Here is a 140,638-nt window from a genome sequence, read left to right on the forward strand (position 1 = left end):
ATGGGCTGGGCATCAGTCAGCAGGTGGTGAACAACTGTGTTGTGCATCACCTACTTTGTGTATGCTTTTCTCATGATTGTTATCATTCTTGTTCTTTTCCCGTCTTTTTCTGTCCTATTAAACTGTCTTTATCTCAACCGAGTAGTTTTTACCTTTTACTTTTTTCCCCCCTTTCGATTCTCCCCCATCCCACTGGTGATGGGAACAGCTACGTGGGGCTTTGCTGCCTGCCAGGGTAAACCACAACAACTGCATTTAGTCATCATGTGACTTCAGCCACCATCCTAAACAATGATGGAAAAAACTGAAGAGAAAGAAAATTGTAACTTTACAAAATCATCACTTGACTGACACACCAAAGCTCTACAATCATTCAGCCAAGTATTAACATCCTCTGATAGTCACAAGTCTTTAGGGTTTCAACTAGGTGTTTAGAAAATAGCCCAGGAAATGCCATGTTATCACAACAGTACAGGTCTTTTACCAAATCTCTAGGCATTCTCATAGCAATAATACTGGCAGCTCTACATCGTCTTTTTCTAGAAGAACCAATAGCAGACAAAATTTATCTAGCAGCAGGAGAAAAATGAGAGAGAAGCACCTAAAATGGGGCCACTGTAAACAACATTAAGGAACAGTCTCAATGTTTCATTACAATCTGTAAAAAACATTTTTCCATGAAAAACACATACATTACAAACACCCCTTATGTATCTCTTCTTCATGCTAGGCAGTTTTCTGTTTGTTTCAGGTCATATAATATTGGTTTTAATGCTCTTGCTGGTTTTCATGCAGAAAGAGGCAGAAAAAAGATGAAACTCACAATTGCAAGGCCAACAGCACACATAATGTAAAAAGACAGAAATTAAGGGCTTAAGGAACAAGCAGTGAACACACTTTTCAGATGAAGAATGGAAGTTTACAGGTATTAGCACAGACCTTAGTTCTATCAACTTTGAAACCCATATTTTAGAAAACTTAGAGAATACCTGATCTCAGTAATTTGCCAATTTATGTACAACTAAGGGTTTGTTCCTCACTTAGTTGTGTTCTTCCATTACATAGAATTTACATCCTAAGGTATGTATTTTCTCAACAGAATCACCATGGCAAAAATAACTACTAAGTAGTTGCTTCTCTCTGGTATTTACATTTTCAAAAAAGGATAGACCATAAAGAAAGACAACAATGTGCTTTCTCAACGTTTCTGGATTTCATTAAATAAGCCACAGCCAAGACATTGTGGTTTAAAATAGAAGACAAGAAGAATACGATGATCTGGTGTGTAGGAATGTAACACCACAACAAGGAACATTTGTTTTTAAAGTAATTTTATCATCAGGTATCATTAACCGTATCTGCCTCACCACAGGCTCATTTTGAGAGAGGAAGTTTTAGTTTCTTGCAAGCTACTTATGACCTTTTATCACAGCTTTCCTTCCTAGACTCTAAAATATGGAAAACACACCTTTCTATGTGGTCAACAAGAAAAATAACCAGTGTCTACAAAATTAGCTTCAGCCCACACAAAAACTGAACCAAGGACTAATTGTTCAGACCTGGCTGCTCATCTACCAGTTTGGACAAACAAACAATGGCAACCGTCAGCTGCCATCAATCATTTATTTTACATTTAGGGTGAATCTTAAATCACTGTCTCTTTGGAAAGGAAGAGACAATTGAGATAGATACTAAACTGTCAAAAGCAGAAAGGTTTATAATTGAGGATCTTTCATGAAAACTTTTGAACTGAAGTCAAGCAGCAGCTGCCCAAGCTACTGAGCTTGCAAACTTCACAATGACTCACTAATGAACACGTATCTGTAGAGACCCTGCACCAGACAAATGCCATAGGCTTCATCTCTGACTACAAATAATAGTCTTGGAAAATCTACGCCTAATCAGAAAAAGGCTATTTTCTGGTAGTAATATATATGAAAAAAATGCCATAGTGAATTTCAGCAAGTGCAATCAGATTATGGGTATCATGAGCCATGCTCATTGGCTCAGTACAGACAGAAACAAGTACAACTCACCGATCAGCTAATTCTTTTTGCCAAGTTTAGGGCTTTTTTTTTTTTTTTTTTTTTTTTTTTAATATTTTGTGGAAATTCATCAAATTTACCTATTATCTCAGAGTTGATTTTAACTAACTCAATGCAGGCTTCTGAACACACAGAGTAAGCACTTCTGGATTGAAATATAATTAAAAATATTCACTGCTTTTATTTACATTACTTCTCAAGTTATTTTCCAGATAAGCATCATATCTTCTGTAAAATAGAGTGGCGGAACATCTGAATTTCCTCTGTAGATTAGAACTCTGGTTTGGTTCTCAGACCGTTATAGAAATATCTCAAAGAAGAAAAAGTTTAAGCAATTTGCTGTCCCTACAGATGGCCAATTCAAATGCTGAAACACCCACACAGGAGAAATATAGCTCTAACCTCTCTAGAATACTGATATCTTGAGATGAGTCAGCATTGTCTTGTCTTCTTCATTCACAGTATCACAAGAAGACAGATGTAGTCAGTAGCGGGCTTTTTGTTCGTTTTTCTTTTTGCCCCTCAGGCTTAATTTGATGACATAGCAGGACCAAATTGTGTCTAAAGTTCATATTAGATTCACAGCTAGGAGAAAATCTGATTTCCTGTTCCACTATTAACTTTTTGACTTTTTCTCTGTCACATGCTTGAACAAAAAACACCAAATTTTGAAGGTTTTGTGATGCAACAAAAAAGAGTTCCATCAGTACTGGATTGAGGGAGTTCCATACCACTGGATTGAGGGAGACCAATGCTTTACCTACCATGTTACTATTCTTGTCCCTAAAGTAACAGAAGAAGAAAATAAGTCTCTCTTGTTTTGACTTCAGTTTTTAACTGAAACCTAGCTACTTTCCCTCAAGTCAGTATGTGCCAACATATTTAGGCTTTCAACAAATTTGCTCTCTCCCCCATTGACAAAATATTCTATTTATAAGGTGTTGCTTCCCTTATTAACAAAAATACTGTAATTGTAATATCATACTCTTTCCTAAACACTTTTGGATACTATTATTTAGAAGGCTTAAAAACTAGTGCACTTGTTTGTTCACTCAGAATCTTGGCTCAGTATATTCATTCCATTTTGCAATAAATTCTTAAGTTTTAGGCATTTGTTTCCAATAGGATTGGAAATACTCAAGTCTCAAAAGCATTTCCAAGATTTTTGTGCTGCTAAGACAGGGAACTAGATCTCATTGAGCAATAGGTAGAAGATCTGGATAGCAAAGCATCAGTTTGTCTTCAAATCCATTTCTTGTTAAAAAGAACTAACTCTGACATAATCCAGAAGAACAAAGATTTCTGTGAATTCATATACTTTGATTAATATCTTGTTCAACAACTATTACTCCATCTTCCATTGTCCCACAGGAAGTCTCCAAGTATTTGTTAGATAAGAGAAAGGCAAGATACAATAAGAGAATCTATTTGGCATGATTTATTTTATGAGCTTCAGCTAGAATTAAATTGTGTTACAGGGATTAATATTTTCTGATACTTATAAAAATAAAAGACCTCCAACTATCTTTTTTTCTTTCTTTTTTTTTTTTTTTTTTTACTAGCACACCTGCACTGTCAATGCCAAAAAAAATCACTTACAGAAATGTTCAAGTTAATAGTTAACAGTTTTTAGACAACTATAATTGTCAAGTATGACAATTTTAAACAACAAATACGAGTAAGTTACAAGAAGCACTGTAATCATATTTGCCTGATGAAAAACTGAAGTCTTCAAGGGTGAGGCTTTAAAAAGCAGTTAAAAAATTATGCTGCAAGTCACCCTACAAGTCTAAAGCAGCATTACTAACTGAATAGTAGTCCCAAACTAGTATTGCAGTCCCCAGTTCATCCTTTCTCAGTGAAGAATGCCTCAGTGAACTTGCTGTGAAGGGTAATTTTAAATTATTTATTTCAGTGGCTACAATATTGCTTAAAAAGTGGTAAAGATAACTTTAAATGACCATTACTTCCACACCTCATATCAGACCACATTGCAATGACATTTTAAAATGCCATTTCAATGGAAAAATTTCAACTAGTTCTTCAGTACTGCTAACTTTCAGGACGAAGCTGAGCCAACTTAACAGCTTGTCATCATCCAGAGGGAAGAACTAAGCCCTTCCTTTCCCTATTCTTCACCTCTCTAGGTACTCAGTTAAGGTACTATAACCTCAACTAACTGCCAGGTACTAACCTGGCACAAAATTATTCCAGCACAGGGCAAGTGGAATATACGCTCACTAAACCTAATCCACTCTGCATAATTTTTTTATTGTATTTAGGTGTTTATATCACAATGTTTAATATATAGACCGAGAACAGTATTTAACGTGCATATTTTCCAACCTCCTATTTTATATTTGAGTTCAAGGTTAAGACAACTAGCACCACTTTAGTTTCTTACCAACATTAAATCATACTGCTTATTTGTATTTACAGTCAGCCTGTATTTGAACTAATAACATCCATGTTCCCTACAGGTTACAAGAAGCTGAAGAAGAGCTACTGCACAAAAATCTTACACTGCTGTCCTCTGATCAATTGCATATCGTCTGTGTCAAGCATACTAATATTTACTGGATACACAATGATATACTGTATGAATTTGGTGCAACTCTTGCCAAGATGAGAAATTTAAGTCTGCCTTCTATTTTGTTAATCCAAAAGTATATCTGGTGCATAGCTGCACTGATTGCTGTAAGCAATTAAAATAAAGGATACAGGTTGTTCACGTGTCATTGACTTAACTATTGTATCACAGTCATCTATATGCCACATTAGACAGATAATTGAATAGTTTCCTCAACAGATGTAGAAGGATTGGTAAATGGTGTATACTTTGTGTTTAAAAACAGGAATTACCTCTAAAAACTACAGGTTCTCATTCTGAAGTACATGACACAACATGAAATGACACAAATGTCACAGCACGACACAACAGAAAAAAACAAGAGTATGGAAAAAACAAGAGTTACACAGATGAAGTCCCTGATTTGGTGATACGAATCACTGGCAGTAACATCACTACTCATTCTAACTGCTCAGCCCCATCACTGACACGTGTTGCTGGTGTCACTTAAACCACTGGACTTTCCTCATCTGATTTTGTGTTTGGTTCCACCAGCAATGGGCTTTACTCAAGTGAGGATGTGACACTAACAGGAATGAGTGGCTTAGACTGCATTTTAACTCTAGAAACCAATACTGATTCTAAATGCCTTATATTGTCAAACTGCCTTGTTCCAAGCATCACAGTTCACAGAAGGACCGATACAAACAGTAAACAGACCCATGATTAATATCAGTACCTCCTTGCCAGCACTGGTCAGGTTGCTTGCTTCAGTGCTTTTAACACCACTTTAGCCTTATTGTATAATGTTTATTATTTGCAAGCATGGCTCTAAATGTGCTTGTCTACTAGATAGCCTAAATCCTTATATAAGGGAGGGTCCCATAACACAGGGGGAGGGCAGAGACAAATGGATGGTTAGCACTGAAAAAGAGGTGCTCAGAAAAAAGAACATCGTGTTACTAGGCCTGTGCTCACTTCCATATACTATTTTTCTAAAGCAGTTATTTCTGTTTCTCAAAAAGAGGCTTTAAACAGATAACCTGCAACATAAAGAGTATAACATACATATACACATACAATTCATATTTAAAATTGCAAATGTGCAAACAGAAAAGAACCAACTATTAGAGGCAGAACACATTATGAGATGAGACATCCACAGAGGAAACTTGGAAAAAAGTCTGAACATGTTCTTACCTATGAGAGAAATTAGTGTCACCTTAGTCTAAGACAATTTATGAAGATCTCAGGAGTCAAATACAAGTGTTAAAACAATGAAGCTATATTAGGGTTTTAAGCCTTGTGACTACAGATAAGAGGGAGCAAGCATGAGAATCAGAACATGATTCTCAGTCTCCTGACCTACTGAGGTTTCAACTTTTTTTTTTTCTTCACTAGTGTCTTCATCTATTACAAGCATCTAATTCCTCCAAAAGCCTCTAGATAAATCAGGTAGGTGACACAGGAATGACCAGGAAGAAATGGGAGGCCATCCGAAATTTGTTACTCAGCATATGTGAAGTATGTCACTGCCAACAACCAGCTCAGTCTGCCCTTCAAGCCTATAGAAGCCATCAAGTTTCCCGCAAAGAAGGTTAGAAAAGTGAAGATGAGAGCCCAGGATAATAGACCTCCTAGAATAAAAAGGCTGTGCTAGGAAAATATAAAATAAAATCACGTGTTACTTGCTAGCTACCCAGGATACAGTAGATGGGACACAAAATGTTACAAATTCTTGTCTTCTCATGGACAGGATCAGAATAGCTGGGCAAAGACTATAATGGTATTAAGGCAGCAATCTTACTGCATGTGCTGGCAGTAAGCAAGCACCTTCTCTGTCTTACCTTTCTTCTCAGTTCTCAGCTCCTGCCTGCAACAGAAAATAGCTGCCTGCAAGCCCTAGATACTACAGGGTTCAAAGATTGTGAGGGATGTTGTGAAGGATGACAGGAGGAACTGATCAGCCTCAGAAACAGAGAACACTCTATGCCTGGTAACATGAGAAATAAGGTTTTAAAACGTTTACTTCCCTGTTTATTTACAGCATAGTTCATCTTTCATGCATAAGCACTCCCAGCAACTTTTTCTCTCAAATACAATTTTTTCACCAGTATAAAGATATGACATAGCTACTATTTGTAAACATTTGGATAGCCTTACCTACTTTGTGTTTTAGGTATCTTGTTCTGTAGGAGAGGCAAAAGAATCTCTACAAAGTAGGAATAGGAAGGAAAAAAGCAGACAGAGAGAAGGACACTTGCAACCAACAAAACATACACAGAAATAGCAAATACACTAATAGATCTTTAATTCTTTCTTGCATGCTGTAGGGGAACCTAAACGCTGTTCTGCACTCTCCTGGAAGCTCTGAAGTGTAAGAATGGCTCCTACATCTGAGCTATAGAAGTTGAGTGAAGACTAAAGTAGCTCATAATGGTAATCTGTACAGTGGCAATCATGACCCAAATACAGAATAACATTACTTACTTTTTCATTTTCCACTTTTCTGGCAAGTATTAGTCAGTCTTAGGTAGTTTTTAAGCACTATTTGAAATAGATATGTCATAGAGCAAGCTCCTCTATTTAGGAAAACTAGTTTTACCTTTATATGATCAATGCAAAAGAAAACAAAATCACATTAAACAGTTCTGAGACGACTTCTTGGGCTGCCTTCAATCTCTCTGAATTTATTAAAAACACACACACAAAACAGTACATACCTTCTCACAGTCTGTTATGCAGCCATCTTCAGATCAATTTCTGCAATTTAACAGCCTCATTAGCAGAATGAGCACTTAATTAAAAACTACAGAGGAAGGTTTTACTCTAAAACAAAGAAATTTTTATGCGTGGAAATTGGCATCAATTCCTACAGTACTCTATGGACAAGTAAGAATTCACATTTGAATGAGCTTTACATTATATTTTCAACACTTCTAAAACTTCAGGCTTGGATCTACAGTTGGTAAAGTTTCTGACAGCCTCTGACATATAGCTCCATGCTCTGTATTGACCATATCGACTAGGTGATTTCAACAGTACAGTATCCAGGTGGGAGGAGGGTGGGCAGAAGAGAAGAGACAACAGCACTAAAATATGAAGGACCATTCTCCCACCTTGTGGATAACTACTGAAACAACAATTCACTATTGCACTTGATTTGAAACAGAGCAACTTATTGTCTATGGATTTTCACATATCTAGTTCACGTGGATTTCTGCTATACTACAGCATATCAGATTAAATCCACTTAGAATTAATTGCAAAGGTTTTTATGGGACGTTTTATTTGTAACATCCCACAAAAATTTGGAGAATATATCTACGGTTTTGATGCTTATCAGTATTGGTTATCAATTACTCAAAGTTGTTTTGCTCTGTTAAAAGTCTGCAGAATGTCTTGCATTGAACAGAATAAAGTTAACTGACTGGGGTTCAAAATTAAGAGATATCTGCTTTTTCAGGACTGTCCTCCAGTGACAAGCCTACTGATGTTATCACTCAATGTAAGAGCAATTGTAGAAAAATGCTCCCCCACAAGTTTGTTAGAATGTCATACTGTACTTGCATTATACCTTATTCTTCAATTATATTACTTTCAAGACAGGACAAGGTCAAAAGTTGGGTTTCTTACATGTAAGTTATTGATTCAAGATATTTTCCGTCCTGCTTTTACTGATAATTAATCTGCAATAATCCTATGGAATCAGATGCACAGGTATTTTGGAACTCCTTAAGAGCATTTTAATCCCATGTCATAGCTCTTCAAAAATGAACAGCAAACTTATTTCCAGCAGGAAAATGTAAAGCACAGCCAGAAGTAAATAAACCTAATGGAAGTTAGGTTTACCTGTGGTAAATAAACCACAACACAGTCCTCGTAAATCTTCTAAATCAAGAACAGATTCAGGACCATGTTTATCAGAGCAGAGACTAGAACCTGCACAGCTCAGTGCTTTACCTATAAAGCTTTTATTATATAAATATGTAATATATGTACTGAATTTATTCATTCCTAATGGAGAAGTTTCAAATGCGTAGAAGTATGCTGCATCGTAGAGTACATCACCACCTTCCCCATTTTCCAAGTCTTTGTTTTGGATAAGTATTTTTCAGAATTATACATCCCTACTATGCTTACCTTCGATAAACAGTAGAGCCTACAACCTGGGCACACACAAGATGAACACAGGAACTCGACTGCTGTCATATTATCAATAATGAGGATTTTCAGTTTTCCATCTGCTAACTCCAGTAAATGTCTAGGAATGTCTCTGCCTCCCTGACTGAAATCCAAGCAGAAATTTCTTCCTTATTAAAATTCAATAGTTACTGTTTTCAAGTAATGCAGCTCTTCTTCATAACTAGATAAGGTGTTTTTCACTACAGATGTAAAAGGAATTTGTAGCAAGATTTCAGTACATCAAAACAGCTTTTACCAATATTCTGCTTCTAAAGAGTTAGTCGTTTTGTGGATTTACCACCATCCTGCTTTCACTTTCTTTCATTACCAGCTAACACGCCTAAATTATGGGGTTCCTCCGTCCCCTCACCCCAAATGCAATCTGAACACTAAAGATTAGATCAGGAGAGAAACTCTGAAACACTGCAAAAGAGATAAACTGTATTAAATCATTTTATAAGTAGAAATATCCTTGTTGACCTGTAGAGAAATGTTGAAGTGAAAATAAAATGTAATGAATGAAATTTTTTAAATTCACAACTTCCTTTTGATAGGTCAACTCCTTAGAGTTCTATCTCCTTTCACACTTAGGCTTTTCTCACCCAGTTAAGTGAGGTGAATAGAATAAGCTACCATCTTAGTTGCTTAGTTGATGACAAACATCTTGAAAAGTCCAAAACAGAAGTAAATTGCATCCCAGAGATAATTTGTGAAGTCTAGAAATTTGCGTATTTGCATCATCCTTACTGATTATGCAAATGAGATCCACAATCCAAGGTGTGGACTTGCATTAGGAAGCATCAGTAAACTGAAAAATATTCATGCATTCAGAACACACATTATCTTTTACATCTGTATGTCTAAATCTTTTTTCTTCAACCTGCACTTCATGCGCTGTGTGGCATCATATGCTTAACTGGTAATTGCCCTCCCTCTCAAAAGCATACCTTTGTCCACAACATGTTAATAAAGAAACTATAGGTTTGATTCTTCAGATGGAATCTCAAGTTGTATAACGTGATTCTCAAATCCTTCCACTTGTTTCTTATCATTTCTGTTGAAGCGGTCAGTCCACTGGCATCTATTTGAAGTTGTCTTCACACTCAGATTTGGTTAAACTTGACTTCAGAAACTGTTGAAAAATAATTTCGTCAAATAAGCGCTAGCTAGCTAGTTTCAAAAAAAGTTTAATAATTCAGATCTCTCATCTAAACTTAGTTTTTGATTATTTAGCTGAATTTCTTGATTTATCCCCTCCCTCAACTTCACAATTAATCCTCTAAGAGACTATATTTAATTTCTTATTACTAAAACACTCTCTATTCAGTGTCCATAATAAACCGAACATTCTTCCAGACTGCCAGGGCTGAAAAAATCATTAAAATAGATAGTGAAAAGTGTAAAACTCTTTTGGCAGTTTTAGTTTAAGTTAATCAAGGAAATACAACCTCTCATTTGTTTTTTTTCCCTGCTTTCTGAAGGTATTTCAAATTTCTTACTGGCAGAGAATGAGAACAACTGTGGTTGGAAGATATCTCTGGGTTTTACAGAGTCCAACCATAGTCAGCTACAGCAGGTTGTCGAGGACAATGTCAAGTCAGGATCTAAGTATCTCCAATGATAAAGACTACACCCTGAATGTTTTTAAGAGAGAGTGTTATAGAGGGTGGTTTCTTTTGTTTATACTTTGTGGGGTTTGTTTTTTTTTTTGTTTTGTTTTGTTTTGTTTGTTTTTTTTGTTTTGTTTTGTTTAATTTGCTTAGTGTTTTTGAAGTTCACTTTAGTAGTTTTAAGTGGTTGACTTACTCTAATTCTGTAAAGAAAAACATCACAATGACTGCAGAATTAATCGACATAGGGTTCTTTTAAGAGGAGAAAGTTTGAATGAAATCTAGACTCGCTTGTCTCCAAATTAGACAGAAATTCATTGAAAACAAAGTAATAGTGCTTCTTTAAATAAATCAATCAATAACTAAAAATCCACAGCACCACCCTCTGAAGAATCACGGATACATTTATCTACTCTGAAACCTCCTATATAGTTTTTTGAATTTATTTTTTTTTTTGAAAGTATTACATGGTTCTAAGATCATAAGCAAAACATACAAGATTGTTTGATTTCAGTTTCTACTACTGTCTTTCAAAATGATTACTAGATTGAGATACATTTCCATTGAAGAAGTGCATGCTAATCCTCATCTAGGGGAACTGAGGATGCTGGGGGTAGGGAATGGCATGGCAGAAAGGAATGAGGTAGTTGCAGAAAGAAGGCTACATCTCAAGCAACAGACTGAAAAAAACAGCTCCAAGGACAGAATAGCCACACAAGTTGTGGAAAGAAATGTTTTTGAAGAGCCAGAGAAACCTACGGTCATCCAAAAAGCAAGAGAGCAATTGAAGCAAAGCAGGGATCCAGGGTTTTGAGACAGCAAAAGCCTCCAGGAGCTCACTGTAATTAAAGGTCTATAAAGATCTCAACAGTTTGGCCCACTGGTGTTCAGTAGTACTGAAAATCTATAACTTCATAAATGCATAACATTTGCAAGGGATGGGAAATAAATTTGTTGCAACACTGCAAGGGTGTGCCTAAATTTTCCAAAAAACTCATTTGGCACTGCAGCAATTAGTTGAAAATTCATCACTAAAGATTCTTTACCCTAGCAATGCCTCGTTCCTACAGATCATCCAAACAACATTTAATTCATTCACTGTTTTTATGCTTATATCCTTAGATATATGAGTCAAGAGACTCTCCTCAGCCCTAATTCCTTCAGCCAGCACTTTAACAAGATGGGAAGTTTCAGAAAAAGGACAGAAAGGGAGCAGGACAAAAAAAAAAGCTGACAACATCAGACAACAAAACCTAGGTACAGCCAAGGGCTGTAAAGAACACAGCAATGCAAAAGGCTATATGAAACAACAGAGCAAAAGAGGGAAGGACACGCTAAATAGAAGACTGAGGAAAGCACAGGACAAGCATTGGAAACATACTAGACCCGAACAGCTATCTTCATTTAAACAAGACATGCAATTTCTTGTGAAGCAAGTGATCTCTCATGTCCTCCAGAGTGCTTGGTCCAAGTGATACAGAAGGTGATTCACTACCTCAGCTGGAAGTCCTAGCGACATCTACTTCAAATTCAGCAACGCGAACTGCAAAGGCAAGCATTTCAAAATCACAAGTTCTTCTTTAAAACCCTATTGCTTCTTAAAACTGCTTTAAACAGAAAGGAAAGCTATTTCACTGTACCTACAGTGAAATACAGTGAGAAAAAGAATCTACTCTTGAGAACTCAAACCAGAAGGTTTACAAATAGAAATGAAGTACATAACTGAAGCAAGCAGAAAACTGTAGTCAGGACTGTGTCATCAGAACTGTTTTAAGCTTCAATTCTCCATCTCAAAAATGGCACAAGGTAAACACAAAGATACATAGAATTGGAATCTACCTTCAGCTAGGATTAAAAGACAATACATACAGAACCATCCCTTAAATGCCAGACACCAAACTGAAGGAAGCAGAGGGCTGCAGATAGCTCATGAGGTACACTAATATTCCATTTTTTCCCCATATCATGACATTGACACACAGAAACCAAGAGAACAGAATGTATTTCAAAAGCAAAATCATTAAAGCCATTGCACAAATAATTGCATATAAAAATTTATTGTCAATATATATACTTTTTAACACAAGGCTTGAAATACATACAACCTAGGCTGCTAATCTCAATGTTTAAGCAGAGCTTTCTAGAATATAGGTGATATTACAGACAAAAGGTTGTACCATGTTTATTCCCATTGGACTGAACAGGATTAATAACCGTGTGCATACAGGTGCAATAAAATCACAGCTGCAGATGCTCTCCAAAAGATATCTAATGAAAAGGTACAAGTTCGGTACACATTTATAGAATCCAACAGCCCTTAACTATGGACAAAATTCAAAAATCCAGACCTAGCTCTCATGATAGTTATACTTACAGAATAGGTCTATGCAAGAATATTACCAGTTTTACTCTGAGTTCGTATCTTTAACTATTATCTACTATGAAATGAAATAATAATAAAATACAAAAATCATTCATCGATGGTTTCCAAGTGAAGTAAGATGGAAAGAACAAACTTGTAAGAGTTAGCACACGTAAGAGTATTTTCTGTACTTGAGAGCCAAAGACTGACAGCAAGCGTTGTTAGTTTACTGTTCACTGAACTAAAACTCATTTGATTTGCTCATATAGTCCCTGACCCAGTTACTTGTGCATAAGCCTTGTGTTACAGAATTTGTCTCAATTAAGTTCATAGGATTACTCATACCATAGTATATACAGGGAATGTTTTGAATATGTTTAAGTATCTTATTAAACTGTATTTTAAGGGTCTTCAGAAAGAAAAACTGCAACACAAAATAATACATTGGAAGCATATTTTAGCTTAATTAGATGGCACTTTTCCAGTGAAATAGCTGTACACTAAAATATTGCAAACTATTTTGATTTAAGCTTTTGGCACACAACATTCTCATAGTACAAGAGTGTACTGTTCCTCCATGGGAAGGTCTTTAAGCTACAGTGATATAACCAAAATCATATACATGCTCAAGACAGATAAACAATATTCTCCATTTTTAAAGTGCAGATTTTCATTTACAGTGTAAATGACAACATTCCAAAGTAAGCATCCCCACACACCTATTTCATTCATTAGTCACTTTTATGTTACTCCAGTGCACTATTTTTAGGATTGTGAACGGACACAGAACAACTTAGAGTAGCTAAATTGTATACACTTTCTTAATTTAAACAGAATGCTGCTTAAAATAGAAGTTTTTGTTTCAATCAGTCACTAACATAAGCACTTTAGTTAGCAAAATGCTAGAACAACAATTACTACAACCTGTTTGTAAACCTTAACCTTAGAGTGCAAATTATGTAATTTTTTTTATCCTGATATTAAAAAGTGCAGAAAAGGTAGTTTTAGAGTAGGAAAACATTAGCTAAAAGTTGTAATTTTTAGGCTTTCATGCTTATTTTAGGTTAACTAAATCCAGAGTTTTGGCAAGACACATAGGTTCTTAAAATAAAGTGTTTATGGCTGTTAATGTCAAAGGAAGACCTCAGATATTTTAGCTTTAGTTTCTGTAAAACGTTTCCATGTTGCTTTTAATCAATTTTAGGCATAAGATTGCATACCAAAGGTCAAACCCGATAAATCCAGTTATTATCAAGACAGAGTTTGTGGTTTCTTCAACTGCAGTGATGCTTGCTTCACCAGCTTCTGTTGTTTTCTTGTTGCCTGGGCTTCCACAATGGCAGAACAAATGCTCTGTAAAACAATATATTGAAAGTACAAAGATTAAAGTTTGCCACCTACAACAAAACCTACACACGCATTGGCTAATTTATGTGCCTTAAGTTAAATATACAGCTTCTGACTGACCTACATAATATTCAACATAGAAAAAGCTTCAGTGATGTTGTCAATCTGCTCAGATTTTTCAAGTAGTCACATTAATGATTTTATTCACACTTAGCTAGATAAACCTTCCTCAGGAAGCACCGCAATGCAAGGGCTGCGATCTTAAACAGATAAGCAAGTGCTTTTTCCAATACTATACACTTTAAAGGCTTTCAAAGTCAGTGCATTTAAAGGTCCAGCACTATACTAGCCCAAAAAACAGGAACTACAACCTGTACTACTAACATAAATGCAATGTAAAATATCAGTTAACATTTAAATAGCCATTTTGCATTAGATGTGATATTTGTTAACAACAACAAAAGGATGTGTTCTCTCTCTCTTCGCTTAATTTCCAAGGCCTCTCAAATAAATAGTATCAAAGGCATCTCAAATAAATATACTTGAATCAATAAATATAAGTAGAACCAAAGGCCTCTCAAATAGATACATACTGACCAAGTATATATCCCAGTGTAGTAGATGTCCTAACCAGCATGTTTCATCCTCTGTTCCTTTCATTATATATTGTTTCTACTGAAAATTTAAATACCAAGAGAACAAGGGTATTTTGAAAAAAAAAAAAAAGTTAACATCAGATCAAATTTAGCAGTATTTTCTGTTCTAAAAATGGATACAAAAGTAGTGAGAACCCACACCTAAAAGTTTCAGTCTGAGGTGATAGGGCTATGAAAAGAACTATGTTCGGGCCAACCAACCAACAGGTTTTCATTATCATTATCTGTAAACGTAACAGAACCATTCGTGATACTTAAAGGAAGATATAAATGCCTGTGCTTTTGTAAACATTTACAATGAGAAGTGCTCACAATAAACTAGATAGATAGTTGCAATCCACTGAAGGATAAATTAGAAGAGAAGCAAATAATAAGGATACAATTAGAAACAACTGAACAAAGCAGTGCGACAACCCAAACAAACTGGTCCAACTGTTAGAAAAATCCATTTCACAACTACCTAACATCAGACTTAGGTTATGCATATGACATATCCATAATATTAACGTTCTGATATAACTCCAGTCCAAGAAAATTAATGTCACTGCCACGTATAAATGCCTCGGGGGCGGGAGGGGGCAAGTAGTTTGGATAGTCATCCTCATTTTACCTGAATAACTCCAGCATTAGGAGAAAGCTTAAGTGTTGGAAATGCTTGTGAGGGCAGTTTTGCTCCTGATTTCAGTAGAACAAACTGATTTATGTAACTATGAATATGAGAAGATTATTAAATTAAGCTGGATGGACAGGCAACATGCATCAGAGTATACTTGAAGCATTTCAAACGTTTATGGATTGCTGGTAACTCATGGAGACTGGGGGAAGATTCAGAAGACTAAAAAACAAGCAAACAAAACCTATGTTATTTTTTCTAGAGGACAGAAAGAACTAGGAAGCTACAGATCAACTTAAGTTGATCTTCCAGACATTTGTTTCATGTTTCTGTCACTAAGAGCTTCACAGAAGCCTTAAAAGAAGTGATAATTATCTGTGAAGCACACTTTTTTGTGGCTTCCTGTCAGATTCGGAGAGTTTTCTAAGTGGGATCTATGCAAAGAAGGGAGATGCAAAATTAAGAGTAAAGACTCGTGCAACTGAAAGCCACAAAAGTTAAGCACCAGTGTTGCACTTGAAGACAGAAATTTATTAACACATCCAAGCCAGCATAACAGCAAAGAAATATGTAGGTAAACAGTAAAAATTTTAAAAAGAGAATGAAACAGAAAGAAGTAATTTATTTCTCTGGTGTTGCCCACGTTTTTGTAGTTGCTGTTTGTTTGCGTTGAAAGGATTTATACTAGTGAACCAACTGCACGATTTGGAACATATGCCAAAAGAGAAGGCTAAAAAAATCTCTTTAGACAGGTGATGGTGAATTAATAGTTATACACACTGTTCCAGTATGTAAAGAAGTGCCTTCATATGATAGCAACTTTTTTGTCCCCCGTCTAACTGGTTCTTTTATATGACTTGATCCATTTCATAGGAGGAATTTGGGCATATTCTAGTTTTGAGTTGCAATTTACTCAAGCTACCATTTCACATGTGCTTGCAAGATGTTGTGAAATTATTTTACTCCACTGTGGGGATTGGGAAGAATTCATCATCTCTTATAATCTGACACAAAGCTACAAGATACACAGTTACCCAGGTAGATTTTTCAGCTGCTTAAGTACCATGGAATTTATGCAAACTGTTAGTTTAGCTTGTGTGAGTTAGCTAGGAAACCCAGCCATACATAAAACAAACACTCAAAAATCAACCTCTCCAGCATCAACATGAGCAAACATTTGGAAATAAACAGTAGAAAATGGGCAGAGAGTGAGAAGGGGGGAAGAAGTCTGTCATTCATTTCACACAGAGGCACACTTGCTGGGTTAATTCAGTCATCTTGAAATAATGAGGAGGTGGCATAATTCAGAGGTATGTTGACTCCTAGAGACTAGAATGAACTTAACCTAGCTCATTAATTATTTGAACTATTTTCTGTTAATGAGTTATATTATACAAAGCATAAGACGATGCCAGCTTTAACCTTAACTTATCATCGTATTTACTCTCTTGAATGCTTCAGATTATCTTATCTTGTTCTCCTGGTCAATCTCATTTTCAACAACAAAGTAAACAGTCCCCAGGCATAGCACACTATTCTGTAACTAGTCTGTGAATGTTACTGTTTTTTTAGACATGTTGAGTTTCAACAACTACTAATGATATCATAAGGCGAAAGAAAACAGAAGAAAGAATATACCCTTGCTGTAGATACATCTTGAAGTTGAATTGCCTTTACACATTCATGACCTCCACTGTCCTTCCTGTGGAACATTCTTTGATCCTGTTGCAGAAGGGAACAAAAATGTAGTTCAGGTGACTCATAAAACATGATTGCAGAACCTGATACTTAAATGGCTTGAATGTCAACTTCAGTTTAGATTTCCACGTGGTCTCTGTCCAACCCACCCATAGTTCTAAAAAATACAGAGCAACTCCTATCTCATAGCTCCAACGTCAGCAGTTAGAACTCTTAGGCAAATTCAAAGCATCTTTGGATCACTAAATAAGTAGTGTTAAATGAAATAAATAAATAAATAAAAGCTTTTCTTACCAGAACAGTTATTTTTAAAACACTTCCTTCATAGGTGGGACAGCATGCAAAGTCTTCAAGTAAGTAATCCCACTCAGTAGTTAAGTGACCTAAGATTTCAACCTCCTTTACATATATCACTCTCCTGTTCAGAAGAAAACAAAAGTCAATACACAGTTTCTTCCTGGGATTAGAACTTTGCCAGAAAATGAAATGAAAACCAGAAATATGCTCAAGAAGGCATTTCCTATGTGGATCAAAACTACCAATTCAGTAGCAGTAGAACAGTATTTCTTTAATATACACTCTGAGATGATAACTTTGTCCTTAGGACTCATAGTGATCCATGTTATCACACGGTATGCACAGGGCAAGTTAAATTAAAACTCACCCATCTCTCCAAATCCAAACATTTTACTAGAAATGGATACTAGAGGGTCATCAGTTAATTCAAATCTCTTCCACAATGCCAGCCTCAGCAAACTGAATACTAGCTATATATTCAAACAAGTTCAAAGTAGAAATGGATCACCTGGCAGTCCTAGTTACCTGTTACATTTGCTAATTAGCAATACCTCTAACATTTCAAAACTCCAATGTTAGCTGTCACACTAGACCAAAACAAGGGGCAGTTTTGAATGGAATTCAACTAGAACTTTTAAACATGTCCCTTATCCCAACTGGGATAAGAACAGAAGTGCACATTTAGCTGAAGCTGCAAAAAACTAAACCACCATAAAATTATAAAAAGACATGACTACTTATCTTAAAAACCCTGTTCTGCTGCAGCATGAATTATGAAGTGTGCTAGTTGTTACAAAACAAATTTAAGTGGAATGTCTCTCAGAGTCTCATTATGGGTTAGCCCACCTCATACATTCAGGCAAGGGGGAGAAATTGGTGACATCAGGGATATGGAGAAGAAACTATGAGATCCTCTTTGTTATCTAAATGTATTTACACAGTTTTGAGTCCTCAAACTGCATCCAAGACTAGTAATAACTTACATTCTAAATACTGCCCGATGGGTTTAATATTTATGTTCATACTTGAACAAGAAAAGCTAAGACTCCACTTAAAGTATCCTTTAACTAAGGAGACTGTAAACATGCATTAGAAAAACATAGTTTTGACTACAGACACTTAACACAAGCTAATTTGAAACAACAGAAACAGAAAAAGGAGTATTTCCCTCCACTATTATGAAATGGTCACTGACCTCAGAGTCAACTAAAATTGCTTCCTGAACTAGCATCTTGTATCAACATCATTGATCATCATCTTACATTTTCCGTAAAGGAAGCAAATTATAAAATGAAGAAAACCAATAAGGAAAGTAAATATGCAGACAACAGCTACCACTTTAGACTAGCCAGATCATCTATCCTGAAGCTGAAATGAAGACAAGCCCTTAGGAGGCCTTCAAAGCTAAATACCTATTGGTAACAATAAGGTTTGCCCTTCTGCCTCTTGGAAGTGCACAGTGGTATCGGTAGGTCTCTTTTTCCAGCTTTCTGATGTGCAATTTCTGGAACAGAAAATGAAAACATTAGACTGCAAAAACAGAAGTCAAAGTGGTGCTTTCCATTCAAAAGCCTTTCTAAATGTCACCTAGTTGAACTGGTTCTTCAAAAGAAGGCTATCACAATGTTCTCACTCCTGAAGCTGAGTCAGTGAAAGGTCTGCTCCCTTCCCCTCAAAAGGGAGAACATGACATTGCAGTGTCATTAGGCTATTCACCTAGCTTGAATTTTCTCTTTGTGCTAATTGTTTAGTAATTCTTATTTATTTAGTATATCCTATGCTGCAGACTTGAATCAAGAGTGAACATCCTGTGACAATATCTTTTGAGAATACAACACATGGCCCAGGCTTATAGAAATAAACAACCAAGTTACACTCAATGCACCTCAAAGGTCATGCTTCTAAAGCATTGAAAAGACATACTTATTTGATATCTCAAGTATGTAAGGAAAGTAATATGAAAGTGTAAATCAAGCTACTCATCCTCTCTTTCTGTTAGTCAACTATAGCAAATGATAAACCATGAACAGAGGTTAAAAAAAGCTTCCAAACAAAACAATTAAGTGCTTCCCAGCTATTTTTAGGTTCTTCAACAATTTTTCACTAAGTATTTTCTGATTTTTTATTCTGTATATGCTATTTAACTGAAGAACAGTATTTTCTAGAACATGTCATCAGGTTTACAATATCCCATCAACTGTTTGTAACTGGAGGACCCAAAATTGGCCCAATGATCTTCAAAGTAAAAATGACCTTCGGTTTTCAGATTACTTCTGTTATTGGGGAATTCAGCCACTGTATAAAAGTAAGAAACAACTTTACTCAAGTTGTTTCTGACAAACTCGTGAGAACATACTTGAAATGAAGGAGGAAGGAGAAAATAAAATCAGTATATTTTTAGTTATTCCCTGTAAAAAAAAAAATAAAAAAATAATAATTTCCTTCTTAATTTCCATAGCTGAATCTATGACTTGACTCTACATTTATCTATGGTCAACCATACAAGCTCAAAACTCTATATAGATCAAGTAACCAAAACGGAAGGACCTTATGTCAATCCAATTTACATCAAAATCAATTAAAGAAGCTTCAACATTTACTTATATTTGCATTTTATTTTTGTATATTTAAAAGTTTAACAAATGCTTTAAAGCATCATCATACATTGCAACAGAACCCCAAAAACACCTTTAAGCTCAAAGGTGGATTCATGTTCTATAGATTAAATCAGCAGCACAATGTTTTCCTGGATTTCATCCCCAGGGATGTGATACTTTAAAAATCATTTTAATTCAGAAATTTCCAACAACCTAAAATATAGAGTCCCCATCTTCTATGAAAAAATATCACTTTCTGACTATCTTAAAAGTTTCTGATACTGTAAAACAAACATGAAAGGGAAAAATGCCACAAAAGACTGCTTATCTCAAAGTCTTTGCATCTCTTCAAATCACAGAAAGACGGCAGTATATGAATAAAAGAATATCCACTCACATTTTATAACCAAAGCATAGTCGATGCAGGTATATAAATAAATACAAATAAAGAAATACAAAAAACATCACCATCAAGACTGCAATTCAAAGGTTGAAACCCATATTCTGAATCTTTTTGTTGGATAAGCAAGAAGTGAGAAATAACCGCATATTTAAATAGAGATTTATTCATAAGCTTATTCCTCTATTTAAACTCCAAGCTTTGTTGATGAAGTCTGGTTTTGTAACTTCAGAAACCATCCGGCTAGTACTTTTAAATTTTATACATAATACTTTATTAAAGTAAGAATTTCCATGAAGCTCTCTGCCTAAGCAATGCAGTAGTTGTCAGAGCTGCATCAATACTCCTGATACAAATTCAGTGTGCTATGGCAGTGTGTTTTGTAAAAAGGGGTTGGGGCACTTGATGCAAATCACTTCATGATCTGAGAACGTTGTTAAAATTTAGGCATCTTCACAAGAAGCTTTTATTTTGATGAGAATACTACAGCACTTTAAAGAAGTTTAGTTCATTTTCCCCATGGAAAAGCCATGAATTTAACGATGTATAACTATAAAAGCAAGGTGGTTGGAAAAGAAGGGATATTGAAACAACATTTTTATCTCCAAGGGAAAGTAACCTTTAATTTGATAGAAATGACCAACTGTAAATGGACCTGAGTTGAGCTATTAGTATGGCTAAAGCAGCAGGCTAGAAGCAGAGCTTTCTCAGATGAATTTCAACTGATTACTCAATTTAATAAGGTAGAAGTCACTGGCCAAATCAGAGATGACACATAATCAAGATAAAACACAGAAGTACTTAGGGGTGGTAAGAATGGTATTTGAAATGATTTTAACTGCTTAGGCAGGAAAATCATCTTAAGGTCAGTATTTGTATGGCTGACAGCAAGCATCCAGAAGCCTTGCATGCAAGAGAATACAGGAATTAAGAATCCAGACTGGTTTATATGTTAAAATTCTCCATTTCTAAATAATTCTTATTATGAATTTTATTATTTAGCTTATTTTACAGGGATAGAGGGGTGGCATACTGATGATATGGGAGATGAGAGTGGGAATTATGGTCAAACAACATGTAATGTTGGGTCAAAACTGGAATCAAAAATATACAGAACTAGCATCTATAAATTGACTTACTGACAATTAAATTTCCAAGTGTGTATAAATTATCCTTCTCGTAAATTATCTTATTCCTGTAAGACACTGTCCATCTTGTTTTGAAATTATATTAGAAAACAAAAACTTCCCAACACTAAGCTGTAGTATAAAAATCAAAATTGGTTAAAAATAAAAGCTGTTTTCAGAAAGCTGTCTTCCGAAAAGAAGTAACTATACTACTGATATAATTTATGCCTAAGAAAAATGCAAATATTAGATGTGCAGGAAATGCATAATATCCAATTTGCAGTGCTAATTGTGCCACATTTTCCTTTTCGATAGACAGAAAAAATACAGCGCAACCACTCAGGAAGTGCAGCATTACTGAAAAATATCCCTAAGCAAGATCTAAGAATAATAGAAGTTAGAAACAAAAAATTCTCATTACATGAAGCAATTTGGTTTTGTTCATTATATGACACTGATGATTTCACTTAAATAGGTAAAATAATTTTCCTACATTTTTTAAACTACTTTAAATGAAAAAGAACTATTGAACAGTAAATTCTAGAAAGACATTAGCAGCAGAGATGTTTCTGCTTGAAGTTTTGTTTTGTGTATGATAAGCAATTAATTGGCTCCCAAGACAACTTGGTCAGCGTAGTTTGTTATTTCTGAGTTGTTGTGTTAGAAATTAAATTTATGGCATCACTTGATTTAGAAATATGTTTTAATATAAATTAATGTTAATGGTATAATAAATATTCATGTTCACATTTGACATGTAAGTATGTTAAACAGAAATGCCCTAAGATTCTGTGAATGAAAGCAGTCAACTGAGCTGGATATAATTTTTTTAACTGATAAAATTTCAAATAGAAGTAGGAGTGGTGTTTACTTGAAGTCATAAGGGTTCATTAAATGTTTAAGTGGCAGGGCTATGGAAGAAAGAAAAATTTTTTACAGAAAGAAAAAAGAAAAGTTTTGTTAGAATCCTTATGGAAACATTTCCATATAATCTTGAATTTCTAAGCAAACATTTTCACAGAAGAAAATTCTATTCCATATCACTACTGTAAATTTAGTGCACATATGAAAACATTGCTCTCTCCCTTCATTCACAGCCCTAGCTTTAAGAGAAAGAGAATGCTAACAAATGAATGAACTCAACATCTACCCTACCATGATTTTTCCCCAAGAGCCTTCAGTATCTGACATTCATAAAGAGCTAAGTATGCAACAGATATAAAAGAGAAAAAACAACCTCTCTCTCATCTTTCTCACTTATCTAATCTTACCTTAGATATTAAGTTTCTTTTTTTTTTTGTTTTCTAGCCAGGACAACATGAAACACTATCTGCTACACAGAAAAGACATGAATGGTAGGGCGCGGACATGTTAAATGCAATCATGCCCTTAATCTAAATAATTAAGACAGATAAAAGACCATAAAGGAAATCAAGAGGAAACATGGAAAATGTTTACTCCTTTATTCCAGTTCTTGCTGCGTATGCCAGGAAAAAAAGAGAAAGAAGAGAAGTATTAGAAATAGACTGGGAAATAAGTATTAAAAAATCAAGAAGGAAGCAGAAATTACGCAAGTTTTAGTTTTAAAATCATTAACGAGGAAAGTAATGTTACTTTAACTCCTTAGAAAAAGATAAACATTTTCAGTTCTTAAGAAAGCGAAAGTTGAAATGCAATTCAACTGGATTCTGATTACTTAGGACTTAAAACCAACAGTTATTCAACATCCATGTTTTATCCACATCCAGATGTGGAAGCAGGCTAGTACATTTACATAATACCTGTAGCTATGACACATTAGCACTAAGAACAATATAATAAATACCAAAAGGTGGTATTTTGAGAACTCGTGCAGTTGTCTGAACTGCTGATACCACCCAAAACACCACAGGTATTTCAATAATTCCATTACATGCCAATTAATTCAAGCTCTATTCATCCTATTTAATAGTTGCTTAGTTTATGAAGAAGACTTAGTGGTACTAGATTGTTTTTTTCAAGCATAACGTTTGACTTGAGTGTCAAATGCATTTTTCTTAATGCTTCCACGTATTTCAAAGCATTCTTAATCCCATCTCCCTTCAGAGCAGCTTTTTTTTCTCCCTAATTTCTGTAATATTTTAAGGAAACCTGTAGATTAGAGTACTTAAACTATAATGTAAGTCATACCTCAAATAAATCATAACCCTCCGCTTCCACCCTGTTGTATGGCCGGATAATGCCATCCTCGTGAATGAGACGTGGAGGGCGGAGATTAGATACTTCTTCTGTTGACTCTGCCACCCTGCCAGAGACAATGGAGCAATATTCTCAAAAGCTTACTACATATTTGAGCTTTACCGTTACTGTTAACTGAGTTTCAAATGGGCAAATTTTCTCCCAGAATTTCGATGGTCGATTTTTTACAGTAAGTTTAAATGACATTTAAACATTTGAATTGTGCAGTAGACAAATTACCTCAGAAATAAGGTTTAAACGTGATCCTTTAATTTTGTTTTCATAAGGGATGGTAGCGAAAGGATACAATGGGCTAGTTACTGTTTATGTGAACTGTGACACCACACAACGTATTCTGAATCAACAATTTCCAGAGATTATCATAAAATACATTCATTACCAGCTGTTAGGTAACTCTCAGTCCTATATAATCCTACTGCAAATCATCTTCAACAAATTTCTGTCCCTACTGGACCATTTAATCACCTAGTTTATGACATATGGAGAATTCTTCAAAACTTCCTCTTGACGTTTTACCTTTGAATTCCCTGGAAGGTACTGCTTGCCATATCTACAATGCCACCTGTTGGGCGGGCTACGACTCCTACAAGCCCCTTTCCAATTCCTTTAAAGAATCCAGCTGCACCTTCCTTTTTAGCCCCTTTAAAAGAAACAGGAGAAAAACGATATTTTTAATTACGTGCCAGAAACCAGTAACCACAGAATTCAACTACTACTGCTCTGAACTGCATTACAATCATTTTATCTTGAAAACAGCCCATGGAAATTGATTATCTATAGTTTGCATACTAAAAAGCTCTACAAAAGTCACACATTCCGCAGGAGCACTTAAAAATCAAACCATCTACCTGAAAGCATTGTCCAAACTATTTGGAACTCTTGTGGGCTTGGTGCCATAAACTGCTCCTTGGAGAGCTTGTTCCAGTGCTTGACCACCCTCTCACTGAAGAGCTTTTTCCTAACGCCCAGCCTGAACCTCTCCTGATGCAGCTCCATGCCCTTCCCTCAGGTCCTTTTGCTGTCACCAAAGAGAAGAGCTCAGCGCCTGCCTCTCCACTCCCCTCGTGAGGGAGCTGCAGGCAGCCATGAAGCCTTCCCTCAGTCTCCTCCTCTCTGGGCTGAACAAACCAAGTGACCTCAGCTGCTCCTCATATGCCTTCCTCTCTAGACCTTCAACCATCTTTGCTGCCCTCCTTTGCATGCTCTCTAGTAGTTTTACATTCTTCTAATCTTATTACAGCCAAAACTCTATGCATTACTGTAGGTGAGGCCACACCACCACAGAGCAGAGAGGGACAATCACTTCCCTTGACCAGCTAGCAATGCTGTGCTTGATGTACCCCAGGAAATGACTGTCCCTTTTGGCTGCCAGGTCACTCTGTTGACTCATATTCAACTTAATATGAACCAAAACCTCTACATTCCTTTCTGTGGTGCTGCTCTCCAAGCTCTCATCCCCCAGATGGTAGATATATCCAGGGTAGCCCCATTACTCATACAGAATCTTCCTAGTTTAGTGTCATCTGCAAACCTACTTAAAGTGCATTCATGTCCTGTGTCCAGACCACTTACATAAACCTTGAAGAGAACTGGCCCTAAAATGGAGCCCTGGGGAACCCCAAGAGCATCTGGTTGCCAGCCTGACATGACCCCATTTGCTACAATCCTTTGAGCCCAAACCATCAGCCAAACTAGATTCTTCTTCACTCACATTTGGTCGTGACTGGGGATCACCAGTTTTTATAGGTCAACAATAACAATTAAATAATCCGAAGGCTCGAAATTGCACATGCATAACAGAAGTTAATTATTTCTACTTCAGAACTCCGTATTTCTGGTAATACATAACTTTGGAAGAGCTAAGAGTGTTTAGAAAGCCCATGTGTTCATCCACCAGTGAGGTAAATACTAACTTCAAATTATCTGCCAACAGCCTAAAAAACACAGGTGAAATACAGCACAACAATTACCTGCCAGTATTTAAATCACTTAGATGTGGACTATGAAGTATTATTTTCTTGGGTATTTTTCATCGTCTATCATACTGATGAAGTGACAGCCTGAACAAAAACTCATACTGCCCTCAGGCACTCAACCAGAATTTTTTTTATTAATATTTCCCCAGCCTCTGGAAATATCTGTCATCTTCAATGAACATATTATTTTAGTTGTTCATTATTTCTGTAGTATCCAGAATCTGCTAGCTCAACATCTGATATACATGTGCCATGAACATTGTACGATATTGTAGGGAGAAAACGTCACAGAATCATAATTATTTAGGTTGGAAAGGCCTTCAAGACTGAGTCTAACCATCAAACTGACCTACTGAACCCCATCACTAAACTCATGTTCCCATGTCATAACATTCAAAGCTTTTTCAATTAGTGCTTCTTAAAATTATCATTTTTTTTCCAAAGAATCACAGGATCATTTTTAGTGTCTTTATTCTAACTTTAAAAAATAAACTGGGTACTACAGCAAGCCTTACAAAACATATCTAAAAGACAGTAATTCCCTAATTCATACAAAGAGCAAAAAGGTGGTAAGCAAATAAGAGCTATAAGTGTATCCGAGTAAAACATTGCATAAGATTATATTTGAATTAGAAATATAATCTCCCTGTGCTTTACCATCACCACACTTACATTGATATTGCCTAAAATTAATAAATCCTAAAACACTGAAAGAAATCTTCAGGCAGTGCAGTGCAACCTTAGCACTTACCTTCTACAGGTTTAGTGATTATGCCCGTCACACCCCCAACAACACCCTAGAACAAAGAAGATAATTAAGTTCCTGCTTAGAAATAGGAATGCTATGGTTTAACTAGGCAACCAATCGTGTCATTCTTCATTTTAAAACTTAATAATGCAGTTCAGTATTGGAAAAAAAAATCCCTTTTTACTTTAGATCCATAAGGAAATCACAGCAGAGGGGAAAAAAAGGGAACTTTCCCATTTTGAGACTCTATCGTCAATTCCCTGTGCTGGTCAAAAAAGCTACATTACATCAAACTCTTAAGTTGATGAACGATATTGAGGATGTTGAGTCTCCTATAAACTGACTTCCCATTTTTGTCTTCTGTTTAGTTTGTGAACTGATAAATCCAAATAAGACATTATCAAACTCACATGTTTAAAAATCATATGCAATGATTACAACATGTTGGCACATAATACACTCAACTTCAAATTCATACCCGCAACAAGCCTTTTCCTCCTTTGGCCAGGCTGTCACCAAAGTCTTTTGGCTGACGACCCATTTCCTCCCTCCGTTTCTGCTGATATTCTTTATCCATAGTAATGGCAGCTAAGCCTTTCCCAACAGAGCCAGTGATCCTAGACACCACCCCTGCTGCACCACCTAGTGGAACAGATCACAAAATAAATTTAACAGCAGAAAACATACAACAAGCCACAAGGCTCAGAGATTTCATTTTGTATTGAATTTAGATATTACTAATTTATGCAGACTGACTACCATGTTGATCACAAAAAGAAATTGGCCTGAAAATCATAAACTTAGCAAAAGGTGACTCTTGTATCAGCTCAGTATATATTACGTATCATAGTGGATGGCATCTGACTTTCTGTAATAGCTGAATAAAAAAATAAATGAACTGTAACAAGAACTGGTCCTCAGGCTTTTCCAGGTATTTTGAGACCATTATAATTTCTTTTTTTATCCATAGCATGTTACAAATTCAGTTAAACTTAGCAAGTTTCTCAGTTTGCTTCCTAATTCTACAAAATAGATTTAGATGCTGTCAAGTAAGTTAGATACGAATGGTCTGTAGCGTGAATACTACCAACAGTATCTGATAAATTCTTGTCTAAAAATTACCATGTAGATATTTTTAGAAACAACTTTCCTTCCCAAATAAGAAAAACAAACGCTATCCATGAGTTAACCTATTTTATTAAAAGAGTAATAATATTACCCACTGTACATTACAACATACCCACTGTGTGTCCAAGAAGACTTCTAACACCGATTACAAAGCCCTCAGCAAATTCTTCAGGTCCTTGAACAGCACCCTGGTAACAAAGCTTATTATGAGTAAAAGAAAACTATTTCAAGAAAGCACTAGCAGTTCCTTTAAACTGATGAGGATGAAATTGTTTGAATATGGCATTTCTCTAATGTCAACATTAAAAACACATTGCTTTCTTAACAGTGGAGAGTACAGTAACACAAAAAACTACAATCCTCCATGTATATTCCATCAGCTTACTATTCATAGATGTTTGAATAATCACAAGGTCATACCTGGAAAGGCTCATAAAAGAAAGCTTCAACTCCCTCAGACAAGCCTCTGATTAAGCCAAATGGATTTCCAAGAACATCTAACCCAAGTACAAGAACATACATCTGTTTCAGGAACTAAAAACAAGAAGAACAAAAAATCAACAAAAAATGCAAAACCAAGAACAGCTTAATTGGTTGTTACACAGTTCAGTGTTAGAATTCAAGGCTCGTATATTTTTTTGACTGACTACCCAAGCAGGGTGTTAGAGCACTCATGTGAGTATTTCTACTACAGTCAAGACTGGCTTAGGTAAAAGCTGTAGTATATCCACAGATAAACAACAGAACACTGTGGTGAAGAAATGTGTAGACAGTAAGAACACAAAAGCAACTAAATCAAGATTATTGAACAGATTTAAGAGGATTTTGTATTTACATTTCTGTCATGTGCCATCATATTCCTACTTCAGTACCATACACTTTAAAAAAATAGCCTTTAGAGTTATTCACCTTTTCTTTCCTATTTTCCTCATTCTATAATATAGTTACTCAAAACTTGTCACAAAGGCTTCACTAAAACTTACTTGTTCACTATAATGTCTAACAACTCTCTTCATCAGTTGGTCTCTCTTGTAGAACTGGTATTTAATTTGAAAGAAAGCCAGTCTGAAAGACAAGTATTGTGCGTTATTGAACATCACACTTCCTCACTTCCATACCTCCTTCCTTTTAAGCGGTCTATTTTTTCCTTCAGATAATCCTGAAACCATATTCCCCAGAAAAGAAGCACAAACATCTTCCCTCCATTCCTCCCTTTCCTAAAAGGCTTTACCCATTTCTACTAGTGTCAGTCAGCAAAGTTTAACACAGACCTATTTATTAATGTATACTCTAGCTTTTTTTTTTTTTTTTTCCCAAAATATTGAAATCATTTGAAAAATCTTTATTAGCTTACTTGAAAATAAGATCATCCACATCTGTTAGAGTAGCTCCAATACTTTTCAACAGTAAATTCAGGGAATGGATGGCTATCATTTCTTGACCCTTATCTGATGCTTCTCCACCAGAAGCCAGAGACAGGCTCAAATGCAACTGTCAAGAAACAATTAGTTAAACAAACCAGTGCTGAAACAGTGTCAAGTGTGTATTTTATTCCCTTTGAAGAAATGTACTATTTGAACAAACATGCTTGAACTCACAATGGTATTGCTTTGATAATGTATGCATTTATATGTATTTTCACATAGAGCAGTGCCAAATTGCCCTATAAAAAATAACTTTGCGTATGTTTACATGTGCAAATATAATAGAAACAAATAAAAGAAGCAGCCCCCTCCTACGTTTAACAGACAGCTTGTCTAGATATTTCAGATATATTCAGATTTTATATAGCTTTTTTCAATGTTATAACCATTGATTCCTCCCACTAAGCAATAGTTAAGTGCCGTTTCTACTCTTAGACTACTAGTAAGTTTTTCAATGGGGTATTAAGCTCCAGAGAACATTAAAAAAAAAAATCACAGTTCCAAAGACACTACGAAGAACTCAATTACCTAAAAGGTTGATCTGAGCACATATTTTACTACAAGGAATTAAGAAGTCATTTATAGCCTTTTATTAACTCAAATTGTCTCTATTACATACCTTAATTGGAGAAATATGAAAAAGCTCAAAGAAGCTCAGCATTGACAAGTCTGTTAAGGAAGACTCCATTAGTTCAGTGTTAAGTGCATCTATGTCTTGCTGAATTAATTTAGACTGTTTTAATACAGAAAAAAAGAAAATGGAACAGAAGGTTATTTCATCAACATACATAATGGCAGAAATAACATAGAAATACGTATATGTTATGCATATATATATATATATATATATATATATATATATGAGTAAAAACCAGCAGAACGCATAATCATATCCAAATATAATAAAATTTCTAGCAACTAAAGGGCCAGCACCTCCAAAACTGGAAATGGACTAACTACTTTTGTATAAGAAAAGTAGTATTTCTTTGCCAAATCAGAATTTTAGACAGTACATCTGAAGGTAACATTTCTTAGAAAAAGAAGCTTGTGAGAATGACTCCTATGCACACTAGCGTCAAATGCAAGATGTGATCATTCTGACCAGTATCTGAATAAAAGATTTAAGTCAAAGCCGTAAAAATCACTGTCTTCTGCTCCCTAAAGACGAAAAGCAGAATACACTATGAACACACAGATTAATCAGTTGGAAGACCACTATACCCTACGCTTATTTCATCTAGCACCTGTAACGCTTTCTAGCTACAGTTGAAACAACTGTGTCAAACAATTAATGAATCATTACAAGAACAAAATACAGTTATACATAACACAGTATCAGTTTCTCAAAGTTGTCCATTAAAAATACTCAACCCCAAATGTTCAACAGAAATCTCAATGTTTCACTAAGAATTATCTTTAAAAGTCCCTTTACTCACTGTTCTCGAATGCAATATTCAGAGAAATCACATAGGTCCATAAGGATCTATTGTGGTAAAAATTGTTTTCTCCCATACATTACCCTTTGCCTTTCAGCTTCTGGATCTGTGGATGGAGTGAAAAGTTCATTAAGTGCTCCTAAAAAGCCTTGATCAATTTTCAGTGCCATTTCCTGAATAAGAACCATGAAGTATCTAAAACAGGAATAGGAACAGTGTGTATTTGTACACATTCAAATACCACATACTTTTTGTAAGTTTCGCTATATAATATTGCGTAGTAGGACTGTCTACAGTATTTACTGTATATTTATAGTTAGGAGAGCTTGCCAGCCACATGAAACTGTGTGTTGCTTTACTGTAGATTATTGCTATCTTAACACTTTGAAAATTTACCTTAAAAATACTAACCATCACCAATTACCTATTATATTTATAATTCTACATGCTCCTTTGGTTATCACTTAAACAGCATATGTATTCCTCTTAGTCAACTGCCTTTCTCCAGACGGCATATTATTGAGTATTTATTTTATTAAAATTCACCGTCCTCAAACATTTTATCAGTATAAGCTAGGTAGAAAAACTTGCATTAGTAACTATCAGTTTATTTTAATCTCACTTCATGGTGCAAGAACTCAAATGAAGACAGACATGTTAAGTACAGAACATATATTTCACAGTAAAACACAGCCTTGAGCTACATTAGAGACTGTATGAGTTGTCTGTTGTTAGAGCACCAAAAAACCCAGCACTATAAAGCAAACAGGCAGACATGCACCTCTGATGCTGTAGTAGAAGGTGCATCATTCCAATTACTTAAGAACTTTTCTATGAGTTTTTTTTAACCGGGCCAGTCCTTACTTTCTAAAAGTAAGCTTATTTTAGAATGATGCTTTTTCACTAGAGACATTTAAAACTCAATTCAAGTCAAGAGTGGTTTGGATAAGTCAATTTGACCTTTAAAAATAGGGTTCACTTCTAAAAAGGTTTAAACTCTCTAAGGTAGTATTACAACACACTGCTAAACTCACTTGAATTGCAGAACTTTGCTGTATTCGTTGAATCTAGTGATGACACTGATGTCAATGAACGGTTTTGGTTCTGAATTGAAAAAAAATATATATATGTAAGCATATATTAAAAAATTTGCCAAGCTACTACCTTCAATATTGAGTAAGGATGCTATTATTAACAGCTTTTACCTACCTGAATCCAAAGCAATTGACTTGGGAGGGGCCACTGGGTGAAACACAACAGGAAACATCGATCCTGGTAACTGATTATCAACCTAAAATTATTGCATAATTACAGCCATGTTTTAATGACACAATAATCAAGGACCATTTTAATCAAAAACCACTGCAGTTTTAGAAGGCCCGAGATTTATTTTTTTTAAATGAACGGTGGTCAAGAAGAATGTCATTCACATTTTGGGGGAAGGAGAAAGTGAGAAAGATTTCGCTGAAATTATTTCAGGATGTTACCTGTTTACTTGTAAAGGGTCAGATGGTTGTGGGATGCTTACAGAGATTCATTTAGAGGGTCTGAAACTGATGGTATATGTTGACTCAGTAAAAAAGTCAACAGTGAAAAAAGTAGCGCACTTTAATTCACTGTTAAACTCTCACACACTGATATATTACTGGATACTGGTTTTGAAGATTTGGATGTCTCTTGTCTACCTACCACTAGACAGATTGCTTTTCTACACTAAGAGGTCTGAATCTCTAGGTACACTACCTAGAACATGGTGTTACATGATAATATACAAGCTATGGTCAATACATTTTGAAAAAGGTTCTTGTTTTTTCCTTCTTCTAAAAACAGCAAAAAATGTGTTTTTCATGATAGCACCCTGCTTTACAGTAAACCACAATTTTGTGTAATTTTTTCCATTTGAAATGAAATAATGGAATGCACTACTTTCCCACAAATGAGTATTCATAGCATTTTTACTACCCTGACATCAGAGAGCAAAGAACCACATGCATAAGATTCGGAGATGCCTCTTCATGCACATAAATTAATAAAATAAAAATCTGAAGTTTTTAGTATGTAGAACATGATGAAAGATGTTACCTGCAACCAATATAGTTGTGCTCGTAAGCTTCTTTGGTGAGGTGACTGTTTGAATTCAACCTGAATTCCTGACAGGAAGCTACGTCGGATGCTACATCTAACTGGGAGACGCATTTCCATTGGAACTTTACTAAAATTCACCTGGTAATAATCAGAAAGCAGAGCTGATGTATCATTTAATTAAGCCTTAGGATAAAGAAAAACACATTACTAGTAACACCTGGATTTCCATTACTTCATGATACCATTAATTACTGAAATAACTCTCATCAAGTATTCACACAGAAAAGAAAGAAAATCACAAGTTAGTTTGAGAAGCGTGTTACATTGCAATTTCACTTGTTCAAATCAAGTACCTCTGTGTCATAATAACAGTAATAACTAATTCATGAGTTATCTCACACTGGTACAATTACAGATGTTTACATTCAACTGTTCCCAGCTGATGTTTCTAACCTGATCCCAAAACATGATCTGGTACTTACTAAGAAAACTATGGAAAATAATTCAACATTGCCTCAGTATTACCTCAAAACAAGATATTCCGTATAGAGTATGAAAAAAGTCCAACAAAGTTTTCTGTTCATTTTGTGTTTTTCTTATTCTTAATTAGCAACACAGAAGTCTGTTTTCACTGTTGTTCACATACTGCAGTCATTTAAATACTGAAACTCCAATCATACCTCAGTATTGTTGTCTAGTTTTTGCCAACCTGGACCTTGGAAAGCACTCTTAGAAAGATATTTTTGATAAGCTTGTTCCAACAGGTTTATTTGTTTTTGATTCAATGGTTTCCATTTCTGCTTCAGTTTCTGTTCCCAAACAACACCAGAGCTGCAGGAAATACAAGAAGGTTACAATTTAAAAGTACTTAAGCCTTTCTTATGCACACAAACCATGTGAAAAGATATAATCCTCATTTTTCAGGCTCGAACAAAATACTACTTCTTTTTCTATAGAAGCTAAGAAATAGAGCAATTATATCCCAATTATTCATATTGCACAATAGGAATAAAGGCAGAAATTAATTTTGCTTAAGAGGCTCCACTTATACTGATCTCATGGGAAAGACATTTACCACCAATTCAACTGTACAGCTAGAATTACAATTGACTGTCAAATTTTGATTATTCAAAGGCGTTTTTAGGCTTCTATATGCAGTACCTAGTAATTCCTATGTAAGAGATTTCTTTTTTATTTTCATTGTTAACAAGAGAAAGTCCAAGACTATGAATTGACAAGTTTATTTCTTGATCAGGTTGCTCCATCTCTTCTGCTTGTAATGCTTTGGAAACTAATGCAACATCATCTGTGAATAGCAGCACTCGTTGGCGTCCATCCAGGAAAGAAACCCAGTGTATCTGAGTATTTGCATTATATGGAAATTGGCCACATTCATCCTGTATTGGAAAAAATATATATATACTTGTATAGGTATATTACAGGAATAATATTGCTGTATGTATATAAACAAGTTTACTGGCACACATGCAAAATAAAGAAACAAAATAATAATTTTTTGTTTATTCTGTTTACTTTATCATGCTGATTTAGTGCAATGTTGTATTCCAAGCATTGGCAAGAAGGGTGTGGGATTTTTAGTTTGTTTTGGTTTTGTTTTTCCTTTTGAAGTGTAGGCATTTCAGCAATAATTGCAGATGAGAAGAACACTGGCAATGATTAGGGAACAAAGTCTTCACAGTGAAAGAAATGACCTATAATATTAGGTCATGTGAGTAGAATTAATTAAATCACATACCACAAAGGTGTAAAAATGGTTAATGATTTTAAGAAGTTCTGCATTTTGAATGCAGAGATTTCTTGTTTGTTAATTTGTGAGTCAAAACAGAGATAGTTAAAATCCATTCCTCAGAAGGCCAAAGTAGTCATGTATGTTATCATAATGATATTACAAGGAAAACAGTTTTAATGCAAACTGAAACCATCTTAAAATACATGTAAAAATTCCGACTCAAGAAAGTGCCTATACAGTAAGTGCTCACTTCCCCATTCCTTAACAAAATACTTGCTCAGTCTTATCCTAGATTTACCACTCCTTTTAGTTGTTCTCCCCTCTCCCTTCACTCATTTTCCAACTTGATCATTGCTCGCTCTTGTGCCTGCAGTTCAGATCTTGGCCTGTTTTAATTGTGTGAGCTACAACCACGAAAATAGCTCTCACCGAGCAACTTGTTTTTTTTACTTCATGCAAACGTTTCCCATAGAAGGCTACACTCACAACCAGTTAGGGTTTTTCTCCAGCTCTAAATAACTATTTAAGCTGAATGCAGCACTGCTAGAGAAGTGATCTATTAGTCATCCACCGTATTATTTGGATACTTCTAGGGTTCGAATTCTATTTTTCTTTGATATCCACAAAAATCATGTTGAAAACACAGGCTGGAGGTTGTATGAAATCCGGCAGTTAGTTAATCTAAATACCTAAAATCTTACTACTTGAGATTAGACTCAAAAAATTCCTGCAGGACAAGACAGAGATGAGAAGTTACTAAAGAAGCTTTCTCTTGGAAAATTTTTGGACTTACTATAGTCCTAGACCAGTTCAAGTATTTACTTCTCCCCTTCTGAGATTTACCTTCAGTAGGTCATGTTCACCAAAATTTTGGGAGTAGCCCCAAGTCAATTTTCTTGTTTTGGTTGGATCTGTCCATGCGAACAGACATACTTGCTTTGGTTTCAACTCCATTTCCTCTTGTAATCCACTGCAGTTAGGAAAAAAAGAATAATAGTAAGAAAGACAATAGGATTTGCTGTTTAAGACTACTGCTTTAAGTGATACAGATCATGGCACTGTATACTCCACTACTACAGCTTCTTAGGGGTGAAGCATGAAAGGTCTAGGCTACCAGCTGCAAACAAGCCCAACTATAGCTACACTGCCCATGAATTATGATCTATCTATACTACTACTTTACTCTTTCCACTTTCTCAAGCTATAAGGACTGACTAAAAGCAGGAAAAAAATACTTCAAAAGTGTATGATATTTTTTTAATGGTACCTTTCACCATAATGTTAAAATAGAACTACTTTCTGCTCAAAGCATATCTACTAGTTAAACAACTAATGATGAATTGTTTCTTTCACATACCTCTGTTTATATCTGAGGGAGTCCCATGAAGTATGGTTAACAATTAGAGCTGGAGCAGCTCCTTCATGGTAATCTGAGAAGTTTATAAGAGTAGAATGCTCAGACACATTCACATCTACCAATAAGCCCCCATTCTGAAGAGAAAGTTAGAGAGAAATTTCATTATTTGTTCTATACATAAACTCAAGTTAGAACAGACTGAATTATTACTTTTATATCTGTCTTCCATAGGTCTTTCACAAATGAAAAAAAAGGAAACAATCTTCATTATCTGGTAGCAGTAACCTCAAACGTTTAGGTCAGTGGCATAATTAAGACACTAGGAGTATTCACAAGCTATCTGTAGGTTTAACTTAATTCAAAAATTAGATTCCAATTATTAAAAAAAATCACTTTAAAAATTAGAAGCATAACATTTTTAAAATTACTTTATTCAGTAAGTTCAATAAAAACTATAGCCAGACATTCCCTTCTATTTACATTATAAAAATGAAAGTTAGGTTTAAAAGTCTAGACAACTGTACCAAAGTTCTTAAAGGTATGACAAGAATGATTGTTAACAAAGCAATCAATGCACAGAAAAATTCTATTGATGAAACCTCCCAATAAATCACATCAACGCTTTCTTTTAATGGCTTTCAAGATAAATAAATAAAAATAAAATACACAAATACACTTAAATAAAATACACAAGTGTGCCAACAGAACTCTAAATCAATGTAGATGTCGTGCTCTAAAAACAACCTTTCCAGCTGCTTCAGCAAACTTGGAGAGATAAGTTATCTTCACCATCATTTGTATCTCAGCAAATTATGAGAAGCATTATCTCCAAAGGTTTATCTGAATATGCCATCATTACATACACATTCCCGAATACTAGGAGAGGTTAAATTCACAAAGAATTAAGATTTTACTAACACAGCACTCGAGGTGCGGCCTCACCAGAGCCGAGTACAGGGGGACGATCACTTCCCTAGCCCTGCTGGCCACACTGCTTCTTATACAAGCCAGGACGCCGTTGGCCTTCTTGGCCACCTGAGCACACTGCTGGCTCATATTCAGCCGACTATCCACCATCACTCCCAGGTCCTTCTCTGCCTGGCAGCTTTCCAACCATTCCTCTCCCAGCCTGTAGCTCTGCTTGGGGTTGTTGTGCCCCAGGTGCAGGACCCGGCACTTGGCCTTGTTGAACTTCATGCAGTTGACCTCAGCCCATCGGTGCAGCCTATCCAGATCCTCCTGCAGAGCCTTCCTACCCTCAAGCAGATCGACACACGCACCTAACTTGGTGTCATCTGCAAACTTACTGAGGGTGCACTCAATGCCCTCATCCAGATCATCGATGAAGATATTAAAGAGGACCGGCCCCAGCACCGAGCCCTGGGGGACGCCACTAGTGACTGGCCTCCAACTGGATTTGACTCCATTCACCGCACCTCTGGGCCCGGCTATCCAGCCAGTTTCTAACCCTATGAAGCATGCGCCAGTCCAAGTCAAGAGCAGCCAGTTTCTTGAGGAGAATGCTGTGGGAAACAGTGTCAAAAGCCAACCAGTGTCCTGAACAGCTCTAAGTCTGCCCTCTAGAAGTCTAAGACAGCAGTTTTATTGGTCTATTTTTGACTTCACCAAAAATAGAGAACTCTACCATTTGATGGTCACTGCCCAAGATGGTTTCCAACCACCACATCTCCCAACAGTCCTTCCCTGTTTTTGAATAGAAGGTCCAGTGGGACACCTCCCCTGGCAGACTCACTAACCAGCTGCCTCAGGAATCTTCCACCCTCTCCAGAAACCTCCTAGACTGCTTCCTCTGAGCTGTATTGCATTTCCAGGATACATCTGGGAAGTTGAAGTCCCCCACAAGGACAAGACCTGACAATTTCACAACTTTTGCCATTATAGTATATCATTTTTAATTTAATAGTGCTAGAGCTGTTCAGCTTCCTATAAGCTTGTCAAACCTAGATCATCTTCACTGAAAACTGTGAAAACCCTGAGAATACTGTCGACTTGATTCACAGCCCTTTTTTTTTTTTTTTTTTTAATTGTACTAAAGTGCAATGCACGACAACCTTAAAGTACAAGGCTTCCATCTCAATCAACTTGGGGAATCAAGCTGTACTAAGTTCAATTGCACAAAACTAAATTAGAGTATTAAAAACGGACCACACAAAGTCATAGTCTCACCAATTCTTCCAGCCTCAGCAGAGTACCATTATCTGGGGTTTTAAACAGGAATGGTTTGGATGAGCTTTCATAGCCAACTACTCTTACACAAAGTTGACCAGATGAGTTTTCAGGCCAGAATGGAAGACACTATAAAACAAGAAATAAGCACTTGAACCATTTGAATAGGTTTAATATAGTAAACAGTAGTAAATAGTCTTGCGCAAGACACCTATTCAGATGCCCCAGTTGTCACTCTCATCTCTAACAGATATAACAAGTAAAATTAGTAAATTATCTAAATGCCCTGAGATGTGTGAAGCATCCACATCACACCAGCAGAGAAGATGGAGCATTTATAGAAACCTTATTTTCTTAGGTGACAGCTAGAGACCAGCTATTCATCTATGATAATGCTCAAAGGAAGCAAACAGAAATATTACCTCCGAAGTTGATATATAATTCCATTTGTTAGTCGGCAAAGAGCCATTAGGACCAATTTCTCCAACTTCTAGTTCCAGAGAAGATTTGTTTGCTATTGTGTAGAATGGAGTGAACGTAACTATCCTGGTAAGGTTAAAACTACTCATTTTGATGCTAACTCCAACCTGTTGAACAAGGACAATTTGATCAAACAATTAACATGAAGATTCAAAGAAAAGTCAGAATGGAAGTAAAGGAAAGCCAACATGACAGTAAATAAAAAGGCTAACAGAATACTCCTGTTCTGAACACCTGCAGTAACAGGACAAAGAAGCATGCAGTAAAATGTGGTGCACTATGCAGCATTAGCACAACGGTAAACAAACAGTTTTAGCTGTAGTATGAGTACCAGCTTAGCAGGGAAAAATCCAACAGGAACACCTCTGCTGTAAATCAAGGCAACCTAAAATGATCATATCATAAGAAATCAATTTAAAAGTACATGGAAATGAAGTTCTACACTATTACTCGGAGCTGTGCTTCCAACAGCAGAATATATTGCAATTTTTATTCTGCTTAGCTCTGGAGATTAGTTTAAAGAAAGATGGCCATTGTTTACAGTGAGGCTTTAAACAATCCCAAACACTTACGAGTTTAGAACATGAACTCTTTTGTCTTCACTATCAAGGTTAGTGTATTTTCCAACAACCTAATAGTAGACATTTGTTATGTGAAACACAATGACAAATCATACTGGAATTTCTGTTGGTGAAACTACTTGTCACCAGACACAGATCTTAAATATTTCCACGATTTAAAAGCAGCGTTAGTAGTGAAACAAAGGCCTCAAAATGAAGAAAATAAAGAAATCAAGACAAAAGTGCCTAAAAAGACCCCACAAAACACATCAGAGCTTTCTTACCAGATAGTCCATGTTATTAGCTGAACATTTGACACATCCATAGCTTCCTACAGTATCAAGGGAAAAGCTACTGGACCATGCACTTGTTGAAATACATAACTGGATCTGCACACACACAAAAAAAAAAAAGGACATGGACATGGAAAATGATTCAATAAATTAATTTTAAAGTTCATGCATTATGGAGTGCTTCTATATCACATGTAGCAGTATTAAAAAGACATTTAAGTGCTTTTAAAACCTTCTATAACTTATGATAAGCTTAAGCATGTAGTATCAGTATTCATATTCTCATTTGTTAGTCTATGCTTGATGTCTGGGAAAAATCTAACAATAAAGGTAGTAACAATATATGGTTACGGAGAGCAAACACAATGATGGAAAAGAATACAATTTTGTAGTGCTTTACAAACTGGAAGGGGAAGTGGAATGAAAAGAATCAAAGTAACACCTTGTCAAGACTGTTTCTTCAACTGCTTCCATTACTGTTGGGTGAAAAAAAATACAACAAAATGGAAAGAGGAGTCACATTACAAAGAAAAAAAATTATCTTTTGCCACAGTACTCTTCATTTGACCATGCAAATACTATGCTAAAACAATATAAAAGAAGTATGGTTTAACATTGGACAGATTATTTACATTGTGCATGTTAAATGTCAAAGCACCTAGGTGATTAAGACAAGTCTGTGATTTTTCTTCATTCACTGGAACATACCTCCCCAGGTGTATTTACTTCCATCTTGCATATGTTCATTAAATTCCTCTACCAGATGGAAGAATTTTCTGGGAGGTAAGCTGGGAGGGTACCCACTGACTGTTCAAGACCTACCCACTTTATATGGTCACCCAGCTTCCAAACTTAGACAAAATTCTCCTGAGGGTGTAGATGGAATGGAAAGGGCAGCTCAGTTTTCAGCTTCAAAGCAGGATTTTAATAGCACTACCACCATCATCTAAAATAACCATACCTTATTTTTACTAAAAATATTTTTCTTTTTAAAGGAGAATAAAACAATATCTCTGTAATCCGCTGGATGTTTCACATGAATGTCTTCAGCTCGATATTGGAGAACACGGGAAGTCTTGTTGATTATCCAATATGGACTGAACACAGACAAGATCATACGGCTTCCGATTCTCCTGGTGTGTATGTAAATGTCCACTGTCATCGCTTTTGCAGAATCAGAGGTGAAACACACTGGAAAAAATTCAGGCATCCCGTCATGAATTCGAAAATGTCCATTCCAGTTTTTGCCTTGATATTTTATCAAGACAAGCTCCATTATTTCCTGAGCGATTCTGGAATTAAATACGTCTGCAGCACTGCCTTCTAGCAATTCACGGGCTTCTGCTGTTCCCTGTAGTAAAAATTGTAAGGAACAAATTAAGCTTTTAACATGTAAAATGTGCGTATTCACAAAACAGCATTTTTCTTGTCTTTCAGGGTACTCGTGCTTCATTTTAGTATCATATATCCCAACTTCCAATCACTTTCATTTGAGCTCAATCCTATGAATCACCTGAGGTCAATTGCACTCTCTTGCAGGACTGTAAAGACTAAAAATCCTAGATTTCAGGAATACAAATGAGTTCCAATGTATCCCCTGTCCTTGTTCCCTCCTTCCTCCATGACTTCCAGTAGATTTTGGCAATGAGTTCTCATTTCCGTGGCAATGTTACTAGGTGCAATACTGATTTTTTTTATGCTGCAAATGCACAGCCAAGACATTTCACATGAAACAACGCACAAGACAGGAATCCGGCAGCTGTGCCATACTGCTGGGTACCACAGCGCTCCTTAGAGAACAGCACCTCAGAACAGCAGCTTTCCTCATTTTAGCTAAAAAAAAAAAACAGTGTATCATACCATATTGAGCAGTGGCCAGGCTTTGTTAGTTGATGGACATAAAGACTATAAGCTCACCTACAGATGAAGTTACTTCAGAAACAGATTTGAATTACTGGTTTATTTAAGGCAATGGCACACTGTTCTACATTCTTTGACTTTGGGTACTGAAGTAGAATGAAGGGAAGGAAAATTGGTAATAGTGCTCTTACTATAGCAGACAGAAGCAAAAGGATGATCTAAAGGAATGTGACAGCCAGTTGTGTGACCAGGACAAAAAAGAACAAACTAGGATGATAGTTGCAGATCCTCATACTATTTCTATTTACCAGAATCATTCAGCTTTTTCTGTGAAAACGTGTGTTAGAAACACAAGATACTAGAAGTAGATCAAGAACATCTGCATAGGATTCTGCAAAGAAATCCTCTGATTTGTGCAATGGAGGCCTCACAGTAGCACTCAGTATACTAAGAGTCAGTGTTGGAATGGAGACCAGTTGTCTTTCTACATAGAAGAAAAGCACCTGTACTTTCAGGCTTTTTTTCCTTATATCTTTCCCTGTGAAACAAAAGCTATCCTGCAATATATGAACAGGGTCTCAGAAGGATTTAAGAGGTAGACCAATACAATACAGGATTAATATTTCAGGAGCAAAGTGAAACTGGCAAAGTAGATCCAAAAAAAAATAACTAATCCCCCAAACTCCCAGGGCTAATCCATCAACCAACTTTGTAATTTACAAAAGAAAATACAATAAACAGCATTCAGTATCTTCTACACTACTTTCACCTCCAGTTCGAAGTGTATGCGAATCTTCATTAAAATCAAGGAAAGCACTTCAAAACAGAAACACGGAATAACCTACCTCAAGTAAATATCTCAAGGAGTACGGCAGAAGATTCCTCACAGTCAGCGTAGGATAAAGGTGGATAATGTAGGCAGGATCCCACTCCTCTCCAGATGCTGAAATAAAATTTAGTTGATCGGGTACGGCTGTTGAGCTGACTATTAGAGGCAAAAAATTCATCTCAGTGGCTGGGCACTGTAACAAGCACTTCACTTCATTGCTTCTATGTAGCTCTTCTCTCCAGGCAATGTAAGTCGTGGACTCTCTGAATTGACCCTCTAATGTTCCTGTTGGTCGAACATATAAATGACACCTACGGCAAAAGAACAGAACAGGTACATACGATATCCTTGCATCGACAGCTACCATCACCCATCTGAAAGCAATTGCTGACTTTCTGGAAGGTTTTTGCAAGCACACTGTGTAATTACCTAATAAAGACAGTTTTGTTTGTTGGATTTTTATTTTGTTTTACCCAACCAGGAAGTGTTCCAACTACAAATTTAAGTTTCTACAATAATGCTATATTTGTGTATCAGTCTTGCAAACAATAGCCCTATAGAACAGAAAGGAACATACCTATATGAATGTAAAGGAACATGAAATTCCTCCTCTGGCTTAGATACGCCAATCGGCTCCAGTGATCTGGAGTCCCTATCCAGTTTATAGATTATAAATGGGATGGAGAAATGGTTCTTGATCTAAGATGAAAAAGCATAACCTTTCATTACATTTGTTTGGTACTCATTTCTAAAAGAAAATATATGAATAGCAAAAAGGAAGAAAAATAGTAGATTTAATCATTCACCTGGACAATAGACTTAAACACATCTTAGTAACAAATACAATTCTGAAGGAGAACAACATGCAAGCATACAAGAAGACTATGCTTCCTTATAAGTTCTATGAATTGAAAAACATGCTTAAAATGCATTTAAAATAAACCACAAACAATGTATGTATTCCAAACTCCATGTTCTGGATATTAAAAAGCTAAACAAAGAGTAATTTACAACAAAACTCTAACTTTTCATCTCCCAGAAAAAAAATGTGTATAGTATACACAAAAAAATAGTTTAACAAATACAGTACATTACTTAGTAATTTGCCTTTAATTAGCTTTTGGGAAAAGTACTATCTTAAAAAAAAAAAAAAAAGTAAGAAAAGCCAAGTCACTCAGAAGAAAGAATATTTATTTCAGGTTTTATTTTGTTTACCTGCAAAGGAGATCGTACGCTAACAACCTTGTTTCCTTCTGTAGCATCTATCTGGACAATAATAGAGTCTGTACGATCAACAAGAAGGCTTTTAATGTTGTACAGTCGCCGCCCTGGTTTGGCAATGGGAATGTTTACCACTTCATTGTATCCTTGAAGTTCTAATCCATAAAAATACACGTGTTAATTGTGCAAAACATAAATCACATTACCATTTTTAAGAATTGAACAATATTTATGTTTCTCTAGACTCGGCAATAACTGTCAAATTTGCCCTCTGGCAAAAACAACTTTAAGTGGCATTTGAGCACAAGGGAAAACTGAAGCTTAAAGGAAGAAAACTCGAAGATCTTAACTTTCCATAATGTCATTTTATGATGAATAGGTCATTTTTTTAAGTTGACAACTGCAACACTGAGCATTATCTTTTCATCACAGCCAAGTATCTTCATAAGGAATTGGAAAGAAAGGGGGAAAAAAATTATGTATGAGGAGTTATTATGTCCTGTGCCCCTAGGAATATTCTCTAGCAAAGCTGGAAATACAGAATATTCATAAATGCTCTAAGTAAAATAACTAACTACAAAAAAAAAAAAAAAAGGGGTAGTAAGGATGCTGAGAAATTAAGATCCCGTTTAACAGGAGTTGGAACCCACAAGCCTATGTCTCAGGAGTCTTTAAGATGATCTATCAATGACTACACTAAAGCATCTTCCATTTTCTTCAAGGAGGTAGGAAAAATACTGTACTTTTCATTCTCTGGAAAACTGGGCAGAATAAATTTTGCATCATTTTAAGAAGCAAGCAGTAGCTGGTTTTAGTCTGTTTTCAATTGCTATCAGTACTTGGAAGTAGTTTCAACATAACATACTTCACCCTAAATTTTAATTACATTGAATTTAACCATGCTGACTCCCCCATTTTTCCCATTCTCAATGTATAGCAACATGCCATGTTCCCTATTACAATACCTAAATTTAAAGAGAAGATGGAACTCTCTTGCCGATGCAATGTAGACAGCTTTCCTTGTTGAGGAGCTTCAAAAACTGAGTATTCTAGTTCCATGTTCTGGCCACTTTCTACAAGGTTCACATTTGCTTTTTCAACTGAATTAACAATCCGAAAACTGGAGCTAGGAAGCACTTTGAGAGGAACACCCAGGGCATTTTTCACTATGAAAGGAGCCGTGTCTTTAAAGGAATAGTCAAACGTGGATGCAGTCCCTTCTGAAAATGCCTGCAGAACATCCATAATTAAATTAATATAATAATGAGTATGTAACCATAAGTAAATATTGAATATATATATAAATAAAACTCCCTATATACACACTATATATAGATAGATATCTATAGTAATACTTCAGAGAAGTTAAGTTTAATTATGTGCGATTTCACTGTTCTGTAGCTAACAGCAAGTGATACCATGCTAAGTATTCATGCTCCTTCCTCATAGGGATATTTTCATTGTTGTTGGAGAGTTGTAAGAGAAAACTAAAAGATACGGTACACCAAATTCACAAACACATTCACCATGCACATACTTAGTACTTAATCACAACATAAGCTTACTAACATGTTTTATTACACAGAAGTAGTATTAACTGACCCCTGACCACCCCCATCCCCCCCCCAATACACTTGCTTAGAGAATGCTTGTTCATTTAAAATTTAAAACAATTGGGAGTGAGAAAGATTCTGTACAAATGACTTGATATAGTCACCAAAATTTCTTCTCCCACTAAAAAAAAAAAAAAAAAAAAAAGCTTTGGACACTCAGAAGTGTGCACATTACCAAAAGAAAAAATAAGGAAAAAAGAATTAAAAAACATGGAACTTTCTATTTTTACAGTTTAACAGCCAACCCTAAAATGCACACTCTTCTTAGTGTTCTACTATGGAACAAGTCTTACAAAGAAGCAGCAAGCTGAATGAAAATAAAGCCCTCCAATAAACACAGATGTTTCTTACAATCCATCTTCTGACATATTAACAGAAATTTACCTCCCTTGCAAAAGCCAGCACCACCTTTTTTTTTTTTACCCCTAAAGGGCTATCACTCCTGCTAGGTAACATTTTTCTCAGGGCTCTAAAACAATCTCTAGCTTGAGAAAGCAGCACAGAAAGCCCTTCAGAAGTCAGAACTTCCCCCAAAGCTAAATAATTTGGCACCTTTTGCCTGTTAGGATTACCTTGGCCAAGTTACTGAAAACAGCGAGACAGCATTTGGATATTGTTATATTCATTGTATCCTTTGAAGAAATGTTAACTGCAGTTTGTGGTTCAGGAAGAATAATAAAATCATCGCCAGGCATCAAACTTCTCTCTTGGACAGGGTTAGTCTTCATCTAAAACCAAAATTTCTATAGGCAATTATGAACATATTGAACTACTTCCTCCTATAACAGGAAAAAGCTTGCTCTACACTTGAAACTTTTTCCAAGCAAAGAATACCTACCTTACCTCATAAATCTGTAATACATCTTAAACTTGTCAGTAACATGGAAACTTTATTCCAATACTGAAGGCAAGCAAGTTATTTTATTCCATTTCTGTGTGTGGTTGCATGCTATACTTTGCTCATGCACTAGACAAGTAACATTACTCAGATTTCTACAGACTGAATATTTCCCTGAGAAATTCTGTAGCTCCCTCCAAGCAACAGCATTTTAATGGTCACCTTTCTGTTAGAAAAAATTACCAAAATAAAACTGTCTATTCAAACCAAGTATTTACAGTTTCCAGTACATTTACATACTTCCAGCTTTAAACGCCATTGCTTCTTTCCTCCTTCAATTCTTTCAATAAGAGGCTCCCATACTGCAAAAGTTTCATTGTAATAATGGACCTAAAGAAAGAATCAAAATTAAGTATGAACAAAGAAAGAATCAAAATTAAGTATGAGTTCCTAAGTTCCTTCCTAAAGTAATTAGAACACTAAAAAAACTGTTTTAATCTGTTTCACATTTCAGAAGTCTAGTATTAGTTTTTAACAGCTTCAAAAATCAATACACACAAGTGAAATACATCATACGTTTTTTCTTCAGTGACATAATTATTAAAGTATTAACTATCTGGCTTACTTATAAAGAAATAGGACCGAACAGCCTAGTAAATACATAGCTTTTTGTTTAACACATTTTATTAATACAATGCCGTTTCTGTTCTCTTCTATGGTGTCCGTGAGAATGACTTTGAGATCAGTAACTTTAACAATGCAAGTACTTCATTTTACTATGAAATAGCAATTGGCCTGAACAAAATCTCTTTAGTCTAGATCTGGCCCACTGGAACAACTCATCTAAATGCCACCATAAATATTCATCTCTCTTCAAACACTGCAAATCTGAATAAAGAACCGTTTGCCAGGTGCAATTCCGGAAGCTTACTTTCAGCTGTTTTCCTCATCCCTCCTCCCTTTTGGGACCTCATTTTATATGATTAAGTATGCATCTGCCATACTCTATTATGACATTCACACCTAACAATGCAAAGAAGGTTATTTGCATAACCAGTAAAGAACGGAGTTATTATTATATAGAAGTTAATTATTTCACAGTAGTAATTGCCGTTAAAAGCTCCTACTGAATTCGCGTATATTAGTGCTGATCTTTTTATATAATTCCTATAATAAACATGCTATGCTTACTCAATACTTGCCTGCCTACTGAATAATTCCTAAGACCATTATAATGTAAACCTATTGTTAACTCAACTACTGGTAGACACTACCAGAAGTGAAGTTACTTGAACATTATGGTAAGTGCAGTAACTTTTTAAATTGCAAATAATTGGATTGTACAAACCTCCAGTGACATATCAGCAGAGACCTCCATCAGTGAGGACCAGTTCTTAAGCACACCTGAAAATACAGATTCTACCAACAATAAAGGGATAGTGCGATGTCCCAGACCACATTCCAAGGTGATCTGAACAGATCTCACTACAACGTCAAACTTCTCTTGTTTCACAGCATGCTCATGGTCCTTAAAAGTTTCTGTTGCTTCCGTAGCTACATCAACACCAAGAAACCAAGCATTGTACTGATCTAAAGGCTTCACTTGCCACAAATTTTCACAAACTTCAGTTGCTCCTCTAGAATCCTCTTCTGTTGGTTTTGGCTTTAGGGCAGCCATAATGGTCCCCACAGTATTTAGAATTATTGGTGAGATCTTGAACAACAACAACAAAAAATCCTCTATTACTCAAAACATTTTAAAATTGATGAACACATAAAATACATGACTAATGAAAATGGCAAGTAACTCTTAGGTTCTTGATACAGGTATACAGAATTAAAAAAAAGTTACCTAAAAAACAGAAACAGAACCTATTCATGTACCTCCTCTTATTCTCCTTTCCCACAACCTTTCCTAGTTCCTCTCTCACAATCCCACAGATCAAGAAGAATATTCTCAGATTGCAATTTCATTTTCACCGATACATAGTATTCCCACAACAGCAGCCAACAGACACCTTTTCCCTCCTACACTGTAAATCATCAACACTTAAAAATTAATTTTTAAGAATTTCAAGGTGTTCAAAAAAGCTATCAGTTATGTACATTACCATTTCACTTAAAGGCACAGTACATCTGTCAAAAGCTTTAAACACAACATACTATTATTTCCAATTTAAATTTCATTACTGGCTATTCTTTCAGATCAGAAATACAAAAGTATGACGATTTTTATAGGAAAGTTAGCAAGTTATACTCAGAGATAACTTTAAATTTGCTTAATAAATTACCTACTAAGAACACTGTTTTTCACATTGTGTTATTACCATGGAAATCACATTAAGAGCCTTAAGTTAACATGCACTTCTGTGCACATTCCTGTTTATAAACCTCTCTGAAGAGAAAAATAGTGGCAGTGGCAGGAAAAGGGTTGTTTCATAAAATTGGAAGAAACTAGTGGGAGGAATCCTAGTATCCAATATTTAAATTTGCCCTTTTTTGCCAAGAGATAACCAAAACAATAAATATGTAATGATTTTTCCAACTCAGAGCAGCCTTGAAAAACAAAAATGCCTGTTTCCAAAATTAAACTAATAGAAGAAACAGAAGTTTTCAATAGGGATACATGGATTAAAGAAACTAAACTACAGCTCATTTTAGAAATGAAGCTCTTCTTCCCAAGACAGCTTTAATAATCTAACTTACCTTTATAACAACTTCCTCAACTGTTAGTACCACAGTTTGTAACCCTGAAACATGCCTCATATTTTCCATGACCAGAGAACATGGTTGTAACACCTGAGAGAAAAATACGATTTGATTAAGGTTACTCCTGGATTCTAGCCTTTTGAAATACTTGTATTTTTTAATCCCATTGACAAAAGGCTGCTGACCCATTAAAATAACTGTTTTCAAGTAACAGCATTCTTTCTACATTACTGTGCTTCATTCCAGCATGCAAAATCGCTGGAATTGCAGTAAACAAAGTTGCATAGATGTATTCTTAGTCTTCAAAATCCCTCATGCAGTTTCTTCACTAAGAAGCCTTTACTTCAACATAATGATCCACCACAAAGGTTTTAAACAAAGATCTATGTGATGAAGTCCTGTGCATTCTGTCAAATGATTCACTTTTAAACGGCACACCACATACACACAGCCCTTTCCTATCTTCATAATAATTACATGAGAACTGAGTTTTCTGAGTGTTACGAATATACCAACAAACAGACATGCCTGCCAGCAGTTGTCACTAATTTTTTCATTCTGGAAATCAACTTTTCATACCTTAGTAACACTCTTGTCTTGTTTTTCTCTGAGAAAGGCACAAGCCAACACTTTGAAGTCCTTCACTTGAGCAGTCATCCTCTGCGCAAGCTTTCCCGAATTCATAGATAAGTCACATTGGAAAGAAACTTTTAAGGCAGGGGCATCAGCACTCGTCAAATTAGCAACAAACACAATTTCTGGATCCATGATCACAGCTTTTACTCTCATATTTGGCCATACAGATGTTTCTGTGAAAATAAGTAAAACCACCCTTGAATATAACAGGCTCAACAGCATTATTATATATCTAATACCTCAACTATGCATAAAAATTGGTACATAGTTTTTAAAGGTATAAATTTTACAAGTACCTCAGTCTTTAGAGTAATGCTATTTCACTAAAAAGTATTTCACTAAAAAGTAAAATCACAGTGTCCAGAAATCAGCAGCAAACTGGTCAGCAGTTTCGTTCTGAAGAAACTGTCTCTTGATACTATATAAAAGCATTATTTGCTCAATGCTCTGCAATCAACCTAAGTAATGGCTCTATAAAGCCAAATTCACAACAGTTATCGTCTGGTTCAATACCTAAAGCATTCTTTAGCATGAAGATTTTCTAATTGTACACTGTTAATTTCATTTTGATTTCTTGTCTGAGTATCCACTCAGCCTCCAAACAGGATAAAATCACATGTATCTCAGTTCAAAGGAGGACTCTAACATACTAATGATGGATCAAGACACTTCAGTTCTAAATGATCAGGAGGTATATGTGTGTGCAACCCTCATGCATGCTAGTACTCGTTACATAGGTTTCCTGAGCCTAGCACTTCACAGATTTCACAGAATTTCTAGGTTGGAAGAGACCTCAAGATCATCGAGTTCAACCTCTGACCTAACGCTAACAGTCCCCACTAAACCATATCCCTGAGCTCTACATCTAAATGTCTTTAAAGACTTCCAGGGATGGTGACTCCACCACTTCCCTGGGCAGCCTGTTCCAATGTCTCACAACCCTTTCAGTAAAAAAGTTCTTCCTAACATCCAACCTAAAACTCCCCTGGTGCAACTTTAGCCCATTCCCCCTCGTCCTGTCACCAGGCACGTGGGAGAACAGACCAACCCCCACCTCGCTACAGCCTCCTTTAAGGTACCTGTAGAGAGCGATAAGGTCGCCCCTGAGCCTCCTCTTCTCCAGGCTGAACAAGCCCAGCTCCCTCAGCCGCTCCTCGTAGGACTTGTTCTCCAGGCCCCTCACCAGCTTCATCGCCCTTCTCTGCACCCGCTCAAGCACCTCCATGTCCTTCTTGTAGCGAGGGGCCCAAAACTGAACACAGTACTCGAGGTGCGGCCTCACCAGAGCTGAGTACAGGGGGACAATCACCTCCCTAGCCCTGCTGGTCATACTGCTTCTTATACAAGCCCGGATGCCGTTGGCCTTCTTGGCCACCTGAGCACACTGCTGGCTCATATTCAGCCGACTATCCACCATCACTCCCAGGTCCTTCTCCGCCAGGCAGCTTTCCAACCACTCCTCTCCCAGCCTGTAGCTCTGCTTGGGGTTATTGCGCCCCAGCTGCAGGACCCGGCACTTGGCCTTGTTGAACTTCATGCAGTTGACCTCAGCCCATCGGCGCAGCCTATCCAGATCCTCCTGCAGAGCTTTCCTACCCTCAAGCAGATCGACACACGCACCTAACTTGGTGTCATCTGCAAACTTACTGAGGGTGCACTCAATGCCCTCGTCCAGATCATTGATGAAGATATTAAAGAGGACCGGCCCCAGCACCGAGCCCTGGGGGACGCCACTAGTGACTGGCCTCCAACTGGATTTGACTCCATTCACCACGACTCTTTGGGCCCGGCTATCCAGCCAGTTTCTAACCCAACGAAGCGAGCGCCAGTCCAAGTCAAGAGCAGCCAGTTTCTTGAGGAGAATGCTGTGGGAAACTTGCTGGAAACATCAGAATATTGTACCCATGCAATTGAACAAAATGCCAAGTTGAGGCTTGGGGTGCTACACCAGCAAAAGCAAAGAAAGCCAGGCATCATTGGTTGCAGCCAGCAACACATTTGAGTAGCCAACACATTTGAGCAGCCACTAAAAGTACCCTTTTTCTGGCATGTGTATCATTCCTCCTTTATCATGGGACTTGGCACATCTCCATCAAGGGAAGAAGAAAGGAAGTGAACTGCTGACAGAACTAGAACAATTCATAAAACCTAGGGCTCACTCTCAACACACTGCCAAGTTCCCAAAAGATAAGGCTGTGGGTAACAGTCCAAACAACACAGCCCACAGACGAGGTCAGACCACAAGTCAGGTGAGCCTGGCTATCACTTACAACCCAACAAAACTCAACTCAAAAGTGGTCTTTTGTGCCCTTGTTTCATCATACCATACCTTCAGTCTTTAACCAAAAAGAGAAAAGTTGCCTTCATGAAAAACTTAGTTTACCATATCTTTGAAACAATAACAAACAGTTATTATCTGTTGAAATACCAACATACAGTTTCAAAACTCTTAGCTTGCAAATAGAAAAGACACTCTTTGCCACTCACATCTGAGGAGCAAGTTGTTCTTTTTTACTTTAACTACTGTCCACATAGTCAGTCTTGCTTCCTTCGCAGAAACAAGAGTAAATAAGATGAGTAAAAATACTAAGTAGCGGGATGACTTTCAGTATTTAGTTCTGTTGCAGAGCACAACCTGGTTACTTAATATAGCAGTAACCTATGGACAATTATCTATATCAGTAATCTATGGACAATTTAGATTGTATTTGTTCTTCATATTGTCTAAGTCTGATAGCAAGATAAGCACTTGAACACTTTTGGATGAGTTTTTTCTAATATGAGATCTGTGAAAAGAAAGGGGAAAGAAGGCAGTTTTACAGACCTGTTTCTGGTTTGGATTTCCCAGAAGCAACGTGCTTTAAATGGACTTGTGTAGATTTTTCAGCTGAAGATGCCGGCATTGAGTTAACAAAGAAATCCGCTACTGTCAACAAAAACTCCATACTGGCACATACGTACAGCTTGTCAAGGATGGCAACAACTTCAGTTCCATTTTCATCCTGTTTGTATCTTATATCTATCATACAACTGTCATTTGTGTCATGCTTCTTGTCTATCATTCTGGAAAAGAAGTTTAATGACAATTCTTTGTAATAGCATAACACAGTAATATAGAAAAAACAGGATACAAAATATCTTTGTCCCTTCCCTTTGTCATTTTTAAAAGAATTACTAAATAAGCAATCAACATTTTCTACAGAGAAATTAGGATATAGACTTTTCTCTAACAGAGGAATAATTTCTATTTTAACTGTGTCCTACAATTCAGGAATTACACATGCAGCGTGTAATAGTCAGACTACAGTACAGTACCTAGAACTCCCTAACCAAGGCTGGTTGCACTCTACTCATCTCTTCACCACAGTTGACTGTAGTATTCAAGCCTCCCAGGTATTTTTTGGATTACCTTATAAGCCAACATGTAATTTGAAGAAACCTGTTTAACATGATTAAAAATACATTACTAATTGCTTTAGTGCATAGCACAACTGACAGCCCTATTACATTCTATCAGTGTCATGTGAAGCAAAGTATAGGTCTATGAAACAGTCTTCCTCATAAACTGCATGGACTTTTTCATTTCTGATGCACTCATACTTACCTTTGTGTCACATTCTGAATTCCTTCCCTGAGATCATCCAGTGTACATGCCTTAAGTTTAACATTTATATCCATTGAGCCATTGGAAAACATCCTGCCTGACGATGCCATGAGATGCAGTCGGAGTTCACCAAGGCGTAATCTATCACTATGCAGCAAAAGCGGGGACTTCTATATAATGAGAAGCAGTAAAATTACTTAGCACAGAACAAAGTAGTAATCACACTTCTCATGAGGCTAATCACACAAATGTGCATTACAATCTGCAAATGTTGATGTCCTGAGTCCTTTAACCATAAAATTAGTCAAAGAAATTAACTGAAGTATACATCATTTCTAGCAGTTGTTCAGAATGCATGATATTTCACTTGACTCTGAACCTTCTACCAGAGAATCCCTCCATTCCCATCACAGTAACTCCATTTACAACCAGGACCTCAGCATTAAATAGAAATGATATAAACAAGGCATTTAAATCATACTACATTAGTGCATTTCTTCCTGGTGATGCTCATTCCACAAGAACGTTTCAAAACACACCCACTGCAAATTCCTGTATTACAGTCACTTTAAACACAAAGCTACCACCCAATCACTAGGTACCAAGGTGTAAAAAGCAAGAACCCTCAGATCTATACAAAGCCTATGAAGTCACGATAGTAAGGCAGCATTATACATTTCTCTTCTGTTTTCAGCACAGTTTGACTTGCTCAGGATGTTTGTTAATAGCTCACACTCAGGGCTATGTAAGAGGGAAGTATGGATCATGTACATATTGCAGCTGCTTACTAACGATACAGCCATGCACTGAACTAGCATCATGGAGACCAGCAATTCATACTTTCTGTATTTTAATTTTTTAGGTTGGATAGCTGGAATCAAGTCTTCAATGATCAAAAGAGATGGTGGGTTGTTTTGGTTGGTTGTTTTATTTTTTTTAAATGTGTGATTTTTAGAAGTGCACTGACATTCTTCAAATTAAGGCTATTCTATGCTCAAAGTCTCCAGGTTGAAGGATAAATTGCCAAAGATCCATAAGGCAAGCATAACAAGGTCAAGACAACAGATAAAAATATTTTATTTTACTATCTGGAGTTCTGTCCATGTGCAAAGTTCCCCACCCCAGCAGCATAATAAAAGCTTTGTCACAAACCTGATTCATATCTCTATTGTAGAGAATTACTGAAAGTGACTCAAAATTAAAGTCAAATTTAAGTGTTTCGTAACGTTCTGCAGAAGACTCAACTGTAGAAACACTTTCTTGTCCAAAAGCAAGAAGAGGATCTGTTGATAAAAATAAAGTATTTTTACATTTCTTTAGAATACTAAGCTTGGGGATAGTTTTCTGGGTTTGAGTTCTGTTTTTTTTTTTTTTTTTTTTTTAAGTTAAAATCAAAGAGTCAGAGAAAGAGGAAAAGTTAGGATGACTACTCAGGACAACTCACAGTTACATATTCAATAGCATACTGTTCTCTTCAACAGATGTTAAAATTACCACGCTCTGAGTGGTTTAAGTACTTTTTTAAAGTTGTCATTAATTTACTGTGGTTGCTCCTCTTTTAGTCAACTACATAAAGTAGCAATACCACAATTTGCATTATTCTTCCTTCTAGATTCTTTTTATAGTATACCTTTCAACTATTGGTTGAAAAACTTTTTGACATTGAGAACACTATTATGCTTTGAACAAACAAATTGGCAAACTTAACTATATTTCAGCTAGAAACACATACTGATTACATTAACATGCTCTTTAAATATTAAAAAGATATTATCCTGTATTTTTATAATTGTTCATTAATATTCTGGGGAAGCTTGTTGGTTTGGGTTTTATCTGTTTTAAACCTGCAATTTCAGCCTCTGATACAGGCTGAAGAATACCACCCTATAAAAGATTAATTGCAAGCAACAGCTACAAAATTTTTGACCGTCAACAGCTTGCATTGCGATGTTTTTGGAATGTGCATACATTCGTATTTGTAACTTTTCATAAACTCATTCATAACCATTAAGAAGAATGATTTATTTGCACTGTTTCAGACCAACATGTTGGAATTGCACATAGTCCTCTCCATATACCTATATAGCTACAGAATTTAACATACCCTCAGAGGAATCGGATTCATTTGAAACTCTCCCCTTTTTAACCATCTGGGTATCTTCAATGCTCTGCTGCAGAGTATTTGGCTGGGAAGAAGCCCCTCCAAGGTTCTCAAGTAAAATTTTCATGACAACAGTTAGATCATCTTCACTGAGTGCAATCTGTAAAGTGACAAACCCACAACCTATTTTTGGTGATGTTATCTCCTTCCAGTGCAGAACCCTATCTTTGTCAATAGTAAGCAAGTGTTTAGAAAAAACAACATTCTGATTCCACTATAAGCATATCAGTCAGTCAAAATAATCCTGCTCAAAACATCCTAAATTTGAGTAAAAACAGTTGGACCACTTCTCCTTAAATATAATTAGCTGCTTGTTATGAACAGGCGTTACAATAAGAACTGTGTTAAATATTATCTGGTCTTTCAAAGGCTCTTTAGCTGCAGAAATATAATAATTGATAAAAATAAATGCTTCTTAACAAATCAGTAATACAGAAACAGACAGATAACATTAAAATCGCCATTTTGTTGTATACGTGAAAGCAACTGTCATTCATTAAGTCCCTGAAGAGTTAATGGATCTCAATACATTTATAATATTGCAGGGTCATAAAAAAATAAGCAGCAAAAAAAGTGGGAAGATACAGTCACTTAGCCAAAAATACATAATGTTTGAGTATTTTCTCTAAATCCTTTTTTTTTTTTAATGGTACTCCTTCAGTATTATATTACTCTGTGCTTCACTACTGCTACAGCTGACTTCAGCATAGACAGAGGAATGAAATTAGTCTGTTATACAATTACAAGGCCTTGCAGTCTATTTCTACCCACCTAAATCTTTATGGTCAACATGGGAAAAAAGGAAGTAAACCCCTTTGTCTGAAAAGTCATCAAGCATCATTTTGAACTACTGCCTCAGAGACCTACCTCTACCATTTTAATTTCCACTACAACTACTGAACACTCAAATAACTGATTATTACAATTAAACCATTTAAAACCTTAGTAATCTAAATACTAAATACTAATTCAACAGATAAACCTTACTGACTTGGCTATTAATTCAAATGATGGCTGCAACAGACTCCCTTCTCCTCCATAAGGACAGACTATTTCATTTGCACGAAACTACCAAAACTATTTGTTATACAATACCAAAACTAGCACATCTATGAATGGGACAGTCAGGCTTAAGTGTTAATATTCTGGAAAGAATATTCTGTAATAATATTCTGTAAAGAATACAAACTGTAATGAGTCTACAAGTTTAGTAAGTAGACTAAATACTGTTCCAAGAATAATTGTAACTTTCATTCTAGCTCTGATTTGCCATGATATTACCTGCATTGGTTTTAAGTCTCCTTTGACTCCAATTGTTGGGGTTTTATGATACCAAGTTGCTGCTAAATTTCTCTGGACCAGTAAAGTCAAACTCACAGGACACAGAATTTCAGAATCTGTTTGAGAATCTGTGAATAAAATGCACCTACAAAAGATGACATAATCAATACAGGACAGGTATTAATAGCTGCAGAACCCCAAATAATGTAATTATAATCTAGCACAATTATGGCTCTTTGATAATAATGTGTATATACATGCACTTAGGTCCAGGTTTGTACATTAGAAGTGCTTCAGTTACTCCCCTGTCGTTCTTTTCTTTCCAAGAAGTTTTAAAAAGATTGTGGACATATATCCCTATCTAAATGCATTCTTAAGCCTACGCTTTTTTCTTTTGTTTTGTTTTTTTTGATGGTGCTTGTTTTTTCAACATGCCCATTGGCCCTAATCCTTAAATAATAGAACAGCTGCATATGGAATATGGACCTGTTTTCTTAGAGAAGTATTTCTGAAGGCAGAAAGCAACCCTATGTATACCTTGATAATTTCAAATGAGTTAATTGTATATCCATGTTGTCAATGACTGGAGGAAGAGAAGACTCATCTGAAGACACCAGCTTAAATTCATTCTGAACTCTGATTAAGCCAAGATCAGCTATCAAAGCATTACAGGAAGTTGCAGATTCAGGAATAACTATAACTGGAGCTTTCAAGTTGATATCCATTAAGAGACGAAAACTCTTTTTAGCAAAGTCTTTCATGCTAGAAGCAGCCATTTCCGCCGCCTGGACTGTCACTGCATTCAGGGCTTCTTGGGCCGTTTGGAAGTTGTTTAGGAAGTTCTGTTGGAAAGTAGTCAAAAAGATGAGATCTACAAGAGCAAGTAAGACTCAAAAAAAAAGTAAGTTTGAAGCAAAAAAAAAAAAAAAAAAAAAGAGAAATAGTTTATCTGTGTCAGAAATACACAGTGTATCAGAAATACAAATTTAACTGTGAAAGTTTCAAAAAAGAAAAAGGAATAAAAAACACGTGAAAAGACACTGTTTACTTGATTTTGAAGATATTAAAGCTATCGATTAGATTCCCTATTTTTTTTTTTTTTATCCTTGCCCTTATTTGTTATTCTTCAATAAAACTGCAACTTTTAAGGGCATTTCTTCATCAAAATACTTGTGCATGCTTGTAGATCAGCTCACCACAAGGCAGTGGTCAGAGAGAGCTGAATAAACTTGTTTATTTAAAAAAAAAAAAAAAAAAAAAAACAACAACAAAAAACAACCTCCTACTGTCAAGAAGAGAAGTGAAACCAATGTCTTACCAAGAGAGACATAAAGAACTTATGTAGGTAAATTATTTGGATGCAGCCCACTTTCAGAGACATTTTACCATCCACTCTTGACATATCAGCATAGGCTTCACCTGCAGTAGCATCTGGATAAAGCGACATTTGAAATCTAAATACTTCATCTCCCATTATGGAGACAGCCTAGAAGATTAAGTCCATATAGTTAAAACTCCCAGACAATAATCTGTGACAAAATTATTGCTTAAGGTCTCAGACAAGTAATATTTCCACAAACAAATGAACAGCAATTTATCAGCAGTACTTGGACACGCATATGTGAGGCACAAAAAAAAATTAAGTTAGCTACTTCAGGGTATGTTTCATCTCATTTGATTATCTGTAGTTCAATTTATATTTAACCCACACTACTCATCAGAATTAAAACATCAATGAAAACACAACTGAAACGTGATTAAAAAGAACTAAAAAAATGAATGGAAGCATGCTTTGTTTCCCTGAAATACATGTAAAGCAATGAAATTTTGCCTAATATTTGATGCATTACTTCATACTTAGTATAACGCATGCATACAACAGACCAAATCAACTAGAGTACTTTCATTTAATAGCTTCAATAAAGGGTGTTTTTTTGTCTGCTTCTAATCTGTGCAACACATCACCTTTTTATGGATTGTTTTTGGATCAACATTTGTAATCACAATGTCCTCAAGTCTGGAGAATACTTTAATCTTTTTAGTTTTCACAGCTACGGATGCATCCATTCCTGATTTGAGATAGAAGAAAGAAGATAGCAACTTATTAAAAAGCATTTATTAACTGAATAGTTTTTCTAAGAAATAAATCTTACTGAATATGAAAAAAATAACACTGACTTATAATTTAGATGTCTGCTATGTAACAACTGATGCTAAGCCCAGTGCAGAAGTCCTGACCTTTCTACATATGAAAAATCCAAGTTCTATTGACTTTAAGACTATGGTTAAAAAAAATATTCCTGACACTACCTAAGATCACTCTAGCTCTTCAAGAATTTAAGCTTATGCTATATATCAAATTGTGTTTTCTTTTCTTCTAATTTTACTGCACTTAGAAAGTAATTGCCTTCTTGTTTCAAAGAGAACATTTTCACATTTTCTTCCCTTGCAAGCATTTTGGATATTAAAACTGTTAAAACTGTTAACTGCAATGATACTATATAATTAAACTGTATTTAAGGACACATAAGTTACAAGACACGTAGGTAGTGCACACATCAGTCTGTGCGCAATGCACAAAGATAAATAATATTTCTGACAATTAATTAGTCTAATTAAATAAATAAATAGAACTTACCTTGTATTCTGATGTCTGCAATTCTACAAGTCTGATCACATACTGAAATGCTGAATGAATTTAGCTTTGCGGTGAGTTTTAATTCACAGATATCATCATGGGTTGCATTACCAGACACTGGATGGGAAAACCAAGTGACATACAAGATCACCATCGTAACTCAATTGTTCTAAACCAGATACTACATTATTTGTGTGTTGTATATATACGTTTCAAAAAAGATTTTGCAGTTATTCCCTGAAGTTAATGCTAGTTAGATATGACATGAAATCAACTTTTTTTTTTTTAATTAAAACATGGTTATTTTCTGGCACAAGAACAGTCATGAGTGAACACAGGCAAATAACAATCAAGACAATGGTTTATTTTTTTTACCCTCAATATCTGTTTTTTAATGCAACAGCATACTGAATACACTCTCAAACACTATCTCACATGCTCAATGTTCTTTTTTGCATAGAGTAGCACAGCCAATTTAGGTTTAATTAACGAGGAAAAACATTTCTGCAGCCAAACTGAAGGTGCTGCCAAAATTCAAATACAACAACCAATTACTAGAAACTTGATCCCAACAGATTAGAAAACCTTGTGTTTCCCAAACAGTACAGAGTAATCAACTACAGAAACCCTGACAAAACACCCTTCAGGAGTCTACATATAAAAATGTATACTACTTCAAGGTTACAGATATCAATTTTTAAAATAAGCACGAGACTGAGGGAGATCCTTGAGTTCAGAACTTAACTTCCCCATGGCTCAAGAACACCTATTTTTATCAGTGTAAGCACTCTTACAGCCTGCAGACTAGAGAACAACGAAGTCATGACACCGATGTTTTGGAAAGGCTTTGGTACTGTTTACTGCAACATTATTTGTTCCACTTCAGTCTACTGTTTAGTAAAATTACATATGGAGTAAGGAGGATTGGTAGAATTAAGCAAGGTCATCTGGCCTCTCCAAATACTAACATTATACAGAGCGATGTTTTGGGTTTCTTTAAATAAGATCTTTTTCTCTCCACATGCAATTGTGCCTATCTTTTCACCGAACAGGCTGCAGTGCTGTCACTTGAAATGGTATCCTTTGAAAACAAAGGCTATATGCTGCCATGCAACAAAAGCATGGACTTTATTATTACATTACCTGGTCTGAGAGCACTTCCTTTTTCTTGTTCTTCTATTTGGGGCTTATGGTCTGATGCCTTCTCAGTACTGGAAGGAGCACTTGATGGAACACCGAATGTGAGAAAACTCATGATGGAAAGTAAAGCCTCTGTGTGAAGTACTAGATCCAAACTTGAAAAGACAACCTAAAATAAGGGCAAGGAAACATGGTAATGTTGTTACTTGACATATAGTACCAAGTGATTGCATATGAGCATAGAGTTATGGTCACAATTAAAATTCTTGCTCTTTCACATGCATATCCCCCTTTCTACCTCCTTCAGCTTAACAACATATAGAAACTTCAGGGTAGATGAGGGAGCCATGGAAGAGAAGACAGCAACAGCTACAGAAGTACCGTGCACGTCTCAGAATTGTTATTTAATGTAGATGGGCCTTTTCAGTAAGCTCTTAGTTCTGTTGCATGTCATTGCTACAGAGCTCTTTGGATCATATCTGCAGAACCACACAGAGAAATATTTTAGTAGGTATGATTAAAAAAAAAAAGGAAAAAAAAAAGAACTCACCCACAAAAACACAAGATTCAAAATTTGCAATCAGAACAGAAAGCACATGAAAAGCAACTGCTCTGGCTAATACTACTTACTGAAACGTACCATCAGCTAGCCATCTTTGTGTAGCTGAAAGCAGTTCTCTGAAAATGCTAGTTTTACTGATACATTAAAGAATGTCAGCGTTCTTGACTCTCAGTAAAGTAGATCAGTCATGTCAAATTCTCCAAATTCTCTATCAAGAAGCAAGCTCAACCTACCATGACTGCTTTAAATGAAAACATTTTTAAAAGCAACAATTATCAAGGCCTGCTTACTTTAGAAGTCACAAGTTATGGAAAACTACACGTAGACAGTTGCTTTCAGGAAAAGTAAAAAGCATTAAGTGAATATGTCACGTGTTCATAAGATGTTTCACCTCATCTCAATTTCACTGTTAGGAACTTTCAAGCTCTGCAATGCACGGTTTACATTTTACATGCTGCCAAGTTTATCATTTGGGGCAAGGAGGAACACACACACACGCACCCCATATGCTACAGTTAAAAATATGTACTTACATACTTTAACTAGCTAAAAATCTACAGCTTCTACTAGAAAAATAATTAACTAATCAGTGCTAAATACTACTACTTTTTCTTTTTTAAAACATTTTTTTTTCCTGGATTTCTCTTTGAAGTAATGAAATATGAAGTAGTATGCTTTAATGATCAGAACAACAGGGCTTGTTCTCTTCAGTAAGCAATTAACAGGTTCATACAGATGTTACTACTTGAGGAGCTTAAAGTTATGAAATGCATCCTCTACTTACATCAATGCTCTGTTTGGTGCTTCTGTAAATAGTAACAAAATTAGGTCCGTCTGCATCAGCCTGAAGGAGGAAAAAAAAATACAAAAAACAAAAAACTAAGCCTACAGCCAGTTTCTATTCAATTAATAGAATGAATTGAATTATTTCTCTACACACACAACAATTACTACCACAGTGAAAGAAAACAGGAAAGCAATGAACCCTTAGGAAAAAGACTTCTCTCTTCTTAAAATACACTATTCAGGCAAACAGTATGGGTACTCACAATGCTCCAAGCAACATTTTATTGCATATAGTTTGCGAAAGTTCTGCTGCCTAGGTACAGTATTTTCTTTTATCTTACATACAAGAGATTTAGACTGGAGCAATCTATGCTTAGTACTCTGTCAGAACCAATTAACTTGTTTTGCTCTACTCTTAACATTAATGACAAAATTTTAATAATAGTATCCCATTGGTCCTGAGACCTGAGATGCCCAAGTATTTACATGCTTTCTGAAAGACATTTTTCTTTCTTTAAATAAATCTCAAGAGCCACCTACCAACTTACTACTCCTCAAATGCTTTTAAGCCCTATGAAGGTCACCTTTCACTTGAATAGGCAAAGACCATCTCAACTATTAAGTTTCACAAAGGTACTACTCTGTATTCTTTACAGAGAAGAATGCACACATTTAGCTTACACAATGATTTCAGTAGCTGGGTTAACTTACAAAGCAAGCACTATATGGATGCACCAGAGAGTAAAATGAGATATAAGTTGAAAACTGGATATTTGAGAGAAAGCCTCGGACAGTTTTAGATGCAAGTTTTACAACAAACAAGCAGGAAAAAAAAAACAGACCCACAAACCATCTCTCACAGGCTAAGTACGGAAGCCTTATTTTAGTTCCCAAATAATCTTAGTTAAAAAGGTATTGAAACCTTAATGTATTCCATTTTCAGAAGATGTTCATCTGTCTTACTTGAAGAATTAATAATACAAAGAGGATCTCCATTTGAGTCTGCAAATCAAGAATTAATCTAGTTATTAATTGAAAGTATTTCCATTCACAAGTTTTCTTCCACCCATTGAATGCCTCTGTTCTATTTTTAAATTATATACTACTGTTGCTGAAACTATCAAAGGAAACACTTCTTTTCATAGAGGAGCTGCAGATCAAGCACTATCCTGTGAAATGCTGTATTCATGATTACTATTTTTTAATTGTCAATTTACTGAATCCGTTTAATTAAACTAATCGAAATAAACTTAGCACGGTCCTGCAAGAGGATTCAGAACTGGTAAGTTATTTGCATTCCTACCCATAGTTTTACATTCCTGTCTTTATTTATATATTCTGTAATGTACTTTTCTACTGTAAGTACACAGCTACTTCTGTTATCACTTGAGTACCGCTTCAAATTGGTACCTCACAAATAAAGAAGTATTCTGGATTTCCAGTGCTGCCAGAAGTAGCAATAAAGCACAGATTAACAAATTTGAAGTTTTTACAACTTAGTAACTGCTCATCAAAACATGCTGAACAGAAAGAATACTTCACAGGAATGACTTTAAGTAGGCAACTAACTATATTCGAGCTAACTCTAGCAACAGCAGTAGAACTTCTTATCACAGGAGACACTTAAACTGAATCTGAACTACAGAGAGCAGGATCATGAAAATAACTTGGCACATAACCTCCCTTTTCTATTGTTTGTTTATTTTTATTATTTTGTATCATAATATTATTTTACCATAGAAATTTACAGTATGCACTATACTTACTATGCACCAGTTACGTAGAATACTTACCAGTTATTTCAGTGCATCTCATAGTAATTTTTTTCAGGTATGTTGCTGCGGTCAATTCATGATCTCTGATTTTAGTTTTAGTTCCAAGCTGTAGCACATTTAGAATATGTAATGGATACCTCTCCTTCTGAACCTGTCTCATCAAGGTTATTACTACCTTGAATATAGAAAAGGAATTGAGTTCACTATGTCAGTAAAACTGTTCAGAGAACATGGCATGCAGTTATAAGCGGACATTCTCTCTTCAGCTAGACTTCAAAAGTGGTATTAGTCTAGACAGTTTGCTTTTTTCTACGAACAGAATCTGTAACACCTGTTTGTAAATATTTTTCCCCTTCTGTTCACACAGACATCTATCTTCAGAAAAAAGATATACATGGATAATTTTATATCCATAAGTATCTTTGTTACTCAGCTGTTTGTGCATTTTCCCTGTATTTCATCTACAAACTCACCTTCAGTCCTGTATCCCTACAGGAAAAATATCAATTCTAGCTTACCTATTTTGCTACTAAAGCCATTTTGTTGCTTTAAGAACCATACGCCTTGTATAAGGTTACATAAGTGCAGAACATCTAAAACAAAGTCTGTTTTTCCTTGTGAGATGTCAAGCCCTCTATATATACGAAGTCACATAACACAGACAAATTAAAAGAGCTAAATAAAGGTAGCATTCTGTATATCATTCTAGACTGAAAAATCTAGTTTTTCAGTTATTTTATTTTCTTTTCATCAGTTATTACCCCCATCTTTCAATAATTTATAATTACAGCCCACTTCTTCAGATAAACAGGTTTGAATACTAGAACCAGTAACAAGTAAGTTTTATAGATAGATACGTACCTCTTTGATTTCAAAATTAAGCAGCATATTGACTACATCTTCACTTAATGCTCCTTTCCTTTTGTCAGACAGCACTCCTTCTGGAACACTCTTATCCTGCGTCAAAACAGATTTCTCCATTTCTTTGGTTTTACCTGCAGCATTCAATGAAGTGGTTAACTTGCCAATTTGCTACTATTTGTTTAGCTCAAGAAACAGATCCAATTCTTTTATTCATTTAAATGGCTTAAATTCACCTGAGATAAGTTAGCAACATTTCCACAAACAGAGCCTTTAACTTCAGAACAGGAAAAGAAAGTAGAAACATTCTGGCAACAAGGACACTGCCATCTCAGTACTTGTCACCTCCATTACTTTTTAGCTCCCACAACCACCAAATTCTGTCTTGCAATACTTTGAAGCACAAACACTGTCCTTGCAAAATTAACAAGAGCTTTTTACTTGCACATCATACTCAGATCTAAGTCTGCTTTCCATATAACACATGATTTTCGTTATTCTTGAAAACTAACTTCATATTTGAGACAAATTTTCTCTCTCACCTTCCTCTTGCAGTACTGGCTTTGCACGAGCTTGTTTATCTTCTGCTTCACCAAGGTTTTCTGTCAGCACTTTGAGGAAGACATTCAAATCCTCTTGACTTACTGCAACCTACAAAATTGCAGATCAAAGTTCTCAGAATGAAAAAACAAATAAACAAACAAACAAAAACTGTTTTTTAAAGTTGTAACTAGCTATCAAAGCAGAACAATGTTTTCTGGCAAGACTAAAGGTGCTTAACTACAGCTGTTCTGTCAGCAGCATCATCCTTTGAGGAAAGTAACAATGAAAATCTTCTAACTACTTACGGTTAAAGGACTATGAGCTTAAAGAAAGTTATGACTTCTTAAAGCTGTATCAATATATAATGCAGCCTTTAGAGCTTTCAATACTTTGCTACGAATGATGTGCTACCTTATGGCATTTTACTTCCAGTTTTGCCAAGAGATAACTGGTATTTCTTCTACAGTATGTTGCCACAATACACAACTATCCTGAGATCATTCAAGGGAGACTGAAAGTTATGCAGATGAGTTACTTAGGCAAATATTAGCATAGATTTAACTTCTTCTCAAAAAGATACCTTTTTTTTTTTTTTTTTTAAAGGCACTGAAATAGACACGTTTAGAAAAGTGAACACAACAACAAGTGATACAAGTTTGTCCTGCCTTATAGTAAGGAATATTCAAGACTCCTTGACATGCCTTTCAATTCTCTTTTCTCTTAGCACAATAAATGCACACAGGGGGGCTAGATATTTTATATGACACTTTTCAACTTCACTATTTACAAAGGTAGGTTAAATCCAGTTAACATCCCTAAAAAACACTCCACAGCTACTAACAGCTTGCAGTTCGTTCCACTTTCGTGCCCAGAAATAACATAAAGCTTAGTCTTACATTAGGTATCATGAGCTACTCACCACTTTCTTTTCAAAAGACTTACATTCATTGTATCCAGATACCCTGTAATCTCCAATACTGGCAATTTGTGAAACCAATCTGCAGCTAGATTTCGATTCACAGACAGGCTCAAATTAATAGGGTGAAGTATCTGAATGTCCAGATGAGATAAACTTGTCTCCATAGTGATTCTTAAAACAAACGAGGAAAAAAAAAGTGTCGGGGGATGTTAGAAGTTTATCATATTACATTTTCAACTCAATTATCTTTAAATATCAAGTTTAATCTCTCTTTAGACATACATAGCTTCCTGAGCAAAACAGTATCTTACTTTACTGCTCATTTATTTGCCCCTAGGGTAGCAGGTTCATATTCTAGCACCAAATATTTGACTCTTACCAACCATGACTTCTAAACAAGTAGATTAATATCTTACTAAGTATTAATATTAACAATTAGCTAAGACATTACACTTGGTACAATGCACTTTACCTAGATAGTTTCAGCTTTGTCAGCTGCACATCCATTTTGTCAACGACCGGAGGGAGCAAACCACCTTCTGGAGACACCAAGCTAAACCGGTTCTGAACCTTAATCAAGCCAAGGTCTATTACTATAGCATTGAGGGAAACTGAGGACTGAGGAATGACTATTACTGGTGCTTTTATGTGAATGTCCATAGCAAGTCGAAAGCTCCTTTGAGCCAGATCTTTTACGCTGGTAGCAGCCTTTTCTGCAGCTTGGACTGTAGCAGCACTCAGTGCCTCCTTAGCTGTCTGAAAGTTGTTCAAGAAGGTCTAGAAAAAAAGAGTTGAAGAGCAAGCAGAAATAGAGCTATAAACAGTTTTGTTTTCAATTGCAACTACTCTCTCTTATTACAACACCAGTCAAAACCAACATCAACCCCAAGTTATGCTGCCTATTGTGTTAAGTTTTCCCTGGGGTAAGACAACTGGGTACTTTCTATCATTACCTCTATTACATGGTCAAAAATGTACTAACGAGTGATTTTTGAACCCGTCTTCTTCTCCAGCTTCATTTGTGGCAACAGTCTTTTATCTCATTACTTTATGGGGACCCACATTATTTGTAGAACCCCTCTGTCACCAGTGAACACTAATACTTATTAAAGCCAGTACTAAGTGGCAAAGAACCAACTGGGGCTTAGCCAAAGAAGCCAGTATTAGAATATTTGACAAAGAGATAAGTGATTTACAGTGGTTAATTTGCAGTCCTCATAGCATCAAACCTTGCAGAAAATTTTGTCTCTAATTCTATTTCTGATATGTTTGCATAAGCAACGAATTCAGTTTTTTGCTGAAGGTGGGTGTGAGAACAGGAATGCCTTAAAAGCACAGTGGGGAAGAAGGAGACTCAGAACACCCCCCCTGCAGAGTAGTAGTTTTTCAAATTCAAACCAGTTACAGTTGGTTTATCTGAGTTTATTAGTAGTACATACAGAAAATTAAGCCTACCCTTTCTCTTTCAGAAACTTAAGCTAATCTTTATACCGAGACTGCAAGCAGGGAAGCATAATTGAAGAAATCAGCACAAGTCATACAAAGAAAAGACTTACCAGCAGAGACATAAGAAATTTGTGAAGGTATACTATTTGAATACAACCAACTCTCAAAGATACGGCACCATCCACTTTTGACATATCAGTATAGGCTTCTCCCTCAGTAGCATATGGATATAAAGTCAGACTGAAACTGAAAACTTCATCTGCTACTATAGATACAGCCTAGAAAGGAAGAAATAATATATTTCAGCCATCAGTAGCTTCTAAGAAGGTATTTAATACACAGAAAAACTGAATATATTGTCTAACTATCAGAAATACTAATTATATACGACTTTTTAAAAAACATCTATTTAGACATCCATGCTTCACCATGTTTACAGGGAAAGAGGTGTTCACATGAAATCATTTTCAAGAATACAATGTGTATTAAATTTCACTTGTACACGTAAAATTAACGAAGAGTCAAATAAGACTTAAAATCCTATAACTGTACTTTTTTATGAAGGGTCCTTGAATCAACATCTGTGACAATTATGTCTTTAAGTCGAGCAAAGAGTTCCGTTTGAGTTGGCTGAAGCAGAAGAGATGAGTCAAGGCCTGTGAAGTATAAGAAAAGAAATGGCAGCACTGCATAACAGAAGTAGCACTCACTTTCAGGGTAGGGTGGACAACACAAATAAGGGAAGTGAGGGAAGGTCTTATTACATTATTCTTAAATCACATTGTTACAAACAATTCTGTGTTAATCTTGCAGTAATTCAACAAATATTACAAACCCACACATGCATGCATACATACAAAAAAAAAATATTGATTTTCTCGTTTCCAAATAAAATAAGTTATTTACAGCCTCTTCACCAAGAGGCATATGCACTACAAATTCTATTACATCCAAGGCAGGATAATTAGAAGTAATTTCCAACTACCACAATTTCTCCAAAATCAGAAAAGGGGGAGTGTTTCGTTTGTTGCTTGTGTGTTTCTGTTTTTGTTTTTAGCAACGCATTAAATCACATCTTTAAAAAAAAGTATTTTAAGTTCCAGAAATTTAAGTTCAGGGGGTGAGGGTAAAGAAACACAACCCAAAACAAGAAACCCGAACAAAGCCTAGGAGTTCAAAACCAACTGAAACAGTTTTAAAACATATTAAATAACTCAGGTGCACACACACACCAAAAAACCACAAAATCTAGCACAACATGAGAAGTAACTCATAATCAAATTCCTTCAAAACTTCAACGCTAATTCAATACCTTAGTAGTTGATTATGTTTATGCAGTTGGAGACCAAAACATTATGACATAGTAAAGGACTGACTCTGGAAACAATACTACAAGCCACATTTGTTCCAAAGCACAAGAGAAAAAAACATGTGCTGAAAATCTATACCTTAACTATCTTTCAGCTCAATTATCAGCAGTTGCTTTGAAATTAAAATACTTAATTAGTAGTACTAACAATGAATTTAATACCTTGTATCTTGATCTCTGCAATATTCTTTTTTTCATCACAAATATTTAAACAGAAGGCATCCAGCTTGGCAAAAAGCTTGAAGGCAAAGATGTCCTTATCCTTGGAAGGTCTGGTCACTAAAAATAAGACAAAGGATCTATTTTCAAGGCACATCATGCATGTTTTCAGTCAAACTCCTGAGAGCACTGGAGGGCTGTTTTAGTTTAGTTACTGTGGTGTTCAGATGATTCAGTATTGTTTCCTATCGTTTCATTCATCACCACTAGTATATAACAGCTATTGTTCTATCTTAGAGAAAGAAAACTCCCTCTGAAGCCAACTCTATTGATAAAACATGTCAGTATTTCCTTGTTCATCTGTGTCTAGTATCACTCCCACCTAGTGTTAAGTCTCTACTGATACTTTTTTATTTTTTTTAAATGAATGGTAAATGCTGCTGTAAGGAGAATAATTGCACAGTACTTTTAATATTAATTCAGCAGGTTCACAGTACTGTTTTTTTCAGGTTATCAAATGTCCTACTTCAAGACCCCTAGATATTAACACAAAGCTTCAGCTTGTAAGAAATAGCCATCCTTGAAAACCTTTTTCAGGCAGCCAACATCTAGGTTTTCTGAGAGCAAGTATTAAGGCTGTGGAGGTTAAGGCGAGGTCAAGCACAAGTGTCAAAAATGACCTATGAGGGATAAACCAGAAACCATCAGACCTCACCATCAGACCGCACCTTCACTAACCAAGGATAGCAAATGTTAATACAAGAGCTTAAATGTTTATGGATGTTGTTAAACAGCAGCAGCTTCTCAGTGTGCAGTCAAACCCAGGCCATTTCAAGTTAAAAACAACTCTAACCATGACCATTCTTCGCTAAACATCTCATTTCCAGTTCATGTGATGCTTGACTTTTGCATTTTGTGTTGAAGGAAGTGCAGCTGCTCCCCTCGATGTCCATTGTTTTGACATAAATACATTTTTTGTTCCAGCACTCTAGGAACAGCAAGATTTTCATTAGGCTGGCAAAGCACTTGACTACTACTTCTCAAGTATACTTAAAGCCTGGAGAGCCACTGCAACATAAGCTTTGATCCTCACCCTGCTTTACGAAGTTAATCAGATTTCTCTAGGATTCGATCCTTTTGTCAGCATGCAAAACATCCACCCAGACCCATCATTCTGACAAACACAAAAATACCTTTCTTTAATCTAATGTCATCTCGTTGCTTTTCTTCTTTAGTTGATGTCTCTCTACTGCTTTCATCCCCAGATGGACTAACAGCCGTTAGAAAACTGACAGCAGACATAAGGGCTTCTGTATGCAGCAGAATGTTTAATGATGAAAAAGCTACCTGTTCAAAACATGAGATTCCTCATCACAAAATGTAACTAACAAGTAGAAGAGCTGGACTGAGGTGCAAAAGCACCCTACGGAGCAGAAGTATCTTAGAAACAGAAAAGCCGTACATGTTACACCAGCAACAAATTACAAAGGAAAAAAGCTTTCTGTAAAGCAGGAAAGTGGTAAACTCAGAAAATAACTGAACCTGACAACAACTCAACAGCTCTGTTAAGCTATTACCTGGTTAGTACAAAAGCAAAGTGACAAAATGAATTCAGAAGCATTAAAAGAGGGGAAACTCATTGTAACTTGATGACTAACAGAGAAACCCATCTGAATTAAGGCAGATAGCAGTTAGGTACTTAACCTCAGCCAGGATTCAGTCTTCTCAAGCACTATGCTCTGTCAAACCCAGACTCCTGCATGCTCATGCCAAAACCCAGTACAACGTAAAGGGTAAGTGGCAAATGGCTGCTACATAGATACTCAGGATAATCATTTCTCAATAAATCCATTAAGGGAGCCCAAAAGGTGAAAACTGCCTGCACTGTAGTTTAGCAAAACTTATTACCACTTGAATTGGTTTGAAATTGGAAAAAAAAAGAAAAAAAAAAAAAAAAAGGTTCAAATCCAATTCTTACAAACACAAGTCCTACTGAAGAGCTACAAAGCCAAAACCTAATCATGTAGGGAAAGCTGAGTTCTCTAAATATCAGCACTCTTCCATAGGGTGAAGTCAGCCAATTCAGCTATATCTATCTACCCCAGCACCTGTGGAATAAAACTGTCACCCCCCACTGGGACTTCCAAAGCCTTTTCTTAGGAAAAAAAAAATGCCAGTATTAACTGGACTTCCCCAATGAAATCTGTAGAAACTGTAAAACTACACAGTTATACTGACAACTATTCAGGAATATTTCAGTTGTTGTGCCAGAAGAGGTCAGGCAAAATATTTGCAATAAAGTACAAAAAGCAGAAAGATGTCTTTTGAAGAAATAAGTCATATTTTTCTTATTTGAGTTAATAGGTCATCACACTATGGAAATAAAAAAACGAGTTGTCAGTTTCCAGAGTTACTCAAGATACTGTTTTTCCTTAGAATGAAAACTGACTCAGAAATACACCATTAGTACAAGAGTCAAAATTTAACAAGGTAGGTACATACTGTCTTATAAATTATTGCATTAGAATAAGATGTTTTTAAGTTCTTGCTCTGGAGAGTGACAGAAGTGATAGAGGAGAACAGTATCACAAGAAACTCCTCAATCATATTTCAGAAATAGAACGTGCTCCCCTCCCCCCCCCCCCCAAAAAAAAAAAAAAAAGTCACTCACAACTGGATTTAGACTTCTTAAGAAATTTACCCAAAGTGCAAATTACATAGCTCGCACAATACAAATACTCTATTTGACAAGAAAACAAAAACCTCAAGAACCAATATATTTTCCCCAAAGCAGGCATTTGAACTTTATTATTTCACACAGAATCACAGAATTTCTAGGTTGGAAGAGACCTCAAGATCATCGAGTCCAACCTCTGACCTAACACTAACAGTATTGCAAATGCTTGAGAAGATAATGCACTCTTACATTGTTTTAATTTTATTCAGGAGCTAATAACTAGACAGCTTTTCTCCATAGTTAGGAAATAGACTAACATACCTCTCTAAAACTAAGAGTATAAAATATTCAGCTGCTTTGGATCTCTACGTCTCCCCTGGTGCAAGAGGAAGAAATAATAAAAAAATTAAAAAAAAACCAGGAAAGCCAAAAAAAACACCATCAATTCCCCACTTCTAAGCAAGCAAACCAAAGGAAAGCTAAAAAAAAATCTGCAGGCACTCACTTCAATCTTCTGTTCAGTGTTGTCAAAAGTTGTCTGAAAGTGTGGACCATTTCTGTCAGCCTGAAATGAATGATTAGCATGTAGCTTGTTAATTCAAACCACCCACTGTGCTCTTTAGAAGATAGAAAACAATCCACTCTCTCAGAATAGTAGTTCTAAGACTTGATCAAGTACAGAAAAGTTTAAAAAAAAAAAAAAAAAAAAAGTCAACCTCTAGAAAAGCTTTATCTATACCTTGATATATTCCACCTTCAGAAGGTCCAAGCCATGTTTATCTGAGGAACTAATTAGATGAAGGGGTGTTTTTTTACCTGTAACATAACACACAAAATACACACAAAAAATAGAATATTTTTTCGTTTTTTTTCAGTGAACCAAAGGAATTTGTGCCTTGAACAAATAAGCTTTCAGTACAGCTTGTTAAAATATGTCGCACTGCCAAATACATAGCATTAGTTTCCCTTTGTTATGTCTAAAACATAACACCGTTTTCCTTCTCCATCCAAACCTATTTATTTATCTAATAAGCACTAACATGACAGTCAAAAACTATCAACTGTACAATTGACACAAGCACTTCCAATGGAAAGTTGTATAATAAGTACTGTGCCTGCGCAACTGGAACAATAATTGAATTTTAGTGAGCACTAAAAGACAGGAGAGAGACTGATTCAGACTACAGAAACTATGTTATTTACTCCTCCTTCCTTACCTCCAATTTCATAGTAATCCAAGCTTATTGTCTTCAAATATGATACAGCTGCTAAATTATAGGTTTTGACTGCAGCCTCTGTCCCAAGATGCTTCACATCAAATACAAGTACTGTTTCTTCAGTTTTTTTTTGCCTGGTGAGCTCTAACAAAACCTGAATGAGCAAGAAATACACAGTAAGGCCATCTGTTCATATATTTTATTTTCTTTGCTCAAAACAATAAAAGAGTACTAGTATTAATGCCTTGTGAATATCTGATGGTGCGAGGCAACTATCTTACAGACCTTACAGGTCTTGCTCTTCAGAAGTGACCTGCCCGGGTACTTGCTTTGTTCTACCATTGTTTGTGTTGTTTTTTTTTTTTCTCCTTGGTCAAATTGTGTCTGGAGTGCTTTCGGTAGAAAATACTAGTTGAATGAATGGGCTTATTAATTTTTGTTTTTTGCGCATAACACACAATTTTTTTTTTGTGCGTAACACACAACTCATACACACAATTGAAGACTGTTTTATTTACACTTCTTAGAAATAACACATACACTTAGAAATACATATATACATGTGTATTGTTTCTTTAGTGGCTACGTTTTGTGTGTCCATTAAACTTGAAATAGAATAATGCTTTTTGTTATTTTAAGTAGTCTATATATAGAAGATTAAGGTAGAATTACAGAGACATACCTCTTTAATTTCAAACTTCAACTGAAGATCTGTCAGTTCCTCTTTAGCAGGCTCCTTATCTCTTATTTCTTCTCCCTTAATCAGTGTCCTGTCAGTTTGTTCAGAACTTTCTTCAAAATCAAAATATTCTTCTTCAGAATCTACAGAACAGAAATGACCTCCTTCTTAGTGAAGGATAAGCTTATACCACAAACAGGGGTAAATCTACTGCTCTGTTTCCGATTCCAATATCATTTCACACTGTACAAGCTATTTAAACCTAAGCTGACCAAGTAGTTTTCAGATCTATATTGCTTTCTTCCCATTAGATGAAGATGAGAAAGTGAAAAAAAAAAAAAAATTAAAGCTCTGTTAAAGCACTAGAGTTAGGCTGTATTGTTAGATACTAAAGAATCTATGTAGGAAAAAAACAGTTCTAAAGTAAACACCAAAGAAACAAGTTTCCCAGATTCCAGTGTAGTTTCTCCCTAGAATTATGGAAATGAACAGTCAAATCCACAGTATGAATAAATTAATTTGCTATTTGTTCTTCTAGCTCTGCATTTACTGAAAAAGGAGAGCTTTGCTGATGTGAAACATTTCGGACAGTACATCTGTGATGTCTGTAACAGTATTTCCGCCACATGCTGGCTGCTTAAACAAGTACATGTGCTTTAGACTTGTTATTTATCTTTTCCACATGCCTGCCTTAAAGTCAATGTCTTAGACTTCAAACTCTTCGAGTAGCAGAACCAGCAAATTCGTTTTTGACTAAATCAGTGTAATTTAATTCTCAAACAGGTTCGTCACTTCAATTCCCTAAAAACACATCTCATGACATTTGGATAATTAAACTGGATTGCTAATAACAACTGAATGCAGTTTTTATTAATATCTCACTCATATTTGAAGAGGTTACTTATGCAGACAGAGTACGAATTCATCTCCAAAATAAGGGTTTTGTTTTTTTAAAAATAAAGTTTCGTATTCTGATATAACAACAGCATCTTAATACTCATCTTATGCAGTGATAGTTAGATACAACCATGCTCATCCCTAGTATCCTTATAACATGTTTTAAGAGCAATGATAGCTTGGAAATGTTAAGTTATTCCATAAACATTGGCCACCTATTTTTACTAAGGGGCATGTACGTTTTCTTACCTGACACTATTTCTGCTAACAACTGGTGGGTATTAAGTAATCCTTTATCAACAACAGGAATTGCAGGAATCACTGCTACCTACATGGAGCAGAAAGAAGAAACCATTATTTTGAAGTTCATGTAACATGGTATCCTCTGTGGTATTTTCCACTGGTTATGCATCTTTCAACTGGCCTTCCTCATATTTCTTAGAAATATGCGTTTCTCCAACACTTATACTGAAGCCAACAGACAGTGATAAAGTCTCAGGTAACCTTATTTTAATAAGCCCAGCATGTTCTGATATTAAGCTGTATTGGCACCACTCTGCCTAGCTCAGATGGACAACAGATCTCTTACTTTAAATGAAAAAGAGAAAGGACATTAGCAGGAATTCACAATCACTTTGTGTCTTCTTATTTATTTTCTAAATTTCAGTTTTATTAATTGTAGTTAGCTTACCTTTCTGCTTGCGACTGGCATAGATGTCTTCTGAGGTAATGGAATGCTATCAATCAGATCAGAAATTGCCTTGATTTTCTTGTCAGAGAGTCTGATATGTACCAAAGGAAGCCCTCCTGACACTTTAAACCTTAAAAAAAAAAAAAAAAAAAAAAAAAAAAAGATTCACTCCAAGAAAAAAAAAAAAACAGTACATATCAATTCTTCATTTAAAATGTTACTAGTAACTATGCTAATATATAAATATCATATCACATCACAGTAAAGCTAGTGAATCTGTATTAAAAATAGGTGTTGGACTCATTAAAATGACTTTTTTTAGTCAGTAACAAGTGAAGGTGACTACAGAATCGGTAGAGAACAAAGGGTGTTTAAAAAGTAGTAAGCCAACTATTTCCTACATTAACATGTTACTAAACCCTTGCAGAAGATATATTTTTCTTCTTTTCTCTAAATACACAGTACTTGAAGTCCTCTAAATATTAATACATTACTTGGCCATCCTGCTGTCTTTTTCCACCATCGATTTTGCCAGCTGTACATGAATATCCATAGGCTGTAAAACATGCAAAGTTGATGGATGTTGAAAACGAGCCTTCTTCCAGTCTTCACCTGCAAGTATTCAATCACCTTAGATGAAAAACATTGCCTGCTAATTGCTCTAATGCATTGTGCGTTATCAAATGGCATCCCCAGGAAAACTTAAAAGAACCCACTCACAAATTGAAAAAGCCAGAACTATTTAGGGTGAACTATTTTAAGATTTTTAAGAGCTTTTCAATATATTTTCAGTATACCTTAACACTATATTAACTTAGCAGCCTTAACCCAATTCCACACTAAAAGACACATCTGAATATAAAGTTTTAAAAAGTAACCTAGCATTTTGGTAACTGTAAAATATAAGTACAAATTAAATATTACTACTGGCAACTTCAGTACATTTGCCAGAGCATTAAGGAAAACGTAACAGTCCTATGCATTTATGTTGCTCACTGGCAAAGAAATAATACACCAGTCTCAAAACAAAAAACAAGCAGGTGCTTTAAGAGAAATTAACATGCAAACTTTTCTTAGTTGAATACCTGAGAGCAGACTATTACAATCTTTTACATAACTACTATTTTTTCTTTGCTATCTTTCTTTAAAAATATTTTTACTAATTACAGGCAATTATCCTCAATCAATCCTTTGAGTAAACAGCAACTATGTTTTGTTACCTGCTCTTCCAAAAAGAAGTTGTACATTTTTTATTTCCACGTCAAACTTGTCATAAGCTTTGTCCATTATCTCCTCTAAAGATGAAAAGCTAGAAGCTTGACTACTGCCTTGATTTATGCTGTTCAGCTAAACACATAAGGACAAAACAAAGTTAAGTCTCAAACTTACATATATTTACATGCTATTAATTCTAGTGAAGGTGAAAAAGACAATTCATTGGAGTTTATGATTGCCATTTGGACTCTTACAGAGATGAGATCTTTATTTCTTTAACACTTCACTCACCAAGGATAGATAGAATATTTTTTTAATTTCTCCTCATGCTATCGAACCGTACAAATTCAAGTAATGTAAAATTAACTCTCGTTATTAGTTTATTGCTGGAGTACAACCAAAATATTTACTTGGCTAAAATGAAGTTAAAAAATTGTCATTTTTCCGTTTTACAGGAACAAGGAAATGAACTTTCAAGCTCCAAGAAAAAAAAAGGTATTTTATTTTATCTGTTAAAGATACATCATTCTATAAAAAAAAGAAAAGGGTAAACATTCACATTTTGCTGAAGACATGGAAGATTAAAACTACTGTGATTATGATTCACCAAATACGGAAATATTTTATTGGTGGACTAACTAGTAAAACTATGTCAAAAGACAACCTAACAGCTCTGAATACTGAACACACTGAAAACAATGAAACCGCTGACCCCAACTGATTCTGTAGTAAGCATACGATGTGAAAACACATTCAAAGATGACCACCTTCATCTTCTGAAAACCATACAGTTCCAAATGACAGCTATGTTAAAAGAAGAAGAGTATTTTCTTCCTCTGAGTTTATAAAAGATCATTTATATACCTGAAATGTACCGAAGTCCAAAATCAGCAAATCTGAATTTTCATGGTAGAAACCTGTCTGTGGAACCACAAGGTAGGAAGGCTTCAGATTGATCTTCAAGTCGAGGACCTTCCTCATTTCAATAATATGAGCTAATCCTTAAATAAAAGGTACATAAAAATTGAAATACTAGTCACAAGTAAAATAGTTGTTCCAGACCACACATAAAGAGATGTTATCTCAAAGACAGGGCATCTTGAATGAAGTCTTATTTTCATACAAGTTTATTGTTTTCATAGAATCATAGAATTGGTTTCCATAAAGGAAAATTAAAATTTAAAAATTAAAGAAAGGCATTTTCCCACTAAGCTGAATGCTTCTCCCCACAAAGCATCCATTAATCCAAGTCAAAAGAAAAAAATCAACAAAGGAAAAAAATTAGTCATTCCATTTAGCCACCAAACCACACACAAGCAGTTTTGCAAATCATATAGAAACATTTTATGATGTTGATATATACGTTTATGATATATAAACATTTATATTTTATGAAATGACTTCATGTGAGATACACTTTATCTTACCTGTAGCAGTTCTTTCTTTGATTTCTTCCAGCTTCATTAACGTGGCTGATGTTAATCTTTCAAGATCCATTCCCTTACTTGTCTGGAAGAACTCTACCATAGCATTTATTGTTCTCTTTTCAGAAAGGAGAGAGATACAAGAATTATTAACATATACAGAAGTCATTCAGTTAAAAAATACGAAATAGATCTTGACTGAGCAAAAAGAATTAGAGCAACAGTAGAGAAAGAGAAGAATCAGAAAAAGAGGGAATAATTTTGTTAACTACTCACTGCATCATATTTTATTTCCACAGGCTGCGATTCAATACTAAGACTCTGATCAGCAGTACTATCTTCAGGGTTAATATTAAACTCTATGTTAAGTAAAGAAGACTTGCTATCCCCTATGGAAGCCACAAGAGATGGTACAATGTTTTCTTGTCTCAGGCCTGTAACATACCAGTTTTCAAGCTTGGCTTCCACCCTAAAGAAGATGAGAAGTTAAATATTATATTTAATTAGAATACAGAACACAGTTCCATCTAGTAAAAACAAGCAAGATGAGAAAGGCTTTGATAAAAGAAAACAAAACCAACCTAGCTTCATAGGACTAACATACCACATGGTTAAGAAATTGTAACATTAACAGATTAGGGAAAAATATGTAGGAAGCAAGTTGTTCACAGCAAGACAAGGACAGTATTATATTTTGACCTTCTGTCATCTGCAAAGTGGAGTAAAAACTTTTAGCTCGTATTTACTGAGAAAATCAATTCCAAGAGGAAATAGGTAGAATATTTATACTACAGGTAAAAAAGTAGTAAAAATGTTAACCATTACTTATTGATTTAAAAACAATTTATGGGCTTGGTTTGGAGCAAATGGATACCCTTTACTGCCAGCTTCCTTAGGAACAGTGGGAAGCAAAATCAGCAGAAAAATGTCTATGAAAGAAAGAGCAATTTGGTGGTGTCCACATGCCTAATTTCATTCATATTTTGAAGTAACTATTAGACATAAAACCAGTCCTAGGGTCCTGGTTCGCTACCATTGGAATTTATTGACTCTTTGGGCATAATTGAAGTCATAAACCTGACTTTATTGAGATAACCTAATGATATTTTTCCAGAAAATTAAGATCAAGGGTATTTTTTCCCTACTGTTCCAGTCTTGCCAACTAAATTATATGGCACACTTTGGTAAAAACTTTTTCAAAGCTTTTTTTTTTTTTTTTTTTTTTTTTTCCAGCAGAGTCCACACTTTTAATACTACCCCCAAAAATGCTTTCAGCAAAATTATTTCCACAATTAACAACTGAACTGGTGATCTTATGCATCAAGTCAAAATATAATAGAACTGCAAATCAAAGTGTAAAAAAAAAATGCACACAATCTCATTTTCTAGCCACTGAAACATTATTCCTTGACTGTGTAACACAATTTGTGCTCAGTATCTCTGATGTGCCCTTTGGTAAGGGGGACAAAGGTCTCAGCTTCCCCTGCGCTGGTTTATCTCCTACCCACAACATACAGACATAGATTTTCTTTTCTGTAGGAAGTATTAAGCAGTACATATGGTAGCTTGGCTGGAATGTAATCAGCTCAAACACTTCACATTGCTTAAGCATCAATTCCCAAAATATTCAGCACTTCAACATCTGGATTCAAGAAAAAGATTACTCATACTCACACAGAGCAACAAGTAGGATTCCCTTCTTCATTCCCTCCAATATTATTTATCAAATCAACAACTTTTAAAATTATCTACAAGGACTGAAATATCAGAGTCCCTGTAAACATTACAAGTCAACATATAACATCATACAAAGAAAACTACCCAAGCAAAAAAAGGTTAGAAATTTGAAAAAGAAGTAATGTTTCTACAAAAAAAAAAAAATCTAATTACTTAATGGCTTGTGCTCCCGGGCGTTGTGATATTTTCGTACTCAGATCAATTATTTGTACTTTAAGAGTTTCTGCCACATTCTTGTCTTCTTTAATTGTAAGAGAAGTGCTTAAGAGCTTCAGTGTCACAACATGAGCAATGTACTAGTGAGAAGGACAGAGAAAACTGAAATTAGTCATCTTGATCTGAATTTTTTTTTGGAGCTCGTAATTTAAATCCATCTAATGAAATGTGGAATTGCAACTATTCCAGTAGCCATACATCCTCATGCAAGAACCTAGCTATACATAACTTTCATTCAACCCTCACCAGTCAATTCTGCAATATAAAATAACTTATTTCAACAAATGCTGAGCAAATAAAATCTGTATTTCTTTTTACGATTCATAGAGTTTAGGCTGTGAATCAAGTGCAGATAAGCTACACTCCGTAGAGAGCTAGCAAGACAAGTAAACAAAATTGTTATAATCACACCAAATAACTACAGTTTAGAAGTATTGCATAAATGCCTTCATTCTTCCTGCTTAATGTCAGGTATCAACCTTGTCAAGGATGCGTAAGCCTTTCCATGTACCATTTGTGACTACATCAATCACTATCTTGAGAATCAGATCATACTTCCCAATTCAATTTGAAGCCTGCACATTTCTATGTGGTATTGGCAGAGATGAAAGCATCTATACACTTTACATTTGTCCAAATTAAAAATTGAAGTTTTTCTACAGAATTGGGCAAGAATGCATGAAACAAAAGAACACAGCAGTACTGGGCACAGTTTAGGTTGTTCATCATCTTTGCTGGTAACAAGGCACGTTGCTGTTCTTCTCTTTTCAATTTAACTAGAACAAAAGTTCACACAATCATGCAGAGGCTGGGATTTTGCCCCTCAAATAATTCTGAGTTTCCCTGCCTACATGTGAAGCACATGTAGGCTTACAATGACAAAATTTAACACATACACGCAAGGGTGGAAGACTGGAGCATTCAGTTAGGTAAGCAGGCGAAAATTGACAAAAGTCTCCTTGAAGGAAACAAAGAAGTGCTTCTCTAAGTGATGAGCAACTAGAAGCAGAGCCACCAGTCATGTTCAGATTTAAAACAAGAATGGTAATAGCACTGACTAAAAATAGCCATACTGAGAGAAACCTTAACATTAAACACATTCTCTTTGTCTCCTTTATAACTTTCAACTGATAAACACCGCGAAGAATACTATACCAGCAAGTTGATATTTTATTCCTTTGCTTAACAAGTGAAAAAATATCCATCACAAAAGTGTTGTGTTCTTTTTTAAATATACGCTTTTCTAATTTTTGCTTTCCTTCCTGTTGTAGAAACAAGCATAACAGGTATCTTCGAGCACTTCTTATGAGAACAAAGGTTTCAACAGGAACATAACATGATCCCTCTAACAAAGGCATCCCAGGAAGTGGCAAGAATTTAGGTGAAACAGAAAATAATCACATGGTAATGTTCACCTTTATACAAACAACAACTCAATTATCAGAATAACTGACTTCTGGATTTACAGAACAGTCAAGACAACCATACAGGCTAGTTGTTTTTTGCCACAACAGGAAGCAAGAGATAAATGCTATTTTTTTCATTCTTCCAGTTTGGTACTCCTAAATCACTCCACATTAGAGCTATGAATAAGGCAAAACATCCAAGAAAACATTAGCCATTCTTCATGCTTTCTAACTAAGTATGCATATGTTTATTTATCTTCTTTATATTCTTATATAAATTTATATAAGATTTATATTATAATTTATATATAATTTATATAATTTATATTCTTATATAAATTTATATATATTTATATGTTTATATATATATATATATTCTGTACAGATTTTATTTTTACCAACACATTCTTTAGCTTAAGAATAACGTGTCTGAAAGTTGTTTTTTTTGTCTGTTTGTTTTTAAACCACCCTTTAAGAGTCATTTACCTGTTTTGGTAAGGAAAGGTGATGGGAGCTGTCACTATAACCGATAGCAGTAAAGAGCTTAGCTTTCTCTTCTGGTGTCATTAGTTCATCAATAGCTTTAAAAAAAATATATATACACTTGAGTACAGCTAAAAACATGAGAGGAGAATTGGTTATGGTTACTAACTGAAGTTCTGCTGACACAAAGCTCATCTTCTGCTTCTCCATACTGCAGTATGTTCCATATTATAAAATAATAACCAGCCTTCATATATGGCATTATATACATAGCAGTGAAATCATTTATTAGACTACCCATAATTTCCAAATACAAAACTAACTTTGAGTACTATTAGAATACATCTCTCATCCCGACAGCAATCAACAGATTACAGTATTTCACTTGATGCATATCGCACTACAGCTGTAAACTCGATGTTCTTCTTATTATAAAGTTCTAAAATACTTATAGCCATTTCAGAAAAGGGCCGTATTTCTCAACTCAATAGTAAGTGAAGTATGTAATACTATAAAATAGATCTATGCTGTATGGCACTGTCTATGCCATACTCTCTTCTGTATAGTAGCAAGGAAGATATATTTTAACTTGCTTCTTTATCATTATTAAAGTACATAGTAACTTAAAAATCTATTAAAAAGTTAGTATGTTACACTTACTTTCAGGTACTGATGATTCTTCATCTTCCTTTTTTCTAGATTCTCTCTTACCCCAGAAACCACTAAACCATCCTCCACTTTTTTTTTCACCTTCAGCGGCTTTCTTCTTCAGTAGTTTCTGTCCTGATCTTATCGTCTACAAACCAGACATTAGAATATGTAACTAATTATTATATATGTTTTTTTCTGTAAATAATTCACATATGCATGCATGTATGTTGAATAGATATCTTAGAGACAGCAACATCACACCTGCAAGGGATTAAGATCACTGACTCACCAGACAAACAAAAAGAGGGCTGGGGGGCAGGGAGAGTGGAGGGGGAGAGAATGCAAGTGTGTGTTACTTTGGGTGCCCTTACTCTAGCCATTTCACTAGCATTTATACTGCAAAAAGGCAGGAACCATATGAAAAGAGAATGAGTGGGGATACAAGAAACAATTACATTCCTAACATTACAATAACAAACCTGATGACCGAGCCTGTACAGCTACATATATTTAGTAATATTTATTTTTTTCTTACATCATAGTCACACTTTCTATTTGCATTAAGAAAAAAACTCTAGGTATGGCCACAGTATCTCAAAAACAAGCAACATCATTACTGGTTTTTCATGTTATTTTATATGCATTCCAGATGTGTTGATTTCCAAAATAAAATGCGTATTTTATCTACCTTTCAACAATTTTATCATAGTTATTCTTTAATTAGACTGGCTATCCACTTGAAAAGGAACAGAATACAGATAGTATGGAAACAGTTGTATATGTTTGATTCAAATACCTGCAGAATCAGTCTCAAAATAACAGAAGTCAAAGGAAGAAAACAATCACAAAACCCTGAGACAATCGCCTGAATGGTACAGAGTACACAGCAGAAACACTGTGCGCACACCATGTTAAGTTTCAGGGACTGGTATCCAGTTTGGAAATTGATTTACTCCTGACCTGTAAAGACTGGCAACTTGCCTTCTCTCTTCCCCATCCAGTCATTTGTCACCACTTTTTTTTTTTTTTTTTTTTTTTTAAGATTTTATCATGATAATCTTATTTGAAGTGTTAAAATAAGACTGAACAGAAATTGTTTCTTACCTCAACTTGTGCTTGTTGTCTTGCTAGGATTATATTGAAGACATCAAGCTTTCGTTCTAGGTCCTGTAAAAATGTATGATGCAATCATTTGCCTCTCAACAACACTTAGGAGATGCTCTCCAATACAATTGCTCTACCAGCCCCTTCATATTTATACTCCAATTTCTTCCAAGACATGCTCCTTTCTTTCCACGGTGTATCTCCTGCCAAAGTTCACTAAAAGGTGATGTTTGATGTCAGACAGACTGATTTATTTATTTTTTTTAATAATCTTGCACTTCAGTAAACACGTCCAAGTTCATTACTCTACAACTAAGAGAGGTTAATTTAACAGCATTCCACTAGAATTCTTTCCCCTATAGGTTACATTACACTTCTGATGAAAACTTTCCAGAGCTCTTCTGCCCTACTGAAACTATCAACCTTGACTACTGTCATGTACATTTGAAGAATTATTTAAGGGACCAAAGCATACCTTCTCTCCAGAAAAACATCACATACCTGAATTTGCCTCTGTGTTTCTTCTGACAGTTTACTCTGTGTCAGCTTATTTTTGTACATGTTCTTATAACTCTTCAGAAGCTGCCTGTGTTGTTTCATGTTACTCCATGACCACATACGAGTACGTCTTCTGATGTGAATTTCAAGAACACTGTCACCCGCATATTTCCACCTACAACAATTCCCCACTTGTGAGCAATTTCCTATTTCATTTTGTGCAAGGCAACTTCAACATTGCAGAGGATGTAGCATGTTAGTATGCACTTTGTTCACCACATCATTTAAGTAACTTTGTTTATAAAACTTTTAATGGTTTCAACATCACTTCTGAAAAAGACTGATGGATTACTTTTAATGCCTGAAGAACTATAAACTGACATTCTCTATTGACTTCTGCATGTTTACAAATTTGGGCTGTAATAGCACTAAGTACAATTACTTGATGCTGTTTGTCAAAGCGCTTAAGTACTCAGAAAGAGATCCATTAAAAATTATCAATTCAAAACTAAGAACTAGAATTAGAGTTGACATACGTTTCCCTTGTAAAACATTGCCTAATTTTTTCTTCAGTCATTCTAAAACTGCATTCTAATCTCTAGAGCAAACATTGGCTTTTTGTCAGAGATTCTGGGATCAAAGTTCGCTTTCAAGAAATTTCCATCAGTTATTTATTTCTTTCACGTAATCCTTCTGTAAACTATTTTTTTTTTTTTAACTTGGCTAAGCAAAGCTATGTTAAAGTTATGATACATGCAATCTCATTTTAAAACTGTATTAACCACAAAGGAGAATGAAAAGCCTGGAAAGGACTATAGCATCTCCCAAAAAAATGCATGAACATATTCAACTTACCATTGTCTGGCATTTTTATGGACAGATACGTTTGGCCTAAATCTTCTGTACGGTGCATTGCGAACCATGTAATCTACGGACTCCAGAAGGTCTATCATGCTGAGGTACTAAACATAGGAAAACAAGCTTCTTGGCAAAGGTTCAGATGCCATTCCTTACATGCAATGATTAAAATACATTTATATGTTTACCATGGCCTTCAGTACTCCCCAAACTACACAGAAATGTAAGCCTATGCATCTTCATTAGTACATCTAAGTAGACTAACAACTGTACCTATTGTTCTCAGAGGACAACACCAGCTGAATTTCTGGTCTCCTTGAAGAACAAAGTACATGTATCATTGTTCCCCAGCAATCTAAATTAATTCCTTGATAATTCAGCGGGCTTTGTTGTCAAAGACAATATACACCATTCATTCCCATCCTTGCCTCTCTTCAATTATAGTATCAGCTTATGGTTTTCACAGTTAAAGCAAGGTAAGGGCTAATCAAAAGAATGATTCCATTCTCTGTGTGAAGGAAATGCTACTGAAAGTGCTGTCCCCAGAGGGTCCACAGATAACAGAGTCAGAGTACCTGGATCTAGTGGAATGATCAACTGTTATGTAGTGAGAGAAGGACTTGAGACTTCACCCCAATTACTGATACACATTTCAGTCCATGCACCTATAAATGTAACTCCCAAAGAACACCATTTTTCAACAACAAAAATACCCTACAAAAAAAATGCTCACATACTGAAGTAGGTGATAACATACACCAAGCCAACTTACCTGTGGCTTAGTGAGTTCAATGGCAATTCTCTGTACTTCTACATTACAATCAAGCTTGGGAGTTTTCAGTTCTACTTCTGCAGATGGGTTGATATAGAGTCTTGCAGAGGCTGATACTGGTCTAAAAACTTAAGAAATCAAATTATGTGTATATTTACAATCAAAATACATCTTAAAAGTACTTAAGTGCACTGCCTGATACATCAAACTTCATAGGGATAATGCATATGCCCAAGACCCATAGAAACAGCACGTGATTCTTACTACAAATGAGCTTAGTCCAGCGTTAGTCAAAGAGAAGATAAGCTCTGAGATCACAGCATGGCTCGGGTTGGAAGGGACCTTAAAGATCATCTAACTCCAACCCTACTGCCATAGGCAGGGATGCCACCCACTAAATCAGGTTGACAAAGGCCCCATCCAGTCTGGCCTTAAACACCTCCAGGGATGGGGCATTCACAGCTTCTCTGGGCAACCTGCTCCAGTGCTTCACTACCCTTACAGTGAAGAACTTCCTCCTTATGTCCAGTCTAAATCTGTTCTCTTTTAGTTTAAGACCACTCCCCCTTGTCCTATTGTTATCTACCCAAGTAGAGTCCTTCTCCATCTTTTTTATAAGACCCCTTTAAGTATTGAAAGGTTGCAATGAGGTCTCCCCAGAGCCTTCTCTTTTCCAGTCTGAACATCCCCAGCTCTGTAAGAGATCTTACATTAATCTGTTAATGTGACAGAGATATTAGTTTTTTGTAAAATGAAGCTACTATGGGCCTGCCTGCATAATCAGGTCAGACTAATTAACATACTCAAAGCAGCATATATTCATATAGTTTACTTACTATATTGGTAGTCTTGAGACTGGTTACCGCCACATGGAATTCCTCTTTTCAGCTGATCCTGTGAAGAAATATGATACTGTCTAATAATTGCTGAAAGGTACTAATTTTGGACAATTCCCTACAGTTTAAGAAGACCAACTCCAATTCACATGTTTTCTGCAGGAGTTTTTTCCCCTTCTGCATCGCCAAAAGGCATATTTAATATAGCACAAGTACTTACGAGTGAAAAGTTTTAATATACCTTTTTTTAAATAAAACAGATTAAAGTTTCTCTCTTCAAGGGGAAGGTTAGTACAGTTTTCATTCAACTTTGTTTAGAGGTTCATGGAACCTCAAAATCTTTCAAAAACCAATGTGTATGAACTTAGAAATATCATAGCTCATGTACATGTTCAAACACCTAGCATAATAGATCAAGCATACTGAGAATAAATATTCATAAACTACCTCTTCTCATGTTTAGCTCATAATGAGGCCACTTAAGCCTTCCCGTATTTCATGGGTAAGAGGAAAAACTAAAGATAGAAAGAAGTCAGGAAAGTAATGCAACAGCCTGAGAGGTCTCAGAAATACCATGCTAGAGCTGAGTCTTCGTTCAGAATGAAGTCTGTTTGCCGCTACAATCTTTCCACAATTTATTGAGAATGCTGTATTTGATGCTACCCAAACATTTTAGCTAGATTCCAAATTGCAATGGCACAATCAGTTAAAACAGGAGACATGCTTTTAGGAAAAAATATGTATTATTGCATGTATTACATGAAAGCAGATGAAATGCTTGTTCCTGTCATATTTTACAAAGTCTGTCAACATTAAGAGTCGTTTTTACATGGAAAATATTTTGCAATTATGAATTTCTTCAACCAATTCCTTTTCCCAGTTCCTTAATTAAAAACAGCCTTGCATTTTATAAAAAGGTGCATTTCTCATTAAAAATATTTGTATTTCAACTTATTTTCTGTCTACTGCTCCACAGTAATAAAAGCTAGCTTTTCATTAAGATTAAGCTTGTAACAGCTAATCTCACAAATAGCCATATGCTCATGTTATTTAAATATGAAGACTGTTGTATGAAAGTGACAGATTGCTATGGATTACACAGCTTATTTTAACTACAAGTCTGACCAATGAGCTACAATAATAAATACGATTTCTGGATAATACCGTTTAAAAGTAAGACTAAAATGGCCTGTCTGGATAGAAGGTCCAGCTTTCCAGGAAACAGGCTACACTATGAACTACATATAAAATGTATTCAGGTCTTTAATACAGGGAATGTTACTAAAAACATGTTATTTGCTGTTTATTTAGTTTATGTAATTGTTTTAAAATTGTGAAACAGAGAGGACTTATCAAGCTGCTGAAAGGATTTCCACAAGTAATCTTATGCCCATTCCAAATTCCAGTCTTCCCCCCATGTTTCTTCAAGTCTTCTCAGATGTGTTCTGAGCTGCTTCCTGCTTTTCTTCTCTTCCCCTTCTAGACACAGGGCCATAAAGGTTGCCAAATTCACCAAAGCACAGAAAGACGACTAATCACAACTGATAAAATTTTAACTCACAGAAATGCTGCATCAAAAGCTGCAGTTATGACCTCAAAAGAAATGCCCCATCACAAGACGCAAAACATCCAAGTGACAAACCCAGTATGCAATGTGACACTAGTGCACAGTGCCAAAACTGCTAAGGATTTTAAGAACTAGAAAAACTGCAAGTGGTGAGATGCTTTGAGTTAACGGGTGATCAGAATACTAGACACCATCTGCTACGGTGGAATTGTTCTGCCCTCAACCCTCAAAGAAAAGTTCACATGCAGGACATACCACAGGCTTTTGAAACAGGAAACTCCATTTTATAGTCTTGGAGAGCCAAGCTCCCACTTCTTTCAAACATTATCTGTTAAGAACTCAATCGATGATGTCAGGTAAGCCAGTGTTAGATGGCCACAATACCATCTGCCCACAAGCATGTGAAGCACTGATTCACCAAGGAGCTTTTCCTGTGCAACATGTGCTAGGTGACCCTGCTTGGCAGAGGGGAGGGGCATGGGGGACAACTAGATCTCCAGAGGTCCTTTCGAAGCTCAACCATTCTGTGATTCTGTGGACAACTTTGGCATGATGCATTTGAAGAACTAAGGCTTTTGCTGCTGTCAATTCAAACAATGTATTCTGTGCATATGGGTTTGCATTTACATCTCACTTCAGACTGGTTGAGATCTAACAGAGAAAACATCCACAGACCAGCTATGACACCAGTGTCTGCAAGTATGATCAAATGTCACTCACTCCACACTAACTCTGAAAACACTGTCATTAACTTGGCTGTTACTAATATGCAACCATCTCTGCTAAACTAGAAAGGCACAAGGCAAAATGCTCTGAGGTAATTCAGCTACTTAAGCAAAGCAAGAGACTACAGACAGGATAAAAAATCAGCATATTCACAGCATCTTCTTCATACAGTGAACTTAACACCCCAGCTTTGAGAAAAAAAGAATTACTCTACAATGGGAACTTGAACAGAATAAAAGGATGTCTTAGGTTTCAAGATCCATGTAACAAGCAAGATTCAGAGTACATTTCTTTCCTCTCTGGTTGGTTTTACACTTAAGTTTTGAATCACCCTTCCCTATTAGCATGAAGCCTACCTGGTTAAGTGTATCTTTTGTTAACTAGGAAAAAAAATTAAAAAAAAAGACACCTCTAAAAGACAAGCACAACAGAAGAAAAGAAAACAAGGGAAACAAGCAGTATTGTACAAGGATACACAGAATATTTGCACAACCTCTAAACAAGCTGCTTTTTAACCACATGAATGTCATAGCCATCTGAAATAAACTTAACAGTAATGGTGCCTTTACAGTTCAGTAGTCCTCATCTGTAGCACAGAAAGAGAATGTTTGCCCTCAAACATAATTTGTATCTATACAACTGCCCTATTCATAGCACGAACGTTCCCAGTTCCCCTTCTGAGGAAGTAAAACTTGTGAGAGAAAGCAGAAATGAAAGCAAAGCAAAGCAAGTACTTCATAGATTTACAACATCAAAAGCTGCATGACACAATTACTCATGTAGCTAACAGCTACTCAAAACATGAACAAAGCAGAAATAGAGAGCACCTCCAACAAACTCACATACTTAAATTTGAGTTCAAAATGCTAATTTAATGGAAAGAATAAAATACATGCCTCTTGTTCTGTATGCAAGTTACACTCACTGCCCTCACGTTGTGTCTCATCTGCAATGGAGCACCTTCATGTATTTCAGTCTCTCCAGTCTGACAAGTGCAGCATATTTATTCATTCATACATAAAACTTACTCTAATAAACCTCTTCAAAAATTTTACCAGAGCTGCTTCCCACAATGAGGGGTGCTACCTTAATAGAAATACTACATTAACCCCTCTAACTTTAAAGTCTGAGGATTGACACCCACTACCTATAAGCTTTGGTTTGTTTGTTTTTTAAAAAAAAAAACTTTTTGCTTTAACATCTTGTTCTGTTTGGTTTTGTTTCAGTCACACAGCTTAGGAATCTGGATAACACGTGATACAAGTTTCTGCTCTGATAAGGACATAATATTCTGAAATTTTATTAATTCTGTGTTCATTTAATAACTTAATTTTCATTCCAGTAGCTATATAAGACCTCATATAGCCCAGATACTAACAAACATTATCCAGTAAGGTCAAGATGAACATGCCAACAAAACTGATTTTAAAGACCCAATATCTGACCATTTCTAAACCTATAGGAGTTGGTAACAAAAAAGGTAACAAAACAGGATTAGTGTTAATGGTGTGATGGATTAACATATGACTCTGGTATCAAAATAGAGTTGACCAAAATGCATGAGAGTGGGGGGTTGTAGAAATTAATATGGCGTAACTTAAAATACTACAAGAGCCATGAAATATAGTACTATTCAACACATTTTCTTCTACATTACCAGTATTTGTTCACGGGAGCCATGATAATACATTTTGCTGTGTACATTCCAATAAGCACTTAGGCTGTCCAAGCACAAAAGCTGCGTAGGGGTAAAAAAAAAAAAAAAAAAAAAAAAAAAAATCAACAGATTTCATACTCAGTATTCAATCCATACTATGAATTTAGCTTTCCATTTGAGAAAACAAAGGCATGTTAGACAGCAAATATACAAGCATTGAGATGTATTTAATCTTTGAAGCACTAAGATGTATTTAATCTTGTAATACTATTTTTCAAATGAAAATTACTTGCTAAAAAGCAAGCTCTTAAAGCACATGCAAGTTCACACACACTGGTTAAACACAACAGGGTGGGAGGAAGAAGGGAAACACAAGCAAGCACTCTTAGCCACCACAAACCCAAATACATGTTAGACATATAGTCTAGAGTGAAAAATGGCAGTTTGACAGAACTATTTGAAATCATAGTTACTATGCAGACTTTAGACTTGTTGTATAATGCCTTTAATGAGCTGATCAGTGTTTGCATTTAGCTATTTAAATTTTACTATTATTTAAATTTAACTATTTTAATTTATTTACCATGGACTTGAAAGTTATGGTTTATATAAAGCTAGTCATTTTGGTTCTACCGTTTAATTACAAAGTAAAATTAAGAAGAAAAGGAAGAATTCACGTTTTACAATTTTTCTTTATAACTACAAACTTTTAGACTCCAAGGATTAGTTGCTCACTTGGTAGCTAGGAAAAAACACCGTATTACCTTGTATATTACTTTGGTAGCTTCATTCAGAATAGAAGGCTTCCAGTTCTCATTTGTTGTCTACAAGGTCAAAGTGATAAAAGTCATTCTGTGCATCTTATTTAACACATCCAAGTTTTATCTTATAATGTCAAACACAGAATGAATCACTTTGGTGCTACCAGATAACCTAATTCTTAGTCTAACCTCTAGACTGCATATGCACAGGTCAAAATCCAGTATTAAATTTGTGAGTTTATTTCAATTTTCTATTTCTTATCCCACTCATAAAATCCTTTGAATCTATGGCAAAGACGAGCTGGAATTCTGTCCCCTCTTTTCTCAAAAGGCCTGGCAAAATACCACATTGTTCATCATGACATAATGGTTGCTTACTTTATTTGTTAGACAGGGAGATAACCCCCATCAAAGTCAACACATTCAGTTTTAAAAATCACTTGGATCATAAGAACAAAACACTAGTCTCAAAGTATGATGTTCTTCAATCATCTTCTCTGCTGCTTGAACAAACTTCATGCACTACTTGCACAAATAAAAGATTGTTTTACCCTCCATATGCATACTGTCATTGCATTCTATTAAACATGTGACTTTTCCTTTCTGGTACCCAAAGATAAGTAAATTAAAAATGTAAAAACATGCATGCACATAATTACCAATAAACTAAGCTCACTCAATGTCATTCCCAAAGAAATTGGACGCTGTGGATCTGTGATCTGCAAAAACAGAAAAACAGCTATTTATCTCTATTGCCTGCATACACAGATGCATCGTATCATTAAAACTGACTGAAACACTGAGCTGTTTTAAGGGTCTTCCTTTGCTTCAGTATTCTAACATTGAGTTGGGACAAAAACAATATGGCTGTAGTTTAAAGGCTTCAGAATTCAATTCTAAAATTGCATTTCAGGTCCTAAAACCTTCATATGGTAAAGAACTGAAAAACTACAAAGAACCATACTTCAGTCAGCTACATCATTCTTCCCACCACTTTGAATATGACTCTGGAAACAGTCCCAAAGTAAGGGAAATACACTACATCCAATACTTCCCATCTACTTGCAACTATCCCATCACAAACTGCTTCATCTCTTTTCTTAAAGGAAACTGGAACTGGGATAGAGTAATACTAGTGTGGTTTATATAAAGATACTACATTATCTAGTAGGTGTTACAAACTTTTTGTTTTCCAACTCATTCATAAGCTCTCATGTTCCCGCCATTCTCCATTTCACCCACTACACCAAAAAAATCTGTATATCATTTGAACATATTAATATATGACAAACCGCCACCACCCACATTTAGTGAGCAAGGCACTACTGAACAATGCAAAACAAAGAACATCTAGTTCATATATTCAAAATACTTCTGACTTTTGGTTGTACCTGAGGTACTTCATCCAAAGTGGTGTAGAAGAAACCACAATAACTTTTTCAATGGGGCAAATAACAGTTTATCTCTACTGACTAGACTATAATGACTGCACTTTGGTTGAATTTAAGACAGAAAGGAGTACGTGCCAGATACTTACATCATCTTCATATTTAACATGAATGCCTGTGATTTTGACTTGCACGTTTTTTATAACTTGAGTTGCAAGCTTTTCTAAAAAAGTATCTTTCTTCTCCTCCTTTGGTTTGTCTGGAAAAAAAAAAAAAGTCAGCATTCAGCCTAACAGCTGATTTTAACCACAGCTATTCCCATGCAAATATAATGCTTATTCTGATGTGAAAACTTAACACTTCAGTTTTTAGTTTTTCAGATGTTTTCCTTTTCTGTACATCTATGTTCTGAAGATGTGCTATTAGCTGTGTGCACATAACACAACCATAGGAAAATTTATGTTTAAGTTTCAGTGATGACAGTTCAGCTTACAGCAAGCTCCAGTTTCATTTTTATTTTTAAGATACATCTCCTCACTCCTTCTAAGGTAAAAGGTTCTCTCTTAAAAGCACCTCTGCAATTAACTGTGAGTTTCAACAAATAAGTATCTTTCAAATAGATATGAAGGTGTAATTCAGTACAAAATATCTTAGAATAATCTGATGAAGGTGATACTTGCACAATACAAGATCAGTCCACTAGAGCCTTTTACAGGACATTGCTTGAGAATATTAAAAAGCTTGCTTACCATAGGGAAAAATAAAAAGATACTCCAGGAAATACTCCATTTGTTCAATAGTGGAATTATGCTGTGATCATTTAAGCTAAGTTAATCACTTAACCTGAACTAAATTCAATCTTATTCGATAGAGAGAATGGATATACAGCAACAAAAGTCTCTCTCCAATTTATGTCCCCCCTTTCAAAAAGGAGGGGAAAAATAAGAAGTTTCAGTGGACGCTAAAGAAAGAGAAAGAGAAACTTATACAAAATAAGAGAAACTAATACAAAATAAGAGAAACTAATACAAAATAATGCAGAAATATAGTATTTTAATAAGTTGAAAGCCATGTATTTTACCCACCTTTTGAGTGATCATGACCTTTAAAGGGTCTCTTAAAATGCTTTTTATACTTTTTACGCTTACGTCCTTTTTCAGCGCAAGCAATTTTTTGGAAAAGGATAAAATTCAAGTTAGTAAGGCAGAAATGCAAGACAATAAAAGACAGAAGAAAGTTTAGCTTGTCTTAAAGCAAAGTGACTTAGGAAGAAGCATGCATTAAAAGCTTTTAAAGAATTGCATAGCCATTAAGGATGCCATCAGCTACTTTTTTTTTTTTTTTTTTTTTTAAGCTAAACATCATTTAAGTTTAAAGCCCCACTAAAACAAGAAGCCAGTAACAACTTTTAAGTATGTAAACAAATTTCCACTGGATCAAGAGAGGGTCCTGCCAATTGTAAGGTCAAGGCATTAAATTCAGATTTCAATATTCCTTATACAACATCTCGTGAGTTTGAGGAATTACAAATGATCACCAGGCTTCTCAGCAAATACCGTCAGGCCTTTTGATGAATGCACTGCATAACACACTTTCAGATCTCTTGCATACAAAGAAGATCTGAAAACAGAAGCATGACTGCTTACCAGAACCCTGACGAATAAACTTTTCTGTAATCCAAGCATTTATTTATTTAATGACTTAAGGAAAAGGCATAGTTGTCATAACTTAACAACTAACAATATGCACAAGGGAAAACCTTCAGTTTAAATCCAGATGAGGCTTCTACTATACAAGCGTAAAATTTACGAGTTAAAAAACTCAAGACATACAAGAAAACCCAAAGAACATTTATCAATATAAGATTCTCACAACAATCAACAGTTGGGTACAAAAGCAATCTGAAATAACAACAGTAACTACAAAAAACACATAAAGAAATAATGATTATTTAAACGTTTTTATATGAAGTTAAATTCTAGTATTAACATGTTAATTATGGTCAAACATATCACAACCATAGCATGAATTAAGTTAATGCTCTTTTTTCCCCATATTTCTAAAGAAAACCAGTTTGGTGAGTTGCATTGTTTCTTTCTCCTCTCTGGCCATAAAGGGGAAAACGAACGTTTCAAAGGTTACAGCAGAAGAAGGGTGTGTCCTACTAAAGCAAGACAGAAGTGCAATGGCCTATTTAACTTAGGGGAAGAGCTTTATTTCGATGTACTTTGCATGCTTGTTCAAACAAAGGGGAAAGAAGTGCCAGCCAAGACTTCAACCTGTCTTGAACTTACAAGGTGGCCATGCTACAAATAAAAAAAATGTAGGGGGAGTCACAAAGAAGAAAATCCATGCCAAACAGAAATTATGTTTTCTTTTGAATAGTTCCTTTTAGTGGTACAAGGAACCCTCTGGAGAGGATAGGTTAAAAGACAGCTTACTTCACTTTGTATTGAATTTGTAGTTCTCGGACTTTCATTTGCATGTTAGACAAAACTAAGGCAACATGGGTTTATGCTCAATTATGTGCATCCACTACTATGGAGAGACTGAACATGGTCCAATAAAGCTTAAAGCTCATTCTACATGTTGACTCAGATAAGAGCTCCCTATGTATTCTTAGCTAAGAGTAACATTCTGAAAATCTGGTTCAAGAAGATAAAAAACAGCAGCAGATACAACATAACAGCTCCAGCGAATTTCAGTGGAAACTGCTTCCTTGTCTAAAAGCTATCAAATTAAACAAAACCAAGGAAAAAAAAAAAACATACTAGAAGCCTTCTTTCTGCTATTAGTCATTTTGCCTGTCCACTATTTCATGACATCCTAAACTTACAGTATTTTTTAGACCAGACTTCTCACGAATTACCCTCTGTTCTCAAAATATCTACACAGTAGTATTTAAAAACTAAAGCAGAATGTTGTCAGTATTTTGACATTCTTGAACTCCAAATGGCCAATGGATATTTTTCTAAGTGGTCTCTTAATTTCCTTGAACAGCCATTCAATTCAACTAAGACTAGTCACACAAAGTTTCCGCTTGAATTCACAGTCATCAACATCTTGTTTTCTCATTTTAAATTTGGCTGCTTTGGTTTTTTTTGTTTTTAAAAACATAGACTGCAATTAACCATGCATACCCACCAGGCTTGGTGTCCTTGCAAATCAGACTCTCCAAACGATACAAGGAATCTTGTGAATGAGTGCCTTGGTCCACATGGCAGCAAATAACCGAAAAACGCATTTTGTTTAATAGAAGGAAATTGGATCCTGATATAATGTTACATTATGCTCTTGAATTAATGGCGAGTTTGTAAGACTCATGTGTCGAGTTAGCATTTACAGTATAGTATAGTATCTGACAGCCAGAGCCACTTCAGAAATATCTAGTGTCAAAGACTATCTACAGATGCAAATTAGGTACTTTTCGTTTTACTTCTATCCAGCAAAAGACAAGGGTTTCAAGCCTTGGTCTCCATTAATGAGTTTGGACAATGAGAGACTTGCATAGCTTGGAAAACAGAAAATGTTTTGTCAGCTTGTATCAGCAGACCTGGCTATTACTTCTCCATTACACTACAACCACACAGAGACGTGACCGTTTTGCTCAACATTTGAATAATATGTTGAAAGAAAATATCCCCAAGACTGTTTATACCAACTGATTCTCAAATAAATGACAGTACTGAATTAAGATTGTACACTTACTAATGTAAATTGAGTAACAGTCACAAAAGCTACAAATTCATGGAGAAAATATTCTATTCGGTGTATTTTCCAACTTTCACCAGCTGTTGCAAGCTCTTAAAAGCTACAGGAAGAGCTGAATTTCTTACAAGTTTACAGCACAGCAGAGCAATTTGGACCACAAGACCTTTGTACCTAGCAAAGGCAAGAGATCTGCTCATACAAGAACCAGACAAGTCCTCATGACTACAGTATTCTAATACAAGACCTGGTCACACAAATTGCAAAGCTATTGTACCACTGAATGAGGCTGCAGCATGACCACAATTTAAAATGATCTGACTTGAACATTCCTCTAGCTTTTTAACCCCTAAGCCAAAAGTTTAATACTGCATCTTTCTAAAACATGACTCTGAATCTAATTCTAGTTCTTCACATGGTAAGTCAATCTACTGAGGTATCGTTTTTATCAAAAAAAAACTTTTGACTTTTCTTACAGATGCATTGACTCTACATTACATTGCTACTGATAGAAAAAAAATAAATAAAAACAGCTTAAATATTGCAGCTCCTACAGTATCCAAGTCCTCTATAATCAGAGGACAACTTCTACAGATATTCCCTTGTTCCAGTATGAACTAATGGCTCCAAAATTCACCAACTGAGCTTGTATTAGCTCGCACACACATTCTGGCATACTAAAGACAAGAAATAAATCAGAGCTTATTTCTTCGCTGTATATAGATGGCCAAATTGCTCTCTGAAGGAAAATGCAAATGTGTATTTCAAACTACCAGAACAGGAAAAGGCATTAGAGTCCTGCAACTGGAAAATAAAGCAAGAGAAGAGACTACAATACAGACTGTTTTTCCCCCCCCCCCCGAAGCGTTCTAGGCGTCATTTTATTTTCAGGCCATTTTGCAAGGCAAATGACTTGCGGCATTGCAAGTTTTCACTACCTGTCATTCTGTCATTGGCTTTGAAGTTGGTCTCTGCCCAAACAAGCCTAATTTACGCTGTTATTCTATTAGTTATTTGAGGGAAAAAAATAAAAATAAATAAAAAAAGAAAGCTAACTGGGCTGAAATGATCAATTCTTTTACCCAGTCTTAGAAAATTTTACATTTCTAATGATCTACATCACAGCTTTGCTTAGTTTCCTGTCTTTGTGTTCAACTGTTTTCTTGTGTCATTACTTACTACCTCATCAAGACAGTCTCATTTTTTAAACTAGTCCAAATGCAGTACATCAGAATAAGACAGCAGAAACTGAAATGAAAGCATTATTGTTGATATTTTTTGTGGAAAATTTACCAACCTTACTACTCCTTAAATTAAATAAATTATTTTAATTATATTATTTTAATTAAATCAATTTAATTAATTGATTTAATTAAATTAATTAAATACATCTCCTTAAAGTTTCCTTTAAGCAAAGAATGTCCTGTGCTCGTCTAGAACACGTTATTAAACATCCATTACTAAAACTCCAAAGCAAGATACATTTGCCTCATGCAATGTAGTTGCTGTCTTTGGTCCTATTTCCCAAAATCTTTAAGAGAAAAAACATGCCAGATAATCCAGTTCTCACTTCCAATGGACAAAGGAATGATAAACAAAATGAGTAATATTCTTTAAGTTTCAGAGCAAAAAGATTTTTAAAGCACTGCAGCAAGAGAGTCCAACTGGAGGAGTTGGACTCAATAATCCTTGTGGGTTCCTTCCAACTCAGGATATTCAATGATGCTATAGTAAGCAATTCTAAGGTTAGCTAGACACTTAATTTATAAAGTCAATCACAACAATAGGACTTGCTTTCCACAGCACAGTAGGTCCTCAAATTCCAGGGGAGGACTTATTAACTCAGTACCTTTTTCTGCCGCTTTCTGCAAGGCTTCTTCAATTCTTGCCAGTTCCTTCTGTTTATTATCTTGCAGGTATTTTTCTTCCTTCTCTGCATCATATTTAATGCCTGTAAACCAAGTTGGGACAGCTTTAAGCTTTTACAAATCACATTTTATAAATGCATAATCAAGCAATGTGCACAATATTGAGCATTATGTTGCAAAATGTCATTTGAAGCAAAGGCTATTCTATGTCCAAATGCTGAAACCTGTACACAGCCTCAGAAACTGGGATTTTTACACAGTAGAATACAAAAGATTGCATCAGCGTTTAAGCATTGTTTTTCAAGAGGATGTTTCCATGAGTACTCGGACCTTCAAGTGTGATGTGTGTAATATAACAGATTTTAATTCACATCACATATATGTGATGCTCTAGCAACTTGGAAGTTTCCTTCATACAACTGAGCATCTGATTTCAGAGAAAACAAATCAAGTTCTCTGATCCTCTTCCCTCCCCACCCCCCCCAAAAAAAATCACTTCTAATGGAATGACTACTTTTGATTGCTCTAAGTTAAAAGCAGACAGACCATGCAACAGTCAAAAGATCTAAACCATGCCAGAAGAATGGATTCGGGATAAGCATGCATCAGAGGAAACCTGTTAAACTGAACTTCAAATGGATACAATCAAAGATTTTCATGAAAGCTACCGTTTATCATCTTGGTCATGCTCCCCTCTTTAACCCACCCTTCTTCTACTTATTTGCCAGCATTCATCTAGAAATCCCTAAAGGAACTTCATGTAGAAATCACCCTAAAGGAACAGAAAGTAAAAATGGCAGCTTATATGAAGTAATTGCTATTATACACTTGAATAAACGAGTACCCTTAGATATTTTTCTCCTCTTCATTATTAAACTGTTGTTGAGGAGTTTACTTACTTGCTCCAGGAACTATTAGAAGATATAAGCCTTCTAGTGTTGCAACAACTGCCTCACCATACAGGTTCTTCCAAGGAATCTTCAGAGTAAGTTTATCTATATAAAGCAGATAAATGTTAAGTTACATCAAATAATAATAATATATATATATATAAAATATATAATATAAATAAATAAAAATTTAAAAAGTTACATCAAAATGTATGCTATGCTTAGCCTGAACAGTAACTCTGGCAATACAGGGTATTAGCCCCTTATCTTCATTCATGTCCTAAACAATTTAGAAAATGAAGAGAAATTGGATGGGCATATAAAACCTGTGAAGTTAAAAAATGCATGAAGAGAAAATAAAAGCAATAGATTTAAGTACAAAGATGGTGTTTGAGTCCAAATAGTCAAGATCAAAATTTGGAATTGTGACTGGAGTTTAATTTGCTGGGGTTAATATGATTTTCCCAGGAAAATATAAGAAGAAATACAATATATTCATCTCCAACAAACATTTTATGTGAAAAAAGCAATGCTGACCTCAAGGGAATCAATTTTTAACAACATTTAACTAAGAGTTCCTAAACGCTTGGCATGTTTGCCAGTTTTTTGGGAATCTTTCTTAATTTCTTCATATTCCTTATCTTTCCTTTAAAGGATCACACACACTGAAGTTATAAGAAAAAGCTCTCTTGATCATCCGTATACCTGAAAAGAACCTCCCAGGCATGTTTGTCATACCTAGACTGTAAAGTTACACAAAGAAAGTTAGGCAGATAACTTTTTATGATTTATTTAGTGCAGTCGCATTAGACATCAACACTAATTTCAACAACAAACACTATTACAGAGAGCACTGAAGAAAAAATTATAAAAGAAATTCTGAGGCAAGACTCATATTGCAGTGTTAAAACTTCAATTTTAAGATTCACGTTGAAACAAAGACTTACCTATCTGACCAACTTTTATTCTAAAAGGTACATCCAGTTCACTCTGTAAAGAAAAATAAGTATTAAATAGCTACACGAATTCTGAAGGTAACCTGATTTATATAGCAAAATTATTATCCTGACTTCTCATAAAACTACCCTCTCAAAACTGAAATTCCAGAACAGAAACAGTTCTCTATATGATATAGCTTTAATTATTTAACAATAATCATGTGAACACAGGTATCCATAAATATGGTTAGGCCTATAGAAAGCCTAAAAACAGAGGAGTCACGCGTTTCTAGCAGTTCTCTCCTACAACTTTGATAATGCCTTGCTCCAAAGGTTATCTAAGAAGTAGATTTTTATTTACCTAAGAGAATATTATTTATTTTTTTGATTTGCCAAATAGGTGTTCTCTTTTTAATTATCAGTAAATACTAAGCATTGCACTAAGATATTTTAAAAGCTTCAACAACAAGATTTACAGAAAATTTCCAATTGGTACCCAGCTGCTGAATTTCCTTCCCCTATTTTAGTGTAGTGTTTTCTAGATCTTCCACTTCAATATTCTTTTGAAATGAATTAAGTACAATCCAAAGCCATGAATTCTCAGTCTCAAAGATTATAAAAAGTAAACCTGCTTTCTCAAATGAGACATGCCAACCGCTTCTCCTACATGACAAAACAGCCTTAAAAACCGCTTTTCCAACAGCTCAAAAGTATTAAACAAGGCTCCTCTCAAAAGAAGATTAATATCCCAGTTAACATCTCTGCCAGATTTCCGGTTTTAAAAAAGCATTCTGAGCTATAATTAAGAGTCTAACATCAAACAACTTTATTTGACAAAACTAGCGACAATTCTGTGGCTTGTTCTTGTTTAGTGCTTTCAAGAAACAATTGAAAAAATACGGAGCATTCCAACCCTTTTCTGGTTATGACTACATATTCCTAGAAATATTTCCATATGCTTTATATTCTCAGTGATGACCACTCTTTTGGAACTCTTAAATATTTCTTTCTATTTTTTTCCTGCAGGAGGCTAAATCTTAAAAGTCTAGTTATTGTTAAAATATTAAAAAATAATAATAAAGCTTAACTGGAAGTTTTCTTGTCAGCTTTAATTTGTCATTAAAATATATCAAAAGAGTAAGCGAAAACAGACTCACTTTGAATATTTTTATCTCTACACTTGGTCTTTAGTAGTATGAACAGGTATGGAAAGAGGTTGAAACAAACTGTGAGAGCAAAGAAAGATCTCTGCTCTTGACAGAACCAGAAGCAGTGAAATAAATGCAGGTACCAGCTACTACATCTACCCAATTTGATACTGTACTTAGGACCCACAGCTGATTTCCGAGAGGGACTAGCTCAGTTTGGCCTGCTGATACAACTGGACCATAAGTTTGACCTTGAAGAATGAGTTTTCTGAAGATTAAACTCAAGAGGGAAAAAAATGAAGGAAAATGCTAGAAATTAAAGGCATTTTAATGTTTTTTTTTGTTTGTTTGTTTTTGTTGTTTTTTTTTTAAAGACAACTGATTTACAGACATTAAAGACAATAAGAGCACTGGGGTTTGATATTAAGGAAAAAAAAATGATGTGCTGAAAATACCTCAAGATCATAAACTAAGAAGCAACAGGCAAGATCAGCTTTTGGTATTTTAAAAGAAATTTCACGTGGAAGTATAATAATGCAGCAGCAATCACTGAGGAAAATAAATCCTTTAAGTTGTACTAGAAGACTGAAATTTTAACAAAAATGCACCAATATCTTATTTAATTTTTTATCATTTCAAGCCTCAAACATTAGAATGCGTTACGTATGCACATATGCACAACGCATCAATTCAAACCTCTACTACTAATTTCTCAGAACCAGTGTTCTCTTCTCAGGAGCATACTAATGATTTAACCCATAGCTTTTCTTTTTTTTTTTTTTTTTTCAATAACATTAGCAAAAATAGAACCTGTTAACCAAGTACCTACTTTGAATAACCAGTAAAGAAGGCATACTGTGTAAAATTAGACTATAATAAGTAGTCCCAGGACCCATTAATACCACTTTAAAATTAACGTAATACTTACTAATGCATTCTCCTTTATTTGTAAATTGTCAAGTGCTACATTACCTACATAGAAGAAAAAAGTACAGTAAGTTATTTCAACTACTGTGCCATAGAAGTTGAAACAAGGAACAAAACTGCAACTCTCCCAAATACACGTGGATAAAATCTGAAAATCTGACTGCAGTTATAGAAGAGCATAATAAACAGCAATTTTGTATGAATTATTAAACACTGATTACCCAGGCAAAACTTAATGATGACTACAGAAATATCACCAGCTTACATTCCAGCATGTTTCTGTAGTGGTATCTCGGTTTTGATGATTTTACACAGCAGGAAAAGCCTGCATAGTAGAACCACAAAAAGGAAACCCCATCACCAGATGTTTTCAAGCTGGAATTGCAGAGGATGCTAGATAATCTCATTCGGGCTCCCTTTTCCCATGAAATGTTGGGCTTGATGATCTTTTGAGATCCCTTCCAACCCGGGCTGTTCCATGAAATGTAAGGATTCTTGCACAGCTATTTCCAAAAGCACCTTAACTTCTCCTGACGTAGCAACCACAAAATTAATGCCAATGAGAAAAGTCTTGTTCCCTCATGTATGTAAGGGATGGAGGTAAGGCCTTCTCCAGGCAGTACCTCAACAGCATCCTCTTTGCTTATCATGTGGCAAACTTGAATGTTCCCTACGTGCACCAAAACCACCTATACCACCTTATTCCATTACTGTTTGTTCAGTACATGACTTCGAGCACTCAAATGGGAGGTGAAAGACAGCTCCCTGAGCACCCCACACCTGCGCTGCAGCCCCGGCTCCCCCTCCTCGCAGCACCACCATGCCCAAACCACCCCTCGCTACCCCATGCCAGACGCAGACCCCAAAGCACGCTCACAAGAAATACAAAATAAACGGGTTTTTATTTTCCACAGAGCCGGGCTGCAGCACCCTGAGGCCAGCGGCGCCCACCCGCGCCTCGCCTCAGCGGGAAATGGCCGCAGCCGTGAGGCTCCCCGACCCCACACACGACGGGGGAAGGGGCACGAGCCCCCCTCGGCTCCCCTCACGGGCAGCCCCCGCCTCACGGCACCGCCCCTCGCCGAGGACGGGAGCGCGCAGCCCCCAGGCGTCCCCTCACGGCCGAGGGGGCAGAAGGGGGAGAGGAGCCGCTGCCCTCCCGCCCGCCCCTCAGGGAGTGGTCGGCGGCCCACGGAGCGCCCGCCCCTCACGGGGCAGCGTCTGCAGGGAGGCTCCGCCGCTGCAGCCCCCGGCCCGCCCGCCCCTCAGAAGGGTCGCGGGCGGCCGGACCCGCTGCGGCGTGAGGAAGCGGCCGCCCCCCGTGAGAGTACCGGGCTCCTTACCCCCCCATATGCCCAGCTTCAGCTGGGACTTGTCCAGGTTTTCCACATAGTCGCCCAGGAAGCGGTTCAGCAGGTCGGCCACCACCGACTCCAGCACCATGGCGGGGGGGGCGGAGAGGAGAGGAGGGAGCGGAGCGGAGGGAGCGGGCGGGCGGCGGGGCTCAGCGCGGAGCGGCGCCGGGCGCGCTCCCGACATGCAGGTGACGTGGCGGGGCGGGGCGCAGGCCGCCGGGGCCGCGCAGGGGCGCGCGCCTCGTCCTGGCGGGGCCGCGCGGGGGTGCCGTGAAGCCCTGACAGAGCGCGCTGCGCGCCTCCCGCCAGCCTCCAGTCAGCTCCGAAGTGCCTGCGAGGCTACTGGGGTCTCCACGGGCGCTCTAGGTCCCCATGAGGGCCTTGCAGTGGCCCCCGGTGCCCTCTGGGATGTCCTTGAGGCCTCGTAGCACAGCCCTGAGGCCACCCGTGGCCCTGCGGTGCTATCTGGTGCCCCCTCTGCTCTTCAGGTGCCTCCCAGTTTGCTCCAGAGGCCTCCCGAGGCCCTCAGTGCGCTCGAAAGAGCACTAGTGGCCTCCCAGTGAGCTGTAAGAGCTCCGGGCACTTGCCAGGATCATCTAGCGTCCCTTAGAGCCTTTCTAGGACGTGGTGGAGGCCTCGAAAGGTCCCCAGTGCCTACCTGTACCCCTTCAGGCTGACCGGGACCCCCACTGGACTGCAGAGAGCAGTGGAGGCCTCCCAGTGCATGCTGTAATCTTCCAGGGTGTCTCAGTGTTGCCTGAGCGCTTCCTAGTGCCCCTGGGTGTGCTCAGACACCCCCTGGAGCCCTCACAGGGCTCTCCAGGGTGTCCCAGAGGCCTCCCAGAGCTGCCCAGAGTTTCCCTGAGAAAAGCTGTGCTGTGCCTGAGGTGCAGCCTGGTACAGCGTGTAAGTGCGAGCACTGAGCACTGATGCAGTGGTGCCATCTTTCCTGTCCACCTCTTTCTTCAGGAGATATGCTAGCCACCATTTTGGCTGTGGTTTGACTGAACCTGGTTTGTTTTTACAGCGCACGGAAAAAAATCATTGCTGTTAATCTAGCTGTCCAAGTGACATGAATAGTGGCAGACAGGGAACACAAACAAGAATGTTGATCCTGAAAAATGCATCCTTCAGGGAGTTGATGCCACTATGGAGAAAGTAGATGAGAAGATGCAGCCCTGTGTGGTAAATCTGCAGGTAACCATGTTGGTGGTAGAGCAGAACTTTAAATTTCAGGGGGACTACAGTACAATACCTAAAGTTATCTGTCAAATGCATTTTTTAGTTTGCGAAATATGCAGTAGAGCACAGACTGCAGCCCAGAGCATGCAAGCAACACAAGAAGATTCTCTATTTGACACCTTATTTAACATTCTAAGAGATACATGCCACATCTGCACATTGCTGTAAATATATGTGCCCACATTCTCTGCAAAAATTTTTCAACATTAAAGATTCAGTGCATAAGGCATACCCTTATGCCACTAAGACCAAAGTTCAGGCTGACAATGGCTGTTAAACACAATGATCCACATGATTTGACTGGGGAAGTCATATCACTGTGTGCTGGAGACACATGGAAATCCTGGGGAGGTTCATAATTGGAAAGAATAATACAAGAATACCTTCTTGTATTTTTCCATAAGCACCCCACTACTAATCACAATGACATATCAGTGCACACTGGATGTCTGTTCCCTCATGTGTACTGTGGCAGTTCTTATAAAAGCACTGACAGATGCTTTATTAATTGTCACTGTATTAGTCAAAAACATAGGTGCATATTCTAGCCCTTTTGCAAGACTGGTCTACGCCTATATTTGGATAAATTGGTTTTATATTTAGTTGTTAGTGCCATTTTTGTTCTTTCTGAGAATTCTAGCCATTCATACCATTATTTCTGTTTTCCAAAGTCAACGCCAAGTTATTTTTTTCAACCTTAATAAGGTTAAACATTAATAAGTAGCATGTTGATGCAACTTATCTTCCATAATGGCCTAAAACTTGTTTGCCATGTGATTGATTTCTGCATTTCTGCATGTTTGAAACAGGGGGGACTTTTAGCCAAAAATGATCAAATTCTCATTTTAAGCTCTGTTTAACTTAAGACACAAAGACAAATTGCTAATTATGAAAGTTATAGAAACTATATAAAAATATTTTTTTTCTTTTTTCTTTTTTTTTTGTTCTTTTGTGCAGTATTGGCTGTTCAAATCCATCAAATCCACTTGTATCATAGGGAATCGTCAATGCAAGAAAACAAGATGCAAAATTGTGCACAGAGCTCCTGCTGTTAGGTAACAAACCTCCATTTGTGATCATTTTTATCAAGCTTTAAAACACCTTCACTTACTACTCTTTTTATATATAAACCATGACAGAATAAATAAGTTTTGAGCAACAGCTAACAACAGCTTATGCTCTTATATCAAAGTATATAAGAACAATTGTGCAAATCAGTGGCTATATGTTCTCTATAACAATTGTGGAACATAAACACGATGATATATCCATTTTCTCTGCATTTCATAACAGTCATAATGATTTCTGCACAGCAAAAAAATGAAGATCAATTTATCACAACTATGGATTATTTGGGAAAAAAAAGAAGAAAACAGCTTGTATGTGGTCAAATCACTTCCTAATTAACCAAAATGACTTTTGAAAATCATCTTGTTAAAGCATGCATTTGAGTAAATTAAATTACTATTGCTCTTTACAAACATGCTTCCCTAACAAACAGAAATATGTGGCCTAGTGGAACAAAAATTGCTCACAAAATAATGTGATTTCACCTGGAAAAAAAGCCCCAGAAAGCCAAGTCTGCATCAAATATTCTGTTTAAGTAAAATCTACATGTATTAAAAACATAAAGGGGAAACAGGATGGAATTATGAATGGATGATCTGTAAAGAAGTCAGTTTTAATATTCTATCAACCATAGATATATATGCAGTTACTTCAAATTACTGAGACATTTCTGGTAAATAAAGATGCATAATTTTGCACCTTTATTACCAAACAGTCCTTTGGTAGTCTTCGTGAGCCTCCCTTGCAGATAGGATGCCACTCAAGAATGACATTAATGCACCTCTTGCGTGTTGGTAGGTACCATTCCTTCTGTGTTCTCAATGAAAAAGGTAAACAGACCAAAATGAAAAAAAAAAAAAAATAAAGTTACATGACGTATGAGTTCTGTATCTAGAAGAACAGATACAGGACAAGCAGAAACTTTGGTATTTGCTTACCATTCATTGAATACACAGATAATGTTCATTCACTTCAGGAAAAAACATGCATTTTGCCTATTTTTTCTAAATACCAACGTTGAATAGACATGACTGACTTGATAAATGTGAATGGAATCACCAGTTTCACTCAGCTGAAATTCATGAAAACATGCTCTTTGTGTATTATGGTAGCATTTCATTAAATAGAAGGATCTGATGACTCCATCACTGCATAATGATTTCGTAAAAAGAAAACAGAAATACAGCACTGTAGCAAAACTTATTTACATGGCAAGATTTGCTCAAATCCCTGAGGTAAAACTGTAAAAAAAAAAAAAAAAAAAAAAAAAAAACACAGAAAATCTGTATTGAAAGTTTAAAGTTTAAAGCTTCAGTTTTGTGAATAGACCTTCACATTGTAACAACAAATATTTGCTTGGTGTTGCCTATTACACAATTTTGTACATATAAATAAATGATTGTCACAGCATAATGCTAATCTGAGGTGGGTACATGGACTGATTGCTCAATAACCAAGCTTTCTTCTCTTATTTTACTGCATTAATATTACAAAATCTACAGCTCCTACCATCTGACTGTTGGCAAGTGAACAGATGGCAAATTTTATCCACTGTACCTCACTAAACAGAGTATATGCCTGTTAGCAGTTGGGAAATCAGCCAAGTAATGTGGCATCAACTCTCTTCATCACAAACCACACAGAGATTAGAGGATTTTCTGATGAGTTAGATCAGGTTGCCAAAAGCCTTGTCTGTACAAGTTTTGAAAATGTCCAAAAATGGTTACACCACAGTATCCATGAGCAACTTGTTCCTTCTTCACTCTGATTCTGAGTTTTTTGGTTTTTGTTGTTTTGTTTGTTTGTTTGTTTAATACCTTTTAGCTACTGCGAATCTCCCATGATGTAATTTTTTACTGTAACAGTGTCAGAAGAAGTAACTATATATTTAAGACACATTTTTGGACTTAATAGATGCAAGAAATCAGTATTGATAATTTTACCATCCTCCTTTATCTAAAAAAACCTACAGTATTCCATGGATATAATACAATATGATATTGTCGTGTTTATTTTATTATGTTAAATTTTTATATTAACAATATTTTTGCACTAAAAACACCCAAATTGCCTTACAAACAGCTAGGTAATAATTTCCTAAGATCAATATTGGGAATTTTTGCAACACGTATCTCAAATACATTAGGAATGAGTAAACCCAGCATAACACAATATATTAAGATGGTTGAAACACTAAGAAGATGCCAATATATAGTAATCTCCTTTCCCTTTTTTCCTTGTGACAGCTGGAAGCTTCCAGTTCTCAGTGGAGAACGTGGGAGAATTAGTATCTGCAAAAAAACTGTGATGCTGTTTCAGTGTGTCCTTTTCCTTTCTGTGACAGAACAATAAAACATAAAAGATTTTCCCAGGCGCAAAAATAGAAGAACTAATTGATAAGCAAATGGAAGAGTGTCAGTATAAGAAGCTAGTGTTAACTTCAGCTACTTTTGCTAAGGCACAGCTGTTTTGCACAGGGACAAAGCTTATTAATAAAAATACCTTCAACTCTTTGGAGAAACCCCAGTTTTGTTTCTCAGAATAATTTTAAACTAGATGTCTAAATTCTAACAAAGTAGTTGTAATTTTTGCATATAAAAATGCCACCTCTGTTTCTGAATAAATAGATACACACCCTTTCTCATTATACTCCAGGACAAGCCTCTCTTCATACTATGAACAAGTCTTCAGAGAAAATCTGGATTTAAAAAATGACAATCCTATTGACTGTTCTTTGTTCAAAGCTTAGACCCAAAGCTCTTCACAGCTTTCATGTGATTACAAAAGAACAAATACTGCATAGATCCCACATGCTAAGAAATAATGTTGTATCTGCAAATGAGGATACACATACAATCTTATTATGACAGGTGGTTTTCAAGGGAGTTCAAAGAATCATTTCCATGATCTGCTGTACTATCTGTGTCTAGGACATTTGTTAATTAGAACTTGCATTTTTTGTGTGAAATGTCTAAGCCAAGAGGATCGGTGTTTCTGATCAGTGTTGATCACATGTATGTCATACCAACTGAGATTTGAATTATAAATTACTGATATCTTGTATCCCAAGCCAGGGAATCTTCAAAAAAGCAGCTAAGTTGCATCATAAAAGGAACTTAACTTAATTTTTTATGAGGACTTTATTTGATGGTATTTCTGGAAGTCATAGCTTTTTTCTTCGGTGATGTGCTGTGAAGATGAAAAAGCCACTGGCTATGTAAGAAAATTGCCTGAAATAAAAATGAACTTGTTTCAGTGAATATGTTGCCTTTGAGTGGGGAAAGAAGCAATAATAGTCCAGTCTGGACCAAACATACTTGCTTTCGAATGATAAGCATAATTTTATTCACTTGGTAAGAATTTGAACTTACTCATTGTGAAAGCCCATATGAATATCTATGAATACAAAAACAAACCATTTCACTTGAGAACAATTTCAGTTATTTGCACATTAACTTGCATGTTGGAACAGTTCTCCAGCAAAACTCACTAAATGATAGAATTGTTCAAGATAAATTTTATGAGTGGCTTTTTTGGAAAAGTGTTGACTGGTTTTAAAGAAATGGGATGCTGGAAGGTAGCACAATCACTTACTTATTATCAGCTGAAGTTTGCTTTGGAAAGTGCTAAGAGAAGAACAGTAGGGTGTTGCAGTTATAATACCCTTTGTTTATTAAGAGTTATTAATTTTCCAGATGTAGGTCAGTCTTTATATTATAAAGTTAAGAAAATTACCAAATATCCCACTTACTATGAACTCAGAAAATCAAGAACAAGACTTTCTTTCTTCTCACAGAAGGCACCCTAACTCCAGACATTTCTGAACTAGACCGTTTTGGTTAAAAAAAAAAAAATCTAAGCAACAGGAAATCAAAAATCTTCACCATCACCTACTTTTTACAGAATCTATTTATAAGATGCCCTAAAGTTTTCAGATTCTTAGTTGAGGCTGGAAACATTAATATAGGATGCCTTATTTGCTAATGCATTACACCGGTTCCAGAGTCAGCCAGGAGTAACAGTCATCAAGGTCACGAGTCCACAAGACCCTGCGAGGCAATCCATCATCGCACGCCATGGGCATATTCATGAGCAAGTATGCTCCTAATTTTGGAGAAAGGTCTTTCTACCCATCTCAGCAGGAACGTCTTAGTGTTGTCTGTCAGATTTGTTGTAAGTGAAATCATTAAGTCTCACGTGAAAGTTTGTAAAATGCTTTTGAATGCCTGTGAACTCAGAAAGTGCTGAGTTCACCTGCTGAAACTTGCCTCTTTTTGACATCTGAGGACATGGCAACTAAAAACAAATGAACTTAGAATCAATATTTTTTTCTTTTTGATGAGGCCTTAAAATCAGTAAATTTGTAAGTGTAAAAATAGAATATGAAAGTTGTAACAACTCCAAGAATTTGAAGACAGGCATTATTTCACTATCTTTTGTAAGATGGTTCTGCTGTAAAAGTCAGGAATGGTCAGTAAGAGTCACAAGAGTTGACATGTGCCAGGTAAAAGAAACCAGTTTTGCTTTGTTTTTTGTTCCCCAAAAGCCTGCGTAGTTCCTCATATTACTGCAGATGTTGTTAGCACAGCCGTCACTTTTCATCAGACCGTTTGATGACCTCATCCAGGGATCTGTAGCTGCAGTGTGACTAAGCCACGTGCCAGTGCAATGTGACTGAAGCAGGAATACTGTTTCCTTGCCCTGAGGTCAGGAAGGGAAACACTTCACTATACAAGAACTGTCAGACATTATAAACTGAACGACAAAAGATAAAGCTCTGGAGAGTTGACATTATTTAAAAAGTGGGCATGGACTGGAGAATTGGGTGACCACATACAGAAGTGATTGTGAGCAATGTGAATTCAGGCCAAAGTCCATAGAAAAACTTTACTTCAGTTTTTAGTAAAGACGGTGGAGAAAGTCAGAATATCTAAGGCAGAAAGTACAGAGAAGTAGAATTGGCAGCTTTTCAGGAAAAGCCCAGACATGAGCTGTTCCCGGTGATCTCCATGACAGAATGTTGAAAGAGCCAGCACACAAAAGCATAAGTCCTGTAGCAATGATTTTTAATTATTCTGTCAGTTCAAATGTGTATCTCGGAACAACAAGCATTGTAGAGAAATGCAAGGGTAAAAGTGATATGATCAGATACAATGCCAGCAGAATTGACCTCAGCTCTATGGAAAATCTCACATAGATTATGTCAAACTGAGCTCTGTGGTGCCCAAATTATGTGGGTGGCCAGTTCAAACAGGAGGAATTGAAACTGTCAGGGGAGGCAATACCCTGCAGAAGACTGGTGCCTGGCTGGCTGAGTACCTCTGTCTCTGATGTAGCTCAGAATCACTTCTGAAGTTTAAATCATCTGTGTGATTTAGGAATAAAGTTGAGGAGGAACTCCCAGAAGTAGTTAACAGCACTACAACTCATAACCCTCCACATCAAATTAAAATCCAGGCTGAACCCTACTTAGGGTGTGCTGCTTGCCTCCAGCACCATAAGCCCGGAGGCCCTAGATAAGAAGATAACTTTGGCTCAGGATCAGAGTGGATGGGAGCTAGGGAGAATACTCTAAATGGAGGATCTTGTGTAGATACGCAAAGAAATTAAGCCTGAGTCACCAGGCTGGAATAATTTGCAACATAGATTTATGAAAAGCAGATCGTGTCATACTAGTTGCTGTCTTTCTTTGACAGGATAACTAGGTCCACAGACCAGAAGAATTTGGTAGATCTAATCTAAGAAGATTTAAGCAATGCATTTTGTACAGTGCCCAATGGCAAATCACTATTTTAAAAATCTTATTTGATGTTTAGTTATTCTTTTAAAAATTCCGAATTATTTTTTAAAAATTGTATTAAAATAGAGGACAAGTACACACATATGTATAAAGTGGCTGAAGTTGAGATTGTAACAGGTAATGTTCAAAGAGAAATTACATGGATGGAGAAATCAATCACAATAATGATTGTTTTTCATGGATAGCTGCTGATGTCCAATATGCTTTACATTTAATAATAGGGAGAGATAAAATCCCAGAACAAACTGGATACTTATGAAATTTGCAGATAAACCAAAGCAGAATGGTATGACCAACACCACTAATTGATTATTCAGGAAGCATCAGACAATGATATAGACTAGACAGATCGATGTGCTATGAATCAGCAGTCCTCAGGCTGTACAGAGTCTATTTATTAAATACAACAGTGCAAACCTGGGTGCTCACCACTGATCCCAGTGTTTGCTATGAGAAAAAGAAAGAGCATCCCAAAAGGCAGAATCTCCCTGAGCTCTGCTTCGGAGGTCCCAAAGAGACCAAGTCCATATGCACAGCAGCCTCTGCTCCTCCACATTAACAGCTGGAGTCCATCCTCTGGCATGGGAGAAAGTTAGCTGTCATTTTTCCTCTTTATTATGTGACTTCATCAAACCACATCACCAGGGCCAAAGGAAGCCCAGGGAAATAACGATACCAGTCTGTTCCTGTCTTTGTCCTTTTCAGCAGAATGGCTCCATATTTCTTACGCCTCTCCTACAAATCAGTGCAACTTACTTTTCCTTGCCCTTCATTATGATGTCAATAAAAAGCTTTCCATAAGAAGAGGAAAAAAATTAAAAAGAACCAAGTTATTTAGCTAAATCTGATTCATGTTTATTTTTGACAATTCTGTATTCTACTCTTCCTGACCTCTTAACAAATTGCACCCACAGTCTCCTGCATCCTGCTTAGGAAGCAGCAAAGGCAGCCTGACCTGGTCTATATAATTTGTTAATTATTTGTAGAAAATATTGGGAAACACAAACTCTTCAATTACCACATATTCCGCAGCCCTAAGCACCAGCATTCAATAATCAAGCTATTTATAGATTTAGCCTTATTTCATAAGCTTGCCTTTCTCTTGGAGCCATTAACCCTCTGAACAGTCAACATACGTGACTTAGAAAGGTTCAAGGTTGTGGATAGGAATTGAATTGTAAGTTGTTGTATGTATTTCAAGCTGTCCCTTATCAAAAGGAAGTAAAAGCTATGCAACAATACCTAATAAAAATAACAACATAGCAACTACTTTTCCAGATTTATTTTTTTTTAGGTGAAAGGTAGTACTTGGCAGATGAGAAAGAAATGAACAGCCACTGCTTGTTTTTCTTCTAGGTCTTTATTTTTGACAGCAGCAAACCATACGTACTTTTTTTTTTCCCCTGTTGTTACTGTAACGCAGAAGCACTCTGTTAAATATTAAACATGTACATGAATTAAGCACTCATATGCTGTGCTGCAGGAGTCTGTAGAAATCAATGAGGTGATCTAGACTATTTGAATGACAAATCTTCTGGCTTACGCATTTTAAGAATTCAAAATAGCAATTCTGAACTGCAGACGCACATCAAAAGCCCTGTCTCCCTACACTTTATACCAAATCCTAGTCATGTAGACAGGCTAACTGCATGAGTACAGGGATCCATCTGAATTCCACAGCTAGATCAAAAACCTGTCACATTCAAACATTTACTATTTACATCTCAGGTTAAAGGTCATTTAAAATATCAAACTAAATGTTTTTCCTCCAGGTGAAACCTCTGAAGGAGTAGTGTCCAGCACAAATATCTTTTAGTCTGTCTCCCAATATTGACCTTGTTCAGCTCCTATTTGCCTTTATATAATACCAAATAATGTCCTGGTTAGGTATCTATGTATTTTCCCCAACAATAAACATTTCTCTTGCAAGTCTGGGAATTAGACAGTCATTCTCATTTCAAACTTTTAAAAAATTATATTATTTCCTCTAAAATGCACAGATGAAGATCTAAGCTGGATTTAAATTAGACACTGGCTAGTTCCAAAAATAGGCTAGTTCCAAAAGTCCCATTAAATGGGAAGAGATTAGTAAGAATAGAACAGCCAACCCTCACTGTAAAAACTGAAGACTAACAAACATGTAAGACATCTTCTGATCCTCTGAACTGAACTAAGCTTTTTATTTGCTTGAAGAATATTTTGTGCTCTCTCACAGAGAAGCCGGAGTCAGCATGGAGACACATGGCCTCTAAGCAAAGTTGAATTCTTGAGCTGGCAAACTGCGGCAGGAAGCAGTGTGCTCTGCTTAAAACCAAGCTGGCCACGTGTAAGTAGTGTGTGATTGACCACATAACACACATTGTCCACTTTCACTTTACAAGAAGAGTTATGATTCAAGCGCTTGCCTTTATGGCAAATAGCAGAACAGGTTCTGCATTCGGTATTTTGGCGTAACTGCACAGGAGTAACACACAAACCAGAACTGTGGTATTGCAATTGTCTGATCTGCAATAAGTCTCATTCCCTGTAGAGGCTGTTGGACCTGTGAAACTGATAATTGCTAGCAGAAAATTCCCAGGGGTAAAAATGGGAGCCTCAGATTTTACGTCCAAAGTGCAGACCAGGTATGATATACAAAGCTTTCATGAGTTGAATTTTGCCACCATCCTACCTCTGAAATTTGTCAGCAGCATGAGAGGCAACCCACCGGAGTTTAGAAAGTTCCTTACACTATCCTAAACTTCATGTGTGCTGTATGTATACCTTTGCCATTAAAATAATCAAATTTGAAGATGATGCTACTTCTGAGAATAAGAAAATATTTGAAATAAGTGGAGTCCTAACCTTTTCCATAACATGACAGTTTTGCTCATAACTACATCAAATTTTACCTACTTCAAGCATTTACAATTCTGAGAAACACCATTTTAAATTTTATCTGTCTCCAGGATAGAGCTCTCCAAAAGTAGATAAAAAGGCTTCCTTAGCACTTAGGTACTAAAGGTGGTAAGCACTGAAGCTTCCCGTCACCCAAATCCCTGAACTCTAGTTGGCATTTGTCAACATAGGTATCATCTGTTAGAACTAACATCACCTGATTTCCAATATCACTATAACAAGACAGTCTGTAAGAGCAGACATATTTCTTACCTAATGCCCTCAGTCAGCTGCTTTTACCACTGAGGTAAAAGTTAGGCAGGAAGGAAAACACTGAGCAGATGGGTATGTTTACTGGGGAGTTAAACTGTGTTCAGAAGCACCACTTACAATATTTCTGGGAATTGGTGTGGTCAGGAAAGTATAAAAGCATATTATAATTAATAACTGTATCAGCCAGCTCAGTCTTGAATGTGTTTGTCAGGTTGTGATCAGAAAACTTTTTTTTTCCAATTTGTCTTTAATAATTAATACAATTACACTGTATAGAAAACACCGTTTTTTACTTATGAGATAGTTTGAAAAACTCTTTTTACTGAACATTTGAGAAGTACTGAGAATATTTAACTGTCCAATGCTAGTTTGTGAACTAAAGTAGATCAAATTCCAAAATACAACCTTTTTACATACTGTAAAGATAAGAGATGGCAACTTAGACACAATTCCAACATTTTAAGAAATCAATTTAGTGGTTTTTTGCTTGTTTGTTTGTTTTACCAAAGATAATGAGCATTCAGATTACCCAGAAATTGGAAAATTTGGGTGGATGCAGAAGAACTATTTCCTTGAAAAATAGATTTGGCATGTAAGTTATTGTATGTTCTCCCAAAAAAAAAAAAAAAAAAGTTTCCAGTCATGTGGATTCTCATTATATAACAGGTGATTATGCATTTTAAAAGACAGATGGATCCTTTGTAAGGTTTTTTCCTTGGCATAGGGTGATCAAGGTCAGTTCTGAATGGGACTCATGTCTAAAGATTTCCCAGTTAAAAAGTACTGATTCACTCAGTTCATGTCCGGAGTGCACAAATAACTTTACTGTCATCCAGTGCAATAATGTACAAGGAAGATCAGACAGTGCTGGTTTGTATAGGAACTCATCATTCACAGAAAAATGAACCCCTGTTGTTTAAATTGAGACCAAAAAAGAGACATCTGAATGTAGGCTGTGTTAACACACTGTTGTTAGTCTTAAGGCTGGTCCAGAAACTGACCTCATTGCAAAACCCTTTGCAAGCTTTGTGTTCACGTGGGTAAAGGCAGGTAATAATTAAGAAGAGTAAACAATAGCTCCACAAATGCAATGAAATTTTAAGGAGAAAGCGTTGAAGCAGAAAACTACAGAAGGCCTGCTTAGATCTCTGTAGTTCCTCAAGATTATCTAAACAGGCTTTATCTTTCAGGCAATGTTCTTTGCTCCATGAATCGTGGCACTAGTAATCCCCAGGTTGTTAAAGCCCTCTATTACTGGTAGGTCTTTACCAGCAGGAAACAACTCCTCTTTCAATCACCTGATGCAAAATTAACACATAGCAATTCTTCTCTTTGTTGGACACACACTGTGATTACACACTGTACTAGCTTTATGATTTCATAAACTAGTGAGCTAAGCCAATATAATCGGTCACACACTGATCTAATCTCGGTAGCCGTTTTGGTTTGATTATAATATTGTTCATTTTAAGTTCATAGTAGTTGAGTCTATGTAATGTGCTTCTGTGATGTTAATATTTACTTATCTATTTAAAACAATAAAATCAGAAAAAGCACACAGAACTAGACTATGCCTTTGTAGCCCTTTACAGGTACCTCATGTAACACAAATTAGGACTTTTAAAAACAAAGGCCTTTATTAGAGAAAGCCACCTCTTATCAAGAAAGATGAATTTATCTGATAGTATGATCAGAGGAGACATGATCATATCTTACCGGAGAAGAATAAAAGAGCATGTCTGGATTAGTCTAGCAAATGGAAGGGTGATAAGGATACGGTTTTTCTTCACACCCATTCACAAGTGCTATGGAGGGAGAAGAGCTGGAGAGTCCAATGCTGTCAGCTGTCAGAGATTGACCATGGGTGAAGTTGAGGAGCATACCTATCCAAAAAACGAGGCTCTAGACAAATTTTATAGTAGGGCAACACCTAAAAATCTGCGAAAATGTGACTGCTCAACAACCAGGTCTACATATCCGGTGTTTCTGAATGTGTTAGCAATTTTTTTCTCTATTGATCTTGTCAGTGTTGTACACCTGATACAGACATAAATTTCCCTGGAGATATCAGATAAATTGTCATGCTTTTTTATTAACTTGAATTAAAAATGTAAAAAAGTCGTTTTCTGTCACCAAGTAAGATTAAAAATTGTTTCTTCTCCCAGGAAGCAGATCAAAGGCTTTTTGAAAGAAGGGGAGTACTTCCTGAATGGTTCAGGTGCATAGCAACGTGATGTAATTCATAACATAAATGCAATTTCTGAATGTTCCTCTTATCCTGGTGCTTGGCAGGAACTGTATTTCACTGGCAATTGGTAAGAGACATGCAACTGCTGTGAAAGGAATAAGTTCCTTTAAAAAGATACGTTTGGACTAATCAGTGAATAAGATTTTTAAGTGGCATGACTGATGAGATAAGTCTTAAAATAAGATATTTTTACATGTGTTCAATGTAGAAGGATGCCCACAAGTGCCAGATGTACTGTTACATATAAGAACTTCAGTTTTGGTTTTGTGTCACAGACTTGTCTTACATCTTCATCAACATATGACAGGTTTGTAATGTGCTCTGATTGCCTTCCCTTCACTGTGTGCTCAGGTTTGTCCCAAAGTTTCAGTCATGAAGACTTTCTGTTTCTGCTGCTTTAGGATTGCTGGACCTGCATTTCCTGAAAGGTCCTTAAAAGTAACTCTTTTGCTAATGCAAGCAGAGACAGTCTAGTACCAAATATTTTTTTAGACCCTGATAAGCAGGGTTGTCTCAAGTTTAGACAATTGAGAGGGTTAATTTCAGCTTTCACTAATGATGTTCTGAAATTATTTCTGTGCAGTAATACCTAGTCTCAGTTATGGGCTCTTAATTCTGGGCCAACACAACATTGAGCCAGCTTCTTCAGTCTGGGAACTTGTTAGTGCAAGCCTATTGCCTGTGTGCATAGGGCAACTCATAATTGCTCCAGCCCTCTGATCATCTTCAAGGCCCTGTTAGTGCTTTGTTACACACAGATAGATTGCCTCTAGATAGAAAAAGCAAAAGCTGTTCACTTGTAGAAAATATTGAGGTAAACAAACAAACAAAACCACACCATTCACATCTCTTTCCATCTGAATATTAAGCTTTATGGTTTATCAAGGCCACTAGCAGCAAGTTACTCCCTCCTCATAGCTGGCATTACAGGACATGGAAGCACAGCTCAGGAATGCTGCCAATGGCCAGCAGTTAGAAGGTTAAAGTGGTAGCTGCTGAAGTGTAATTCTGCTTTTAAAGGAGCAGCACTCTTATTTCCTTGCTTTATCCATAAGACTCCTTAACTTACCTGTGTGGCTATGTTAAGTTAGTCACATCTATCCACAAGCCAAAGGGAAACAGAGATTGATGTTTCATGTCAGACAGAAGCTGAATCATTGCCTAAACCAACATAAATTAACTGCTCTATAATCTCTCAGTAAATTAGTTTTACCTTTTCATGGCATGAGGAAATGCCAATAAGCTTAGAGACAGGAATCTGAAAAAAAAAAAAAAAAAAAAAAAAAAAAAAGGCATCAGCACAATCATATCATTTGTTTAACATAGTAGGAGGTAAAATTCAAGGACTACTAGCAGTCATAATTTAATCATTTTCCCCTCTCTTTTGTCCGTAAATTGGATTTGAGAAACTAAATGAGTGTGTGTTGCCTGCAGACATTCTTTGCTAACACCAACATCCTTCAGAATAGCATGGGAAACTTCTGTCCCAGAAAAGACCTGGATGTTTCTCACTATGGTTGGAATGGTTGATATTATTATTTTGAAATAGTTTGTTTTAGAAATTAACTTTCAGAAAACACACATTTAAAAAAAAAAAAAAAAAAAACTATCGACCTTGAATATTTTATCCTCAAAATCGATAAACTGTTTTTGCTGCTTGAAAAACTACTACTGTTTCATTCGTTCCCTTCCCTTGCCTGGACCACTGCAGCTGTGGTCCTTCCCAAATCTCCCTTGCTTTTCCTCATGTCCCAGTTTGGCTCTCTGCCCTGCTCCTCCTCTCCTTTTGTCTTCTCCAAGCCCCAGTTCTTTCAGCTGTTTTCCTGCTGACTCTTTGGCCAGATGAACTGGTCCTCCCAGCCACAATCAGCGTACCGCTATCATCAGCCACTCCTGCAGGGGCTGTCATGTCCTGCCACCTCCCCAGGGCAACCCATCAGCCTCCCTCCCTCCCCTTGGCCTTCACTCCTCCTCCTTCTTACACATCCTGCAGGAGGATCAATGCAAGTTCTGAAAAGACGAGCTCTGTGCTGGAGCCAGAATAGCTTTGTTGTGGGAAGTCTGACTCTGCTTGTATCCAGGGACTGAATCAAGCTTAATGGCTCTGCAGAGTTCATGCACACCCAGCTTTATCAAAATAGCAAAACGTAGTTTTGTCAGGCATGCACAAGCCAGACAAGACATACTGAGCTTTTGGCAACTAAGATCTAAGTCTGCATGGACTGTGTGCAAGTTACAATTTATCAAGGCTTTCTAACTTGCACAAGAGCATTGAGAGCCTGCTACAAGAGCCATGCCAATGCTGTATTTGAACCATTTTCCCAAGCCTTTGGTGGCAAGAATCAAAAAACAAGGTCTCATTCCTAAGACTGGTCATTAGGCTGTGCCTTTTTATCAGTGTTTCTCACTAAATGGTAGCCTGGGCTAAGCATACAGGCTAGAAAACTTAAGGCTAAACACTTAGAGTTTGGCAAAGTTACATGACTGAAATCCCGCTCTTATGACAGGAAGTGTCAAGCAACCTGAGCAACTAAGTGAGGAGATACACTTGTAATCAGCTTCCTAATGTTTCTGGTACCAGTATATTACCTTTCCTGCTCTGAAGCCATTTTTCAAGGAAAGTTATAAAAAGACTCTATTTTCATAGGTTATGTTTTCGCATTATTATTACAGCTGTTTAGACCATTATACGTTCACTTGTTGAAAGGACATTAAATGAGCTTCACAAATATTTAATCTAGCTGCAGCACAACTTAAGTTTACTTCTCTTTCTGTAAAGAACTAATAGCCATGCCTGGTGGTTGCTGTAGTTACCCCTTACTGGAAAAGCACCCAGGGTGCTCTTCCCTTTGGGTCTAAAACTTCCTTCCTGGAGCTTTGTGTCAACTGAAACATTAACTGTAAATTTTTAGAGGGTAAATCTACTACAGCCAGGCTATTTCACTGAAAGGTTTCTATGCAAGGTTTTTTTCTCCTAATACTACCATGGAGTGCTGAAATAGTAACTCTGTGAAGTTCACATTTATTATTGCATATACACTGAAATGAAAGCTCATAGACTTTGTATAATTGGAGATATATATTTTCCCTTTTATTCTTGTCTTGTGAATTCTGTTAAAGCTGGTCAAAAACAAACTGGAAGAAATTTAAGTAAAGTATGTTGTTCCTGAAATAGTTTTCCTAGGGCTTTCCCAGAAATGTTGTGGGGTTTCTTCTGTGTGTCTCTGCGTTTTGGGGTTTGCCTATTTTTTGTTTCTTGGTTGTTTTATTTGTTTGCTGTTTTTGTTTTACTTCCAACAATGACCACTCAAAGAGGGATGATTAATTGTTTTCTAGGTTGTAAGGTATCACGTTTCTCCTCTTGTTCAGCCTTAATTAGATTGTTGAATGTTGCTCTCTGGCTATTTGCATTTGTGTGACTGAAAATGAGCTCTCTTCTTCAACAGCTGGTGGTATTTCAGCAGGGAGGCAGTGTTCCACTGTGCAGCGCCAGCCCTGTAATGCTGAAGATGTGCCAGACTTTTCGATAAAAGGGACCTTGTTCTGCTTCAGCTTCATCCTTGTCCAGCATCATGCTGTGACACTTGGAGATCTTCCAAGAACTTGTGTCACAGGCCCTGCTAGAGCAGAAGCCAAAGTAGCCCAACTACTACACAGCTTTTGTGCTGTAACTGAGCTTTTCCCATGCATGCCTATTTAGGAAGTTACTACTGAATATGAAAAGGCATTTAAAGCATCTCCATCCAGAGGCACGTCTGAAATGCATGTGTGTTTTTTTTTCCACTACTAAATTTAAGTGAAGAAGAATATAATAGAGGAAGAAGCAGGAGATGAAATTTGGTTTGGGAGAGTACCAAGGAAGGAGGAAAAGGTAAGCAGCACTTAACAGATACGACATGCTTGTTAAGCTGTGTTAAACAGCTTCTCTACTTCACTAAGCCGAGCCATACTCGTTCATCTATGTTGTTTCAGAAGCTACAACTAGCATCTCCTGAACAGGTCACATAAAGATGGAGATGCCCTTCATGAAATGCAACCGTGAGACTCCAGCTGCAGGGCCAAAGCACTAGCTGCTGCACAAGTTTATCTGAGAATAAATAAGATAGGTATGCAAAAAAATACTGATCAGATAATAGAGAAAAAGTGATAAAGAAAGGTATGAAACTCCTTCCATACCAGAAATAGTATAGAGTTTCTCAGCCTGGAAAACACAACAAATGATAGAATAGACTTACAAAAAAATCACTGGAGGCAGTGAGTAAGGAACAATTGTTTACTGTTTCTTCCAGTGCAAGACCTGCAGATTGTTAAATGAAGTTAATAGCAAGTTCAGAAGAAGGGGAGGCATTTCTTCCATGTAATATGCAGCTAAGGTATGAAACACTTTGCTACAGGAAATTGTGAATGCTGTATGTTTACATTGATTCCAAAACCTCTGCAACAAATTCATAGAGGAGAAACCTGTTAGGCACTATTAAATACAAGGAGACAGGCTGCAGTTCAGGAAGACCTGAAGCAGCCTAAGCTGTGTCATCTGGGCCATTTCATCTGAGCTGCTCTCATATTCCTTCTTAGCCAGCCCCTACTGCAATGTCCTCCATCAACACAATATTGTGTTAGAATAGCTTTGAGTTTGACCAGGTATGGCCATTTCTATTTTCTGGCACAGCTGCTTTGCTTGCAGGACCATAATGGAGGACCCTGGAGGTCTTTAAAAGACATTTAGATGTAGCACTTAGAGATACCGTTTAGTGGAGGACTTGTTAGTGTTAGGTCAGAGGTTTGACTAGGTGATCTTGGAGGTCTCTTCCAACCTAGATGATTCTGTGATTCTGTGACAATCATTTGTGGGCCATGTAGCTGCTTCAGTTGGCAGTACAGCCAGCAGAGCACACCACCACCCTGTTGCTCTTGGGCTGTCTGTCCGGTAAAAACTAGTTTGCCTGTGCTTTGAGCCCACCACACCTATAGATACGGAGAGCCAAATTTAACCCTACTGCTCTGTTTATTTACAGTAATTTGCTCAAACGTGGACTTTCACCATTAAAACATACCAGCATGAATATGCATGTAGTAAATACCAGTCAAAAAGTAAATTAGCAAGATGCCAGCTACCTTATCTCTCCTCTTCATTTACATCGTGACTTATCACAGTTGACATTTCAGTAAGGCTGTAGTAGCAGATCTGAATTTGAACATTCATAAGGGGAAGATGTAATACACTGGCTTTGATGTCAATAGAATGTCAGTCTCTGTCTACTTTGTTCAGACTGAACTTAATTGCAGGAACTGCATTAATAGTCAACATAAGCCATCTGTTTAAACATGTGTGTTTTGGAAAGAACTGCCATGTACAATAAACACACTCGCTGTAATGACTCATATATCTGTTTATGTGAAATGCAGATTTGGCACTTTCCCCCAAAAAAAACATTAAATTACAGGTTAAAAGCATTTTTATAACAAGTTCATTTGTTTACGTGGCAGGTCTGATGGTACAACAGTTTTGATGCAGCCTGGGAAATGTGTTAACTGTGGGGCTGCTGAACCTAACTGTCAGACTTCCCTCAAGAACCTCAGTCAAACTGCACCAAGAAGTGTCATGGAGTTCCCTGGCTGAGAGGCACATAGAGGTATGTTTGCAAAATGTTCTTCAATGCATTTGACCAGGGTGCACATGGAGGAGGGACACTACTGCCTATGTCTGATGCAGCAGTTAACTCTAAAACATCCCAAATAAGCCTGGTGTAGCTGACAGCCTGGCTCGGCAATGTCTGGAACTGCTGTGGGCCTGTGAATAAGCTACCTTCATAAGCATTACACTGATGTTCAATCACTGATCTCGCGTGGGGGAATCTGTTTGCCTCTGCTTTGAAGACTGAAGCTGCCTTGAGCAGCTGACACAACACCTGAGCAATTACATGCTAATGTAGGAAAAGTCAGAAATACATGTATTCAGCCTCACATTTCATCAGTCAGAAAAACACACTTTCATCCCCTTGTTCTTCCTTGTAAGTATATATTAGATGTTACTTTTAAGAGTGAAACAACATGCCATTAGGTATTGCTTCTGGTGTCATTTCTAAGTTAGCTTTGTTAAATTAATCATGATAATGCACTGGTGCCTGGACTTCTTCAGCGGCATCATAAGTGATGAATCAACCTATTCCATGCACACTGAGCAGGGATGCAGAGCCTGGATGCATGCTTCCCACTCACATGTACAGAGTAGGGTTCTGCTACGTTTATCAGTCACAGATATGCAAAATAATTGTGGGTGGCAGTTTAGAGGGGAGGCTCAGAAAGTGGGTGGCGAAAGAAATATTTAGTAAAGGCACATAGTGAACCAGCAACTCCATCAGCTTTTCTCCATGCGAAGTTAGCCTGTCAGTACTATGGCCCTGCTTTTTTTTTTTTTTTTTTTTTTCCTAGAACTCTTTTAAATTCATGGGAGATATAAAGAGGCCTAATTTTATTTCCTTAAACTTGCTATTGCATGGACTACTTGTTCCAATGGGGTGTAATATTTCATTAAATGAAGAGGATAACAATTATGTTTTAAGATGTACTCTAATATCAACGGTTTCCTTGTTAAATGTTTTGTGCTTCATATACCTGAGGGATCCCCTATGTAGGGGATTTTGTTAATGTTTATATTTCTGTGAGTTGGAAGTCGACTTGTTGTGCAAGAAACCTGCAGGTGTCTTTTTGCATGATGTTCTGTGTTTCTCTACTCTCCGTTTGCATCTTCTTACCTCTCCTGTCTTTTGTGGTTTACAGAAATTTTGGTAGCATGGACCTGTATGGGTTGAGCCGTATTTATGTAGCTATCAGAAATCTCCTAGCACCTACCACTACTCAGTGTATAAGAGCATTGCCAACAAGTCATGTTGCAGTGCGTTGCCAACTCTTTCCAAAGCAAATGATTGTTACACACATCTTCAACATCAGTTACCAGGGCAACATGGGGCACTTACGTGACAATCCAGTAGTTTTACATAGCCCAAAATGCTCCCGTCATTAAAAACTAATCCAGTTGGGGCTGATCCCCAGCTTTCCTTATGATGTATCTCCTAGAAAACAATCTTCCATTTAGGTCTTTTAAAAAATTGTTTCCAAGAGAACAATATACTCTGAGATATTACATGTTTTGTTTCAAGGCCCAATCCTCCATTCAATAGGCCTAGATTTCTGTTGCTGCTTCTTTTATTTTATTGTATTTTCATAGCTAAGTTTTCTTGGGAGACCTATAGAAACCCATGCTGCTTTCTGTCTGTCTCATGGTCTATACAATGTGATAGGTGAAAATAGCGTAATATTCAGGTTACTCAGCCCAATTTATCCACTTAAGTCTACATACACAGATGGCACAGAACAACTTCAGATTACTGCTTTCCTGCATGCAGCCCGCAGCTGAAATGTCCAGCCTCTTCAGATAACCCTCACGTAATGAAATGGGAAAGGAGAAGAGGCACACTGAGGCAGATGTAGAAGGCTGTATGGTATCAGAGGAAGAGGGACTGATGGAAATTAAAGAGGAGATGGTGAACTTTGTCTCCAGTCACACAAGGGAAGATAGTCATTACCGCTACTACCACTAACTCAGTTTTGCTTCTTTTATAATAAAAAGAATGGTACTCAAATGGCAGCTGTAGGCCTGATATACTAGAGAGCATGGTAAACTGAAGTTTCCCTTCAGAGGTATCCTGGGCAAAAGTTTCTCTTCAGACTTTACTGTATCACATGTAATAGTAATGCATGTTTATGCAGTAAATTGCTTTGCACTGAGGGCTCTGAGTCACTCCTCAAAATGCATCCAACAACTCCTGTCTTCCCTTTTAAACTGCTGTCACTCTGGGTTATTGAAACTGAATTCAGGAAAGTGCTGGGGGAGCAGGGAGCTGGGGATGGGGAGAACTTTCCTGTTTTTGTATCCGTCAGACAAGAACCTAATTACAGAAGTTGTCTAATGGAATTCAAAACATATTGACCTAGTTAATAGGCTCCAGCTACCAAAGACCTCTAAAAATCAAGAGAAGCCTTTTTTCCAAGTAGCTTCTCAAAATCTTACAGCAAGTAAAATTCAAGAAGCAGGATCATAAATGGTACCGTGATTACAAGGAAAACTGTTTCTTCTCTGTTGGGAATAAAGAAAATAATAAAGAGAAGTTAAAACAGGTAGGCACAGTAAAATTCTAAAGGGTTTTTTTCACTCTCAACTCTTTAAAGAAAACTCAGGTCTGGTCACTTAAAAAAAAGTCTTGTCCCGTTCTCTGTATTTGTCAACATTTCTATATCTTAACTTTGAAAGCCATTCTATTCAATTTAGATAAAAGTGGTTTCTAAGTGCAGATGAGGGATGGGTTCTTTTTTTTTTTTTTTTTTTTTTTTTGTATTTTTCACTTTAACAGAGGTGTGCTTTTATCACATACTGCAAGTCTTTTCATCCTTTGAGGCCTTAGTCCTGCAGTCTGTGCAGTAAAAGATCTTGTTAATTTAAGCACAATGAACAGCGAGAAATGAGCCATGGCTGAATCCCATGCTGTGCACTGGTAATTTATCAGAAAGGAATGTCTTCTGCCTTGTCAAATTACTTTCTTCAATGTACTTGAAGTAGGGGAGATGCTGGTCTCAGAGGAGCTGAGGGTCAAAGGTTCTATCAGGGAAGAGTCCATCTCTTCTGTCTTTACAACTAAAACACAAAATAAGCTGTAACATCCGAGATGAATGTTCAAGTACTTGGTCTGTAAGGAGGTAACAGAGCCGAAGGCATAGGCAAAGTAGAAATGTACCTATGACAGTAGCATACTACCTGCTGTGGCAAGTCTCTCAGGAGGAAGAAAGAAAAAAAAAAAAAAAAAAAAAGAAAATAGAAATACAAAAACCCAAACCAACCAACAGAAACAAACACCGTGTGCTGTAGCCTTCTCAGGGAGGGAGGTATTGGCACAGGGAGCAATCATCTCTTCTGCATCAGTCAGTCATTTTATTTTATCAGGGATTTGTAAAACCAGAGATATTGTGTTAAATAGCTTGAAGCAGTCTGCACAGTGAAGTATTTCATTTTCTATGCAAGTCAGTCTGACCATTAGTAAAGAGAATAATTTTTAGACTTTTAAGCCTATCTCCCATGTACAACGCGTGAAGTTTCTAACAAGAGAAAAAGTACCAGGTCTATATTACTATATACCAATATTGCTCTTGTATTGTAGCTTTAGGTTTAATGTAAATCAACAGTCTGCATGCTTGGCATCAAAGCTCACACTTAGATTTACTCCAGGTACTCTGATATTACCAGTCCTGTCTTTGCGTTGGAACTGCTGACTGGAAACAATCAGATTTGTGATGTCAGTGCTGTGCTGCATCACCTGCAAGGCATGACATGTTTCATAGCACAATTGGAAGTGACCCAGTTCTAGTAACCCATGGGTAAAAATACATTGTCTGGAACTGCATAGTTCTGGAGCAAAAACAATACTGCCAAAGGCAAATAAAGCACTTGCAAAGAGGCCAAACAATTTAGGAGAGAGTAGGGAGATGGACACATGGAAACAGATAAAGGAACACAGACTTTCAGTTCTGTCCTTATCCAAAAAAGATTTATGGCAAAGAGGACGCACCAGAGAGAAGTTTACTGTGAGCAATGGAGAGAGGTGGGAGAAAATAAAACATTTCCAGGAGAGAAGAGTCAGCAAAAATAGGGAAGTGATGTGCTAAAAATCTGAGATAAAGACTCAGAGGGTCTGACCTTTGCATCAGCGACAGCTGACAAAAGAACAAGGTATGAGCTCATAATACATTGGTTAAGAGTGCACTGCAACACAGTTATGCCATTACAGAATTTACCCTTGAAATATGTACCGGTTTGTCTACAGAGTTTTCTGTTTATTATGAATAATTTAATTTAGTATCCATTGCTTTTAAGCTTGCCTGCTAATCCTTCAATAGCAGCTCCTGCTACAGCCTGAAGGGCAGCAGCAATTGCAATTTGTGGCTGTTCAGTGTCCCAGGAGAGATCTGGGCTGGCTGTATAGAGAGGGCTTCTTCTGCTGTTAGTATGCCAGGAAGCACTGCCTCTGGCCCAGCCAGTGCATTCACTGAAAGGGTCCTTTCTTCTATTCCATTTATTTTGGTCAAACAACAGAAGTTTGATTATATTTCTTAGGAAACTGTTACTGAAATAGGTTACAATTTACATATATTTCTTGCAGAATGTTCTCTATATTTTTGCCTCTATAGTCCAGAGCTAAAACAGGACCTAGGCATGTTATTCAGGTGCATTTCTTAAAATTAAATCTATGCATAGCTCATGCGCATGAGCTCTTCAACACAGCAAATATACCAAGAACTACAGGAACCACCTGTGTTGGAATAAGGTCTGTAGGCATAAACCACCGGCCTCAATTTTAGACTGCAGAGATGAAATGTTAAAACAGTAAAGTCAGTCTTAAAATGTAGATATTTTAAACTGTTCAGATATGTGTATATTTACACCCATCAGCAATTCACAGCATGGAGAAACTTATATCCCATGCTGCCCCATATCAGCACTAAAGGTGCACTAAGGTCTTAGAACTTCTTGGTGACATATTTACTTTTATTATCAAATACAGCTCATCACTAGAAACACACAACTTAAAATATTTTGATTCTTTGCAAACCACAATCAGTCCAAATAGCTCAAGGTCTTTGTTGACTTTTCCGTACAGAATGCAAACAAACATCGGCAACAATTTTTAGTGTTTAGTACATCAGTCTGATTAACCTCTCTACTGTGCTTCATTTTTGTATCTTTCTTCGTAGATTTAGCAGTGCCCCATTGTTGGAAAATGCCTGTTTTTAATAAGAAACAAGACTATTAGCTGTACTGGAGTCTTATGATGGGACATATTTTACTGCTTTGGTATTTCAGTTGTAAACATGAAGTTTACAGTGGAATAATGGAAGGGGAGGCTTTTATACTGTAATGTTTCTCACAAGAATAATGTGCAAAGCTTTCTGCTTTTTGGATTTTAAGACTTAAATTTTACACTGAAGACATTACATCTCTTTTGGGTATTACAAGTAATTTTCTAACTCAGCATTTGTGACATTTTCCTGAGATTCCCTTTACACATAATGTAAGCAGGATCAGGCCAAAAATATCTGTATTCCTTTAACAAAGTCAAGATGGATGAGACATCTTACATTAGATTTCTGGCATTAGCAAACATACAAGCAAAACACATCCAGGAAAGTCACACCTTCTGCCTTTGAAAGGTGAAAGTGACTAAAAGCAATGATGGAGGGGGCAAAGAAGACAAAGCCAGACTCTTCTCAGCGCTATGCAGTAAAAGGACAGAAAGAAGTGGGCACAAACTGAAGTACAGGAAGTTCTGTCTGAACATAAGAAAACACAAAAGTGGTCTGAAAGTGGTCAAACACTGGGATAGGTTGCCTAGAAAGGTTGTGGACTCTCCATGCTTTGGAGATGCAACTGAATATGGTCCTGAGCAACCTGTTGTAGCTGACCCTGAGCAAGGGGTTAGATTAGGTCTTTAGGTCCCTGCCAGCCTCAACTATTTTGTGATTCTGAAGCTGGCAAAAAGTCAATGCCATAGCAAGGACTGATCTTCATTAGAAATGAGAGTTTACCTATTAATAAGTTGTTATCAGGAGAAAGTGAATTCTAAACATTATCCAGACTTCAAATAATATTTATTTGCTACAAGAACACTGAGTGGAAATACAAATAAGTGAAGCAGATTAGTTCCATACTGATAATCCTAGTTTCACATTTTGGTTTTACACTTTATCAGTTTCTCCTACAGTAATTTCCCTCATGGTATGCTGAATTTCAACCTTTAAAAAGGTCCCACAAAGCAAGTATCCCTTTGTTTTCCTTTGCATTCATGCAGTTGTCAAGTGCTCTGCTCCCATGGGCTGTTCGACATTAAAACCTCATCTTCTGTACCCATATTGTAACTTGTTGGCATGGCAGATCATTCCTGCCAGCTGGAACATATCTATTGTCCAGTAACTTCCATCCAGTCCCATTCCTGAGAGAAACTTAACTCATTCATTGCTAGCAAAGTATCTTTAAAGCAGACGTCTAAATGAAGCCACGTGTATTTGTAGGACAATACAGAAATATTCCAGACTCACATAATCCTTCGGGTCCACATTTACTAAAAGTGCCCAATCCTTCCCAGTAGAAATATTTAGGACAAGTCTTAGAAAACTCACTATTGAATTAGATTTGTACTCAAGTCTTACACAGACTTGGATAATGTCTGGTGCTCCCAGTGGATTAGGAATAACTCTCAATTTTACCAGCTTTTTCACATTAATGGTTTTGTTTCAGGTTCCTATGGATGAGGCACATACTCCAGCATCCTGATACAAAGGCAGCTGGGTGAATAAGTGACAGATCTGCAGAATAGTTTAGGAACTTTTCTGAACAGAAATCAGAAGTTTAAAGACGTAACATGATTTCTCAGCTACATCACATTCTCTGTCAGGGCACTGGGATAATCGCCCTATCTGAGGAAACATTTCTGGAGCCAGTTTTGCACCTACTTAGATATTCTTCTTTACAGCACCCCACAGGACAACACCTCCACTCCCAACCCAGCCACTCACCATCACCAACAGACTACACGTGACAGATAAACAATACTTCCCCCTGGCTGTGCCAAGGACTTTGTTGTCTTGGTTGACAACAGGATCAACTATTGCTCCACCACTCTCTCCCAGGTGAAAAAAGACTGATTATCTCTGAGGGAAAGGAGACTATAGAGGTGTTTACCTGGGAACTTGGTAATTAGGAAGCATGATTCATACTCCGAAGTGTATGCATCTCTTTCCCCGTAATTCCACTGCATGTAGCTTCTCATAACCTTAATAGAGTTTCATAACAGTGTCTCAAATCTTAGACAGACAAACCTGTACCACTGAAGAAGCTTCATTTCAAAAAGTCAGTTACACACTTCATGTAAGGTTAGGAAATCACCTAGCAGATCACCTACACACACAGGACAAAGGCAGCCACTGGACAAACTTGCAGTACATATCAGAGCCACGTAAATGCACCTTGCAGCTATAGGTTATAGTTAGCTCAAACAAGGTCAGTAAGTTGTTATGTTTGGCAAGATTTGTGTCCTGGATCTTCCCTGTGACACCACGTGAGCCTCTTAGGAAGTGACACTCCCTGCTGAAGGTCACCTTTACTTCTAACAGCCCCTTCCCCTGAGAACACAAGGGGCACAAATTCCAGGTGCAACTCTTTTGTGGCATCAGATGAGGCTATCTTGCACTGCTCAGATATCCACAAAAAAGTAGCTTTCCTTGTGCCCAGCAATAAGCCAAGAGACTGACAACGAGCAAGTATTAACAACTGTGGATGTGAGGTTACAGCCCACTGAGCAGAGGGCACATTGCCACACTCCTTCCTGGTTTGTGCTTCAGGCACGCTTCTGCCCTGCTGTCTGCAAGGGATGAACTCAAAGTCTGTTTTAGCTGTTCCAAGATGTGAGGCAATGAATATCGAGTACAAAGCTGGGCTAACCAAGCTTAGATCACATCTCTGAAAAACCCCAACAACAATTTCAGACTTTTCTGTTAAAGATCATCTGTGGAGGCTTGGCTCTTCCTGCAGCCCATGCCACCACCACTACCAACCCCAACTAACTGATCCAAATCTGCCTAATCAAATTACTGTCTTGGATCAGCTTCAACACTTTAGGCAAAATAATTAAGGCTGTGAGATTCAGCATTGACCACAGCTGCTCTTTCATCATCACTGAGAATGCTTCTGCCAACACTCAGCAAGAGCTATTTGCATTCAGCAAGCTCTAAGAGGTGATTTGCCCACCTGGGCTTCAGCCTCAGCTTCAGCATAGCTCAGCAGTCCCTACAGGCTGGGCATCAGGTTATGTGGAGCCCTTTTTTAACATCAAAGTTTTGTCACACCAAGTAGGTGTGGGAGCAGTGCTGGGGTCTCCAGCTTAGCTGTAGCTCTAGCATCCAGAACAGCAAAAGCCAGCTGTGCCTGCTGCCCAACTCCTTTCCCAAAATTAGATGACTGGGATGCCAGCAGAAAGCTAATCTGGCAGGCACAGCTCTGCTATGGGCAAGGGGCTGCTAGAATGGCTCAAGCTAAAGTGCACTCAGCCAGGGTATCATCTAGAACCACAGTTACATAAATAATATGGTGAAATCAGAGAAACCTCGGACAAACTGAGGCTGCCTCTGGCATTTCAAGATAATGTCTGTTATTGTTATTGTTTTTACTGGGATGATAAATTGAGGTTTATTGCTTGCTGGAAATCACTAATGGTTAGGACAGGAAGGTTTGACCAAAAACAGAGCAAAGATTGAAGTTAGATGGTTTCAGTTTATGGAACTGTGCATTTTGATAAGGGGATGACAGAAATAATGATGGGAATTTGAGCAGCACCACTCTGAGCTACCCCTTCTCATCCTTCAGCTCTGCATGTGAGAAAATGAGCACTTTTAATATGAGCCTCTTACCCAAGTGCTCTTCTCAGTGTGTTTCTCATCTATTATGTCAAGGCAAGGAAGGGCTCATCCTTACAGGCAGCTGAGGAACCTGGTGAGACAGCCACAAGCAACACACAGCAGCACTTAGGGTTATGCAAACATTGGAACACTGTACTTGTGTGACCTCCTGGACTTCACAGCAACAGTTTAAACAGGCTGTGACCTGCTTCCCTGTACGTGGCTCCTCAGCTAAGCAATGTAGTGAAGACACAGAAATTTGGCTGGCCCTCTTACTTAAAAAAAATAAAAGAAAACAAAAACAAAAACAAAAACGCTACTCTTTTGTTACTTGCAGTGAGAAAAAGCCACAGCCTTCTCATTTACCTTGTGTTCTTTCAAATGCTTCCTGATTTTGCCCTGAAGAGGCTGAGAAATGCAAGTGGAGAAATCATTTAGCTTTAACAGATAGGAAATGAGCTGGAAAATCTTGTTCACTGTTTTCTGTCCAGTACATGCAATGCTTGGCAAGGTCAGGTTCTCACTGTACCACTCAGGATAGCTAATTTTGTAGCATGACAACATTTATGGCCAGAAATAGAAAAGGAATAGCAGAGGGAATTAAAAAAATATCAGAAGACATAGCTGTTTGGTCACTTGTGGTGGTATCAAGGAAAAAAGAAGCTGTCATTTCTTTTAATTCATTTGTTAGACCATTCTTTTCATCTTTGGGACTGTGTTCAATTTCCAGTTGCCAAATACCACCAGCAATGTGAGCTGTAGCCATTTCTGTTCCTCACAGGAGCACAGAAGTTCTGGAAAATCTTTTCCTTTGATAAGGAGTCCCTAAATGCGAAGAAACTGGCAGCATAAAGCATGACTTCCATAGCAATCCCAGTGGATGCAGACACGAAGGACCAATACACAAACCCAAAGCAGCCCCTGTCTGCAGGCAGTGTGCTTCTGTGCACAGACGAGGCTGAGGTCTGGCTTCAGCAATCTGCAGCTCTATCCCCTCCCGCCACCTGGGTTTTCTGTCAGTCCCTTTTCTGCACAGTACATCAGTTCACAGACGCTTCTGCAACATTCAACTTACTTTTACCTCCACTGTGATAAAGGATTTTCCAGAAAGATTTAAAAAGGAAAAAAAAAAAAAGATCTTTTTTCTAGCATACTGTTAATAATGTTAATATTTCTAGAGTACATTTCATTGACAATCAGCAGTAAGTCTGTACTGAAATGCCATCTTATTTTAAAATGCAGACAGAATCTTGTGGGTTTGTGTGTTTGTGTGTGCGTGTGTTCAGAACACATTATGATGGAAGACAGATAGCATTTAATTATGCCATTCATTTTGTGAGCGCAAGGCTGCTGTTTGTTTTAATCAAACATCCTGCTACAAAAAGCCATCAATAGATGTGACTCATTACCTTTCCTACCTTGTCCAAATATTGTGCCCAACAATTTGGCCCCCGAAGCAAGCTGGAGGACCTCTGACCTAGATGCAGGACAAGTGGGCAACTCTGAAGCAGGTGGTAGGTGCTGGAGAGCACTGGGACAGCCCAGCGAGCACACGGACTGCGGCACGAGGTGCCAAGCAGTCCTGAGGAGAGCAATCCTATTTACATAGATACCTCCGGGACAGCTACCCTAGCCTGGGGGAAACAGCCTGGCAACATGAAGATAGGTTTTGCAAAGATTTGTACATTTGTTAAGCTGTTCTTTTTTCCTCAGTTTTCTGAGGAAAATTAAAGTTACTTCCAGCAATTACTAGTTAGGTGAAATCAGAAGAATTTCTGCCCGTGAGACCCCACCATACTTTCAGTCTTTCATCACAGCCACTGTAGTGGACTGGAAAAGCTGAGGGGCTGCCTCCTGAAAGAGCTTCTTCTGTGAAGGGCTTGGAGACAGCGGGGGTGCCATTTCCAGCAGTGGCTTTCCAGAGCCGGTCTGAAAAACAGGAGCAGCTTAGAACAAGTGGTGCAATACATGGAATGTGATACTGCAGTCACTGAGCCGCCTAATCCCTGATCTACACATCTGTCCTCTTAGGCTTTTGAGGTCATAGATATTTGCTTCCCTCAGTGTTATTCCTGAACTTTACGTGAAAAGCAGCATGGTTATAAGGACTGTTTTACCCTACTGTACTTCAGTATGTTGCACCACAGAGTGGAATCTGCACAGATTTGTTTCCAGACCTTGGATTTATAATCAGAAGAATGGCATCAAAATAAAGGAAAACATAAGACTTTCTTTGTGGTAACATTTGTCCCCAACCATTTGAAGAGGCATGCCTAAAATAACTCTATTTGAAAAGGCCAGCACAATAAGTACTTCCCGTGCAGCAGAAACAGATAATATTTGCTTAGCAAAACAGGAGTCCAGGACCTTGGCAGAAAGAACTTCTTTTCTCAAATATTTGTAATTCTTTTAAAACACAATGTTACCAGGTGATCTTCTGGCCATCCAGCACCACTGAACAGCACTGACCAGACTACCCACAACAGGAGTTCTGCTTGAGAGAGACATTTAGGGTAACACATTTTATATGTGGTATTTAAAAGTTAAAAAACATCTGAACGGGGTATTTCTTCACTCTGAGGAGTTGTTTTCTAGTGCCAGGAGGTGGATTTTCTTTCTGCTGTTGACTCTCATATCAGCACTGAAGCATCATGAGTCTTTTCCAGGTTGAAGTATCCGGTTGCCTTCTTGTTTGCTTATGCAGGTGTTTTACGTAATAGCCCCAAGACAACAGACGCTATTGGAAAGCAGCTGCAGCATAGGCAGTGTTGTACAGTTCACCATTTACAGTTCAATTGACCTCTAAGAGCATAAGAAAATAAGTCTTACAATATTTGATATTAAGGCAAATCAAACTGTTCAAGTTGTATTATGGCTTTGCATTGCTAACAAAAACAGTGCCCTGATAGGCAACACTCCAAAGCTCAGAAGTTATCGAATACCCCAAAATGTAAAAAGATCAAATAAACCCTGGGGAGGAGAGAAAGGGGAGAAAGGGAACAAAACTCCTTTCCTTGCAGCATTACACTCATACTTAGTCCTGAGTCTGACTAATGAAGCTGAATAAGTATTTTTAGTTCGAAGTTCTCATATGAGAGAAGAAAATTATCAAAGAAAAACTGAAGTTACATTATTTACCAGAGAAACACAGGCAAAGTCCAGCTGTCCCTCCCAAGCTTAAACTCTGCCTTTGAATTAGGTCTGCAAGTCTGCTGCTGCTGTCAGCTAAAGGAGCAAGTCATCCCCTAGCAGGCAGGTCTGTCATCAAACCTCTGTAAGGAGACTTTCTCAGAAATTAGTCATTTTTAAAAAGCATTAGAAACAGCTCAATTCTCTTTCAGCTGACCAGAGACAAAGAATTTTCCTCTCCAAATACCTGACTAGATGAACTGGAAATTTATTTTCCTAAGGGAGGGCTTTCTCCAAGGACTTAACTCCTTCCCTGCAAGATGATGGATGAGACTTTACAACCACCTGTCTTTGATGCCAGAAAATACGCTATGCCCATTCACCTGGGGAAGAGAAGATTCAGGAGAGATCTCATAATTGCATATATTGGGCTGATGGGCAGCAATAAAGAGGACGCTGCTCACAGCAGCAGTCAGGGGATTCAATCTCCAGAGGCCCCTTTTCAGCTCAGCTGATCGGTCGTTCTGCATCCCTGTCACAGGGCAGGTAGATAGATACATGCTGTAGCGTGACTGTGCATGAACCTCTGAACTGTTCTCCTCTGTATATCTCAGCCTCTTTCTCCATGTGGGTATACCTGCAAAGAAACCTTAAGGACTAAAATTGTGATGGTGGATGAGTGATCAGCCTGAAGCAGAAGCATTTGACTTCCTATGGGGAACTCCATACGATATGGGAGAACTAGGAAGAAATGTCTCCTTTGTAAGTCAGTTTGTCATGCAATGACCATTTAAAAAGGCTTCATTTCATTTGCAGCACTCTTAATTCTTCCTTGAAGTCACACTTTTTAATTTCACATCTCCCCACTACCTTTGTATTTTTTCTTATAGTCAGTTTGCCCAGATTCAGGGATACAGGTGACAGTGCATCACCTCCTGCTGCACAAACATGTATTAGTACATTTAATTCTCTCTTTTAGCACAAAGGAATTATTACTACATTTGGTTTTAATCAGCTTCTGGGAATATACTCAGCCATTCCCCTGTGCAAGTTGTGCTTTGTACGAGGATTCTGTTTTAAACATCTCACATGAGATGGATCAAGGACTAACAATGAGTATTTCTGACCACTCATCATCACATCACAGTTAACATCCTTTGGGCTTTTTCTGCAATACCAAGGAAGAAAATCCTTCCTGGGGTGGTAAAGCCTGAAAGAGAATCAAATGTTTAGGTGGCCAAGCAATACCACAACCTCCCATGAATAGGCTCATGGTTTGCAGGCAATTATACTCCTGCCAGAATAGGGCAGGGGGAGGATCTACTAGAAATCCTTTCGAAAGAGCCTTAAAGCTGTTGATTTTGGTAGACACAATGCCCTATTTCTACAGCCTCACAATCAACTCCGAAAAAACAACAACCCTTCCTTTTCTGTGCCCCAGGCCTGTGTGGACTGCTCCCCCATTAAGGCTTATCTACCTTTCATATAATAAAGCCTGCAGCTTAATCAAGTGAGGCAGCAACAGGCCTGGATTTCCAAGATTGAGCTTCTGTCTCCTTACACTTGCACAGCTGCAGTTTCTACAAGTTTATTTGTTCCACCGAGCTCCCAGTTCACCAGACCCAAAAAAAAAAAAAAAAAAAAAGCAGGGGGGAGGGAGCCTTCAAGCATGCAGAAGCTCTGTACCTTTGTGATTCTCATGACATTGAAACAAGCACTTCAGCCACTCACCATTTGCTGGTACAATACGGAGAAAGATTATCCTAATTTTACCATAGTGCCTTGAACAAGGTACATAACAAGTCATTAGCTGAACCAGGAATTCAACCTGAAGATCCAAAGCTATCTTTTACCCATTCAGCACTGATATCCTATCTGCCTCAGTTGAAGAAAGGATGCAATAGCTGAATTACTGAGGGTCATAGCTCCAGGGTACGTTCCCGACCAAAACATAATTACCTGGCAACTTCATCCTGGCAGCTGCAAAATCAACCACGGGAAAGAAAGGTAAATGAAGATATTAACGGTGCTACAGCGATCACCCTCTCCATAGTGACGCAAGGCAGGAGCCACCTGACTGCTTAGTGTTGACAGTACAGGTCTGTGAGAGAAAGAGCCGAGCCTGCAAGCAGTGACTTTTAGCTCGTGCTCAGCAGAAGCTGATCTTGTTATCCTCAAAACACGGAAAACTGCTAATGCCTGCTTTGGGAATACAAATCATCCTCCCACTTCCTAGGAGAGTGGCTGTTTCCTAAGCAAACCTTTCTCTCCCTCCCCAAACACAGGGCACATTAAACCTTCCTTTCTGTAAATGAGTGCTGTTTAAACGGTCTATTTAACTAATGTAATACCTAGGAGCTGTGAGAGTTCAGCGCCTACTGTGTGCACATGCCACGTACGTGCTTAGGGACCAGAGGGAGTGAAAAACAACCCTCCCACCCCCTCAAAGCCATATACCAAACAGCTTGGACTTGGTAACTGCTTGATGTTTTATCCTAAAGGCAAACTAGCACTTCTCTCCCCTCCTCCACCTTCACAAGCAGATTTGTTCCACAGCCACCTTTGAATTTAGCACCAAATGCCTTACAGAGCTTGAAGTGTTAAGTAAAATAAGGCACAACAGCATGAGGGCAATACCGAACACCACAGTGCTTTGAAGTACTGTTTAACAAAAAGAACCAAAACTTTATTCAGTACAAAACTTTCAGAATACAAAATAACCATTTGAAGTATTACAAGGACAACATGCTCATTAAAGACACTTCCCGTTCTCCTAAAGTGTAATCCCGTTTCATACTGCACCCTTTGTTTGTTGCTTTCATCCTCACAGAGAGGCTGTGAAGCTCTTCTTCTGTAACACCATCAAAAAAGAAGTCCTCATTGAAGATGGGATTCCTGCTTCTCTTTATAACAGTGCTTCTCTGCTTCTGTGTTTTCCCTGGTACCAGGGAGAAGGTGATGCAACAGTTTATGTTTTTGGGGTCTACAGAGTCATCATATAAACCTTCTGCACTGATCAGGCGGATCCGCAGCCTTTCGTTTTCTGAGCAGTACTCAGCTGACAGCCTCAGCATGCCTCCCTTGTCCATTAGCACTGTGCTCTCTCCCACCAGTCTCTCCCGGCTGTGGGTAGGGTCCAGGGGAAAGATGGGAGAACAGGACATGCTAAAGCTCCGCGCGGCAAGCAGCCCCTCTGAGGCCCGCCTGATGGCACTGGGGCTGTTATCAGTGGAGCTGCTCTCCTCTGTAGACAGAGAGTTGTTCCTGGCCATGCTGGATTTGTTCTTGGCTTTCAATGCTCGGCAGAGCAATCCCTCTTGGCTTCGTGTCTTGACCAAGGAGCAGGGTTTGGGAGGCGATCTGCTGAGAAGTGGGGAGCTGAAAGGAGAGGAGTCGCTGGAGGAGGCAGTATCACTGTCGCAGGCACTTTGCCTCTGCAGGGAGAGGTGCTTAGGAGGCAGCCTTACAGAAGCAAAGCTGATTGCAATAGGATTAGACATATTCCCTTTGCCACTGAAAGTGTTAGCTCTGGACCGAGGCAGCATCAGGCCGGGCAGAGCACCACATGTGTCACCATGGAAGATCGACTCCTTTCTCCTGGTGTGGGGACTCTCCAGCAACGTACAGAAGCCATAGGAAGTGGGGGCTCTGGGGAAGTGAGGCAGGGAGAGTGCCGCCTGGGACTGTGGGTCTGAGTTGGTGCTTTCTTCCTCCAGGGTTGGGATCTCTTCAGCACTTTCCACCTGGATGAGATGAGGCAAAGAAGAGCTGGAGCTGCAGTCAGAGGCATTAAGATCTGTGTCCTCCGAACCGTGGTGTTGGTGGGAGCCAGGGCCCTTTGCAGGAACAGAGGTGGCCAGCCTGGGGGGGATGCAGAATTCCGGGATTCTGTCCGGGGTGAGCACGTTGGGAAAAGCAGCAGCCCCCAGGCGGCCTTTTTCTAGCACATTGTGGCCAGGAGGCAGTCCCAGGAAGGCAGGGCAAGGGAGGTTTCTGCTTTCATGGGATGCTCTGATCTTTTCCAAGAACCACATCGCTGTAGCCAGCCTGGGCGCCCTCGGAGGGAAGAGCCGAAAGCACAAATCCACCTGCAGACACAGGAACACGAAAGTACGTGAACACCTTCCTCGGACGCACAACAGCAAAGGGGGCGGCGGGGACACCGCGAGCGGCAGGACCGGCACCGGCGCAGCGCTGCAGCAAGCGGATGGCGCCGAGAGGGCGAAACGAAGCCACTCGAGAGACCCCACGGCAGCGAGCCCTGTCTGAGAGCAGGGCAGAGCTCTGCACGTACCTTGCCGAGGGAAGCCGCGCCCCGCAGCCCGCTCCTGCCGCTGCCGCTTCCCCGCACCGGCCGCCGGCCCTTTTCTAGCGGCGCCGGGCGCCTCCCACCGCGCCACCGGCGGAGGGAGGGAAGGAGGGAGAGGGGGCGGCAGCCCCAGCCCCAGCCTCAGCTCCAGCCTCAGTCCCAGTCCCAGCCCCAGTCCCAGTCCCGTCCCGTCCCTGCTCCGCGCTCCCAGGGGTGGCCAAACCCGGCTCCGGAGCCAGCCCCGCAGCGCGGGGCCCCTCGTCCTTGCCCTACCGCCGGCGTCCCGAGGTATTAACTAACAAACCCGGGACAAAGGCGAGATTGTCTCACTGCTCCTTTTCTTCTCGAGATCCTGGCGGTTGTCCAGCGTGAGAGCAGTAGGAAGCGTGGATTGCAGTTTTGCAAGCTCATTTGAAAAGAACTTGGTCTCTTTTCTGCATCTGGATATGTGCCCCCCTCTTCTTGTTATCTACAAAGAACATGAGACGGCCAAGCCCCAACCCAGTGTCCTATCACTGATGCTGAGCAGCAGCAGAAATGGGCATGCACGCGAAAAGAGGAGAAAGACGAGGCAAAGGAACGCTCTGGCAGGTCACCTTGAAATGGTGTATCTCCAAAGCGCAGGCATGCATGACCCTTAACAGACACTGCACAGAGTGGGTGGGATCCATGAACTTTCCCAGCACAGCTCTGTGGTGCAACAGGACACAAACAGGCCTCTGCAAACTCTAATTTTGCTGCAAGCTGTTAATAGAAACCTTAACAGCAAAACCAAAGCAACCTGCCAGAGAGGTCAGCCGAATACTCAGTTGAAGCTGTATGCCTGTAACACACTGACAGTAGACAATTTTGTCTTTCCTTTTCTCCCTGAAGAGCTGAAGTTCATGTTTACTCAGTGCTTGGAATAGACTGGATATGCTCAGACGAAGCAAATCTAGTGGGTTTCAGGGGCAGGGAACATTTTGAACCTGCTGAAAGGTCTAGATAGGAATGCACACATTCTGGGGCTGTGCCTTGTCTCTCCTGCTTGTTTTACAATTAAACTTCACTTTTATAGTAGTCCTCTAGGGGTTTAAATGAAGGACAAAAATCTGCCATGCTTTGTAGGAGAGTTGAGGACACCCCAAAACGTCCTAATAATGTTTCAATTGTTAGTGTTTCTGCAGTTTACTTCAGTGGGCTTGTGTTGTGAGTGTGGTTCAAATCATCTCCGACCGAACTGAGAGGCTTGGAGGGGGGCTGGCCCTTTCCCCAGCTAATGGGACTTTTTGGTGGCATGGCAGGAGAAGACAGGGGCATGGCTCCTCCAGGAAGCAAAGCTGTGGGGCGCACACTGGGACTGCTTCAGACCAGGCAATATGGTCCTATACGTGTCACACCTTACGTACCATGTAGTTTCTGCAGAGTGAGCTGCTTCCCAACGTGCACACCTCTGCTTTTAATAACAACAAAAGATTGGCTTCTAAAAATGGAGAAAAATTAAGGAATTGGAGATTTTTAGTAGGAACGTTATTACTTCCAGTGGTGGTTCACACACATTGTCCTGATACGGCAAGTACAGCAGCTAGCATCAGGCAGCAGTGACAGAAAGTAGCCACCCTGTTTTAGGTATTTACTTTCCACTTAGTCTCTTGAGGTTTCCTGTACACCCAGTGGAAAATCCCTCGGGTTTCCCTGAATTCCCCCTTCCCCTAAGGCCTGCGCATTACAGCCATTTGGCAGATGGCTGGCGTGCTGGGAGCTCGGCAGCGCTGGAGTGCTCGTACATCCCCCCTGGAAAGAGGCACTCAAACGGATGATTAGCTCTTTAGCTTCCTGCGTTCAAAAGCTTCTCCTTTCCTTGATTAGTTTCAGATCGTAATTAAAAACCGCTGCCAACGAGGCTTCCTGTTGCTATAGCGAATTTCTGCAGCGAGCCACTCTCAGGCCGGAAGGGATGCGGCTGGGGCTCGGCTCTACCGCAGCTCCCGGCCCGCTCCCTGCTGACCCGCGGGGCCCGGGGGCTGCGGGAGCCGTGCCGGGGTTGGGGGGGGGTCTCCCTCCCGGGGAGGGGTCTGGGGCCCGCCGGCTCCGTGCTCGCCCCGAGCCCAGCGAGGGACCGGCCCCGAGCCCCCCCTGGTGGCCGCCTCGGCCTTCCCGTCTGCCTGCCCAGCTCCCGCAGGGGCTGAGTCGGGACTTGGCTTGCCCCTGGTTGCAGTCTGCTGCAAGCAACAGCAGCGTGCTGCTTATTTATTAAAAAATAAAATAAAATAAAAAATGGTGCCTCTACACCCTCCCACACACAAACTACGCAGCCTCTCCTATACCTGTCAGGGGAGGAGAACAACATCACCCTGCACAACTGCAAGGCCTGTGCAGTGCAGCTGTTTCGGTCCCAGATAACTGCTGGAGTAATGACAGAAATTCAGAACTGGTTTCCCAATCTCCATCGCTGGCAGTGATCGGTTCCAGGGGCTAGGTCCTCGCAGCGTGTGGGGAAAACTGCTCCGCAGGGGTAGGCAGGGGGGCACGGGGAGCGACAGGAGGCCTCACGCAGCAGGTGGGCAGCAGGGATGGGGAGTTCCCCTCGCAGGGGCTCAGCACGGCCACCTCCTTCACAGCCCTGGGGAGGGGCTGAGGTGGGCTCCCCGCAGAAGGCATCAGAGCCCATGGAAAGCTGAGCTTGCTCACCACTCAGGCTCTGTCCTTCCTGCTCAGCATGTCCAGTCAAGATGAGTGGGAAGTGAAAGAAAAACTTCTGCTCAGCTGTAAATAGGGAATGTGCAAGGCAGGCACAGATGA

The 140,638-nt window shown here is 37.4% G+C and overlaps 2 protein-coding genes and 1 long non-coding RNA gene across 3 annotated transcripts; 1 reads left to right on the plus strand and 2 right to left on the minus strand.

The window, feature by feature from the left end:
* Positions 1 to 12,372: 12,372 nt before the first annotated feature.
* VPS13C (vacuolar protein sorting 13 homolog C) lies at positions 12,373 to 102,500 on the minus strand (the record flags this gene model as incomplete). Its single annotated transcript, XM_084293187.1, has 83 exons — positions 12,373 to 14,124; positions 17,026 to 17,109; positions 17,380 to 17,503; positions 18,795 to 18,886; positions 23,676 to 23,790; positions 24,261 to 24,384; positions 26,472 to 26,517; positions 26,947 to 27,110; positions 27,709 to 27,784; positions 28,017 to 28,130; positions 28,580 to 28,661; positions 28,951 to 29,087; positions 29,640 to 29,753; positions 30,540 to 30,651; positions 31,491 to 31,560; positions 31,666 to 31,747; positions 32,539 to 32,679; positions 33,222 to 33,372; positions 33,703 to 33,938; positions 35,135 to 35,261; positions 35,649 to 35,782; positions 37,836 to 37,964; positions 38,258 to 38,422; positions 39,160 to 39,264; positions 40,130 to 40,519; positions 41,874 to 42,168; positions 42,435 to 42,556; positions 43,073 to 43,233; positions 44,044 to 44,308; positions 45,264 to 45,419; positions 45,830 to 45,919; positions 46,878 to 47,243; positions 48,236 to 48,328; positions 48,818 to 49,047; positions 51,699 to 51,937; positions 52,479 to 52,648; positions 53,631 to 53,761; positions 54,583 to 54,739; positions 55,921 to 56,065; positions 56,458 to 56,762; positions 57,239 to 57,406; positions 57,886 to 57,989; positions 58,559 to 58,675; positions 59,702 to 59,867; positions 61,045 to 61,104; positions 61,969 to 62,048; positions 62,840 to 62,996; positions 63,683 to 63,816; positions 64,225 to 64,333; positions 65,168 to 65,315; positions 65,617 to 65,921; positions 66,701 to 66,868; positions 67,143 to 67,246; positions 68,122 to 68,238; positions 69,312 to 69,465; positions 71,301 to 71,360; positions 71,535 to 71,611; positions 72,013 to 72,166; positions 72,695 to 72,834; positions 73,838 to 73,916; positions 74,280 to 74,409; positions 74,774 to 74,891; positions 75,500 to 75,626; positions 76,359 to 76,495; positions 76,922 to 77,036; positions 77,195 to 77,387; positions 78,809 to 78,951; positions 80,764 to 80,858; positions 81,421 to 81,556; positions 82,516 to 82,578; positions 83,017 to 83,188; positions 83,869 to 83,975; positions 84,644 to 84,771; positions 85,480 to 85,537; positions 89,430 to 89,510; positions 90,194 to 90,253; positions 90,850 to 90,909; positions 91,728 to 91,837; positions 97,136 to 97,237; positions 98,054 to 98,149; positions 98,992 to 99,034; positions 101,059 to 101,102; positions 102,401 to 102,500. 83 exons carry the CDS (start codon positions 102,498 to 102,500, stop codon positions 14,023 to 14,025), a joined length of 11,160 nt encoding a protein of 3,719 aa, XP_084149313.1. The 3' UTR covers positions 12,373 to 14,022.
* Positions 102,335 to 107,924, plus strand: LOC311213295. Its single transcript, XR_014618740.1, has 3 exons — positions 102,335 to 102,473; positions 103,440 to 103,609; positions 104,612 to 107,924. It is a non-coding gene; the product is annotated as an uncharacterized lncRNA (long non-coding RNA).
* A 28,294-nt stretch (positions 107,925 to 136,218) lies between these two features.
* On the minus strand, positions 136,219 to 137,877 carry LOC311213317 (C2 calcium-dependent domain-containing protein 4C-like). Its single transcript, XM_084293221.1, has 2 exons — positions 137,843 to 137,877; positions 136,219 to 137,636 (listed from the first exon to the last, which is right to left on the minus strand). Exon 2 carries the CDS (start codon positions 137,580 to 137,582, stop codon positions 136,281 to 136,283), a length of 1,302 nt encoding a protein of 433 aa, XP_084149347.1. The 5' UTR covers positions 137,583 to 137,636; positions 137,843 to 137,877; the 3' UTR covers positions 136,219 to 136,280.
* Between the last annotated feature and the right edge of the window lie 2,761 nt (positions 137,878 to 140,638).

This window comes from Netta rufina (assembly GCF_964035555.1).
Source record: "Netta rufina genome assembly, chromosome: 11".
NCBI lineage: Eukaryota > Metazoa > Chordata > Aves > Anseriformes > Anatidae > Netta > Netta rufina.

What these genes read in the sequence shown, in the direction of transcription:
- LOC311213317 (XM_084293221.1), bottom strand. Translation starts at nt 137,582, where the DNA reads ATGTGGTTCTTGGAAAAGATCAGAGCATCCCATGAAAGCAGAAACCTC.